Source organism: Tachypleus tridentatus, chromosome 6, assembly GCF_004210375.1.
Source record: "Tachypleus tridentatus isolate NWPU-2018 chromosome 6, ASM421037v1, whole genome shotgun sequence".
Taxonomy (NCBI): Eukaryota; Metazoa; Arthropoda; class Merostomata; order Xiphosura; family Limulidae; genus Tachypleus; species Tachypleus tridentatus.
This window is the reverse complement of record NC_134830.1, coordinates 40469230-40591125: the sequence shown is the minus strand read 5'-3', so window position 1 is coordinate 40591125 and position 121896 is coordinate 40469230. Positions and strand designations below refer to the sequence as shown.

The following is a 121896-nucleotide window of genomic DNA, read 5'->3' as shown; positions in this document are numbered from 1 at the left end:
CTGTCTTGTGACAAGACTTTAAAAACAAAATTTGGCAGCCTGGAACTAACTGAGTTTTGGATATCAGTAAAAGATGAATATCCGCTGCTAAGTGCTAAATCTCATCGAATCCCAATTCCATTTGTGACGTAATATCTCCGCGAAGCTGGGTTTTCGGCGGTTGCTGTGATAAAAAGCAAGTACCACGCAAAAATAAACTTGGAGCAGGAAATGAGGGTGGCGGTGTCCAATCTGAATCCAAGGTTTGAGAAATTTTGCAGCGCCCAACAGACACACTTATCCCATTAGTAATTGTGGTTATTTAAAAATAAAATAAAATATTGTTTTTACTTTCAATTTACATGTATTATTCTTTCAAACGGCTATTAAGCTGTTAGGACGTAACTACTTAAAAAACGAAACTGTTAGTTTTTTGTTTTTTGCCTAGGAGTGACGTCAAAAAAATTGTTTAGTCACTAAGGGCACCGTGAACCGAAAAGTTTGGAATACGCTGCTATAAGGTGTAACAAACTAATGATTTGTAAAATTGTACAATAAATATAAATGAAAAATTCGATTGCTGAAATCATCCTGAAATCTATTTTTAAAAAAATATATAGGCCTAGCATTATCTGGCGGTTAGGGCGCTCAATTCGCATTTTACGAGAAGCGATTTGGCTCCCGTCATCAAACATGCTCACCTTTTAGCAGTGTGATTGTTACGAGTAATGTTTTGGCCAATTCCACTATTCAGTTATAGTATCCCAGGATATGGCGGTGTGTATGGTGTTCACTAACTGCTTTCTCTGGTATGTCACTTCTAAATTAGGAGCAGATAGCCTTCGAACAACTTTGCGCGAAATTCCAAAAACAAATAACTATATTACATATATTGTAGGTGGCGTATTTCATTCAATTCACTTGCTAGCGAGAATAAAATGTTCTACTTCGCAGTTAGTTAGGCGCGGGTAAAAAGAGATATTAAGAGTGTTTTGAAAAGGTTAAGTTAGAAAAAGAGTGCAAATAAAAAGTAAGCAGTTTAATTTACTCTGTTGTTGGAGTTTTTGTAGGTGGTAACGGCACAATCGAATATGTATTACCTAAGGTATGAATTTAGCACCCTTGGATACCTCAGTTGATAATCGTAAGCGAGAGGATCATGGCGCCGAATCTCTTCGTGCATTGTGTCGTGGTATAACTACAACCCACAAGAATCTGAGTCTGGGGTATGGGACTTAGTATTACGGTACTTGTAAATATTTTCTGAGTTACTATTAATATTGAATGCCATAATTCATGTAATGGGTTTATACATTGGAAAATCAAATAAAAATGGGATTTAAAACATTATTTTAGGAAACAGTAGTGTTAATATAAGTTTTATTATTATTACTAGAAAGTAGAATAGTAAGGAAAACTTCGGGAATAAATGTTGAAAAGCAATGTATCCGGGTTGTAGGTCTATTAAAGGCTGTATTGTAATGAACAGTTTATAACTTTCAAAAAATCATAAGTGATGGATCATGGAAATATAAAAAAAAACAACTTGTAAATTATATGGTTTAAAAACCAGAAAAATGCGTGAAATCAAGTTTTAATGTAGAACTTGAATAATTTAAATTTAAATAAGTTTAAATGGATGTCAATTATTTCAGTATTTGGTGTAATATATTAGTATTAACAGTCTAGACCCATACTTGTGTGATGGTTAATTTGACTAAAGTGATTGTAGATTAACATGCCTGTTGTTCATTAAATTTTAAGACATAAAAAAAATTGGAATACTGCAATCTGAAATAAACCAGTTTTCAATTTTTACACTAGGACTTAATAGAACTTTCCATAATAGGTAATAATTATATAATATGCAAGTTATATGCAAATCTTATTTCTTTGGATGGAGTAGAATGTCACACTGGCTTACTGCTTAGTTTCTTATTGGTCCTGTTTTTGTCTACATTTGCAAGAAATTGGTATGTTTAGGCCAGGCATAAAATATTTTTATTTGCTGTAACCCAAGACTGATTTAAGTGTAGGTAGGTAAATGTATATTTCTATCAAATTGGTTGGCAGCAAAAATGTCTGAAATATCATTGAATTTAAACTATGAATGTAATTACAACCAACATTTATTCTATGAAGAGAATTACAGAAATTTGAAATTATTTTGTATCACATACTTGCTGGTTAACATTGGCTTTGATCCATAAAGTTGAATTGACAGTTACCAATAATTTTGTTTATTTCATTTCATTTGTGAAGTAATTCTATAAGTACTTTCTTTTGCATGTATAAGATTTCAGTTGGAGTTTATTTTATGTTCCTAATCCTTGTTGCATGAACATTTTTCAGAGATGTATAAATTGAACAAACTTGTGTCTGTCAGTAGTGAAGTCTCCTCTGCTAAATAGTGTAGTTATTAGTTTAGTATGAAGAGTCCTTGGAATGAGCTATGTTTTAAACCTCAATGCATTGGTCTGTCAGCATAGTTATCAATTTATAATTAGGTGATACCCTCCGACATCGTCGCAGACTCCGTGAATTTCTGGGATAAATATTGTATTCATAATATGTCAATAAAAAAGTGTTAAAGTTGACTGAGTTTTGTTAGGTGGGTCAGTATATCAACAGAAATTGGTGGAAATAAAAATTTTCCAATTCATAATGTCAAAATCTCAGCCCAATTTCAGATGGTCAGTCAGGTACAGGAAACAAATATATTTAAGCTTGACTGTATCCTCACATTATTTGATTCTGTAGTTTTACTGAATGTATGACGAGGGTTGTAGTTATGATGATTTGAGTTATAAAAATCAGTCTAGCTCAGAGATACATGTCCCCATGGCCATTCCTGTTACCCTCAAAAAAAAAAGTTTTATTTTTAATGATATATATTTATGAAAGTAGGCAACTAAAAAGTCTAGACACCCCAATAAAAATAGCACCAATGAAAAAAGTATTTATTGCATATTAACATAGACTGACAGAAGGTTTGATTAATAATCCAAAATGTCCGTCTTTTGGCCTTCAATTTCATGACATAGAATGGAACATCTATCTCCATTTGTGATGTAACATTTTTTTAAAAGCATCAGTTGTTTTATATTGTTTTTTTGCCATAATCTTTGCTAAAACATGAAAACTAAAGTAACATGAGCTTTGAATAAGGGTATGTCTGGGCCTTTTTGCCCTTCCTATGGTTTAAGAACATGGATAATTGGATGTTTCTCTAACAATATCTAGTTAAATGTTCTGCTGCAAAAGATGTACAAATACATGTAGTTTATGCCAAAATTTATAAATAAAATTGATATATTGTTTAACCCTTTTGCAATGGGCTCAGTATAATATACACAAGTTTGTACCCACATTTGCACATTTTGAATGTTTGTACAACTTGATGCAGTATGCATATTTTCATAAAATCTGGTATATCTTTAATAATGATTAGTAGTTTGTTGTACTCACAAAATTCATTTTTTAAAGAAGTATTTTTACTAAAGATGTGCTTATATTTTCAACATGGCTTGTATGGGAATTAGCACTTCAAGTACAATAAATTTCAGAACAACATTTTGACCTTCTTAGGTCAACTTCAGGTTAACAGAGAAAGACTTGGCAACTGATCATTGCTGGGCATGCCTTAAGGATGAGTCTAAGCGGGTATGGGATTGTAGGGGGCATTGTAGTTAGATGTTAATTATTAATTAGTATAGATATTAAGGCGCTTTATATTGGTTTATTTAGGTTTTAGTTGTTGTATAGGTAGGGGTTCGTTGATTTTGTTTGTTTATATTTATTTTCCTATTTAGTGTCTGGGTATTTTCTGTGATTATTTTGTGTTTAACACAACAAAAAACATGTCTGAGCATGAAGTGATTTCACGTTATGGTTAAAAAAATTATTCTTTGTCCCAAAAATCTCAAATATTTTTGTAATCTGTAAAACCTCCTTAATGCATGTAAGATGCTTGTTTTCAGTAAGATATTATGTTTGTTCTATTATTTTTTCTACCTTAACCATGTGGGATCTGTAAATTTCACTGACCTCACAACCATCATAAAAAAAATAATTCATGCTTTTTTGTGTGCTAGCATGATTTCAAATTATTCTTTTTTTTTCTTAACCTGAAGATGATCTAGGAAGGTCAAAACATTGTTCTCCCCATATCAGTAGAAGTGTTAATATCCATACCAGCCATTTTGAGATATAGACTACAAATTGCAACATGAAAGTACAAATGTTTAGTCTAAGTAGCTTAAGTCTTATAATATTGTGGATTTATATATACAGTGGTACCTCGGTTCTTGTACTTAATGTTTCAGAAGGCTGTTCGAAAACAGAATCAATTTTTCCCATAAGAAATACTGTAAATTAAATTAATCCATTACAGACCTCCAAAAATTATGCATTATGGAGCACTTTAAGTAAAAATATTGCTTATTTATACTTGTATAATAATACTTACATACATAAAGTCAATCACAAAAACTATAAACACAATAAAAAACAATAAATAAAAATTTAACTGCACTTCACCTGTGATGAGGAAAGCTAATGGTGTAAGTGAAAGGTGGTGAGGAACATGGAGAGTAGGAGGGTTATTATTGTTTGGAAGGGGAGTCACCTTCCATAAAAACATCAGGTAACTCTCCTTTTGGGGCTCTTTCTCTTTTCTGTCTCTTTGCACTACTACAACCTGCTTGAGACTCACTGGACCTATTTCTCACTAAAACTTGTCTAATGAGGCTTGTTTCTGTCTGGCACCCTCTCCATGTCTCACAACACTATGTATGCCACTTCTCTTCCTAAATTTTTCAAATCGCCCCTACTAGCCTTAAAGGCATCACTTGTATCGACACTCATTCCAGGGGTGTTTTTCAGGAGATCAGCATGCAACTGCTTTGCTTTCTCACAAACGATGGTCCCAGAAATGCTATCACCAGCTGTTTTACATTTATCCAAATCAACAACAGTTTTTCAACCTCTTCCATTGTTTGTGATCTTTGTTTCATAAGCACTGTCACTCCTTTTACAACATCAGCTCCTTTGATGACCTCTTTATTTTTCAGTATGGTGCAGACTGAAGACTTTGCCATACCAAACTGTGTAGCAAGGTCAGACACGCGAACACCACTCTCATGTTTTGCTATGAGACCTTTTTTCAGCTCTTGTGGCTCTAACAACTTCTTGGTTTGCTGCTTTCATTATCCTTCTTTGACCCTATGGTGGCTTACTTAATCAGAATATTTAGAAACAACAACAAAAAAACAAAGAAAAACGAGAATGTTCACATCAGATTATAGCTGTGGTGTAGACTGAGTGACAGGTGTGGGTAAAATGTTTTGGGCAAGCTTGGCTTGGGCTGAAAATGGTCGAAGGGTTGTTTGGGTTATTTTGGGGGTTCGGGCCACGACAGCTTGGTTCGGAAACGGAGTTTATGTTCAACAACCCAGACGTTTTTTTTCTCAAACAATATGTTCAAAAACGGAATTGCTTTAGAAGGGAGTCGTTAGAGAACCGAGGTACCACTGTATTTATCATTATATTGACTTTCCAGTGGTGCTTGACAAAGATTACTTAACTTGCATTGATGTGGTATGCGTGTACTCATTGTACTGTATCCAATAACATAAAACTAACCTTTAGTCTTTACAAAGTGACTGTCTTGGCCTTGTTTTAGTGGACTTGTATTTTGTAATAAATAGTCACATTTCAATTATTATATATATGTTATTAGTGTTTAGAAATAAGTTATTGTTTGTTAAAGTAAAGCAACAATTATATCGTCTATCTACTTCCTTTGAACTCAGTTGCTGCTGAATATAGATTTTGCTGAGCATTTTAAAATTTTGAATATGGAAGATATGAAGCAAAATATTTTATTTAGGTTTTATATATAGTTCAAATAACCAGAAAATAAGTAGCTACACTGATACTATAGAATTTCACAGTAATTTATTAAGCTTAGTAACTAAGATGTATTTAGATTTAATAAAAATATGAAACTTTGAGTGGACTAAAGATACAACCTACCTCTGCGAAATTTTAGATCTAAAGAACTTGGTAGCCTTTCTACAGACTAAAATGTCTGAGGAAACCACTCTGAAGACATTCTTAAATTGTTGATTGGTTATTCATGTTTTGTATATTGAAATAAATGTATGTAAGGAACAGTTTTCAAAAATAGGAAGAGGTGAACAGGGACACTGTGTTGGATTTAGTGTATAAGCTGTATCTCAGCAAAAAAAAAGAAAATAAAAAAGAGACGTTCCTGTTTCATATTGTAGCTTGTCAATATTGGTAGTTTGAATTCTTATTTTGTACAAAACAGTTTTAACATCACAAACATTTAATTTTTACCAGTGTTGCATTCATCATACCACATGACTCATGAAAATCGATATTTAGATGTGTTATTTTAATAGTTACTTTTAAATTAAGAAATTAACTCTTATGTAAAGTTTGAATTATAATCTGCAGTTTAATGCTAAACTTGTTCATGTAAATTCATAAAATAGTATATCAGTAAAATATTAAATGCAAGTCAACAGTTGTAGTGACATTAGCTTTGATCCTTCGTGAAAGGGTTAACAAAATGTATATATTTTTAAACTTTTTGCTTAAATGTGGTATCTAAAATGTATTTTTCTGTTTATCTTTACAGTTTTCTAGATGTTGAATATAAAGAACTGGTCAGAGCAGACTTTTGCAAATTCTCTTTTTGTATAGCAGGAAAGTCTGTTTTTATCATTATTTTTTTTAAATCATGGATGATACACCAAGAAGAAGAACAAGAGCAAAACTCTTGAAGAGTAAAAAGCAAGTTCAGAAAGAGGAAGAACAGAAATCCAAATTGATTGAAACTTCAAAAGGGCCAGAAGTGGTTGTGCCACCAGAAGAAAATGATGCAGTAGAAGTAGAAATTGAACTCCCTTTGGAAGAAGTGTTGGACTCTGTAGAAGAGAGCATTCAAGAAGAAGTGGTACGCATAGAAACTGGCTCACTTAATATTTCTCCATCACGCTCAAGACGTAATGGCTCTTTTCAGTCTCATGCAGCCCTATCTCCTGCCAGAGATTCATCTGATGGATCTCCTGTTTCAGCACATACCTGCAGTAAGGTACCATATAAACATGAAAGCAATGAAAAGGATGAAGAAACTGCTCATGTGGATAATAGTAACAAAGAGCAAGCAGTAGGTGAAGATGTGAAAGAATATCAGAAAGTTGTATCTACAGCTCAGGGTAGTGACAAACTGTTTATTCCTTCGTGTGCACAAGATAAAGATTGGTCTTCTGATCCACAAATTAAACATGCAGAAGAAAATGATGATTTTAAAGAATGCAAAAAGATTGTGGCACATATAGAATGTGAACTTACAGGTAAACCTAAGGAAGATGGAGAAAGTATACATTCTCTTCAAAAGGGAAAAGAAGAACACGAAACAGACGTACAACTAGAGCAAAGTAAGGATGATAGTGAAGTGACTTCAGATGTAAATATTGAATCTGTTGTACACATAGAGTCACAAGAACCTGTTGTTCTGGATGAAGTGCAAGATGAAATAGCTGTAAATGTGCAAAATGGAATAAGTATAGAAAATGTACAAGAGGAAGTAGCTAGGGAAGAAGTTGAAAGTGAATTAATTTTGGAAGAGGGACAGAATGAAGTACTTGTTGAAGAAGTGTCGGGTGAGATAATTGTAGAAGTGCAGGGAGAAAGAAATCTAGATGATGTTCAGGAAGTTACCTTTGTAGAAAGTATTGAGGGAGATACTTTTTCAGAAAATCAAGTACACACAGATCAGATAGGTGGTGGAGAAGAATGTTTTGTAGCCAATGTTGTCACCTATTTTGGAGATGAAGAAGGACTTGGTGGTGCACTTGATGTAGTTGAAGACATTGGAGCAACAGCTGTGATTGGGGAAGTTATTGAGGAAGATGATGTGAGTGTCATGTTGACTGAACAGTGTGTTAGTAGTGAAATGCCTAAGGAAAGCTTAGAATCGAGCGAAAAACATTCTGGTGTATGGGAAAATATTGAAAGACTGGCAGAAGTTGCCTGTTTGGAATATTGTGAAAATACGAATAGTAAGGAACAAGTAGTTGATAAGGAAAATGTAATCCCAGGGGAAGTTGGCAACCCTAACCAAGTTTCTAAGATTTCAGAAGGTGGTTCAAAAGTAGATCAGTTGAATGGAGAGAAAGATCAAGATAAGAATGAACTAACAAATTCTGTTCCTCTAGGTTCAACATCTCCCATAGAAAAAAGTTTAACTGCAAGTGAAGATAAACTTGAAAGTAATACTGCATCCACAAACTCGATCAACATTATTTCTAAAAGTCTTGACCAAAGTCTACCACTTGGGTCAGATGACCTGAAAAAAACAGTAATTGAAGAAACAGAACTTGATAAACATGAGACGGATAATAAGGAAAACAAGAATGATACTGAAATATCTGAGCTATCAGTGAAAGAAATCCAAATTGACAGTGTAACTGAAACAAATGAAAGCAGCACAGTTCCAGTTGAAGAGGAGCCTGAAAATGTTCAAGAAACATCAGTAACAGATGATGGATCAGTGGGAAGATTGCTGAGAAAGAAAAGTAAGCAGTATTATGATTGCTCTACACATTGTATATAGATTTACTCATTTCTTTAAACAGATATGTATTAAATAGTTTTATTGATATAAAAATGTGCATGTTTAGCATAACTTGTTCTAGCAAATGTTTTTTGAAAATCCATCTATTTATTTTAAGAGCTTATGATGAAATGTTCCTATAGATAATTTAATACATACCTGTAATTAATACAGTAACTTGTTTAATAATAATAAGGGTATTTTATTTTCAGTTTTATGTTCTCGTGTTAAAACTTCAATCAAGAATTACTTGTATATGTGGCTAGTTTTTATTATTCAAGTTAAAACTTTGACATCCTAATTCTTTTCCTTTAAATGTAGTTAATTTTTTCATTGGCTTTAGTAGACTGTTTCTAAGATGTTTTTGTAATATTATTTCCTATTAATACGTAGTGAATTCAGTTCCATATGGACTTAAATGTATGATGAACTTGTAAATGGTAGGTGACCTGTATTGGGTTGTGTATTGTTATTCTCTTGGTTTGTAAACAATGGTTCCCTATATAGCATTCTGTTGAATGCAAGAAACCATTGGGATCTAACTTATTTTTGCACCTGTGATTTATGTGTATATACAATTGTTGATCATTATTGGAAATGTGGTATTCTTTTGCTTTTACAGTCTGGACTTTCTAGATTTGAAGTCTGTTTATGTTTAAAGACTCATAAATGTAGTATAAGAAAATAACAGGAATGTATAATTATGTTCTCCCTAGCTTGAAAAGTCCTAAAAATTAATTTCAGTGCTGTAAAATGTGGAAAACTAATAATTGTGGCAGCTACAAATGAATTATAATAATATTTAAGGACAACAAGGGACCTATTGCTTGAACTAGGCTGTCACACACTAAACTAAACTGAAACTAGTAAATAAAAACAAACCTCAAAGCAAGTCCTTATTGTTTATTTAGTTATCAAGCTTTCTCTCAAATTCACTTAAATCTGCTATCTTTATGACATTCAAAGGCACTCCATAGTGAAGATGTGTATCTAGTAGTTTGTGACATTTATTGATATTTTACTTACAATCATTGAATTTTTTATAAGCTGCAGTTTAATTGGAGAGTGAAATATTAGAAAATATGTTTTTGGGAAAAAAAATCAAGTTTTTATAGTTAAATTAAAAACAAACAAACCATAGTTTGGTACTGTTTTTCAGATTCTGGTCAGATTCATCACTTTACCATTTCTCTGTTTTGAGTGATATAATCAGTGTGTGTGATAATCTATGTAATGTGATTTTTTTTATTTGAATAGTTATTTTAAGTGAATATTTGTTGTTGCTTTTGGCTGTATTTTGTGAAGTTATGTACAGTATTTAAAATGTCTAGTGGGTGGAAATAATGTAATTATGCACAGACTAACTATAGTTTATTGAAATTTTTTTAACCAAATATCTGAGTATCTCAAGCATATAATCTATGAATCTTAAAGCTGTGTGTTCTCGTTGAATGAACCGAGTCTGATTTAGTGCCTTATTGCTACATGACAACTGTAGTAGTAGTTCCTTGCTTTGCAGAAACTTCAGGCAACTCTAAGAGGATCAAGGTGCAGTATACAAACTGACAATGTTGCAATTTACACCATTTAGTACTGAAGCAACTATGCACCATGTGTTACAGGTTGTCACTTGCAGCATTTAGTACTGAAGCAACTCTGCACCATGTGTTACAGGTTGTCACTTGCAGCATTTAGTACTAAAGCAACTCTGCACCATGTGCTACATGTTGTGGCTTGCAGCATTTAGTACTGAAGCAACTGCACCATGTGTTACAGGTTGTCACTTGCAGCATTTAGTACTAAAGCAACTCTGCACCATGTGCGACATGTTGTGGCTTGCAGCATTTAGTACTGAAGCAACTGTGCACCATGTGCTACAGGTTGTGGCTTGCAGCATTTAGTACTGAAGCAACTGTGCACCATGTGCTACAGGTTAGTACTGATCACTTAGCTTTAGTTATGGCCTCCATTACCCTGTTTGGTAAACCTGTCTCAACTGAATTCTAGTACGTCTTTCAGATCTTGCAGTTATGTTGTTTTTCTATTATCAAGATATTGAACAAAGACCTTTATTTTATCAGTCTTCCAGATAATTTTGTATATTTCAGTAATAGCATCTTTTACCTTTTTCTTAATAGAGAAAATAAGCTACCTTAATTTATCCTTGTTAAGATAGTCAGAATCATTCTAATATTCGTTCTCTGAACCCTATCCAACAAGTCAGTGTCTTTTTCTGTACACAATATTCCCAAGGAAGTGTAACGAGTAATTTGTATAAAGAGTTACTTACCTCTTTTGATTTATAATCTTTGTCTGTTAATATGCCCTATGCTTCTGCAGGTTTTAATAGTAGCAGTGGGCACTGCTTTGATGGGGTGAATTATTCTCCACTGAACAGATTTTCTTAAGTCATAGTATTAGTGGTTTCTTGTGTTAAAACATGAGATCCTAAATTATGTTAATAAAAGTGTATCACCTTGCATCTACTATAATTTTCTTGCTAAATGTTTATCCAACTTAACAATTAATTTGTTATCTTGTAATATCTCTAAGATACAGGTAGAAATATCTAGTTTTAATGTCATTAGCAGACTTCACTTATCAATGTCAGTATCAGTTTTTTTGAAAATGTAAATCAAGGTCCTTTCCATTTTCAAAGTATCATCCTGAAAGCAAAGTAAAATATAAAGTAGTGAGGTAAGATTCATCTTTGGTAAGTCTTATATTGTATAAGATAACATAAACCCAATCAGAAATAAAGCTTTTATTGAATGTTTTACAATTACAGATGTTTCCTAATTTAAAACACACCATGAGTGAAGTTTCAGAAGAATGTAAAAATGTGTGCACCAGCTAACTAATTATTTTTTTGATAATGCACTGGTGGGTCCACAATTTTGGAAATGGGAAGATGCATCTAGTGCAACTGTGTATCAAAGGGATTATTTAAAGTGACAAGGAATTATGGGAAATGGCTTCATAGATAATACAAGTTTCATTGCTTGTTTTGTAAAGGCCTGTTCCAGCAGTGTAAGAATAATAACATTGTATTGAATAACAAAACATTACCCTATGTTAAGAAATTTTAAGTTGTTTTAAAAAACTATACTGTTTATCTAAATATCATCGTATATTAGTAAACAGGGTCATATGCTTTTAGAATACTAACATTAAATGGATTTATGCACATAAACACAAAATGTGTAAAGTTAATATATTACTGTGAACTATGTTTATTAATTAATTTTTACCAAGAAAGTAGACTTGCACTTTTATAATACTATTCTGTAATATATGTATTGTAGCTTCTAAGTTCATATAGTAAGATTTTTGATTATACTGTTCCTGTTAAATTTGGCTGCCTAATAATACCAATATCCTGTATAGGATGAATACTAATTATCCATTACAAACCTTATTAAATGTTTTCATTGAAGGCCATACCAATTCTAAGAACCTATGAGTGTGGAAGGAAAAAAAAGTGTTATGTTGGCAACTACATTTGTTACTTGCATTGCCCAATGAATGGGCCAATCAGACAAACCTGGGGGTACAATTGACGTAATAATGGTGTTGTTATATACCATCATCAGTTTCTCTGAACAATAATTGTTAGATGTTAGGTTGCATATCAAATTATGCAACAGAATTTTAGTTATTAGTTTTATTTAATTAATTCACAAGTCAGATATTCAGGTAAGAATTAACAACACAGCATTATTTTATTTGAATTAACTTTTCTATCATTTACATGAAAAACTGGAACTCATTTTCTTGTTTTACTTATTGGGTCAGGTATTCACAGTGTCAATTATGTTAGTAATTTTGAGAAAATGAGTAGGGCTGGGTGGTTAGTCATTAGTGGTATTTGATAACTGATTTGTACTGTAATTTTCTTCATATAATACAAATATAATACATACACTAATCTGCACATAGTCAAATTTGCTGTATCATAAATATACATCTAGACTTTTTGCAATACTGCAGTCTGAGTAGCCTTTGATGACAAATATGTTTGAGTGGCCTTCTAACTTTAATTGTGTGTTCACTGTAGTGCTTGCTGTTATTGAAATCACAACAAAAAACATGTTTCAAGATGCTGATAATTAATAAAAATGTGAGAAAAGTAACATTTATACCTTTTAGAAATGGAGATAATTAACTCTGTAAAAATAGGGTAGTACCCAGTGAACATTGTTTGTATGGAGGATGATACGCGGTGGAACAATATTTATAACTATGAGCTTGCTTTATGTATATTTGTAAAAGTTGGTAAGATTTTGTTACAAATTGCAAGTGTTTTATACACAAAGAATGAAATCATTTTAAGTATGTATTTCAATTAAAGATTTATTTTTGTACTGTAGTTGTTTGGATTCAGGCTGAATATTTTGAGTATTATAATCAACATATTATGCAGTGAAATGTTTAAAGTAAAAAATATAAACAAATATATAAAACTTTTAATTTCTTTTGTCTACTAATCTTAAATATTTTGGTTATGTTTTTAATTTTAACTACTTTTTTCTATAGTTTATTTTTTATATTGTACTTTCCTTTCTTATCTTTTAGCATTATTACATATTGTGACACATTTACAGGCATTCTTGGGGTGTTCTCAGCTGTGATATTTTAGCCTTCAGAACATTGGGATGTTTTCCTACTGCACTAAGCCTGATGAACAAAAGGAATTTGAATTATTTTTTAAGTTATTAAACCTTTATAATATGGGCTTTAAAACAATTAATGTAATTAACAAAATATAATATCAAATCTAACAAAAGATTACTTGTCTATATAATTAACATATTTATGGTCGAGAAACAGTGCTTAAGCACCAATGAGAACATATGCAGCACCAGTGCTAATAGCATATAACAAGTTCTCTTTTGGAATTCTTCATGCCAATTTTAAACTAACTATTGGGATATATTGTTTTAAAATGTGGTCTTTCTGTTGGTTACAACATTCAGTTCAACTAAATATAACTGGCTGAGAAATCACAACTTTGCATCTGGTATCTATCATGAGTTTCAAAAAATCTACTTCTATTTTCTCTGTGTATCCTAAGGAATGTGACAGAAGAATGTTTAACAAAAGGAGCAGTTACTCTAGATTTTATTCTGTACATGGAAGGTTTAGTATAGTCAAGTAGTTTCCGAGTTAGAGAGTCCAAAAGTTAAACATTTGTGAAGTTGTGTATGAAACTAAAGTTCAAGAATTTTTTTTAAGGTTTGTTTTTTGAAATGAAGGATTAAAACTTTTCATTATAATGTAAATTTTAATGCTAATTTCATCAGTATACATTCCTTGCAACAGTCCAACCATCTGTTCAGTGGAGGATCATAGCTATGTGTGTGTGAAGAGAGGTGAGGTATCTCACCGGAAGCTATTATTTTCCTGCACTAAAAATTCATTTCTGATATGTACTCACCTTCTTTCTTGCTTCTCCATTTACAACTGCTGTTGGATTCTGTATATCTTCAAATGATAGTTTGATAGGAGGGCTTTGCTCAACAATTTACATGCTGAAGTCTATACACATTGTTGAAGTGTTTGGAAAATGCAAAGGCATGAAAAGTTATCATGGCGAGATTTAGTTGTATTGTTGCATTAATCTACAAATAATTAGTTATTGGCTCAGGCTTGAACTGGATTTTAGTAGACACCAGATGTGTTGTTTTTAGGAGAAAAAAAAACTAAATAAAAATGTGGATATTTAAAGCTTCTGTTTGATACTATATTATAGTGAAAGGATGTTTGGTTTATTAATTTTTGAACAAATGGAGGTTGATGTTTTGCACCTTGTGTATATTTTTTTGTGTATATATTGCATTAAATAGTCTAGTTTTTAATGGATTGAGGAGGGCTTGGGTGTCAATTACTGATAGATGGTATATATTAAAGGCTATGTAAGTCCTATTTCCACAGTAAACTTTAAGAACCACAACATATCTCATACCCCATATTATAGTCTGTATGTTCTTATGACCTTATTTGGCTGTTTGGCATTTTTGTTAAGACTTGTATTATAAATATGTTCTGTCTCATCATAGCTGTGATATTATTGTTGACAATGCTGTCCTTCATTTTTGATATAAATATTAACTGCTTAGGTAATGCTTATTCACACACACACACACACGTGTTTGTTTATGTTTGATTTTTCCTGATATACACTTAGTAAACAGTTACAAAAATGATATACTGTAAAATAACTTTAAGTATTGAAGAATGTGTTTCGTCTAATAAGAACAAATATTTTGATTTCAGCAAGGAGGAGTTTTGCTGAAATAGTTAAGAATCCTGTTGTTGTTGATCAATCTTCTAAGAAAGGCATATCTGCCCAAGGTGATCATAGAACACCACCAGAAGAAGCTAGGTCAAGTAAAACACGTTCAGGAAGACCTTCAAAAGACTCTGGAAATGAAACACCCATACAAAAACCAACTAAAGGGGTGGACAAGACTGGTGAAAGAACTTTTTCAACTGATGTAGAAACAACTAAAATAGTAGGCAAGATTGGATCAAGAACTCCATCAGATGAAATGGAAACAACTAAAAGAGTAAGCAGGACTGGTTCAAGGACTCCATCAGCTGATACAGAAACAACTAAAGGAGTTGGCAAGAGTGAATTGAGGACTCCATCAACTGATACAGAAACAGCTAAAGGGGTAGGCAAGATGAGTTCAAGGACTCTATCAACTGATACAGAAACAGCTAAAGGGGTAGGCAAGATGAGTTCAAGGACTCTATCAACTGATACAGAAACAGCTAAAGGGGTAGGCAAGATGAGTTCAAGGACTCTATCAACTGATACAGAAACAGCTAAAGGGGTAGGCAAGACTGGTTTAAGGACTCCATCGTCTGATACAGAAACAAGTAAAGGAGTACGCAGGACTGGTTTAAGGACATCATCAACTGATACAGAAACAACTAAAAGAGCAGGCAGGATGAGTTCAAGAACTTCATCAGCTGATATAGACAAAAGTAAAAGAGGAGGCAAAACTGGTTTAAGAACACCATCGGTTGATGTAGAAACAGCTAAAAGAGTAGGCAAGATTGGATCAAGAACTCCATCAGCTGATGTAAAAACAGCTAAAAGAGTAGGCAAGATTGGATCAAGAACTACACCAACTGATGTAGAAACAACTAAAAGAGTAGTCAAGACTGGTGCAAGAACTACACCAACTGATGTTGAAACAACTAAAAGAGTAGGCAAGACTGGTGCAAGAACTACACCAACTGATGTAGAAACAACTAAAAGAGTAGGCAAGACTGGTGCAAGAACTACACCAACTGATGTAGAACCAACTAAAAGAGTTGGCAAAACAGGTTCAAGGACTCCATCAACTGATGTAGAAACAACGAAGCAATTGAAGTCCTCTGAAGAGATTAAGCAACAACAAACTCCTGAGAGACTTTCAGACAACGAAGCAAGCCAAACACAATTTGAATCAGCTTCGAGAGGGAGACATGGTAAAATGCTTTCTAAAACATCAGATACTGATGGAGCTAAGAGAAACCCTTCAGCATCACCTGTAGAAAGTGAAAGAGAAGGTAAGAAATAACAATTTGTTTATAAGACAAGATTAGATATGTTTGTTTGATTAGTTTGAACTTTAAGGCAAAAAAGTTGTAACATTTATTATCAATTGTTATTTTTACTTGTAGGGAAATTTTGAATTGATTTATCAGTTATGAAAGAACTTAGAATAAAGGAAATATATACTTATTTTGCTGTTGTAAATAAATGAAGTTATATAAACATTAAATCATTTTCTTTTGTGAGAAATGAACATAACTGTTTCAAATCTGCTCTATTTTGGTTTTAGTTAAAAATAGATTTTACAGTTAAAATGTTAAACTTTGGAAGATAATTTTTTTTAAAGAGAGAAAAAAATCTTTAAGACTATCAAAATCAATCCAGTTGTGCATTTTGGAAAGAAATCCTGATATTAGAATATCATTTCTATATTATTCGCTGTGGAAGATTATTTATAGAACATACTTATGGGTAGCTTGATACAAGAAGAGTTCAAGTTGTTCCTTACCTTGTTTATGAACAGTGCAGGTGGACCAATTAAGACATTCAGCATGGGCTTTGTCCCTTGAACTGACCTCATAGCCATTTTGTGCCTGTTTGTTCTCATGTTACAACTTTTAAATTAGTAAGCATATGTTAACAAAATTTGGTAGATTATCATTAAACATTACATTGCTTCTACATGCAAAATAGCAAATTTTAAAATTGAATCTTAAGGTTTGTTAAGCAGTGTTTTCCTTGTTATTTTTTTCTTTTTTGCATGTTGCCTTTCCAATATGCAAAGTAATTTTCATTTTAAGATTAAAAATACTTTTATGCATCAGAACATTTTCAAATCCCAGTTGCACAATCTTGATGATGTCCTGATAGTTATTAAACATGTCTTCAGAAAATAAAAACTATTATTTTAATTTGTGAATCTCTGTACGAGTTTGGTAGAATTGACCGATCTTGTAACCACTGAAATAAATTAGGAAAAATATAAATTATGTTTCTTTCATTCAAGAATAGCAACAGATTATAACATGAAAATGTAAATGACTAAATAGCTTAGCCTTTTCTATATGGGTCATGGGTCAACAGCCATGCCATCATATTTATTGATCTGCATTTAAAATTTAATTGAACTACTATTTTGCAAATAACTGTCAGTAGGTTTGGTGTCACACTGTAGATTATAATTCAAGTTTTAGTATTATACAGGATTCAGTTTCTTAATTTAATAATCAATATTAAACATGGTTAAATGTCAATTTTTGTGTGTTGTGTAGTATGTTGGAATGCAGCACTGGTTCAAATTAGATTTTTGTGATGTTGAAATTTGTGATGTGTAGTTTTATATGAATTAGTAGCACAAGTCAACAATATTTAGAAACAAGAATATAAAATAACAACCTGATATCTCTTCATTTTTCTGAGATATTACACATTTACTGAGTCGCACACAGTGGCCCTGCTCAGCTCTTTCCATTTTTGGAAACAGTTCTTTGTATAGATATAATGACTTCAATATATGATATTAATAAATAGTCAACAACTGAGAATATTTGTCTCGTGGTTTTCTCAACCATTTTAATCTATAAAAAGGCTGCCTCATTCTTTCAAACCAAGATTTCAAGGAGGTAGGTTGTGTCTGTAGTCTCCTCCAAGTTTCTTATTTTTTAGACCTAAATACAACTTAGTTATTAAGCTTGATAAATTATAATGAAATTCTGTGAACCTATATAATAATGTAATTTTTTTTTTGTTATTCAACTGCATATATAAAACCTAAAAAAATATTTTTCATATTCTCCACATGCAAAATTTTAAAAGGCTTAGAAACCTACATCACACAACAGCTGAGTACAAGGGTTATAACTAGAAAAGATAATTGTTTATTTTACTTCTTCATTTAGTATTCTGTATTTTAATAAAAGTTTAGCTTATATCTAAATAGTAATCTAAAAACATATATGTAATAACTGAAATGTGACTGTAGGTTACAAAATATCTGTCATTGTATTAAAAGTAATAAATATATGTTAACTCTTATGGAAAAGGCATGTTATAAAATACATGAGTTTGTCTACACACTTGCACATGTTAAGTATTTGTACTTTAACTTTTGATACAGGATTTGTATCTTCATAAAATTTAGCAGACTTTCAGTGAAGATTACAAGTTTTTTTGTACACAAAAAAAACAATTTTTTTAATGAAATCTTTTTACCAAAGATTTGTTTGTGAAAATAGTTTGTTTTGTTACTTGTCTTGAGTGTGAAGCAAATTCATATTATGATTAACAAGAATATTCTTCTTTGGAAAAACCTGAGATATTATTTATGTAATCTCTAAAACCTCCTAAATATATTTGAAACATTTGTTTTCAGTAAGACTTTATATTTTGTTATTTTCTATACTCTAATGTGTGGGGTTTGTCACTTGACCAGCCTCATAATCTTTATTAAAAATATTAGGAAATAAATATAATGCTTTTTTCATGCTACAATTACTACATTTTATAACATGAAAATACAAATGTTAAGTCAAAGTAGCTTATATCTTCTAAAGCTATATACTTGTTACTTTTTATTGTATTGACTGTTTAGTCATGCCGAACTAAAATTACACAACTTGCATTGACATGGTGCAGTTGTTATATATCCAGTAATATAAAATTGAACTTTATAGTTTTCCTGTTGTGGGTGTGTTTTAGTGGACTAGTATTTTGTAATGTACAGTAACATTTCATTTATTATACATTATATAAGTATATAGATTATTGATATTTAAAAATAAATTATGAAACTTATTTTTCTTAAAATATGTAACAATAAATCAAGAAGTAAAACAAAGAATTATTTCTTCTTACTATGACCTTTGTATTCAGTTGCTGCTGGGCAAAGGTTGCTTAGCCTTTAAAAATTCTGCAAAATTGATATCATTCAAACAAAAATTTTTTAAGGTTTTATATATACAGTTGAATAACCAAAAATCATAACTACACTGGTACTATAGAATCCCTCTGTAGTTTATTAAGCTTAGTAACTAAGATTTTATGAGATTTAAAACATTATGAAACTTTGAGCAGGCTAAGTACATAAAGTACCTTATTGAAATCTTGGTTTGAAAGAACATGATAGGCTTTTTATAGATTAAAATAGCTGAGAAAACCACTAGGGGACGTTCTAAGCTTTTGATTGGTTATTCACGTGTCATTATTGAAGTAAGTGTATACAAGGGACCGTTTTCAAAAATGTGGAGAGATGAATGGAGCCACTATGTTTAGTTCAGTACATAAACCATATCTCAGCAAAATAAAAATGTATGAGGCCCTTATTTTATATTCTAGCTTGTTAATATTAGTAACTTGTGTTCCTAATTTGTACAAAACTATAGACTTAGTATTTTGACATAAGAAATATCTAATTTTTTGTGAGTGATGAATTCAACATACCATGTGACTCACTAAAATTTATGTTTGGATGTGTTCTTTTAATTTTTACTTTTTTAAGTTAGGAAATTAACTTGTATATGATATTAATGTTTGAATTATCTTCAATTTGATTCCAAACTTATTAACACAAGTTCATAAAATAATAATTTAGTAAAGTTTTGAACGCGAGTCAACACACATGATTACATGGCCTTTAACATGTGACCTGTCATGAAAGGGTTAATGTGTAATACATTAATTAGTTTTGAGTGTTTATTTTTGTGGGGATAATCTTTACCTTTCAGGCTAATTTTTTGGCTCACATTGTGCCATATATGTGGTATTGTGATGTTTTATTTGTCTGTATGTAAAGGAATATCTCGAAACACATTTTTGAATAATAAAGGATTTCCCACCACTATGTAAATCTTCTTAGCATATGAACATGTTTACTACGTGTGATAGTGTTTATATAGACTGCAACAAGGTGCTTAAGATGCCATGAAAATAAACGATTGAAAATTGACATTATTTATTAAATTGTAGTTTTTTGTTTGCACACAAAAATTCCCTCAATTTTTGTTTTCTTATCAAAGTATAATACTATATTTTGATTTTTCATGTGTTTTTTTTTTTTTGTTATTACAGTTCTTTCTTCATTGGAAACCACAAAAGAAGAAGATAAAATAGATGTATTGAAAATAAAGAATGAAAATGAAAGTTATAAAAAGCCATTTCAGCATGGTAGGTAGTAATAACTATAGCATCTGAAGTTTAATACTGTTTGACTTATACTTTACGGAACTAGGGTAGAAAGAATACTTAACATAGGAAATTTGGAACAAAGACATGTCATGAGATAAAGGGAAATGAAAGTTGATAATTTAAATATTTTTCTTTGAAATTGAGAATTCAAAATTTAGATAATACAAAAAAGTTGAATCATAAACTGCTTTTTGATGCAACATTTGTTAACTCAAGTTGGTGACAGTGTAATTCAATTAAGTTTTAAATGTACCTCTGTTAAAGGTTATGAAATGAGCACTTTGATATACCTACATTAAGAGGTTTAAGCAGGTTTTATTTGTGTCAACTTTGATTTCATACAAGAATAACTGAAACAACTCGTGATTTATGTATTTCATCATGTGACTTATACTGAAGTCTTCAGAAAAGACAACAAAATGTTAATTGATTGACTTTCTGCCAGTGAGTGATTGTTGTATTAGAATCTCAACTTTTAGATAAGTATTTTATTTACAAAATATTTTAAAATTTTGTATGATAAAAGTGTAACTACCATCCAATTTTTGACAGATTACCTAGCTTGTCTGCAAAACACTTAAGGATGTAATTTTAGTAGGAAGCTATTATCCTGCAAGCAATATAAACCTACTTATAAACTATAGTGCTTGATTTTGAAGGCAAAGCATTCAAAATTTTTAATGAGGTATGTTGTAGTCAAGTTTGTCTGTACATAAAGATGCTATAGGAAATTTGGAAATACACTTGTAAGTTTACAAAAGGAGCACCCATGGTACAAAAATAGGTTCTGAAACTGAATTTTGTGTGTGTGTGTGTGTATGTGTATCTTTTTTTATATATTGATAATGTGCATGACATTGCCAGTTTCATATTTTTGATTTGCAGTAGTAGAATTATTTTGGCTTGTAATAATTAAAATGTCAAAACATCAGGCCTTCAAGTGAATGTATTAATTCCTGCATGTTAAAAGTGGTTCTATTTTATTGTAAACATTATCTGTGAAACTTGTAAATATTCTTTGGAAAAACCGTATAAAGAAACCTATTTTACTCTAAAAATATTGCCACTGTGTGAGTAATTCAGATTTGAAAAATTGTATCCTTGCTAAATAAATGAAGTACAAAACCAATAAAATGTGTGTTTTTTTGGCCAGTGAGCTTACAGATATTTTTTTAATGGGATAGAAGCTTTATGTGTGATATAATTAAAAAAAAAGTGTAATTATAGGATATATTTTCTAAAGCTGCACAAAAAAACTATTCCATAGTTAATTTTTAAATACAATGCTTCAGGCTACACCACATTTGTAGTATCATAATCTTGTTGATGTTTGGTCTTGGAACCAAAATTTAGAGTTCTGTTTTCTGTGATCACTAAGAACATTCACAGCTTACTGACCTGAAGCAGTTGAGACTGGTGCCATTTGACTTGGCACCTTATATTCATATAGAGGAAAACTACATGTTGTCTCAACATTGTTCTGCTTCCTCAGTTTGGCACCACTGCAATACCCAATCCCTGGAAGTAACACACACTACTATTTCTTCTTGCTCTTTTAGTGTAGATATTCTAAGTATAAATTTATATTATAGGAAGTTAACATTTCAGAATTCAAATTGAAAGCTAGTTTATAAGAAAAGCTTCTCATATGTGTGTTCAAATTTGAAAATATGATCAGTTACATTCATTAATGTTTTTGCAATTGGTCAAAATACATTCTTCCTGAATGTAAGTCAAGTTTTAATGTGAATGTAAGTTACATTGTTGCTAAGCTACAGTACCAAAGGTCATCAAACTCTTTGTCTGTATGTGCGTATCATTTGGTAAAAACTATTAGTTATAAAGGAATATTTAGATGCATGCTACTGGCTTTCTAAGAGGGAAATCAAGTAGGAAAATTGATCTGACCAGTGTAACTGTCAATTTAAATATTATTGATACTGGTAAGTTTGCTTTCAGGTGTAGTTGGCAAATATAGTGTTGTGCATTATTTTGTTGTTTACATGGAGGTTTTATTAAATTCCATTAAAGTCCAGCTTATCAGATACTGGGTTAATGAGCTATGTGACCCAACTATTTGCTATGCATAAGCAAGACAAAAGCATTAACTGTCATGTTGAAAAACATTTCTTTTTTATATTGCATTGATAGTTTAAAAAACTTTAAATGTTATTTTGTATATATGTAGTGTGAGGAATATTATTTGTATTTAATTAAAAGGTCTGATTCTCTCACTTTTATAGGGTGGAAACGAGAAATTGTCTTCAGAGCAACCGTGGAACGTAATCAGTCAAGGAAAAGAAATTTGGCTGATATATATTATTTCACTCCCAATGGTCAAAAACTGGTAATTTATGCCTGTTTTCTGCAATATAAAAAGGGAGTTCCCTTAATACAACAGGCAAAATAAAATTTTTCTTAGTAGAGCTTGAGGGAATTTTTTTTGCAGTATAAAAAAATGGAATCTTCTCTAATTTTTACGAAAATTATTTCAGAACTATAAGCAATTGTTTTAAATTCATAGTATGAAAAGAGATAATTTATAAAGCTTGTAACTTAATTTTGTAACATTGTTTCAGTATATGGTTGCTGTGTGTATTGTTGGGTTTAGGCTACAGACAACTGACATATTTGTTGTTTAGTATCTTGTTTTCTTAATTTTAAAATCGTAAGAATGTAATTTTGTGAAGAGGTTAAAAGGTTAGCTGAAGATGTACAAGGAGAAGTATCTGATATTAAAAAAATTGTTTGCATTTACTAAAATAGTGGGTGTAAAATAAGTGAGAAGGATTCAAAGAGTTAACAAAGAAATTCATGACTAACTGCACTCTACTTTATTACCACCTAAAATTGTGCCTCTAGGTATGTGTATATTACTAACAAACAAACAAAATGTTTAAAAACCACATTGTAGCTGTTGTCAGTGCTAAAACAATGTTTATTTCTCTTTGTACACACACAAGCAGATGTTATGAGAACATGAAAGAAGGAAAAAAGTAAAATTTGAAATTAAAGCAACAAAATCTTAAGTGAAAGTGTTGAAAGGGATAGAGGTAGCAACTGAGTAGATGGTGCTTTTCATCCAATATAGAAGATTTAGGAATAATAAAAGTATTAATAAAATTGTTCTGAAATTGTTTTTTTCTGAAGATGTGGGGGGAAGGGTTCACAAACTCAGTCACCTCGTCTTTTGTAAGTGCACTTTAGGCACTCATAATGATTAGTGGAATTGTTAGATTTGAATGCATGTCCATGTTAAAGAAATTAGTGTGAATTTTTTAAATTTATTTTCTGGACATCTGTCTGTGACAAGTATAAAAATTTGTGCTTTTCAACCTCATAAGCAAGTGCAAAAAAGATGTAGTTTATTGAAGAAATAAAACATAACTTGTGGGTCTGTATGAAGTTTTAGGTAGATAAAGCTACAGATGTTTTTGAAATATATTTAAAGAGGGATTGATAGGTAGGATTTTCTAAAATGGATTTAGCTATTTCAACATTTGATGAATTTCTTAAAGTAAAAAAATGTGTAGCTTTTTCATTAAATATTGATTAAAATTGATTAAATGTTTTAAAAGTCAACAGGTTTTTAGAAAGGTACCTTCACTCTGAGTTTTTGTTCTCAATTATTTATGCATCTAATGGTTAGGAAAATATAGCTATATATTTGTCTTGACACTGTTTTGGTGCACCTTATTGTGTTGTATGCTGTTATATTTTATAGATTTGCTATAAATTGTAGCCCATTTGTGTAAAAAGTATGGGAAAGAATTTATACTTTTGAACATTAGAAGTAAAAACTGATTTTCCTCTACATTAATTCAGAATTTCAGCTAAATGTCATTTTGGAATACAATACTACTACGTTAGAACAGTGGGTATTGTATCATAATAAAAGTGAGTGATTTGGTGATTGTTCCAGTTTTAATATGCTTCTGCCATAAAGGTTATGTTTCTGGTATGACATGAAAACATGGACAACAACAGTTAATACATATTGTAATAATTTATCTTCTCTCTTATATGTCTGAACTTTCAAGTAAATGTAATTGTTGCACTGTTATTCTAAAAAAATGGGCATGCTTTGATTCTTTATAAGACTAATGAAGAAGTGAAAAAGCTTCTACAGAAAGGTTAACTGTTCTCATGTTGAATGCATGGTTTGAGTATGGTCTGATGTGTGTGAATTTTTAATGACCTAGCTTTTAAACATGCAGCTGTTTTCTCATAATAAAGTGTTTTGATTACGATATATACATATACTGTTTTTATTGCACATTAATAAAGGAACAGTTGCATATGCTGACACACATGCACATGGCATAATATGCATTGTTTTTATGTTTACAGAGGTCCATGAAAGAACTAGAATTTTTCAGTAAGTATAAAATGTGTGTAATATATGTGTATAGCTTTGATGTTTTCTTTATTGTAATATTTATTAATAATTAGCCTTTTAGTTGCTGTTTGATTATTTATGAATAGTGTTGATTTTCACAATCTACTGTATTTTATATTTATCTTATTGAAAGTGTAGTCTTGTAAATTTTTTTTTTTAAAAGTACTTTAGAGGAGCTTGTTAAAAAATATTCCATCAGAGTTTGAGAATAATTTACACACACAGTTTTTACTATATAGTTTTTCTTATTTTATATTTTTATTTTCTTGATGAGTGGGGAAACTAAAAGAATTGATGAAATTGAAGTAGTTTCAAAGCTAAGATAAATAAAACGACAAATTTTGAGGTCTTATTACTTGGTCATTGCTATTAATAATTATAGAGAGGATCTTCTAAACTACTGTGCTCATGATATGTGTGGTGTTTAAGTTGTAAAGTTTTAATTTACATTATTGCTCTAATTATAGTTCAAGAAATTCAGATAATTAGTGCTTGTTTGGCATTATAAAGGGAATCTTTTAATTAGTATGCTTAAGGTTTGTGGAAAAAGTCTTAATGAGTGACTTAATTTTGTGTGTGTGTGTTTAGTATGTTAACTATTAGTTTTTAGTATGTGGTTTTATTATTGTTTGGATTAGGTAGTTATATATTATTAGACTAATTTCTTGATTTTAATTTCAAACATTTTACCATAAGTATATTGGTATGGTTTAGTGCCGACATGAATAAGAACTTTTATTCTGCAAGCAACATTTGCTAATTTTTATATTTTCATTTCTTGTCTGAGTGATAACAGTGTCTAAATTTTTGCTGATAATGAAGTTTGCTGGAGCACTTTAATAAATAATCTTGTTATTTCTTTGCAAATCTAAACTGAATATGCAGTTTGAGAAATATCTGGAGCTGCATTATGTTAAATAAAATTTGATTTGTCTTGGTGCATTGTTTAACAATATTTGAATTGTACAAAACTGTTGGGTAATTAGATTTCTAAGCTGGTTTCTATTGATTTGTTGCAAGTTATATTCCAATTTTCAATAATGTTTTTTTAGCACATGGTAATTATTAGACATTATATTAGTTTAACATAAATAACTCTTACTATAAATTCTCCTAATCAGAAGAGTTCCATTAAAACTAGTAACTTTATATTATAGTAAATCACTGTATATATAGCTTTTCACAGATATTTTGAATTTATTTCATGCCTTCTCTATAAAGTGCTTGTTAGCTGTTAGTAGCAAGAGCAAAAATGCATATTGTAAATGTTATTATTTGAAATGTCAGTGAGATAGAAAATTCAATGGCATTGAGCTACTTTTATTTTGGGAATTTTAATATGTAAGTTGTAATCAGAATTACCTTACAGTAGAAGAGGATATATGTCTGTATTGAACTTTTTTGTGTGACAATAAGAACTTGATTTAGTGAATTAACCTGCAGATTAACACCTTGCTTTTCTTTTTTTTCTAGCTTCTAATTCAAAAATTTAATTTCTTGCCTTTTTGAAATTCACTGTTTTCGTACTCCAGTTTACCATTTTTGTATTATATCCTTCAAACTTAAACTTTTAAAGTTAAAAGTTTTAATATTGGTGCAAGCCAGTTGTTTGCTACTGGTGCCTTTAAGTACAATTATACCTAATACTTTGTACATTTTTTACTGATCCAAAAGAGTGTTATATGGGCAAGTTATAAGACATGTATAATTTGTCACGACATACAGTTTGCACAGCAAGCAATCTTATACTGAGTTGTTTTTTTTCTTCAAGTCTCAAGTTGTAATGGACTAACTGCTCTGAGAAACACCTTGTGTACCTTGTCACTGATAATATATTATAACTATGCTTCTGATGTAGTTTCACAGTATTTGTAAACCTACATCCTTTTCCTTTGAATAATAAATTTGATTTCATAAATTTGACTCTTTCTACCCACATGTTGACTGTATGTTGGGAAAAAAATAGTTTGTTACACTTTTTTTTTAAATGTTTTTAAAATTCAAAAAGAAATTTGTTAAAGATTTATGTGAAATATTAAAACAAGTAATTTCCCCCAAAACAGTCAATTTTATCCACATCTTACGTTCATACTGACTCTGAGGCCATTCATTCTTAATCCTTTTATGATGTGGTAAGGATCAAAAGTCCTGTCATCATGATTATTGAGTTGCATTCAAGATTTTACTGAAATGCTATTTTATGAATTTATTTCACTGTTTGGTATAAAATTGTAATTATAATTCAAACTTTAATATTACATTGGAGTTAATTTCTTAATTTAAAAGTAAATATTAAAATACATCTAAATACAGTTTTTAGTGAGTCACGTGGTGTGTTGAATGCAGCACTTGTAAAAATTAGGAACTCAAATTACTAATATTATCAAGCTATAATATAAAATAAGAACCTCGTATCTTTTTATTTTGTTGAGGTATGGCTTAGGTACTGAATCAGATACAGTGTAACTGTTCACCTCTTTTTCTTTTTTGGACATGGTTCATTATATGTGCTTACATGAATATGTGGCATGTGAATAATCAATCGACAGCTTAGAATCTCTCCCTCGTGGTTTTCTCAGCCATTTTAATCTATAAAAAGGCTGCCACTTTCTTTCAAACTAGGATTTCAAGGAGGTGGGTTGTGTCTTTAGTCTGCATCAAGTTTCTTATTTTTAGACCTAAATACAACTTAGTTATTAAGCTTATTTTTTAGACCTAAATACAACTTAGTTATTAAGCTTAATAAATTATACTGAAATTCTGTGATATCTATATAATGTGTGATTTTTTGGTTATTCAACTGTGTATATAATAACTAAGTTGTATTTAGGTCTAAAAAATAAGGAAATTCTTAAGGTTTTATACATAAATATATCTATATATGTATATATTATATAATAATTGAAACATGACTATATTTTTAAATGAAAGTCCATTAAAACGTTGTAATTCATGTGTTATGTATTGAAGTAAGTGTATATTAGGGAGAGTTTTCAAAAATGGAAAGAGGTGAATGTGGTCAACTGTGTTAGATTCAGTACATAAGCCATACCACAGCAAAATAAAAAGATATGAGGTTCTTATTTTAAATTATAGCTTGTCAATATTGGTAATTTGTGTTTCTAATTTGTATGAAACTAGAGACTTAGTATTTTGACATCACAAACACCTAATTTTTCCAGTGCTGCATTTGACATACCATGTGACTTACTAAAATCTATATTTAGATGTATTCTTTTAAAATTTACTTTTAAATTAAGAAATTAAGTCATATATAATATTAAAGTTTGAATTATAATCTATAATTTTATACCAGACTTAGTGTCACAGATTCATAAAATAAAAGTTGTGTTCCCTAGTACTATTATTGTCATTGCTAAATATCAAAACAAAATGATGTATCAACACTATCAATTCCCTTTACAATTTTAAACACTTGAATGAGATCCCACAACTCTTCTTTTTACAAGAGAAGATAAAAAAAAAATACAAGACTGAACTCACTATTACAAATGTTGCCTAACCACTGATTTGTACAATGAAATTATAACCTTTTATGATATTTCTGTAGATACAACCTGAAATCTTACTTGTTCTATATCTAGCATACTAGCATGGGCAGGTAGTTTAGGTATTTGTAATCTGGAGGTCGTGGGTTTGAATCCCCATCACACCAAACATGCTCACTTTTTCAGTCGTGGAGGTGTTATAATGTAACGGTCAATCTCACTGTTCATAGTTAAAAGAGTACTCCAAGAGTTGGTGGTGGGTGGTGATGACTAGCTGCCTTCCCACTAGGCATGCATTGCTAAATTAGGAATCGCTGGTGCAGATAGCCCTTGTGTAGCTTTGCATGAAATTCAAAACACAATTCTAGACACTACTTAGAGGGCTTTAAAGACTGATCGACTATTGCACCAAGATTCCTTTCTCTTTTTTTAATGACACTGTTAAGGTTATTCTTATTCCAATTATAATTCAAATTATGAAAACCCACATGCAGTATATTTCATATATCAAAACTAAAACCCATCTACCGTTTATTTACCCAACTCACTGTATAATCTGAATTCTTTTAACAGACTTTCCAAAACTTTTACCACAACTTATATAAGACTTGATTGGTTTATAATCAGCTAGTGCTAAAATTACAGTATAGAATATCATTTGAAGATTTCGCAGAAGTTAAGTAATAATTATTACTTACTGCATAATAATAATGTCACTTGCCTTGACATACAGAAATAAAGTTAGGCTTAAAAAGTGATGTTGTTATATGCTATTGACAAAATTCACACACAAACATATCCATATACATCTTTTAGTATACATAACTAACCTGCTATCTGTGTGTGAAATAACATATCTTTCTTGCTTTTTGTCCTGTCCCCCACTGTAACTTGATTAAAGTTACTCTTTCCTTGGTAATGCTGATAAAATGAGTCTTTATTCCAGAACCAAAGCTATGATCTGCTGCCCTTTTTTGTGGCATGGAATTCACCCAGTTAATATCTCCTCAGAGTTTATTTTGAAAATATAAAAAAATGCACAAAATTTTGTTTTGTTATCTACCATTTACCAAAAAAGCACTAGTATGTTTATATTTGTGCATCTTCTTTTTTTTTTTATCTCGGCACCTTATAAACATAAGAGTAATAATTTGTTTTATTTTCCTTCTTAGTGGAAAAAAATCCAAACCATTGTCTCCCTGTAGAATATTTCACATTTGGTAAATACTCAGTTTATCAAGAACCTTATGAGGTTCAGCGACAAGCTCTACCAAAATCAAGAACACCAGAAGTTCAATCTCCTGTCCATCCCCCTGTTGAGTCTCCCCCTGTACCAAAACGGAAAAGAGGGCGCCCCCCCAAAAATCCAAAAGTAACAACAGTTACAACAGAAACTGAAACTGAAAAAGAATCATCAGATGATACATCAACACCTAAAGGCAAGAAAAGACAAGGTCCAGGAATTAAATATACAGCCAAACGATTTAAACAAGATATTTCTTCACCACAGTCACAGCAGCCAGCACAACGTACATTAAAGAACCAGGCAGTCACTACTAAAACTTCATATTCAAAAAAAAGTAAACAAGCAGAAGCTAAGAAGACAGGCAGTCAGAAAACCTTCCCACTGTGAGTGTAGTTTTAATGATCTCATCTGTGACTGAACAGTAGTTTATTTTATTGTGATCACCTACCTCTTTAAGCATTTTATTATCATCTTGTATATAAAAAAAACAAAAAACAAAAAAAAAACCCACGTTCTGAAGATTTTATACACTGCTTTTTTTATAAATTGAAATATTTTCGGAGTGAATATATATGCCCTCATTCCTTGTAGTTGGTTGAAGATTTTGAACTCTAGTGACAATCTAAATACACATACACATGATGCAGTGCAAAAGGACTCAAGTGACGTAACCTGTGCCTGGAAACAAGTGCTGGCCAAGTGACGACAGTAATGTTTTCTGTGCTGCAGGCTAAGCAAGATCAAGACGGATATGGCTGAGCCCATCCTGTGTTCTCTCCATTGTGTGGGACGGAATGGTCAGCTACCCTCCCTCCACTGTGGAGTATGCCTGTGCCTCTTTCATCCAGAATGTGTTGGTCTTGTTGCCACTTCACTGCCATCCATCTTTATTTGTCAGGTAGTAAACTTATTTATTGCAGAATACGTACGTTAATTATTATAAAAACAACCCAATTTATTGTGTATAGTAGTATGTCAGTCTTTGTAACTCAGGTCTGTTTCTGCTTGTAGTTTAAAGGTCTTTTACTTTGCTTTAGATAAATGTGTTAAGATATTTGGCTTCCTTTGCAATGGAAATGTAAAATGTATTACTTTTAATAACATGTACATAACAATAAAATAATTTAATGTATGACATAGGGTTTTTAATAGTTCAGAATATTATCCAAACCAAATATGAAACTGTTTTTTTTACTATTTATGACTTACTGCTGCTTTATTATAATTCATTGTTTACATTTTTCTGTTTTAATTTATTATGCATAAGAAGTCACCTGTTAAAAAAAATAAAACTTCTTTTTGACAGCGATGCAGAGAAAATATAAAGGAAGGGAAAGCACGTCTTCCTCCACCTGGTGCTCGTCCTGTAGTACCTCAAGAATCTTCTACGTTAGCATTAGACCAGTTAGAACAAAAGAAACTGGAATCTAAATCTTTAAAAAAAGAGAAGGTTGAAGAAGAAACGTCACCTACTTCCACAGAAAGTAGTTCACACACAAATATAAAAACTATGCAAGAATCATGTGATGAGGATACCAAAGTGGATATAAAATCTCCAGAAACAACCGTGCCTCTTCGGAAATATCTGCCACCTCCTCCTCCCTTAACACCAGCTCCTTCATATAATTTAGGATTGCGGGCTAGACGAATATTCCAGGAGTTTCCCCTGAGGAATTTCTCTTCACAACCACAAGATTCTTTACCAAGTAACTGTTATATAGGATATCAAACAGGAGCAGTGCCTGACAATTTTCCTGTGTCTACTCTTGTAGGCACTGGTGTCCCTGTTGTACAGAATACACTTTTTATACAGGCAGTTTCTAAAACTTCACAGGCTGGTACTACATCAGTGTTGTCTCTACAGGCTCCAGTGCTTTATTCCACTTCCAACAGTAGCAGTGCTGTCACTTGTTCATTAATTACATGTTCTGCATCTGCTTCATCTTCTGCACCCCAGATTTTGCACTCGGTTGCACCACAGCCTTTTCTTGGAGAAGGAACTGAACCTAACACTTCAGTTGTGAGTTCACCACTTGCATCAGGAACTTACACTAAAGTATTATTACAAACTTCTGAGAGTAGTGCAACTATTCCTTTGTCTAAGAATGGGGCAATTTTGAGCTCTCTAAGTAGCTCTGAGAATGAGATTACTCAGTTAATGTCATCTGAAATTCTACCAACATCTGAAGCCTCTTCTTTTCAGAGAGCATCAACCTTAGCTGTGTGCTCTACAGGAGTCACGACATCATCTACAGTTCTCGTCACATCGGCCATCAGTACTTTGCTACCTCAAATGCCTACCTTGAGGTCTTCTTCAAGTTCTATTATTCCTTCTGGTTCATATATTTCTGTTGCAGAGGAAATTGTACAAAATTCAAAACGCATCCGAGTACGTAGAGTTACTCTCCCTTCCAGTGATTATACAGAAAATAGCTCTTCAAAAGTAACAGACAAAACTGGTTCCCCACTAACTGAAACAGAAAATGATGTGGAATGTGAGTCTCCATCTGTAGAGAAAGTTCCACTAGTTACTACTCATTCTGTGGGTACCCAATCAGACACTCCTCTACCATCATCTAAAGAAGAGCCAGTGGTGCGTGAAACTGAAACTTGTGGTGTGCAAACTGAAATTAAATTAAAAGATATTGAATTTCCTGAGAGCTCTGACTGTCAAGAAAATGACAGTTCTGATGAAGATAATGTTAATGAGAAACACCCATGTAATAAGAAAGTGTTTGTTAAACTTCGAGAACATGCTTACAGCTGTGGTTTTAAAAGTCGAGAACTGAAAACTGTACCTGAGGACCAAAAACTGCACCCATTTTCTTGTTATGTCAGTCGACTGATAGGAGGTTTTGAATGTGTAAACCTCATATTCCAATACCTTGATGTAGCTGATCTTCTGAGGTAGGTATTGAATTGATTTATTTATGTTGCATGTTTCGTATGTTAACGTTTTATTGCCATTTGCGTGATACAAAGATTGACATTGGTAGGCATAACAACCTAGATTAAAACTTCTGTTGTCTGATTTTTGTAATGAAAATTTTGTAATAAAAACAAAATATAGATAGGTAAAGAATGCCGTAAAGTAAGTTTTGTTTTGATTCATTTTGCATCTATGAGATTTTTTATGCTGAGAATAATATTGAGTTGTTTTCATGGAAATAGTTTGTTTATGAATGTACATCCTGCATGGCTGTCTTATGCAAGAATTGTCTATGCAGTATGCAATTGTGTAATATTAATGTTAAGAACTGGTAATAATAAAGTTAGTAGATCCTAAGATTGAATTGTTTTTCCAGTTGCAGTACAATTAATGGAAATTGTATATGAAAGTATTTATAAAAGCTTTGGTGAAAACTGATTCTAGTATATTTTAAACATTTGAAGCACTGTGGTTTCAGTGTCATCAGTATTCAAAAGATATCTTTAATCCTGCATGATTGAATGACTTAAAACTTGAAATAGATTTTACACTCTTCTTTATCGAAATATGTGTGGATTGTAATAATTTTTGTTTGTATACATATGATCTAACAGCAAGTACACATTATGCTTTATATTTCTAAGTCTCTGAAAGTCTTAATATATACTTAATTGTGTAAAAATGTGGAAACCAAAATGTAATTGGTTCTATGTATGTACAATATTAACACCATTTAAAGTAAAAATAAAATTCATATACTACAATGCTCTCAGCTACCTCTAATCAACGGGTTGTATTTTGTGAAATTTGGCCTTAGACTGATGCAACAATTAAATACAGAGGCCAATCAGTAAATGTGTGCAGTGCTGTTGTTTTGAAACTAGAATCCAGTGTACAGAAAACAGCAGTTATTGTTACAAAATAATGTGTTACAGCCTCTCATTACAAACAAAACTGAATATTTTTTTTGTTTCATTAACTGTGGATAAACTTTTTGACAATTTCTATTGGTCCATTTTACATAACCTGCTAATATATGGATTACCATTAACAACCTGTTTGGTTAAGACTAGATTTTGGTACTTATGCTAATAAATAAGGATTTTTATATACAAAACCTGCATGTTTTGTTTAATTCTGATTTTCTAGTTAAATATTTGCATTTTTGCCATTGTGAATACATTCCAAAGAAAGACAAGTATGAAATTATAAGTAAATATACTAAATGTAGTGGATAAAATTTTGTCGTAATTATAGAATATTAAAAAATCCCTTATGTAAGTCACTGAAGTACAGTTTGAGACATTTGTCATTAAGACAAAAGTGTATAGAAGGACTATAGAGGTGTTAAGTTAACAACATTAAGTTACTATGTAAAGGTAGAAACATAAATGTTTTCATCATTGTTAAGAAAATTTATATATTCAGTTTTAATTTGAAAAGAGCACTTAATTTGATATAAACATATTTGAATAAAAGTATTGTTACACCATATGTTTATTTAAATATGTTTTATGAAATTTAAATGAGGTATTATAAAATCTAGAAATGCAAATTTACTTTGAATTTACTATTGTCATGTAGAATGCACTGGAATAATTGTGCTTATATTCTGAATCATAGAGGCTTATGTGCTACATGATTCAGAATGTAAGCACAATTATTCCAGTGCATTCTACATGACAATAGTGAATTCAAAGTAAATTTGTATTTCTAGATTTTATAATACCTTGTTATTTAAATTTCATGTTCAGCACACATGACTAAATATACTGCAAAATATGTACAACTTTGTTTTTTTGTCAATGCAGTAACTTGAGAAATAAAAACATTTGGGATAAGGTAGGTTCACGTTTTTCTGAGTGCCAGATACGAAGTTTGCAAGCATAAAATTTTCATGGTTCACTGAAGTTAGTTATTTCACATTTGCATATGTGCTGTATCTTGTATTGACCACGTATTGTACCGTCACTAAAGTAATTTTTTTAAAACTAAATTTAGTACTTTTGGATTTTATTGCACAAACTAACCTGTTCACAAAACATGAGTTTTATATTACTTCAAAGTTTTGTCTCATTATATGTACATGTATGTATGAAAATTATTTCCCTGAACACAATTTTTCATAAATGCACATGATTTCCCAGTTATTATCTGTAGATTTGTTTTTGTGCTATATATAAATCATGATATAAAATGTGATGAAACTATGCACTTAATATAGCAAAATTGTACAATGCAAAGTAAAATCACAGCTTGCATACTTGCAAAGACGCTGGACAGTCACCTTTTGACCGGATCATTGAATCATTTAACAGCTACTATGCCTCAAAATCACTTTCCAGGTATTATATTGCATCTTGATTAAGGTGACAAAAACTGATGCTTCATATGAAACAGAAAATCTTGGTTTTAACTATAAGTTAAAAGTGTCACCATGTGACTAGTCGTTATCTCATAATGTACTGTATCACTAGTTAGCATATTACTAAGGATTATTCACTGACAGCAACATCCTTCAAATGGACATTAGCCTAAAATTAGTAAATACAATTTAATCAAAATGTGAGAAACCTACATTCTGTATTGTCCATTTTTAATAATGACTAATGATGTGGTGGTTTTATATGCCCGAGGAAACTTTGAAGTGATGTATTTTGACAGCAGCTGGAGTGTTCAAAGATTTATGCACCAATCCTCAACTTTAAAAGTGAAAAATGATGTGACTGAAGTTTTATAGATTTTGCGTGACCTTTGCTAGGTTGATAGGGTTTTGTGGAAACATTGTCCTCTATGCTTGTCTCCACAACATCCATTCTACAAAGTTTCATCAAACATATAACTGCTATGATAATTAGCTAGAATATTCATAAGTGCATTGACAGTTGTACCATATGTATTTTTTATGAGTATAAAGTTTATATATATATGCATGAAGAACCTTTTTTTAAATTTATGAATATTGATAAGTGTAGGTTAACCATGCTAGATACTTTCTTTTTTTGGTGTTAAAGGAATTCATTTTTTATTCTAACAAACAGTTACAAGCCATAGAGAAAGAAAAATTAAAAGATTATGGGAGAATCAGAAAAGAAATTATGGTAAAACAGTTCAGGTTAAAACCAATCATTAAGTCCTGCCATATATTTTAATATTAGTCATATCAATACAGGTAGTTGAATGTAGTTACGGTAATAGCATTTAATATTTTGTTGGTATGTAGTCACACAAGTACTTGTATTAATGTGACTTTCATCTCTTAGCATACTTCACAAGAAGTGAAAGATGCATTTATATTGGGTTTGATTTTTAGAGTTCTTCTTGGGAGTGTCTACAAAATATTTCCATTCCTACAAGACGGTAATGCAATTTGCAAGAGGTAGTTATGCAATGGGAATTTGATGTCTTGTTCCCACAAGAATTATGTAATTGTCATGTGATAATTATTGTGTGAACAAGATATCTCATGGCAACAAGTTGGTAAGTTCATATGAGATAACTATTTCATGTGAATGACATAATTTTTTTTTCCCCCTTTGTGGGCTCCATATTTTACAAACTGAAAAGTGAATTTTAGTATAGATGTGGTTTGTTAAGCCAAAAAGCATTAACAGCCTAGTTTTAATATAACTTTTCTGTTATTTAATATACATACTTAATGTTCTGACTGTGTCCCAGTAATGGAATTCAGAGCAATCTTATTTTTGGTTGGATGAAATCTTTTGAGTGAACCATGAGATATAAATTTTGCAGAGTCATCATGTTATTCTGATGCTAATGTTTTTCAATTTATTCAGATAATACCTTGATATATTATTGATACTATTAACTGTAAACTCTGGTTATTATGTTTTTGTTAGCTTGTCTGTGGATATTTTTTTAGTTTCTAGATAAAAGAATGTGGAAAGCTCTACTGAACAGAGGATGCATCTTAGTAATCTTGCCCTGGGTACTAAACAGAGTTAGAGTTGACCAAGTCTGTGAAGAATTAAAATAATGGAATGTATATTTGTTGGTGCAGGTTTCTAAGTGATAATGCCAATAAATTAATTTTATGATTATATGTTTTGCAAACTTTTGTTTTTATTAATTTATGAAATGTAAACTGTAGCATGTGATATAAAGTAATTATTTGGCTGAATCATGTTTAGATAGCAGTGTTTAGTTCCTTTGTGGATTCAGTTTTCACTGCAGAAAACATGGCCTCTGTTTGTTGTTACTGTGCAAGAGTTTGTGGTTGTTGTGTTTTTTTAAAGTGGTAGTATATTAACGATAGGTACATTTGATATTTATTGTGAAAACCTAATTTTTTAGAGTGTGGGTTTTTGAGAGAGAATTCATAATGGATAGAAAGGACTTGGACTAAGACATAATGTTGTTGGTAGGATAAAAATGTAACCATTTCTAATGAAGCTAATCTTTACACCAAAGATTGTTCTGTTAGAAAGATTATTGACATCAGAACTTGTTTGAGCAATTCTCTTTGATTCTTAGAATTGTGGGGTTATTATTATTATTTTTAGGTGGATTAAATTACAGGAGGTATTTTTCAGTATTCATGACTGTTTGTATTATATTTTAAGGTGTTAAGTAGCAGAAAAAAATCATTTGAGTTAATATTTGAAATATTTATATTTTTAATTGAATATAAATATATTCACATTTCTTCTTGATCATATGTATATATACTTCGTATTCAATTCCAGTTCCTTGGTTGTTTTTGAAATTAATAATTTTTTATTTCTCTCCTTTAGCTAATAATCTTGTTTGATCTCATTATGTTGTTTTTTATACACATTACTAATTACTCTTCACCTGCCTGAAGGTATCGTTACATCTTCAACTTTTCAAAATTAATCTAAACACTTCCATTTTGTCAGATAGGCCACCATAGGTGTCTGTGTGGTGTAGCATTGAAGAATGCTTAATTAGTTTTGTACTTTTCAATTAAATATTTCTGTTTGTTGAATGTTTTGTTCCTGATATGTATTGTTTTTGGCACTTTACTGTGAAATTCCTCAAGCTAAATATTTATATGGGTACACTAACAGGATATCTTTAAAGAAAATTGCAGAGATCATAAGTTGGTATTTTTATTTTAATAATAAAGAGTTTTATTTGTTTCATAGTGCCATCTTTGTATGTTTCCTTTTGTTTGGCATAGTTTGAATGAAATAACTTTCATTTACAAACCATATGAGTGGGTTATTTTAAGGGATTTAAACTTTTCTATTTGTTGTGTTTTTGTCTTCCTGCCTGTGTTGTCATTGTTACTTTTCAATAGAATATTCCTGGTAAATGTTTGTATCAGCTTGCCAACAAGAATCATTGAAAGTTGCATAAACCAATCAGTGCTTGTGTTAGTTGGTATTTTGAATTTCAACGTATTACTTTATATGGTCTGTGCATGTACAAGTGTCTGTGAATACCAGTATATGTTGATAACATATCAACATATCAGCTTATAAGCTGTGTACGAAGGGTTTATGTTCAAGTGCTTTTCAGAAATAAACTTTATTGATTATATTTTTTTAGATTTTAGGATAAAATCATAGGTTACAATTGTATCTCAGGATGGCTGGTATGGGTATTTACACTTTTACCAAAATATAGCAGAGAACAACATTTTGACCTTATCATGACGATCTAGGAAGGTCAAAACGTTCTCTGCTGTATTTGGGTAAAAGTGGTAATACCTGTACCAGCTGTCCTGAAGTACATTTTTAAAGTGGGTTTCTTGTAATCAAAAAAGAGGTTACAACTGTTTTGACAATTCTAAACTAATCTATATAAATACAGAAAAAAAATTTCAAAAAGTGAAGTAAATGTAGGGATGGCTTATGTCAGTCTTTCAAAAATTGTAAACAAAATAATAGGAATTTGTAGCATCACTTCATAATAGCACAGGTATAGAGTGCAGTAGAATAACAGACACAAACAGGATAAACTCAATTGTGATTGAACAGTTATGTATATTGCTATGTTTATTCTTGCCTGTGCTATTATGTAGGGATAATGTGAGTGCCATCTGTACTGTCTTTTTTGCATTTTTATGTTGTTGAAGGATTGGTATTTGTCATCCATACATTTTCTTTCTTTTTTGAAAAGTTTTTTCCTTACTTTTTGCATGTTTTTTTAATGCAGTGTTTCAATTGACATTGGAAAGTTGTATTTATAATAAATGAAGTTCTAAATTCAGTGAGGATCCAATCATAATATTTGTTGTTTATCTATTATTGGCTGATAAATCCTGTTTCACCCTTTACATCAACTTTTTAAACAACACCAAATTTCAGTAACAAACTTAATAACAAGGGGTAGTGATAACATTGTTTACATTGGAATTATGATTTTTTTAAACAATCGCTACTAGTTATTTATATTACCGTACAAGTAGATACACAATTTAAAACTGTCTTCCCAGTGAAATTTATTGACATAATTATTTTGATTTTTGAATTACTGTGCGATTTAAAAAAAAAAAAAAAGCAGAAAGAACAAAAAATTTAAACTTTTACCTATGATATTTACAGAAATTACCAGAACTTGTGACTCAGTCAGTACATAGATTTTGTTATTAACGAAAACACTATATGGTATTTTAAACTTCGAGGAGATACTTAAAACACCATTTCAATTGACAATTCAAGTCATCCTTACAGTGCTACCACCTGCATGATATTCAAACTCAAGTAAGCTTGGTGTTGGGCTTGTTGTTACAATATTAATAAGTACAAAAATAGTTCTGGTTGGAACACCCTTTAATATTCTTTGATAGATAGTTTAGGCAGAGTATTCATGATGAAACTTTGTAGAATAGACGACAACTGCCTGTTGTTGGGAGACAAGTGTATAGGATGATGTTTCGAAAGTCTTCAAGACTTGGAGATGAAAGGCGGAAGACTTTTGAAACATCGTCCTCTATGCTTGTCTCCACAACAGGCAGATGCCATCCATCCTACAAAGTTTCACCCTTTAACATTGTAAATGAAAAATAGCTGTTATTTTATTTTGTAATACTTATTGTGTGGTAGTTTTAGTTTTTGTATTAAGCACTGTACACAGAAAACGTTTTGCTATTTAATATGGGTTAAACCAGTTATCCTCTCCCCTGGACACTTAAAGAATTGAGAAAAAAGTAGTAAAAAAATGGATGAAATATGATTTAAGTTATCCTAAATAATTTTAATTTTTAACTTATTTTTATTCATTTACTAAAAAGTATTTAAACTTGTGATAGTTTAGTGCTCAATTGTTGTTTTCTCATGAATTTGTTCTAAGCTATACAGCAGCCAAAAGTTTTTATTTTTTCTTGTACTAATCCCTTTTTTAAAAGTATTTCAATTTTTTTCTCTTTTATTATTAAATCTATGGTTCCACATTATTTGAGAATTTAAGAAAGTAAATAAATAGATGAATTTAAAAGTTTGTAAATAGAAAGTACTATGGTAACAAACAACACACAGTTAAAATAGGTATACAATTAAAAAAATGACCACTAGAAAATCAGTTCTATATGTTTCAATGTTGCAAAGTCATCTTCAGAAGTGAGTTGCAAGATGTAATTGTCTTGCAGTTTTTTGTCAAGTAGATCACATGAACAGGCTTACAATTCTTGGAAATAATTCATGTAAAAAGATTACTCACTTAAGTATAGGTGAAGGTTTGACAAATGTGTGTGATGACCTTTTTTAAAGCATTCATGTGAGAATTGTAACCTGTACATAGATCATATAATCTATTTAAGAACAATAAAAAAAGTATAAATGAGACCATTATATCTTGCAACTTACTCTTGAAGATGATGTTTCAATGTCAAAACATGAATAATCAATTTCTTAATGGTCGTATGTTGACCTTAATTTAAATGGTTTAACTTGTGTACTTTAATATTGTGTGATATTTATCATTTAAACATTATACACAAGTGTCAAGAAATACTGTTCATTATGTACTGAATTCTGCCATTTGTTTGTCAATTTATTAATTTTATCATAATTGACATTTGAAAAATAATTTATCTGGTGTCATGGTGTCATCTTTATTATGAGATGTGAAATTTCCAATTTCTATAATATTTTCAGTGTAAGCCAGGTTTCTAGAACGTGGAGGACTTTAGCAACACAGCCATTTCTAGTGAGTATTATATGTTCTCAGTTTGTTAATCATTTAACATGTGTTTATCATTTTTATAGTGTGATTTTATCTTGCATAATGGTGAACTATAAATGTGGTGTTTGGTTAAACTTGTTTTATTTAATATGATTTATAATTGATTTCCACATTAAAATAATTGTACAAAATATACTTTGTTTATTGTTATTTTATCGTGTGCTTGATTTTATCTGTTATTTCAGAATAATCTATTGTATTTGAATTTCATTTTGTGAGAAAAGCTGCAATTTTCTTTTCTAAACCTATTTCTGTTTATTTCATACATTTTTGAGAAAATTTAAATGTGAAAAGAGGTTTAATATAAGGGTGACATGTGGTTGTAGAAGTAGCTTTTTGATTTGTTTTATACTTGGGTTAGCTTAAAAGTGCTTTTATGTTGGTTTCCAAATTTGTCAGTGATATTGATGTTTGAACATAAACTCTTTATTTAAATTTCTTAATTATATTTAAACAAAAACAACAAAATTCAGAAATAATTCTAATACCAGCAAAGTTTTGTGTACTCCTGTATTTAAACAGTATTTTACTTTAATTACTGTTTGATAAGTAAAAGTTCAGTAAACTTAACCTTTTGTTGTAGGATTAAATGGTGATATTATTACAGTTTAGGTTGTTGTAACTTATCACTGTTTACTTATTGATAAAAGCAAGCAAATTTTCTTCATTATATAATTTAAGCTAAACAAATTGTTTCAATTGTACTACATTTAATATTTGTAGTTTTAGTAATAGGTATTTTAAACTGAACAGATTGTTTGAATCATGTTGTATCTAACCTGTGTAGTGTTATCTGTTTAATAATGTATTATGGTTCTAGTTGTTGATTTTTTTAAAGAAAACTTTTAAAATACAATTTTCTAGTCTTGAGAGTACTTTGTAAATGTGTTTTGTTATATGTTTGGCAGTGCATAGTAATACTATAAACACTAATCACTTTTTATGTTAATACTTTTTAATAGTTTCATTTTCGAGGGAAAGTTTGGATCAAAGTTGTGGAATTAAATTTCACTTAATATGAATAAAGTTTGTTTTATTTGAACTATATTTTCACAACTTTGAATTGTTTTTTTAGATAAAAGTATGAATACTAAAAAACAAACAATAAATAATCTCACCATTGAATATTATTATAGAAATATAAAAATTAATAAGAGTATTTGAATAGTTTGTCTCAAGTGTTAAGTGCATCATATTTCAGGGGTTATAAGGTAATATTGTGTTGAATCTGATTTCAGTGGAAACGTGTATGCTTGCAAGGTCTCACTTTAACTGATTGGGTCCTGTGTGCTAATGCTTTAGAAAGATTCAACACTGTTTCTTTGGTAAAGTCTGTTTCTTACTTTCATTGATACATTTTTTATAAGTTCCTTGAATTTATAAATTATTTTCTTCCATGTTATTAGTTGTAAATTCAGTAGAATCTTACAAGGAAGGTTTGAGAATTTGTAGTGCAGTTAAATGTAAAAATTGTGACTTCAATATGCATAGAAATATATTGTTTAAAAATGAAAAGAAAATGTGATACAGGTATGTGAACAGATTCTTTTCTAATAACTCCAACTGTACATAGACTTAGGTGTTATATCTCTTTCTTGATATTGTTGTACAGTGTATTAAACTGTTGTTACATAATCTACATAAGTCATTTTTGCTTCATTTGTCAATGTTACTATGTCAAGGCATTCCTAGTTTAGAAGAATTGTGGCTTTGCTACAACAAATGTTGTTTATTATATTAAATGTAGAAATGAGTATGATTAATCTGAAACCTTTTATTTGGACTATTATTTGTCCAAACTATTTGCAAACCTGCCAACATGTGTGTGTAAATATATAAACTTCTGTCTGTTGGGTTTAGTTTTTCTGTGTGTGTGTATATTTAGGTATTTATATAAAAGTATGTCTGTCACGAAAGAAAGGTAATCAAGGGTATTGTTGCTGCAGTTTCTTATCCAGAAGGAATCATTGAAATAAATGCACAAACAGGATTAAAAATATGAAGATATTTTTGTAAGTATTCGAATTAATGTTAACACCTCACTGTTCAGTGTTTCAGTTGCACACTTCTGTGCTGACCAGTTCAATACTTCTGTCTTCTTTGTTCTAAACATTGAAACAAAAGGCAGCCATTGTATACAAACAAAAACAAACACACTTTTTTTCTGTTAGGATTTAAGAAACATTAAACATTTAGAGGATCATACAACTTTCTGGAGCCATTTCATCAGTGTTTTGGGACATCTGAGGAATTTGCAAAATCTTTCTTTTGGGGAAGTGATACCAGATGTTCTACCTGCTGTTGCTGACACACTGACTCAGCTAAGATCTCTTAATGTTGAGTGTGTCACAGAAGTTACAGGACAGTCCACTTGGTAAGTAATTTGTCATGTTGGAACTTATATTCACTGAGTTAGGATTGAATTTGAATGCATTTTAGCATACTGACATGAAATAAGATGTGTAAGACTGATCAATACTTAATTATTGAATAATACGTTTGTTACAGAGGTAGAAATTATCATTATATCTTAAATAACTAAATAACCAAGTACATTATAAATAATTGTACAACTTTTACAGTTTCAGTTTTTTTTATTCTATTTTAAGCAACAAATTAGAAATTATCATCATTGTATAAGATACAATAACTTGGATGAGTTTTTCAGATTACTTTCTTCAGTTAATTTTCTATGCATGCAGTATTTTTAGCACGTTTTGAACATGTGAGGAATGAAAGCATGATGAGAAAAAATAGTTTAAACAGCTACTGTTTAAATGTACAAATTACTGGCATGCAGCTGATAAACTTCTTCCATATATAACGTTTAAATGTGTCAGAGTTTGTATTTGTGTTTGATGTTTCACATTGAGGAACTGCTACCTCCTGTGAAATTTGTTTCTCTTAATGTGCTTTTACCAACACAATTTAGATAAGATATGGTTTCTTTATATCTATAAAACAATACAAGTTCGAGATAAGGCTGTACTGTTTTCGTCATTCACATGTTTAATAATTGATACTGATGTGTAAATATTAGCTCAAGGTGTGAAAACTCATTTCTGATTTGTGTTTCAGTTATTTTGATGGATTGCAGTTACAATTTGAATAATGCTTGACATTGTTAAATGTAAATTTTAAAAATTAAATTAACTTATGCTATACTGGTATAATTAATTTATGGTGATGACAAAACTTGTGTATCTTGCTTCACATAACAAGCCAAGCAATTGTGAAAGTCAAAATTTATGCTTGTTACATCAAGTTACATAAAAAGATAAGTGAAAAAAGTGTTTTATATCAGTTGGAGTAACAGTTCTATCACAGAGCATCTGATGTCGTGTGAATTGAAGCTGATACACCATTTTGTGATACTTGTATGTTACTGTACATGTATGTGTGTTGCTGAGTAAAGTTAGAATAAATTTTTGAGACTGATGTTATCATATGGTGGCATCCAGTGATGTGAGGAAAATATATTTTCATTTGTGGAAAATATAGACCTCAGTTGAGTTCATAATTATTATTATTATATATGTATATATTCCCTTCTTCATTAACTAATAATGTTTGTCATGATATAAAAATTTGTTATTGTACATTCTATTAATTAATTTATTGTGTGAGTTAATATTTTACGGTTTAATGTTTTTTGTTATAATAAGAGTTAAAAGTAGGCAATTGTTGGAAGTTGTGTTTATAATTCATTGCATGTTGAGACTATCAAATGATGCATGGGATGCACTGACATCAAGAATATAGAATTTTCTGAAAGGCAGGCAAAAAATTAAAGTGATAAACATATAAATAGTGTGATACGAATGGAAACAGTAAACAGCTAATAGCAGAAGAGTAAAGTTAAAGAAAAATTTGGAATGAAAGTGGCTGCCGTAGAAGTGATAGGCATAATGTTTAGTACGTTAGACTAACAGTAGAAAAGGAGGTAAGAATACTCTTTCCATCCAAATATGGTTCTAAAGTATTTGAATCAGCCTGATTGCACTTTGACAAAAGGAATTGATGATATTTTGAACAAATAATTACTGGAAGAACACTATATGACTATGGTAACTTATGCTCTAGTTTTAAGTAAATTATACGTGGAATACTGTTGCAATAGAAATAGAGAAGTAGTTTGCTTCATCAACTGGATTCTGAGACAACTGAGTAGGCCTAAGTGGGCTTTTGACAAAAAGAAGAGAACTACGTATGGTGTTAATGGTATGCCTATAAGCTCTGTATGTAAAGAACTTGTATGCACGTTTAACTAATTCGAATATGTATATATTATTTGAAGACGAGCAGAGTGCATGTTGTTCATTTATCATTGAATTTATCACCAACAATCACATACACCTATGGTACAAGAATCCTAAGCCCAACAACACAGTGTATATATATACTATTGAAAACTATAAATAAAAGACTTTAATTGACAACTGGCAAACATAACATAACTTAGTTTCTGACAATCTTCTTAAAGTTTGGTATATCCCAGGGGTGGCCAAACTGTGGCTCGGGAGCCACATGCAAATCTTTGACATACAATGTGGGGCCTTGGAAATATGTTGGGTGAGCTCCTTTTTGCATTACAATTAATATAAAAGGTAAATAAAAAAATTTCAAGCTTTATAATTATTTACTGGGTATAAACTGAGAGTCCACTGGATTAAAATGTAAGTTTAATTTTCATGGTGAGTAAATATATTTAATAATTTAAATCCTAATTTTAGTGATAGAGTTGAGATAGGGATTAAAGAAATTTCAGATCAGCAAGAATTACAGAGGAATTGTGTTAGAGAATCAGTAATCATACAAGCAACGATTACAGAGGAATTTTGTTAGAGAATCAGTAATCATACAAGCAAGGATTACAGAGGAACTGTGTTAGAGAATCAGTAATCATACAAGCAAGGATTACAGAGGAACTGTGTTAGAGAATCAGTAATCGTACAAGCAAGGATTACAGAGGAACTGTGTTAGAGAATCAGTAATCGTACAAGCAAGGATTACAGAGGAATTGCGATAGCGAGTCAGTAATCGTACAAGCAAGGATTACAAATAGCGAGCAAGGATTACAGAGGAACTGTGTTAGAGAATCAGTTATCGTACAAGCAAGGAGTACAAAGGAATTGTGATAGAGAATCAGTAATCGTACAAGCAATGATTACAGAGGAATTGCGATAGCGAATCAGTAATTGTACAAGCAAGGATTACAGAGGAATTGCGATAGTGAATCAGTAATCGTACAAGCAAGGATTACAGAGGAATTGCGATGGAGCGAATCAGTAATCGATGGAACTTCGATAATCGTACAAGCAAGGATTACAGAGGAATTGCGATAGCGAATCAGTAATTGTACAAGCAAGGATTACAGAGGAATTGCGATGGAGACTTGGTAATCATACAAGCCAGTGCTGAAAATGTGTAGTTTTAGTGAGAGTGCTTGCAATTGCATGACTGTGGTGTGTGTAGCTGTGTTGTGGGCAATACAGCGTTGAAAACATGTTGGCTGGAATTTCAATGATTCACAACCAAGATGGAAACTCACAAGACCTCTACTAGCAATAAATAATCTGAGAATTGTATCAATGTCTGTTTGTAAGAAAATAAGACTAAAATTTTGTAAGGTGTATCTGATTAAAATATCTCTAATTTTATTGTTTTACATATTTTCCTTCATGTTTTGACCAGATATTTACTGAGACAAATATCATCAAAAATATCTGTTTTTACTCTTTTTATTTTTGGATGTCTCATTTAATGTTAATGAAATGCAACTTTGTATATTTTTCTTAGATGTTTCCATAGTTAATTACTGTATTAAATATGCTCAATATGGTTAAAACGATAATCAGCCAGGATTTTGAAAATATTTGATATTTATATGTGTACTTTGTGATTATTGAAACCAATACAAATTAGCAGTGTAAAAACTACATACATGAATAAATATTATAATGTACATGTATGTCTTAATACTTATATAAAATTTATGTAACATTTGTTCATGTCTTGCAGCTCTCAAACATCTGAAGTTTATCATATGTGGCTCTTACATTAAGCATGTTTGGCTGTCCCTGGTATATCCTGTTAGTTTGTTTACACTATAATTTGAGCTTATTGTATGTGATGAATATGTATCAAGATAATGACAGTTTATTCAGTCATAAATTTTGTTAATGGTCAGAATAAGAGTATGACGTAAAGGTTAGATGTACATGCATACATTATCATGTGTTTAGGTAATTTTTAACTTGGGTTTCCTGTAATAAGAGGCTACCTGACCAGTATCTGTTGACTTAAACTTACTCGTAGACAATCACTTTTGGTCAGAATTTTCAGGTTTGTCTTTTTACTTGTTAATTATATTTGACATGTTTAATTATTTATTTATAATGCTGGGAGTACTACTATAACATGTATGCAGATGTTGGAAGCTGGCTTATCCTTTTTCAATAATGTAATTGGTTTCCTGACATCAGTTAATTTTAATATTTTCCAGCTTTGCTGATTTATCTGAGAGAAGTTTGTTAGGATTTGCTAACTGTGGAGGCTCAAGGATACTGAGTTGGGGGATGTCTTTCCAGGCTGACTAATTTTGTTATATAGGAGGAGATGATATGTAAAAACACAAATCAGAAATCTTTATTACACACTAAAATAACAAAATAAATATGATTCAAAACATTAGAGCAAGTATATTTTGTGGATATGTTGAACTGGTAACAAAAGAGTGGGAAAACCTTTAATAGTTTCTCTGATTTGTAATCTGTGTTAAAAGTAAAATTTAGGATCAAAATAAAATAGTCAACAAATTAAGTTAGAATGAAGTAAAAGTCAAGCAAAATGAATGTCAGTTCTGTTGGATGTCAGAGCATGCCATACACTGAAATCACTCTACTAATAACAATAGTTCTTATTGTTTTGGAAATATCTGTAAAAGTCTTGCTTATTTGTTGCAAACCTGGCTGTATGTACAAACACTAATTGGCATTAAACATAATCAGTCTTGCATGTGTTTCCACATTGAAAGTGACATGTTCATTCACAGTGTTCCAAGAAATTTGCCAAAACATAAATTTTGTGTCTCACTGTGTTACTAATTATCTTTCTTGTAAGAAAACACAGTTAATTCTTCGTGTCATGCACACTGAAAAAAGGAAAAGTTGAGGTAGTTATTTGAGTGACTCTGTATCTGAACTGAGAACTCTGAAAAACAAAACAGTTTGGAGGAATATACTTGGTGATTCAACTCTTGATTTCAGCAGTTTTTTGTTCATCTGTATTTGGGTATCTGTTTGAAGATGCTGATAATGTATCACGTGTTAAGCTTACATTATTCTGCATCAACTTTCATTTCTTTATTAACTTATAAAGAGATTTAAATTTTCTGTTGTTCACTGAAATATTTTTTTCCTTGTTTGTTTTGTTCTTGGTGTTTTTCCACGAACTGTCTCCAATTAAGTTTTTATGTCAGTATGCCAACAGGAAGCATTATAAGGTACACAAGTCAGTCAGATTTTGTTAGTATGTAAGTGGGTGTACCAAGATTAGAAGAGACTTGTAAAAACAATAGGTGAAGTTAGCTGAATAAATATTTACTGTTATGCAACTTTTATTGTATCTAAACATTTTGTATTTAGTTTCATGCAAGGATATGTAACATTTTTTAATTCAAGTTAATAATAAGCTGTTAAAAGTACTAGCTAAAACAGGCTTGATTTACTGTGTGTTTAGAAACATTCTACAAACTACAGACTAGAATGAGATATATAACTACAGATGAAAACAGCCAATCTTCACATGATTAAGCTCTATTTAAACTGAATGTTCATCTTTATATTGGTGTGGGTTAAGTCATGAGCATTGTTTAAACTGAGGTGACTTCATAGGTTTTAAATCAGCATATCAGCTTTAAAAAATAAATACATTTATATTGAAAAAAATGTATACTATTTCTGACTGACAAGAATAATCTACACATACATTGAAATCTGGTAAAATAAACTTAGCACTCAAAATATGAAAATGAAACCAATTATTTCTATTCTAATGGCAAGTGATCCTGCAAGCTGGCTATTTTAATCCACATCTCATAAAAGATATGTGCAATGTGTTTTCCTACACTGTTCCAGTACATATTCTAACTGTCATTATTTTACACAGAAGCTGAAAAATGTAGAAACAAATAATTAAAATTTATAATTATGTTTGAAATTATTAGGACAATCAACTACACATGATATATGTAATTTCAGGGAAGAGTTCGGATTAACTGATGGTTAGTATCGATAAGTTTAACTTGTTAGCCAAGTAGTTTCCATATAAAGAATGATATTAGAGTGGAAAAACATGTTTCTCATTTTGTGGCTGTGAATGGTCAAATCCTATAATGTTTAGGTTCAGACAAGATTTATTCAAAAGTTGGTGGTTTGTGCTTTCTTTTATTTGTACATAGACTTTGTTTGCTGTGATTTTAAGAAAAAACTTTTATTATTCTGTTGTAGTTTTGAATGTTATACCAAAAATTGTGCAGTATTTTTGAATGTGAATGAATGTAATTGACATTTTCTGCATTGAAAGTTGAGTATTAATTAAAATTCATTTTGAAATCAAATTTAGTTTTTAAAATAAATAAAACTAATATTTTTATTATGTAGAGAATGGAGAAGTTATAAATCAGGATTTTTTAAATAATAAATAAATTAATAATTAAGTACTATTCTATTTTTAATTTAGTATGGAGTTTTACAACAGTTATTATTATTTTGTGTGACTTAATGAAGAATGCACATGTGGGTGTCATCTTCTGTACCTTAATTTTACTTAGGTTGAGTGTAAATACTGTGTAAAGGTGAGCAAATATAAACTGTTATTCATAATTTTATTTTTTCCATATGAAAATATATAATAGAAAATATTATTTTTTATAATATTTAGGGTTAAGTATTTTAATAATCCACTTTTATCACAAAACAGACCATTATCAAAATAAGCTTCATGTTAATGCAGATATCTTTACATATTATTTCCACATATTCCACTATATTGATTAGTTTTCAAGTTGAGTTGTTAATTGCATGAGAAATTTCAACAAATTCTAACACTTTTCAGGACAACATTGTGTAAAGTTGACATTAGCAGAATTGGACGACTTAGCTATTTGAATTCTCTCTGGATAAGAGGTGGAGGAGGGCTTAGGCTTCCTTCAGTAATTTCCAGTGGAGGATTGCAATCTTTGGAAAATCTAACCATGCTTCGGCACTTGGTGGGTATAAGTTCTTAGAGGTTTATAAGATAGGAGAATATTTTGAAAGAATATAAAACAGTAACAAAGCTGTAAAACAAAAAACATTACAGAGTTATGTAATTATGAAGTTTCACCAATGTGCCCAACAGTTTTAAGTATAGTATATAAGAAACACTTTGTTTTTGATGTCTGTCTCTCAATGGATACAGCAGATATCTCGATGTGGCATTTTTTATCATTATCAAGAAAAACATTTTACAGTTTCAGAGATTCTCATTATGCTTGGTTTTGTTCTAAAAACACTCTTAGGATTTGCTGTTATTCATTGTTTCAGGATGAAACCAATATATATATAATGTGTGTGTACACTTACATATTTTAATTTATTTGGATGAGTCTCCAATTTATTATGGTATATGTGTTACATCCTATGATTTCAAATAATGGTTATTACAAATAATTGTTTATCTTGTATAGTTTTACAAAGTATTTAGTCTTCTATCTGGTCTGGAATTGATTCTTTTATGGACAGTTCACAGAGAGCAAATTCATGATGGGAAGGCTACCTAACTCTCTTCTTGACTGACTTCGTGTGGTTTACAAGCTCACTTTTCACTGAGGAAGATACTTGTAGAAATACTACCACCCAAAATTAATTCTTTGAGGTTGAACAGTTTTTAATGCTTGAAGTTTATAAGTCATGTATCTGTAGTTTTCTGATTATTAGGCATTTATTTCAATTATAGCTTCTGAAATTTACAGTATACTGACTGTAGGAAACTAGTAATATTAAACTGTCTTCCTGCATGTTGTGATGGCTACCTTTTATACTGATTAGTCTATATTCTTAAACTCAGCTGACAATCACTAGTAATTTAAATACATCTTTTGTTGTTGATTCTTATGCTTGTTAATCTTCTACAAATTTTGAGAATTAGTGAGACTTTTGCAATACACATTTAACAATATAAGTTATATATATTTAACTAAAATCAACATCAATATTAAAATAAATATGTAATATAAAACCTGTTACAAATACATCATGTTATAATGGAGCTCGTAATGTGTGCGTCCAAAACTTGGGTCTTGGATGTTACCTCCACGACCTTAACTGGATATGAGTTTTATAATAAGGCAATATTTTTATAGATAAAGAACTGAAACTTCTACAAACTTTGTATGTTTCAGGTTTTACCAGTAAAAATTCAAAAAAAAAGGTAAGTTTCAAATATAAAATAATCAAAACCCAAACTTAAAAATTTATTTTATTGTTTATTTAGTGAAAATCTTATGAATGTTGCAACAGAAAAGCAAAGCACTTTCATTGATAACTGTATCTACAAAGAAATAATCATTAAAATTATTTTGTAATGTAATACTGTGATGATAGCTCACTTTTATATTAAAATTTCTATAAAATCCTTTTTCTCATGGATGGTTAATATTGTGGAATGTTAAGTATGCGTACATTGTTGTAGAACTGTTACACAATTTCATAAAAAGGTCACAGACCTAATAGCTTTGCAGGAAGTAGCAGTTATTTCTGCCCAATAGGTGAGTATTTCTGATTTAACAGTGCCAAGCTTTTTTATCTTTCTTAATTTCACAAAGATGTTTGAAGTTTTTTCATATTGTTTTATTGTATTTGTCTGTGTTTTTAATTTAGGTTTTTCTTTTTTTCCTTTGCAGCATCTTACTACTCTTGTTGGTGTACCAAGTGAATATTTTAAATTCATTGAGAAACTTCCTTTGTTAGAATCTTTAGCAGTTGGGAATTGCTACTCGTGGACCAGGGATGTAAGCTTATATCGTTTCTCAGTCTATTACGTCTGTAAAGGACTGTTAAAATATTTATTCAATAATGCTGACTGTTTATGCCAGTTGTATGCAGCATTTGGGATAAAAGATTGTTTAATGTAGATATTAATTATTTTGTGAGTGATTCTTTTAAGATTCTTTAGTTTTGTTTGTGACAATAGAGTTAGAAACAATTATTTTAAAGTAAATTCCAAGTCTGATATTGATGTTGTACTTTGGAAAACTGAATATTGTTTATTTTATACAACTTGTTAGTTAAGAATAGACTTAAAAGCCTTAAAACAACATTCATGTCCACATTAGTAAGTGTACACAAAAAAAGAGAAATGAAAATAAACTTTATAGGCAGAACTAAGAGTACAAGTCTTCTAACTATCACAGCCTTGTGTACCAAGTAAAACAGAGACAGATTTCTATGAAACAGCTATCATTATTTTGGTCACAATGCAGTAATAAAATCTCATTGTTGTAATAATGAACTGAAAGGAAAAAATAACATGACAAGGTATTAAATTGGGGGTTTAGTGCTATGATAACAATAATCAATGAGATGAAATTAAATGGAATAATGTTGTTTATGGTGCAAGTAATGAAGTACTTTTAGTGTTAAGGATACATTCTGTTATTGGTGTAAATAGTTGTTGAAATCAAGTACAAAAATATAATTTTTTTTATATGTACACAGTTGTGCTGTAGGTTCGACTTGGGTATATTAGTTATACATGGAAGGTGATTGACTAAAATAACCTGAAGTAATATAGTATATAGAATTAGTTGGCTTAATAAACATAGTGTATATGTTGTGAGTCTATCAGTTACTGTTTTGTTAGATGGGTTTGAAAAGTGATGTAATAACAAATGTTTTAGGAATTTACATGCAAATGATGTGTGACTTATGAAATACTGAGTCAAATGATGTGTGACTTATGAAATACTGAGTCAATGAAGACAACATTTCTAATATTTATATTTTATTTTCCAGACATACACATTCCTTGGAAAGCTGAAACAATTGAAAAAACTAAGACTTGAAAGGGGTGGTCAGTTATATGATTCCAGTTTAAAGAATGCTTTAAAAAGTTTAACTCAGTAAGAAGAAAGTTTTAGCAACTGAGTGTTTTGTTTTTTGTTTTTTTTAATTGTATGTTAATTTCATTTTCATGCTAAATATCTATAAATAATTATAAGAATTTCTGCTAGATAGTATATAAAAAAAAATAATTTTGTTTTGAATTTAGTTTCTGACATTTCATTGTGTATTAAACAAATATTAGAAAAAGTAAAAAATTCTAAGCTGTCTCACAAAATGTTTGTTAATTAAAAAAACAGTAGTGATGGTATGATGAATAATGGGTAAGGTTTGAATTGACCCAAGCTATTTTGGACATGATTGTTGTAAAAGTTGAAGTCAAAATTATCTAAAGTAAAAACATATTCCAACAACTAATTATTTTTTTTCTGTGTGTGAAGGTGATTCCTAGTTTGAGGAAGAAAATTAAATTGTTTGATTTTATAAACAAAATTTGTTCAAGACATGATATTTTGTCACCTAATGATCTTAAATTTTCTATACATCTGATATTTACTTATAAAATTAAATATAATACTCAAAAGGTTGGAAGACCTGCAGTTGCTTTGTTTTGTGATACCAACAAGTCTTGGAGCTGGGCTACAGAAGTTAAAACGTCTCAATCGACTTGTTATGTGGCCTGACACGTACAAACATGTAAGTAGTATGTGATGATAAAATTAATATTTTTACAAATCAAACTCCAGTACATAAAAAATTTAAAAAAAAGATATCACAAAGTGACAAACCAAGGTTAATAAGGTTGAATGTCAAAATCTATCAAAACATTTGCTGAATAACACTTTTTTTAATATACCACATTAATCAGTGTATTCACTTGTAATATGCCACAGATGAATAAATTGTCTGAAACAAAATAGTTAGGAGAGGCAGAGCAGTTCATTAAAAATATTTTAAATGTATACAAAATCCAATACAAACCCAGTATGTTAAAATTTAAATATTTTTTTACCACTATTATTACTGATTAAACTTTTCTTGATCAATATTTCTATCACAAGTTTGTACTTGTTGTGAATAGTGAACCACTTTATAAGTAATTTAATTTATTTTGATTTACAATTACACCAATTTTAATCATTAAACAGGTATTATTATTCCACTGTGTTTTTATTTCTTCACTTTGTGTTCTGTGTGTAAACTACAATGTATATTATTTATTTGTTGAAGCCGTATGACAGGTTTTTTTTTCTTTATATAAATGAACTTGAATTTCAGTGTTGTACTCACACTTGTTTTAATATTGTAGTTTAAATCTGTTTACTTATTGGTAACAATTTTGCTCTGGTAGTGTGTTATACTTCAGATATTTGAGTAATTCAAGCATTTCATTTTCTTTGAGTAATATTATTTTACTGTTTGAATAGTGAATAAATGCAAGATAGATACTTTATAAATGATTTCACTACAAAAATCATGTATTTAACATGCACACTTTTAATAGTAGTGTGGTTAGTTACATCAAAGTGATCTATAATCAGAAGTTTCATTGGAACTCATTCCATTTTGCTGTTGAAAGAGTGAGTGTTGTAAAAGAGATTTTTTTTTGTTTAAGATATAAACAGTGTAAAATTTAGATCTGTTTAGTATTACTATTAAATTTATATAAAGTACTTACAAGTTTCTGAATAATACATAGAGCAATATTTTATCTCTTGTAGAAATTCTCTATTTTGATGTTATCTCGTTTAGCAGTTAGGTAGAAACAGTTTCTTATATTGATGCATGTCATCTTTAAATCTTGATAAGTATTATTTAAAGGCACTCGATCTTATGCCATGAATGCCAAGCTTGTTGCTTCTAACTTGATATATTAGATTCTTTAAGTAATGCTAATAGATTTGATGATGATGTCAGATTTAATAACTCCATTTGGTTCCTATAATAATACTGAAGTTACAAACTGTCCTCCCTAATGATTTTCAAAGTTTATGTGAGCTTTATAGTTACTGTTTGAAATATTAAAAAAAAAACATTAATAAGTTTGTGGTGAGTGGAAATCACTGCCCTTTTTAATGGCTTTAAGACTAACATTAGAACAGAAAATATAAAGCAATTAATGTCATGGCTAATTGAATAAATGTTTCTTGGGATAATACAACAACTAAACTGACAAAGTAAAATATTTACCTTGATATTAGAGTCATGACATTTAAATTAGTGAAATTTCATCCTCAACCATAGTAACTGCTTTTCACCAGAAGTGTTAAACAGAGTTGTGCCATTGAGAAAATACTGTGTATAATGTCTTGACTGATTCATCATAACTTGTTACCTGAGTGTATCAGTGGAAAAATGATTACTTTTAGGCTTGTCATTTAAGCACATTAATATTAAAACTGTAAGACTTGAATTTGATCAGCATACTCTAACACTGTATTGACCAGCAGAACTTTTAGATGTGTAAAAAATGACCCTAAACTAGCCTGTAACAATGTTTTTTGTAGAAAGAATATGTAACAAATTTAAATATTTAAGTAAAAAGATAGTTAATGTTTTGTGATTAAGTAAATCAAACTAAAATTGTAACATTAATAGCTTTTACAAACTTAACAGCAATTATACATATACCAACTGGCAAAGTTGGTTATTTTAAAAAATAAAATTGCCTTCCGTTGTACCATTTAAGAGTTATAAATCCCCTAAAATGGATTTTATTTATTGAGAAACATTTTTAATGAATTGATTTGTTTTAAGAAATAAAATGTCTTTTGTTGTTCCATTTGAGTTGTGTAGATTTTCTAAAATGGATTTTGTTAAGTTTGTTTCAAACTGATTAAATTTATTTTTCAACACATTTGTCTCTTCTTAATGTATATTGTTTGTATCAATATTGATTTAAAGAAATTAGTAGTTTGAAAATTCTTTATATTTACCTTTGATTTTATCTTCTAAATAATTAAACTGAATATAAGGCTGAATTGTTTCTGTATTTTATGATTTTATATCATAATTTGTATGCTTCTTGTGTTACTTTGTTTCACAGGATGCAATATAAATTTTTAAACATGACATTTGCTTAAAACCTTCAAATTTATAAAATTTTCTTTACCTTCTAGGCACCTGTAGTAAACCAAAATACATTAAAGGCTGTATCGTCCCTTACGAAACTGCAGCGCTTCAGTTGGGGAGTGATGACTTCATCATCAGAGCTTTCAGAAATGTCAAATGGGGAAACAGATGAGGAAAAATTACATAACAAAGAGGAGATTAAGATGATATCTTTGTTAAGACACAAGGAAAACTGTAAATGCTCACAGGCTGAGGAAGGCAGCAGCAACATTGGACCAGAGTGTACAGTTATGGTTCATCCTAATGAACTTGAACAACGGCTGAGCAAGTTGTTTCCAAAAACCAAAATTGAGGTTTTTAGGGTGCCAATAGAATCATTTAATAAGTTCTGTGGTGCTTTTAGATGAGTTTCTACAGAAGACAAGACTGTCGTCACTATAATGAAGGGGTGTAGGTAATAACTTAGTAAATGGGTTATATTCTTTAAAAAAAAAAGGTTTTTGAACAGTTATTTCTTAAGATTTTATTGTTTACAGGAAAATATACTGAAATTGTTTTTCTTGTACAAACTGCAGTGAAAACCTTTGGGAATCAGTGTGAAATGTTAAGTTTTAGTCCACATGTATGAATATTTTAATTTTTCATGACCTCAATATGTGTAAGAACATCATTCAGTGTTTTGCACCATTTATTGAAGCATTTTATTGGTGAAATGAAGCCTTTTTAGTTGACAGTTATTCATTAAGTATTTTAAAATTGTGCAGTTTCATTGAATAAAATCTCCAGTGGTTCATTGAACAAACCAGCTAGTTTATTTTATTACATACTGGTACACTATATTGATGTACCCAACAAAATGTTACATCTAGTTACTTACTTTGTACCTTTTGTTGAACTCTATAAAGTTATACATTATTGCTTTTTCTTGTGTTTCTCAACTATTACTAATACATATGTTACTATCATATTATTTCTTCACAATAAAATAAGATATGCTTCATGTTAAGATTGAACAAGAGTCGCATTGTGTATACTATTGGGTGTCCAACGTGTTAGATAAAAGACAAACTGAATATTACTATGGAAAAACATTGCAGTATAACATGTTTTATTCCTTCGATTTTAAACAATAATAAAACATCCTTTGGCCGTGATACAAAACAATTTGTGCAGGAAAGTATGGGACACTTCACCGCTTAGAGGGGAAATGGTTCCAGAACATATTGCACACTCCATGGATTTTTTAAGTAATAGCACATTGATTGAGCATTAAAACTAGAATTGGATGTTTTCTAATGTAATATTACAACTGCAGCAAGTAGTAAACATGAAGGCACCATTCACCAAAACAAAAGTTTCAAAATCTGCTATTCATGTGCATGAACAATGTTTTGTTTATGATAGAGGAGCTGAGATAGCAAATTGTGTTATCATCAAACCTAATATTCTTGTATATCCCAGAACTACAAATAACTTCATCAAACGATTTTTTATTTCATTTGGAATGTGGGGTTCAAGTAAAACTAAAGGTTTAGAGCTGTGAACATGTGTTGAACATTCTGTCACTTTAGCAAAGCTCAAGTTCCATAAGTCATCTATTACATGTTTGGTAAGTTAACATTAATTCTTTGATCACGTAAAAGTGTGTATACTGAAATTGCTAATAATAAACCTGTATATTTATATAAACTATTAATGTACAAACCAGTATCATTGTTTAAATAATTGAGTTGGGTCTTTACCACTCTAATTTATAAATTGTCATTATACTGTTATCTAAAGGAGGGGTGTATACCTTCTATAGAAACTTAACTGACAGCTCATGGTTTGGAAACTGTAAGTCAGTTATCACTGCCTTCTAGAGGCTTACCAGCTGTTTTAAGCTCAGAACTGCATTGTATTCAAATGCTTGATTTGTAGGTAATATAATAGTAACTGAAATTTAACATTTTTGCACAAAAGCAGCTGTTTTTGTTCTTTCATTCTCCTCTGGTTTATTTAATGAATAAATTTCTGTACAAGTTCAATCTTCAGCTTGTTACTTTAGGTGTATACAGTTACTTGCATTTTGAAAATTAACTTACAATTTGTTTGTAAGCACACTACTATTGAAATGGAAAGAAAGACCAACATTATCAGGGTTATGTACTTTATTTCATATTTGTAAGAAAATGTATATAATCTTTTGAAAATCTATTTAAATCTTCTATACAAATTATATAATTTCATTTCGTTGTTCCCCGTTTTTTGTGTTGTTGATCTGCAATAGCAATTTTGAAGGGTGTGTATTTGTGAAAACAAAAGTTTATAAAGTATTTCTGTTATTAATTTTAGAATATAGCTTTAACTGAAGATGTATCATTGTCCAGATAAAATCATTAAAAACATCAATACACAAAATATGGCCTTTCAAGAACTGCACCTTCCTCATTTTCTAGTACACTTGAACTTGAAAATAATACTTTATACAAAGTTGTCAATTAACATATGGCAAAAGTCATTTATCAAACTACTAATTCATAACTGCTCTTAAACTCTTTTAAAAGTTAAATTTCTGTAAAACAAATGTACGTAATACAAGAGTACATTCTGTATAAGGGTTAGTTGTCACATGAATATGACTAATCAATTCACTGATATTACAAGCCAAGATTGATTTTACTGAAAAGGTACACTGGTGACTTGCATCAAAGCAAGGAATTACTAAGTCACTTCGTTGGAGGTACTGAACTTCTACGTGGTTTGAGAAAATGTGCTGTTTTAGTGGTATTGTGTTAGTGTAAATGATATGTTTTAACATTGGTTTATTTTAGGCACAATATTCATAAGTGTAACATGATGGTTTGTTTCTCTTTTACACACTAGTAGATTACTAAAAATGTATTCTGAAACATTCATTTTTGTTTCAATATAAAAAAAGCCAGTTTTTTCTTTCAGAAATATTTTAAAATGAGAAAGTAGGGTTTAAATGTTCTCTTTCACATTTTATTCACACTGAAATATTAATGTTTAAGCCCATATGAGTACCAGTTCTGGGAAGCAGTCAGCACAGAGAAATTGAATAACAGTTGTGAAGTTCACCAAGCAGAAAATAATGACTGCTACATTGTTAGTGAAAACACTTTATGTATGTTGTTCAAAAGAACAAGTTTTCAGCATGTTGTTCCTAAATTGGTTATACTAAAAGGAGGATCTACGTTGCAAATATTTTTGCCAGAATTTCACGACCTTCTGTAAAGTAATTTTTCTTTAATGATACAAGTGATAGTGCAGATATATTTGTATTACAACTTAAAACTTCTGTACTTGTTCAACTTGTAAGGCAGTTCCGTTGTATCAGTTGTTAACTTTAGGGTGCACAGCAAGCTAAGTAGATATAAGATTTTGTTTTAGTGTACTGTATACCATTTCAAATTGTAAAATGCTTTTACTTGTTTGTTTGTTTTTAAATCTTATTACACAAAGAAAGGGACCATCAGTTTATTTTCAGTAATATTTCTGCTTGGAATATATTTTTTACAGCAATCAAATCATCACATGTAAAGGTGAAAGTGATTAAAAGTTATCATGGTTTGTGATTGGCTGTTGGATGAAAGTACGTTCTACAATTACGACAGTTGAGACTTTGAAGATAATTAAAATTACAGTCTGTGGATGTCATCTGAATGGTTAGTTAAAAATAACAGCAACACAGTTTAAGATAGCTCTTTCATTCATTCTTAACAAAACTTGTATTGGTCTCTGTAGCATCTTCTTGGAGAGAGCAAAAGTCAGGTGATAACAATTATGATTAACTAATGCAAGCAATTCAGGTTTTAAAACTTTTCGTTCTTCAAATACCTATCATGAAACAAAGAAAACTACTATAAAAAGGGTGACATTTACGTAATGTAGCTATGCTTAATACGTGAAATATTGTTTTAAGATTTGAATGGATCTTGTAGTATTTGTCAATGAGTTAAGTTAATGTTGTGATATACTGTATAGTAAATAACAGTTAAGTGCATCTGTATTGAATTTTGTTGAAGTATTAAACTTTGAACTGTGAATTACTTTGTTTTTTTGGCTAAATTCCATTCATTGTTCTCAAAGGAACTTTAATATGACAGACAGTGGCATTTTGCACTTTGATCTTGTTAGGCAGATTATTAATCATAAGATTGTAACAAACATTGTGTAGTAGTTACATGCTTATTGTGTGCTTGTTACACGGTGGAACTTTTCCATTTAGTTGAAGCACTTAATTTGTACCAGGCTAAATGGATAAAACTAATCTTGATGAAATTTAGTTCTTTGGAAGTATACTTAATATATTAAATTTTTTTATATAACTAAAAAGTAAATTACTTGAAAACCCCAAATTAAAAAGAAACTTTTAGTAGTTTTTAAAACCACTACAAGAACATACTTTTGCTCTTATGATTAGCTTACATTAATATTTATTTTTAGATACTACTACCAAAGGAAAAATCCAACATTGAAAAGACTGTTCTTTTGTGTTCAGAAAATCAACTTTTTCTTAATCTCCCAAAAATGTAAAATCTGAGATCAATTGGGTTGGATATCAAACAAAATATTGCTAACAAGTGTTTTACAGTAAAAGAAATTAATAAAATATTAAACAGAGTAACATATCTGTCACTCAGATGTTGAATGCAAGTTTGATGATCTTCAACCAACTTGTTACACGATTTTATTTCTAGCATGCACTTTGAATGTTGAGGTTATGTTTAAAAACGATAACATTTATTTGTTAGCAAACTGTGCATTTTCTACATTAAAATGGAGTAAAATGTTTTTGAGTGCATTTATTGATTTAGTGTTTTATGGCACAAAGTAGGTAGGCTATCTGCATCAAACGGCAGGTGAAAAGGTAAAAGTAAATTATATGAAGTAAAATACATAAAAGGAATGAAAGTAAAACAAAACATCATTGAAAAACAGAAAAAGCATAAAACCCAATGTTGACACCTAGTCTACAATGTTAAGAGAGAAAGCAGAGTAAGAGAAGTTGTAAAGGACTCCTCTAGCAGAATGGTAATGATTATAACCCACCAGGAAGACTAACAGGTAAGTTCAAGAACCACCGTCAGTTACCTGAAGTTGGCCTTTCCAGTCCTGGTTCCGGGTTATGAGTCATTATGGCCAGTACCAAAAGGCAAAGTGATAAAAGTTTTAAGACATATATAGCAAAATCGTAATAATAATTAGCCAAATGTCCACTAAAAAGTAAAGTAAATGTAGTAAAATTCGTAAAATGAAACAAAGGTAAAAACAAAACAGCAATTAAAACAGCAGAAAACCAATGTTGACATCCAGTCTACAAAGTTGTAAAGGACTTCCTGTAGCAGAATGGTAATGATCATAACCTGCCAGGAAGACTAACAGGTAAGTAAGTACAAGAACCACCACCAGTCATCAAAAGTTGGTCTTTCCAGTCCTGGTTCCGGGTTATGAGTCAATATGGCCAGTACTAAAAGGTAAAGCAGTAAAAGTGTGAAATGATATGCAGCAAAATTGTAATAACAACTCGCCAGGACGACTAGCAGATAGTTCAAATAGCAGCATTAGTCACCTGAAGTTGGCCTTTCCAGTCCTGGTGTCAAGTTATTTAATGTTCTGGCCATTTTCCAATGTCAAATTGAAATAGAGAGATTGAGACTCCGAAAAGGGAACCACAATTAAAAAGGTGTAATGAATAAATATCAAACACTTAAATAAGGTTAAAAAGATTTAACGGCCATTAAAAAAACTTAAAACATTATTGAGGTGGACAGTGTCACCATCACCAATAATGCTGTCCAATGTTTTATGGACAAACCCTGGGACAAAACATGTTTAAAATAGTGCTGTCGTTGAGAGTCGTAACAATGGCAAGAAAGTAAAATGTGGCTTACAGTGATTTGAGTGTTACACACTGGTGCAACAGTTCCAGATAAAAAAGGATGAGTTAAAAAACTGTGACCAATGTGTAGTCTAGTTAGAACAACTTCCGAACCTTACGGAAGCTAGACGGCCAAAGCCTAGTATAGGGTTTTATTTGAAAAAGCTTGTTGTCGCGTTGCTCACTCCAAGTGGACTGCCAGCTGGCACAGAGCCAAGCCTTGAATACAGGACCATAGTCCATGTCGGAATAGGCACAGTGGTGATAGTGCGAGAGCAGGTAGATTTAGCTGCCATGTCTGCAAGCTCGTTCCCACTAATATCAACATGGCCTGGTATCCAGAAAAACTGGATAGAAGTAGATGTTAATGAGAAATGGGCAGTCAGTTTTGAATATCAGCGAGAATAGGGTGTGAGCCAACGTAAAGCGATTCCAGGGCCAGTAGAGAACTAAGCGAGTCAGTATAAATAGTGCAATTGGAGTACTGCTCAGCTTCAATATGATCCAGGGCCAGAGATACAGTGTACAGTTCAGCAGTGAACACAGAAGCTGTAGAGGGGATTCTGCGCACAACCACTGAATTGCAACAAACCAAGGCAGAGCCCACAGAATTACCCGATTTGGAACCATCCGTATAAATTGGAATGGAATGATTGTTTGAAAGATGTTCAGTAAATAAAAGACAGTACTTCCAATCGGGAGTATCTGCCTTTTTCAGATGACTGAAAGAAAGGTCACATTTGGGGGCTGTAATAAGCTATGGTGGGATGGGCTGACAAGTGGTTTCTGCAATGTTATCCAAGGACAGACCCAATTCATCGAATTGCACCTGGATGCGAAGGCCAAAAGGAGCAATGGCAGATCATCTGTTCTGAAAAAGTATGGCCCACTGAGGAAGGAAACCACATCTCCAGGTGGGATGCTTTGGTAAGGAACGAAGTTTTGAAGAATATAGTAAAGACAGTTGCAAACGGCAAAGGTGCAGAGAAGGTTCATGAGATTCTACGTATAAGCTTTGAACTGGGGGAGGTGCGGAAAGCCCTACTGCAGAGTCGAAGTCCTTGATGATGAATGGGGTCCAGCATCTTTAAGGCCAAGGGTGGGGCAGAGCCATAGACCATTGATCCATAGTCGAGTTTTGATAGAATAAGAGTACGATATATCTTTAACATAGAACATCGATCAGCTCCCCAACTGGCAGTAGAGAAAACACAGAGGATCCTCAGAGCTCTTGTTCATTTGACCCGTAGCTACTTTAAGTGTGGTATAAAGGTCAGCTTGCGGTCAAAGATAATCCCCAAGAACTTGGTCTCAGGGACCACTGGCAGTGAAACTTCACCGATATGGATTTAAGGATCAGGGTGAATACCCCGATGGCAGCAAAAGTGCATGCAACCGGTTTTAGAGAGAGAAAAATTAAAGCCGTTCACTGTAGTCCATTTCAATACACAATTGAGAGAAGTTTGTAGTTGCTGCTCAATATATCTCATGTTCAACGACTGACACAAGATGTGAAAATTGTCGACATAGGGCCCATTCGTAACAGTGAGAGGGAATTGTTCAGTGATGGCATTTATCTTTATACTGAAAAATGTGACACTCAAAACACAGCCCTGAGGGACCCCAAGTTCCTGTAGAAAATAATGGAAAAGGATCAAACTCACATGAACTTGGAATCTCCTGTCCATTAAAATTTTTTTAATAAACATGGGTAAATGGCCATGTTACCCATATATATGGAGGTCTTGCAAAATGCCATACCTCTATGTTGTGTCATAAGCCTTCCCAATGTCAAAGAATATTGATACAAGATGTTGGCATTTGAGAAAGGCTTCTCTGATTGATGTTTCAAGTGGAATTAGGTGGTCCGTGGTGGAGTGCTGTCTTCGGAACCCACACTGGGTGGTCGAGAGGAGGTTTGATTCGAGGAACCAAACAAGACGAGCATTAACCATCGTATCTAAGGTCTTACAGAGACAGTTCGTCAAAGCAATTGGATGGTAGTTTGAAGGAATCTCGGGATCTTTCCCAGACTTAGAGAAAGGTAAGATAATAGCATGGCACCAGGCCTCAGAAGAAACATTTTCCTGCCAGATCCAGTTAAAAACAATTAGAAGAATATCAAGAGAAGCAGGAGAAAGATAGTGCAGCATGTCATTCTCTACATCATCAGGTACAACAGATGTACTGGCAGACTGATGAAGGGCCATTTTCAGTTCCACCAGTGTGAAGGGACCATTATAGTCAAAGAGACAGTCAGTTTGAAAGGAAAGAGGTGAACCCTCTGCCCGAAGTCTTGATGGCCAAGAAGGTGGAGGAACAAGCAGAAGTGCTAGATACCTGGTAAAAGCTTTCACCTAGAGTATCGGTGGTGCTCCAGACATCAGCTACCTCTTGGCCATCAGAGTAAGATCGAGGGGGAGAGAATTGTAGTGGACACTGACCTTTTGAATCCTGTCCCATATGATCTTGGAACTGGGGTAGAAGATATGCTAGTTGTGAACTTAATCCAAGATTCCTTCTGGCTCTGACGTCTTACCCACCTAGCAAGTGCACAGGCCCGTTGGAAAGCGATGCGGTTCGAAAGTGTGGCATATCTACGGAAAGTATCCCAGGCCCGTTTTTGAGCCTTCCGTGCCAAGTGGCAAGCAGGATTCCACCACAGACGAGAATATCGTGGAAAACATAGGTTTTAGGAATACACTGAGCAGGTGCTTATATAATACAGTCAGTTACTGCTGCCACAGTGTCGTCTATTGATGGCTGATTCACGATGACAGGATCAAGTTTTGCAACAGCAGGGAAAGTGGACCAGTCTGCCTGATCCAGCTTCCACTGGGTACCATGCAGGTAGGGTAGCATTGACCATGGCCAGTCTCTCTCAAAAGTATAGGAAAATGATCACTGCCTAGTGGATTATTGTCAACTCTCCATGAAAAATGGGAGAACAATGAAGGGGAGCAAACCGAGAGATCAATAGCAGTAAAAGACTGACTAGGTGCATGAAAATAAGTGGAAGAACCAGTATTAAAAAGAGAAAGCTTGTGATCAGAGAGCATACATTCTACAGAGCAACCCCTCCTATCAATAACAGCACTTCCCCAGAGGGGATGATGTCCAATAAAGTCCCCCAGGATTAGAAAGGGAGACTGCAGCTGTTAAACGAAAGCATCAAGGTCTGATTGATCAAGTCTCTCCAGGGACACAGGTAGAGAGAACAAACAGTGATGGTATGACCCAAGGAAACACAGATGGCTATTGTCTCCAAGGGTGTGTTGAGTGACAAAGACAGGGTGGGCACATGCTGATCAACCAATTGTGCCACCCCTCCATGTACTCGTCCACCACACAGCCTGTCATTTCTGTACAGAGAAAACTGCCGAATGGTGACTGTATCAGAAGGTTTTAGAAATGTTTCTTGTAAGGAAAGACATACAGGATGGTAGGAAGCAATCAGTGTCTTGATATCATCCAGATTAGAACGTAAACCTCAACAGTTCCATTGTATCAAGGTAGCCATTTTTAATGATGGGTAGGCAAAGTGGCTGGAGAACCCTTCTGTTTACGACCACATCTTTTTTCTTTACTGTCCTTATTTGAAGGTGGTCTATCGACCTCATTGGATCCTGTCCTGGGTCGATTGGGCAGGTCTTTGTTGTTGGAAGGGGATTCCAGTGACTGAGGATGCGAACGAATGATTGTTTTGCATCGTGGAGTGGGAGAAAAAGATGTATCAGAAGAAATCCCTGTATTTGAAACCGAAGGATGTGGATCTTGAGGTTTGTTGGAATGTATGGGAGGAACAGAAATGGGTGTAGAAGTCAATTCATCAACCTTTTTAACCATGGAGGTCAAAAGGCTTTTCATTTGTTTTGAAAACGATTCTCTTGGAGGCACAGAGAGATCTGTCTGCACTCCCACTGTAGTTGTAGAAAGTGCAGCAGCATATGTTCGAGATGGAGTGATGAACAGCAATTTCCAAGCCTTGGGATAACTAATGTTATGAGTAGTTTTCAAATGCTGCATCTCATTTTTCTCCAACCATTTTGGGCAAGATCGAAAGTAGTAAGAGTGAGAACCATTGCAGTTGACACAATGTGGGTCCGTGTGACGCTCATAGGCATCGTGGTCCTTGCCACCACAATGAGCACATGTCAGGGAACGACATGATGTCTTTGAGTGGCCGAACCTCTGACACTGGAAACATCACAGAGGGTTTGGAATGTATGACTGTACCCTACAAATTAGATAACCTGCCTTGATGGTGGCAGGTGCACGTGGTGATGTAAATGTCAAAACAAGGTTATCTGTCGGCAGTGTAACTCCATCTTTGCGAATGGAGATGAGCCTCACTGCAGAAATTCTTTGAGTGAAGAGACCAGCGAGAATCTCTGACGCGGGACCTTCTTCAAATCCCTCTCAACAATTACTCCTGGTGATGAATTCAAGGTAGCATGAGGGGTAACCTCAATAGGTACATCCCCAATTGCCTTTGAATTCAAGAGGAGTTCACTGTGTTGGGATGTGGATGTTTCAACCAATATGTCTCCAGATCAAAGCTTGTTTACTAACTTTAGAGAGCCAGCAAGTCCCTGTAGTCCCTTTTGAATAAAAAAGGGGGACATTTGCCCTAAACGTTTTTCTGAAAGAGAATGTATTATAAGAAAATGAGGTACGTGTGTTAAAGATGTTGAAGATTGCTGGTCAGTCTTCAAAACATGGTCGTTTACCTATTGACTGTTTTTTCACTATTTTATTTAAATTTTTTATTGGAGAATCCATACGAAAAAAGGAAAATTTCGGTACCCACTGATGCCACCCACCATGGAACCCTACAATGTCATGCAAGGACATTGCAGCAATGCCAGGGTTTCTTGAGCACTATACCCAAACACCAGCATCAGACACAATGTCCACAACACCCGTTAAAAACACATACAGGGTTATCCATCAAGAGTTACATATACAACTGTTTTTTACGGGAAGAATAACAGTACAAACATAACCATTGAAATAGAACACTTGGATTGCTACACTCAGTTGTAATACTGCATTATACCCTTCCCATTAGAAATAGAGGGTTATCTCTTGTTAGATCACCCTGTATGATTTAATATATATGTGAATTATTACATAAAGTAACTTCTGCAATAATGTTAATAAATAATGTTATACTGTAAATATAAATATATGAATGTTTAAAGAAATATTTTGGATTGAAATATATCAAGTTACAAAAACTACCTTATTCAGAGCTGGGAGTGAATCCACCCAAGTTCATTCTTCTTAACAGTTTTAAGTTTTAGTATTTTTTAAATTACTAACAAGAATTAACTGAAGCTGTACTGTTCCCACCATTGAGAAGAGCTGGAATCAGGCCCGACTGTCTTTTTAAGATAGTTACCCATTAACCAACTGATTGAAAGCTTCTCTTTCTGTTATTTAACTAACTTTTGCAATAGTCTATGATTGATATTTATTGGTTAACAAAATTACTTACTGGTCATTTTACCAAGAATTAACCTTGAACTTTGCTACACAGTAGCTGATGGTTTGTGGTAGATACAAATTACACACACATCCACAGGATTAAGATGACTAGCTAGTTGTCACCTTAAAGTCATAGTGAAAAATACCTGTAGTAATGGGTATATGCCATCTATAAAGTTTACACTGTTTTATAACAATGATGAAAAATATTAAAAAATATTTGGTATGGAAAATACCATCTTGTCATCAGAGGTTATTAGCTACTTTTAAGTTGCTAAATTTAAAATTATAATTTTATTCAGCATACTGGGATAGAAAGAATATCTTCTAGTTGTTGGGTTTGTTTCCTGTGTTTTACTTGAATAAATTTAAGATAAAGGGATGAGGCTGGGAATATAACTATGTCAGAAATATTACAGCATCATTTTTAGATCTATTTAAGATCTTTTATTAAATGTTTTTAATTTCTTTCATAAGAGCAGAGGCTCAGAGTTCAGTTACATATATTAAAAATGGTAGGGTTGTTTCATTTGCAATTTAGGAATTGTAAGAACTTTTAATGAGAAACTGGCTGCAAACAGTGGGAGTTCAGACATTGTGGGTGTAATCACTCGACTGCATGCCCGAAACTGCTTTTCCATCCTGCCCAGTAAATGACCTCTTGTAATATGATGATCAACTTCAACTGCCTAGGGTCTAGCATGGTCAGGTATTTAGAGTGCTTGACTTGCAATTTTAGGGTTGTGGGTTCAAATGTTAAGTTCAGTATTGTTTTATAGTACTATTAATTACCTATTAACAATTAATGAAATTAATATTACTGATGCTATTTATTTCATAATATAGACTATAAAACTTTCATAAATTTCAGTGCAAAAAAGTTGAAACAAAAAAGTAAACATTTAGAAATGCAATTTAAAATTATCTTTTTAGCTGATGAATTTTCCTGAAAGATTGCTGTTGCCAAGTCTAAATGAATATACAGTTGTCACAAACAAAACATACTGTTTGACATCTAACATCCAGTCTGCAAACCTGAGAGAATTTTGGTGGGTGCATTTTCAAATAAAAACCTTCCAGTACCCTCTTTTTTTGAAATGGTAAATAGAAATTTCAATTTCTTGTGGTATTTATAAGCTGAACTGTCTTCCAGCATGCCTGAATTCAAATTAGTCTTCAGGCTTTAAGAGATTAAAACACACTCCTATCTAAAATTCCATGCAAAATGGCAGTGCCTGCAAATGTTGTACAACATAGGATCTCATTTTTCAGCTCCATAAAGCAGTTATATCTGTGGTTTTCACAAATTCTGTCAATACAGATGGCTTTGGAAGGCTCAGTGAAGCTTACTTGTCATCATCATGTACCTAAGTGTAGTACTTCCATGAAGTGTAGTAGTTGTGCTATACTGTTGATCTCTATATTATGAGAAATGTTTAGAGTAATATAAAAATGTTTGATATTACAAAGTTTCATACTTCCCTTTTGCAATAATGCATACAATGTGTGCAAAAGCACTAGTGCAGCATGTCCAGTTATCGCTGTCCTTTTTGGAATAGTTTCTGCTCAAACTGTCAGACAAATGCATAAGTCAGCTGCAGGAGAGAGTATGGTCTGAAAAATTAGACTTTAGTTGTAGCGAACAGCAGCACCACAAAATCATTGTTGGCAAGACACTATAGACCAATCAGTAATTTTAATCTTTGCTTTCAACCAATTAAGATTAATATTTGTAAGTTATTTTCAATTGACCAATCATGATATGCCAAAAAAAAATTCTACTTTTTAAAAGAGAAACATCCACATCTTCATTGTTAAACACTACTGAAATGTGTGTTACAATGGTAGTAAATTGTTATAACTTGAAAACTATAAACCTTGACACACTTCTGTAGCCCACCTTACCCTCAGAATGCAGTTTCATTGACTTTCAGACTGAGCAGTTAAATACACTGTTACATTTTTCAAATTTCACAGTTGCTTGAAAATAAACTGTTTTTATTTGTTCAATATATCTCAATTATTTAAAATTTTTCCAAGTTACATCTTTCACTGTTGCACATTATAAATTAATAGCATGAAAGTAGTTCGAAAATAAACTTTATTTGTTCAATATATATATCCCACACAATTATTTAAAAATTTTTACACATTACATTTTTCACTGTTGCACATTATAAATTAATAGAATGAAATTAGATATATACGTGCAACCAACAGTACAAAAAAAATATGCAAAATTAATTTTTACAGTGCAACTCAAACATGTGTTAAAAGACAAAACATTTGTTTGTTCTAGTAAACTCAAGAGTCAAATCATATGTCATGCATCATCTATTACTAAAATACTTATGTCATAAACTGTATGGAGGATAGTGAAATGGTCTTCCCTAAAAAGGAGAAAAAGAAATACAATGGTATTTTTCCTACACAAGGAAATTCAGTTTCTAAAAAGCACAAAATCAGACCAAGGAAAAAATACAAACTAATAAATCATGTAAAATTAGTTTTAACACCTTCAAATGACTAGGCTAATGTTTTGTAACCAGAAATAAAAATATGGAGATTTTGTTGAGTTTTATTTTATCAAATGTTTAATAGGACTAACATAATTGTCTTGTTTATTTAAATAGTGATATAATTAAGAAAAATGACATTCCAACACATTTATTTCCATCCATATTAAATTCTAAAATTGTTTACCTTAACAACAGCATCATATTCTAACATCTGTCCTCTAACATTCCAGCGTAGATCTCTGCGTAATTTTTCACCAGGGGGTTTGTAAGTTTCCCAGTATTGTCTGTATTGATGATAGCGTGCAACAGGATCACACCTATTGTTGTACATTGCTTTATTAAGGTAACCAGGTGCAGGTCGAACACCTAAGTGTTTGAAAAGAGAGAATAAGATGTTTAGTTGCTTAAATAAAGGCAAACAGATTGTCACGTGACTGATAATTTGAGAAAGTCATTTGTTAGAAGAACAGGAGCTATAATAATTTAAACACACAAACAAAATCATGGACTCAGTATGCCATCTTATTTTATTTGAAGTTTAGTATCACAGCTTTTACAATAATACGTCCAGTTCTGAAAAAGATATTTTGTTGCTTTTATATAAAAGCATGAATTAATTTGGCAATTTGCTACACAAAGTAACTTGGTATTGTTGTGAATATTACACTATAAATTTCAATATTTTGATACTTCAAAAAAAAAAAAAAAAACAGTGAGTATCAAAGTTACATTGACAATAGAATTTTTAGTCAGTTAAAGAATTATCTTATTTTTGTAAATTACTCTCATTTTGTGTGCATTTATTTTTGGATAATTTTCATTTATATATTTGATATAACATCTGAAACTGATAAGACCAGACATTCAAATAATCAGTAAAATAACTGTAAATGTTAGTGCATTGAAAGTTAACTTTATGTAATTAAATAAATATTAATAAGACTAACACTTAAGTTAAACAACCATTTAATAATTAAGGATTTAATGCTTGTTTAAACAGTATTATAAAAATTAACTACATTTACTAGTTAGAGGACAGCAATTTCTTTGTTCTGTGACAAAAACAAAAAACCACACAATCAAACTCTAAATATGGATAAAAATTCATTTGCAAAGAAAGAGATTAACTGGTGTTGTATTTGTATTACCAATTAATTCAAGTATGCAGTAATGAAAATAGTTGCTGTATTTACCTAATAATCCAATTAATATAATGAAACAAGTTTTAAAACAAACAATTAAACAGAACTTGCTGAAGAGCAAGCTCAAGTAATCACAGACTTGTGTCTAGTAGAATTTATAAAAAAACAAGTTTACTTTTCAGTTGCAAGCACACTACCTTCAAAACGTTTTTGATGTATTTAGTTTTATTGAGTAAGATGTAAAAACATTTTTCCTATTCTATTAACTTCTGAAGGGATAATTGTGGAAATTTATTCCACTTGCAACATTTTTGCAAAATATGACACCAAATCATGTAAACTCTACATAAAATAATTAATAGGTTCCAAGTGGGACTTTTTTTTATGCCAAAATTACTATTCCAATGTAAAAACATGGAAATAAAAATCAAACAACTGAAAGAAAAAGGATAAAACTTAACAGTGTTAAGATAAGTAATGTGGTACTTTTTAGTCAATAATTACAACCAATGTAGGGTATTTCTAATTTATTTCATATTTTCATGACTTCCCTAAGTTAGTTTTAGGGTAAAGAAAACAAAGATAAAATACAAAGTTTTACCAAAAAACATTTGATATTCATTTAGGAGGTTATGCAAATAAAATATTTTTATAATTAGCATAAAAATAACTTACCACTCAGACTAAATTAATACATATCGGAAATCATCAGTAGAAATAATTTAGTTGCATGTTTTTGTGTGTATACAAAGTGACATTTTTAAAGAAGAAATTCATTACACTTAACTCCATTTTTATAAAAAGATCAGCTGAATGAAATAAATTGAGAAAATATTTTAGTTCTATTTTATTGAAAAAGAAAATAAAACAGACAATCAACCATATACATATCAGGCACTTGATATTTATAGAAATAAACATCAAACACAACCTTTTTCAAATTTTATTACAGCAATAACTGGAGTTATTAAAAATAAAATCTTTTAATTTTTAAAACGTCCAGAATTCCTTGTATACGTACCTGATTTAGTAGATCGTTGACTGATTCGACTCAAATCTCCTAGAGAGCGTGACAGCTGAATATAAGAATAAAAACACAATTCATGTGTATACTACAAATGTAACATGTACTACACCAGATACATCACAATATGTAATAAACATGAAAAGTTTACTGAGTTCTCAAAAGAGTTAAAAGTAAGGTCATCAATTATTAGAAAAGAAAATTAAAAACTGATTACCACTCATACAAAAAATAAGAGTGAAAGTTAAGATATGACAATGACTAAAATAAAAACAATCTTTTACTACATGTGATATAACAGAAGCTAAGATATTTTATTTCATAACTTTTAATGCTACAGTGAAACCTTTAATATTGAAATGCATCAGCTTAACATAATTAGGAACTAAGAACATCAAGTTTAGTAACAAATACTGTGTAGGGAGTATGGCATAAATATCAAACTTAACTGAAAATTACTTTGTTACTTACAACTGTTAGATGAGTATCTAAGCATATTTATCTGGAAAAGTTCAATTTGGGTTTTAAAAGATAAATACCATGAACACGAGATTATACTATGTAACACAAATTTTGTTCCTGGATAGTATGTGTTATTTCTTAATTGCTTATGTTGTAAAAGTACAGAAACTGACCACTATTCCCTTCAAACTTTGCTTTTGTAACCTGGATAATGAAATTTAGAAATTAACCTATTTTCTATGTAAAAATAGGCAAATTTGCACATTTTCATTTACATAAGGTCTGAATAAAACATATGAATCAAGATTTACATATATTTATAATAAAGTTATACAAAAATGAACATAAATGTTTAGAAGTGAGTAGTTTTTTAAGATTTGCAACTTTAAATCACTTTCAAGTATCAGCCCCCAAATATAATCTCCCATCATGTTTTCATTATGTGCTCCCAGGTCACAAAAGCAAAGTTTGAACAGAAAAATAGGCCTTTTCCATTTACTTTAGACATAAGCAATTGGAAAATAACATTTTCTGCTCAGGAACAAGAGAAAGTAAACATTTTGTTACATAGTGTTGGTGTCAAGAAACAAAACAATAAAAATTTTGTACAGAGACAGCCGATTTATTCAGATTCAGTTAGCCTTTCCACAGTTCTGAATGTCCTTTGGTTTTGGTTTGTCTCATAAATACTTAAACATTTGTACAGATATTGTGAGGAAAACTATAGAGAAAGCACAGAACTTCAAGCCATGGGTGTCAAATAAAAGAAAAAAAAATTGGTACACCATATATGCAAAACTTAACTCAATTTTAAATTAATATGAACTAGGAACATATCTACTGATCAAAGTACTATGATCAATAGTTACGTCTCTCAGTTCAAAAGCGTAAAACCTTTACCAACATAAAATATAATAACTGTAGAAATAAAGTAGGAAGATATCTAAATAACAGATGGAGATAGAATAACCTGAAGTAAAATAAACACTAGTCACAGTTCATTAAATCAAACTAACAGCAGTCCACTATAAAACCCTTTACACATACTTTATTGTAACGATAATTAGATAATAATAATGATAAAGCAGGAAAACTTTGAAGTTAAAGCAATATTTTTAAATGTTTACATAACCAATCACAAATTGTAAACTGTTCAAAATTACAATAAAATTCACCTCTCTATCCCTACTCCAAAACAGAAAACATGTCATATATAAATTAACTGAATGACAATAGAAATTACAAAGAAAAACCATGAAAAGCACATTTTGTAAATGCTTAGAATTTATCTATCTATACAGTTTCCATTAGAAACCTAACTCCAGTTTTTTTCTGAATAACTTCTCATCAAAGAATGAATATGCAACTGAAACTAAACCCTGAAACCTAATTCTTAAATGCCTATTATCCAGAAATATTTAATGTGGCTATCAGTCTATCAATTCTGCCATTGTAGAGTCCTGACAATACTAACTCCTGAAAGTTATGAATTTATTCTTGTAATACAAATATATTCAAAACAAAAATTCTACAAGTTACTGGAACTTATTAGGTTGTGGGTTTTCTCTACTAAGGTATAACTATACATGTTGAAATAAACAAGTTTCCTCCCCATCAGTGTTCTCTTACTAATAACCTTAAGACTGAAAACCAAACCATGAATACCAGAAACTTAATAACAATTCAAAAATGCTTACATTCTAACCATTGCTTAAATACGTCAGTTTTCACAGAACTTTGGTGGCTGATCCACATAATACTACTTCTATAAAGGAAAGATTTACTTGAAAACCTGGTTTTAAAACCACCAGTTACATATGGTCTATGTTCAATACTTGGTAGAGCAAAATTTTGTACTGCAAAATGTCCTGAAGATATCCAAAATATTACATGCAAACCATTGGGATAATCATTTGAAGAAACAAAACTTTTTCATTTAAACCATAAAATAACATACCCTTTTAACTCTTGGAATTTGTCCCACCTTCACAGAATCATCATATGAATATAAATCTGATGGTGAAGAAAGGTCTGAAAACAACATAATTAATTATGGAAGTATGAGAAAAACCTTTTCCTTTCAAAACAGCCGACATAAAACATTTTTCTCATGAACTTTTATAACTTGCTGATAGGCGATATTTTGCATTAAAATATGCATATGTTTGTTTGTTAAACTAAGTACAGAATCTAACAAAAATGTTAAATGCACAGCCAGGTCTTGTTTTCGTGTTTTTTTGTTTGTTTTTTTTCTTCCCACAAAGCTACATGAGGGCTATCTGCACTACCTGTCCGTAATCTAGCAGCGTAACACTAGAGCGAAGACAGCTAGTCATCACCATCTACTGCCAACATTTAGGCTACTCTTTTACCAATGAACAGTGAGATTGACCATCACACATTATAATGTTCCCACACCTGAAAGGGCAAGCATGTTTGTTGTGATGGTAATTCTAACCCATGACCCTCAGATTATGAGGCAAGCACCCTAACCACCTGGTAATGTCAGGCCTAGGCTTTGCTTTATAAGGAAATAGTACATTTCTTAAAAGGTAACATTCCAGAGCTTTCAAAAATATTTAACTTCACATAGAAAAAAGTTAACATAATTATGTTAAAATTAAAAAACACCATAATTAAAAAACTTGAAAATTATGGTATATTAAAGGAAAATTGATCCAAGTGAAAAATTGAATCTCTGAATCTTGGCTATTAAAATATTCATATATTATTAAGGTATTAGGTATGTACACCATTACTGATAGGAAATAAAACAGTGAATAAAAAGCAATAAAAATTAACTCTCCATGTAAGAATGATGTCTACAATTTTATGCACAATGAATTTTAAATCTGTAGATGAAAATTAAAAAATACTATTACATGAATAAATAGATAAATACTAAATCAGGAAATAATGTCCATATATATAGTGGTTTGTCTTTATCACAAATTTGTTTGTACACTTAATCATCTAACAATTATAACCACATACTAGACACCTAAACTCAGTAGAAGAATTCAAATAATTGAAATTTTATTTTTCTAGTTATGACAAGGCAAACACTGTTTGGCAATAAAGAAACATGTCCTCTCATTTCATTTTATATCAGTCAGCCATTGATTATCTTATCTAAAAAACAAATGAATGACATTCAGTCAATGCTCATAAAATGAAAACTTGTTGCAGGTAGCCTTTCATCTTCACAGTTCCTGGTACTTTACTTCAATAAGTAGATGGTCCCCCTAAGAAAGGTCATTTCTCGATTTCTTTCAAAACACATTTTCAGAAGATATGTGTCTAAAGTTGCTTGATGAAATAACATTGAGATTCCAAACAGTATTCTATTGATGACAAGAATGCATGATACTGTTATGTCAATCCTCTTTTCTTGAACGAATATATAGATTATTGGATGGTATTATTACCCTTTAGGCCTAGTCAGGGCTAGATTCATCAACACAGCAGTAGGTAGGTAGGTATTTCGTGTTTATTGGCACAAAGCTACTAGGTTATCTGCACCAAACAAGATGCAGTATACTATAATGGTATATGGAAATTAAGATAAAAAATACATAAAATTAAGACCCACCAGGAAGACCGACGCATTAAGTTCAAACTTGCTGTCAGTTACCTGAAGTTGGCCTTTCCAATCATGGGTTCAGGTCAAAATAAAATTAAAATGTGTAAAAGAAATCATGTTAAAACAATGTACAGTCCAATAAAAACCTGAAGTTAAATAGACCAATGGCTCTTAAAAACATAAAAACATGAGTGAGGCAGCCAGTATCACCTATAACATTGGCTAATGTGAAGGGCAAACCTACCTTAAAAATATGTTCAAATAACTAAAGAAGGCTTGATTTGAAAAAGCTTGTTATTTCGTTGCTCACTCCAGGTCGACTGCCAACTGATGTACAGTCGGGTTTTAATAACTGGGCCATAGTCAATGTATGGAACAGGAATGATGGTGATAGAGCCAGAGCAAATGGACTTTGCTGCTCTATCACCTAGCTCATTCCCACGAATACCAACATAACCTTGTATCCAAGAAAACTGGACTGAGATAGACCAGTTTGTTTTGGATATTGATAAGAATAGAATGGTAACTAACATGGAATGATATCAGGGCCAACAGACAGCTGAACAAATCAGTATAGATCATACAATTCGCATATTGCATAGTTTCAATATGATTCAGGGCAAGAGAAATGGCATACAATTTAGCAGTGAACTCAGAAACTGCAGAGTGGATTGTGTGTGCTACAATCCAAATGTAACAAACCATGACAGAACCAACAGAGGCACCTGATTTTGAGCCATCTGTATATATGGGAATGAATGGATTGTTTGAAAGATGTTTAGCAAATAAAGAGTGATATTTCCAAGCAGGAGTATCTGCCTTCCTCAAATGACTTAAAGATAGGTCACAGTTAGTTATAGTAATTAGCCATGGTGGAAGAGGCCAATCTGTGGATACTGCTATGCTATTCAAAGATAAATCCAATTTTTCTGATTGTGCCTGGATAAGAAGGCTAAAATGAACAATGGCAGATTTTCTATTATAAAAAAGTGCAGCCCACTGAAGATAGAAAACACAACCCCAAGTAGGATGCTGTGGTAAAGATCAAAGTTTGGAAGTATACATAAGAGAGTTGCAAACGGTGAATATACAGAGGGTTCATGGGACTCCATGTAGAAACTTTGAACTTGAGAAGTACGAAAGGCCCCAGTGCAAAGCCAAAACCCCTGATGGTGGATAGGATCCAACATTTTCAGTGCTCAGGTTCTGGCAGAACCATAAATCAGTCTTATAGTCAAGTTTGGATCAGATAATGGCACAATAAATTTTAAGCATGGAGTATTAATCTGCTCCCCAAGAGGTGGAATAGAGGACACTAAGGATGTTCAGTGCTCTTATACATTTGACATAAAGTTACTTGATATGTGAAATAAAGTTTAATTTACAGTAAATATGAGATCTAAGAACTTTGCTTCAGGGATGACAGGAAGTACAACATCATCAATACGAAGTTCTGGATCTCAGTGAATACCCAGTGTGCAGCATAAATGTATACAAACAGTTTTAGATAAAGCTGAAAATCATTTGCTGTGGTCCACTTAAGTATATGAATGATTACAGTTTGTAGCTGCTGCTCAATAAACCTCATGTTTGATGACTGACATGAGATGTGAAAGTCATCAACGAAAAGACCATTTGAAACTGTAGGGGGTAGCTGTTCACTGATGGCATTAATCTTTATAATGAAAAGTTGGACACTCAGAACACAGCCTTTAGAGACTCCAAGTTCCTGTGAGAAAAAATGGGAAAGTGTTAGGTCTACACGAACAGACCTGAAATCAGTGGTTCATTAAAAAATACTTAATAAGTGGCAAATTGTCATACAATCCATATGAGTGAAGGTCTTGCAAGGAGCCATAACACCATGTTGTATCATAAGCTTTCTCAAAATCAAGAAAATAGTAACAAGATGTTGTCGCTTCAAAAAGGCTTCTCTGGCTGATGTTTCAAGGCAAATTAAGTGGTTTATTGTGGAGCATTGTCTTCGAACACACACTGAGTGGGTGAGAGCAGGTTGTTTGATTCAAGGAACCAAACAAGATGATCATTAATCATCCTCCCTAAGGTATTACTGAGACAACTCAAAGCAATGGGATGGTTATTCAGAGGAATCTTTTTATCCTTCCCAGGTGTAAGAATAAGGAGTACAATAGCTTGGCACCAAGCATCAGGAAAGACATTCTCCTGCCATATGCAGTTAAAGACAGCCAGGAATATAGTAAGAGGGGCAGGAGAAAGGTTGGCATAGAATCTCATAATGTATATCATCAGGTCCAACTGATGTATTACCGGACTGATGAAGTGCAAGTTTGAGTTCCACCAGTGTAAGAGGGCAATTGTAGTCATTGGGATGATCAGTCGAAAAGGAAAGACAGATGTTCAACTTGTGTTTTAATAGCTAAGAAGGAAGGGAATGAGTTTGAAGAGCTAGATACATGAGAAAAACTTTCACTAAGAGTATTGGAAATGCTCTGAGCATCAGCAACTTCATGGCCATTGGATATTAAACAAAGGGAGACAAAAGTATGCTATCTACTCACCTTCTGGATCTTGTTCCATATAACTTTTGAACTGGTACTTAAAGAAATGATGGAGGTGCATTTAATCCAAGATACCTTCTGGTTTTGACATTAACTCGCCGAGCATGTACCCAGGCTTACTGAAATGCAATGTGGTTTGAAAGTGTGGGATATCTACAAAATTTATCTCGAGCACATTTCTGAGCTTTATGTGTTATATAACAAGGGTGGTGATGCCATGGGAAAGTTGTCGAGGTTTTGGGGATGCACTGAACAGCTGCTTGGACAATACAGTTAGTTACTGTTGCTACACAATAATCTATTGATGATTTACATCAGATGGCAGGATCAAGTTCCAAGAGAGCAGTGAAAGAGGGCCAGCCTGCCTGGTCCAACTTCCACTGACCATAGCCAGTCTCTCTTAATATGATAGGAAAATGATCACTACCTCATGGATTGATGTCAACATCCCAAGAAAAGCAAGTGAAAAGTGAAGGGGAGCAGATAGAAAGATCTATAGCAGTAAATGACTGACTGGGTGCATGAAAATAAGTGTAAAAGCCAGTATTAAATAGACAGGTTGCAATTCAAGAGCATATACTTTATAGCACAACCCCTCACATCAATACTGGAACCACCTCAGAGAGAATTATGCTAATTAAGATCCCACAAAATTAAAAATAGGGGTAGCAGTTGCTCAATGAGGGTATCAAGGTCTGACTGATTATACCTTCTTCCAGGGGTAAGGTACAGAGAGCAAACAGTGATGGTATGACTCAAGGAGATACAGATGTCTACAGCCTCCAATGGCATATTCAAATGGCAAGGACCAGGTGAGCACATGTTGATCAACCAGTAGTACTACTCCCCATGTCCTTGTCCTACACATGACCTGTCATTTCAGTATAAGGAGTATTGTTGAATTGTGACTGTATTAGTAGGTTTTAAAAATGTTTCCTGCAAAGAAAGACATTTGAAATGACAAAAGTCAATCAAATCCTTGATATCATTCACATTTGATTGAAAACCTCGACAGTTCCATTGAATTAACATGGCCATTTTTATTTATTTTGGAGAAGAATATGACAAAAACTTTGTTTGTGACCTTCTTTTGTTTTTTTTTTCACTGAATGTGGGTCTGTCACTCTCTATTGATCCTGCTCTGGATCAAGTGGGCAGGTCAGTGTTTGTATGCATACGTTTCAGTGATTGAGAGCGTGAACAAATTTAATTTTTGGGGTGTCAAGAGAGGAAGACCCCATGGAAACACCTAGACATGAACAAAGTGAACTTAAGCAATAATTGGAAGATGTGGTAGGGGCAGAGAAAGAAGTAGATACTGATTCGTTAACTTTTTTTATTTTGGAGGGTACTAGATTGAGATGCACTTTTAAGAATAAGGAGGAACAGAAAGGTCTGCCTGGACTCCTACTATAGTAGTAGAATGGATTACAGCAGCACAAGTCTGAGATGGAACTGGGAATTGTAATTTCTGAGCCTCTGGGCAAGTAATATTGTGAACTGTCTTTAGACGTTGTACTTCTTTCTCTTCTACCCATTTAGGGCAAGAAGTAAAATAGGAAGGAAATGGACCATTACAGTTAATACAATGCAGTTCTAGTTGGCATTCAAAAGCATCATTATCTTTACCGGCATAACAGGCACATGTCAAGGAATCACGACAAGACATTTTCGAATTACCAAATTGTTGACAATGGAAACATATAACAGGGTTTGGAATATAAGGCCATAATGGCCGTACCTTACAATTCAGTTATCCTGCCTTGATTGTGGTAGGAGGACACAATGTTGTAAATGTTAATATTAGAGCATTTGTCGGCTCCATAATCCCGTCTTTACGAGTAAAGATTTGGCTCACGGCTGTTACACCTTGGCTGGTGAAACCTGCAAGGATCTCTGACTCGGGAATGGTCTTTAAATCCATCTCAACTATAACTCTTCTGGAAGAAATCAAAGTAGAATGAGGAGTAATCTCAATGAGTATATCCCCAATGGCCTTTGATTTCAAGAGGAGTTTGGAATGTTGTGATGTTGTCACTAAAATGTCCCCAGAGCGTAACTTTTTTACCAATTTAGATGAGCCAGCAAGCCCTTCCAAACCTTTCTGAATAAAAAATGGAGACATCTGCCCTAAGGGTTTTTCCGTTAAAGAATGTATAATTAAAAATCGCGGGACAGATTTAAGTTGTGAGTTTAATTGTACAGAGTCATAAATACATGGTCATTTACCGGCAGTCGGATTTTTCTCTATGTTGTCATACTTGTTTTGTTTTTTTTTATTTGAGGGGTATCCATAATAAGAAAAAGAATATTTCGGTGCCCATGACCCCACCCACCATGGAGCCCTACAGTGCCACATAAGGTCACTGCAGTGACGCCAGGGTTTCATGAGCACTATACTCAAACACCAGTATCAGACAATGTCCACTTCACCTGTTGAGGACATTCTATGCTGGCATGCAATTGACCCTGGCCCAAATGAGCTAGCTGATTGATCTTGGAGGGGACATCCCAAGACCACCTGTCTACAGGAATTCAAGGCCAAAGTGGTGTGTTGGAATTGGACCTTTCAACCACCAGAATCCTCTCCTCCCCTTCACAGGTCACCATGCATGGCAAACATGCAGGTGGATGTTTGGATCCCAGAGGAGGTAAAATGAAAGAACAGAACCTTCCCTGGGAGGTCCCCTCACCATGTACAGGAATCCACACCACGGGGCACATAGCAGTATAAGCATTCAAAGAATAAAGTAGTTTTAGCATGTGCCATTAATGGAACCATTCTGTATCATCAAGAGCTTGGTATGTTCTACAGAAGTCATGTACATCACATTCTAGCGTATAAAATGCAGTTGTTTCTGGTTGTCTTCAAAGTATGTATTATTTGACTGTTGATGACTTCTGAAAGTTACAGCTACTATTCAAGGTCAGTTTGGAATACTTCATATTCTGTGACTCAAAAGAAGACTGTAGAAGACCATTATTTATGGTATAAGCTGAATGATCAACCATTTGTCTTTCAGACCACATAATGGATCATCAGATGCTTGATTTGTATAATAATGAATTATGAGGGATGATTAATATCACTTTAGAACAGTAGTTTTGTCTTATCATATATGTTACAAATTATGATTACCATTGAATTTTCATGCAGTGTACTAAAGTGCACATATACAGTTTTACTAACCAGTATTTGTTGTAACGTACGACTCTTCGCTGATAACTGAATGACCATTTCTATGCCTGCGGGTGGAAAAAATATATTTTTGTGTTACAATAACAGCATATTTTAGATAAAAAATACAAATAAAACCCTTTCTTCTTTTACTAGGACAAGGAACTGCTTCAATTTCCCACAAAATGTACTTTGAACAAGCAGATAAAAATTCAAAGACTTAATTTGTTTTATTGCTATCCACTGGAGAAAAACAAAGTACACTATTAGATCTCATTATTTCATACTTATCAGAAATAACAATCAACAGTCAGAATTATTACAAATTCCCTTCCTACCATATCTCATAAATCTTGGGTTAGAGTTTTTGAGTTTTTTTTTGGTTGAAAAATATATATAACAAGAGGACATTTAGTCCTTCAAGGCTCTCCCTACACACAACTCTTTGACAAAACAGTAAAAAGTTAAAACCACCCTTTATTCTTCAAGAAATTATCAATTGTCTTTCTAATCCAATTATAGCCAGAGAGTATTTCTCCAAGGTTTAGAGGGTGACATGAGCAAACCTGCATTACAAGTTATGTAATTCAAGTAAAAATAGTAATTCTAACTGCATTAACAATTTTTTTATTCAAAACTATCTTATGTTATATGTTGTAACTTTACAAAACTTATTTAATGTAATTTGTAAAGACAAATTACCATTTCCAATTTGATCTCTGGTTACAAGAGATATTAAATTGGAATTGTGCAAAGTCATTTCAGATTTTTTTAAAACAAAATATATGACCATCCAAAAGTAAAGTTTATATTTATCCTGACCCTGGCATCTTAATAGAAATATTAGTTCAACATTTTATTTCTCACACAACTTTCCTTTTCTCTCAATGACTGTTTCAAAATCCCCATGTTAGTTGAAGGGCAACTAATAAATCTTGGTTTCCAAACAAGAGAGAACAGTAGTTTGTTAAAGGTTAAAATACACATACTAGACATCAGCTTCTAATCCTAAGAATTGGATTTTTTTTTTAATTTCATTAATGATGTAGAAAGGTTTTATACCATCATATCATAACTTCATTGTTAATTACTGAATTATCTTTGTTATACACAAAGTGCAAATTTTATCTATCACTTTAATTTTTTAAAGATTTAACTTTTCTGTATAGAAAAAATTTAATATGTTATTTTAAATCAACTGTATATTTTTTATATTCTATTGTTAAAATAATGGATGCAAAAAAAACATCAATTCACATTACAGAGAAGATATAAATTATACTACAATTAAACATTAGACACAATCGTTATTTCGTGAAACTATTTTATAAACATGCACACAAAAACAACTGCTTGTGCCTCCTAGGAACTTCCACACACTTTAGAAAATATTCTGAGGCACAAGCAGTTGGGAGAGTTAATAGTGCAATAATGTAATATTTGACATGTTAATATACTTTTTATTAATGGAAACAGGTAATTACTGCAACACGTAGCATTTTGATGTGTATCCATGAATTACATCTCATCACTTACAATGTTTTGCTCATTTGAAAAATACACTGGTGGGAGGAGTGTGTGTACAAGCAAGGATATTTATTAAAGTGTGACATGGATAACAAATAGTCCAAGAAATGCTGGTTTAACCAGATAATTTAAAAGTGCATTTACATCATTAGTAAAAATGTGCAAATCAATTAAGATACTGATTTTCCTGTAAACCTCACAAGAAAACATGTCATTTTTACAAATAAAAAACAATAACATTTCATATTATAAAGTGTATTTGATAAAAACAACTTTATAGAAGGTTACCTCAGAATTTTTCTTTTAATTGTCTTTCCTTTGGTGGAACTCTGTAATGATGTGCTTGAATCTAATGTCCTTGGAGTGCCCTTACTTTGAGAAGAACTATTATCACTACTCGACTGTGTTTTTTCAAGAATTTTTTGTTCAGTTTCCTAAATATTGAGAAAAAATTAAATATAATGTATAATCTTCCATTAACTACAGGTGGCACATAAGTTAAATATAAAAATGATTTACTGAAATTAACCACTTTACTGTCAGATTACCTGTATTGTTAGTGTTCTATATAAATCACATGAAGTATTACACTCTTTACCTTTCATGTCCACAAACAGTATGGAGGCAGTGCAAATGTGCTGTTTGGCATACTACAAACCACATCTTTTAAAATCAGTATACAGTACTGGTGGAAACAAAAATGATACTGTGATTATTTACAATAAATGTCTTCTAAAGCTAATGAACAGAGAAATAAAAAAAATTACAAATATTATTCTATTCCTTATTTTTCTGCTACTAGAGAAATATTTCTTCACAAACAGGTTAAACTTCATAACCATTGTAAAACCTGGACTACAAGTTTGTTTTTTTTAAACAAAGTATACCTTCTAAAGCAAATTAGGGACAAAAACTCACAAACTATACCCTCTAAAGAAATTAAGGACAACTCACAAACTATATCCTCTAAAGCAAATTAGGGACAATAACTCTGATAACACCTCTCTGTTCAGGGTAAAACAACTAACTTATTATTGATTTTAGCTTCCCTTATCTTTTACAAACACCTAATAATCTTTAACATGGCTTTCCATTTTCTAAAGTTAGTTATACAGTTTTAATTTCTGTATAATCCAAATTGGCCTTATGATTTTTTTAACCTTTCTATGATAAGTTAACTTATTAGCATACTGCTTAAGTTCAGTGTGTTTGAAACCTATATATGTTTACAATAATGTCTAATATTGCCCTTACTATGTAGTAATATTCAGCGAGAAAAATATTTAAACTTGATGTACATGAGTGGCCAATGGCAAACTAATACACTAAATTACGTTCTACACACACACACACACACACAGAGATCATATGAAGTCTTAGAAAATACAGAATGTTGAAGTTTATTACTAGATACCAGCATCATTAAAGCTACCTATTATTTTAGGAATTACAGTTCAGCAATTAGTTTAATTTTATAAATGATTAATTGTTGGCTTCATTAATTTACCACATTCAATTAATCAATTATTCTCATGATATTTGAATAAACAAAAATGGTAATAGCTGGAAACACTCATTTAAATCAGCATATTATTTACTAAACCCTGACATTGATCAAGCTGAACAACTTTGAATTACCCAAAAACAGTAATGAGAAATCATATGGTAACATTGCAATTACTTGTATTGTTTGAATAACTGAATTCTTAACAATCAGAAACACTAACTTTGATTAGCTAATTACTTTAGTAACAATTGATTTAATCACAACTATGATTATTTCATGTGACAATCAATGCTCATAGATTTTGATCAATCAATATAAATACTCAGCTCTATTGGAAATAAGGTAAAAAACAATTGTTTCTAGAATAAAATATTCACACACACAGATTTCACTTTTACCCTTATAATATGACATCCAAGATAAAATCCACTTCTGACACTCTTTGAAAAACCATGTCTACTCATTCATACTGCTAACTGAAAAACTAAAATGTTTGCTTATGTACTTTGAGAAAGCAAAATTAGCTATAAAGCTTAGTAATGTAAAATTAGATAAGCATAAAAGTAATAAAAGCCATTCTGCTCATGAAAGTTATCACTCTAATCTAACAAACATCTATCCAATGTAACAAAAGCAAGTGTGACCCATCATATCCATCTACTTGTCAGAGAATTATATTAAGAAACAAATGACAACAACCAATTTCATGAGAAATAATTTAAAAACTTAAACCTATATTTATTTTTCATGGTTATGTTTAAAGCTTTTCTGTTCAATGACAAAGCACCAACACATGGATACTTTAAACCATTAACCATTTTAAATACCTGAATATGGTAACTTCCAGTTTTTTAATGCTCCATAGTAAATAAGAAAAGTATTTTTAAGCCTCTCTCAACAAGTCAGTTTCCGTAATTAGTAATCACCTTACCATTCTATCACTGCATTATTTATAGAATATAGTTACTTAGTATGAGGCCAAAAATTACAGTATTTCCAATGAAACCTCCCCATAAATTTAATCAATATTGAGGTAACCTTGTTATCCTTACATTCAAAACAGTCATATATGGATTCTAGAACTCCCCCCCTCACATTAAACACTTGACTGAAAGCTTCGAGTCTTTTCCAAGAATTAAAACATCCTTTTTAACAATTTCAATGCTCTTTTTACATAAGAAATCAGTTCATTCCAAGTTTTCTTACCTTTTCAACAATTTCAATGCTCTTTTTACATAAGAAATCAGTTCATTCCAAGTTTTCTTACCTTTTTAACAATTTCAATGCTCTTTTTACATAAGAAATCAGTTCATTCCAAGTTTTCTTACCTTTTTAACAATTTCAATGCTCTTTTTACATAAGAAATCAGTTCATTCCAAGTTTTCTTAGCCCAAATCAAACTCATTTTTCATAACATTTTGAAATATTGTCTTCAGAAAACAGCACAAAAAAAGAGACCTTTTCATACAAGTTCTGCAGGCAATCTTGTAAAAACTTAAATCAACTCTCTAATTTAAGAAATATTTTTAGCTAACCTCCTCTACAACTTTTTTTTTTTCCTAACAAGTCAATATTGTTTCTTAGATATGAAAGCTAAAAGCATGCATGTGAACTGGCCTAGTATAATTCATTGTATTACAGTCTCTCTGAATCTTGGTGTCAACAAACTTGTACATGTAAGGATCCATTAAGAAAAGCAAATTAAACTACTGAAATGATATACAACATCAAAACACTTTAAAAGAACCTTATAGTCTCATCTCACTCTGTCTAGGTCCACTTAGAACATGCTTTTAAATTTATCAATCTCCAAACACATGTACAATTTATTGTATTGCTAATTGTAATCATTATAAAAATTGCAGCATGAATGATAAATATAAGCAAACTGGAAAATAAAGCCTAACTATGCAATTAAAAAATAAGATTAATCTTGTAGCAGCATATTACTAGCAACTCAAATAAAAATCTTAAATCTCAAGTAACATACTCGGTCAGAAGAAAATGGAGAGTAATTTCTTATGATGTGTGGACGGGTAAATGACGGCTGATCTGATGGTGTCTGGTAAGCAGGGTTTTCTTCTTGAGTTCTAGTTTCAGCATCACTGATACTTACTGGACTCAAAGTAGAAAAACTGCTTGGACTACTACTACTTCTCTCTTCAAAAATAAGTTTCCTCAAATCTACAAAACAAACCACTTTACTAGCTTCACAAAAAATGCCAATACTGAATGTAGAATTTTCATATAGTAATAAATACAGAACAGCTTATAAAAAAAAAGATCATTTTAAAAAATCACATAAACCTAGAATTTTACACCTATTCTTAGGAAGTAATTTGACCTCTCTTCCCTTTTGCAATTATGCAAGATAGATTCAGAAAGACACAGTGTTTACAATCTCAACTTACTTAATAAAAACTTTAACTTCAAAAACTTCAACAATAAAAGCAATTTTCAATATAAAACATTTATTAATAAAAAAAGGTAGAAGGTGTTACTCATACAAATAAAACCATATCCTACATTATTAGTCTACTCCCGAGGTACTAATACAACTAGTTTGAATAGGTGGTCTGCAATTGGCAAATTATTTATCAGATCTGAAAAACACAGTTGAATTTCAAAACTGTTCATTCCATTAAAATTTTAATTATTTCCAATTAAACATTTTCAATTGAAACTCAGGGCACATGAATAATGTATATACTTTAAATGAAGAAAACTTGCACTATTATCCCATACTTAAGCTTTCACATAATGGTATAACATGAGTGACAAGCTTGTTCATAAAATGCACAATGATGATTCACATGCATTTCATTAAACCTTTTGTCAGAATCATTTAAATGAATAAAAGAGAGCAATAAAGCTCAACTGTACAAGCTTCATGTAAATATGAGAATTGTTGCCTAAAATAGTCCTATATGCCTTAACATTAATTTTTTTTTAATATTAATCAAATTCTACAAGCTTATGTAAGAAGTTAAAACCATCACCACTACTTCATTTCCAAACTCTCTCCAATGAATCTGAAAAATTCATAATTAAAAAAAATATCACTAGCTCTTGTACAGGGAAGCAAAGTAGTTATGGTGTGAATGCCTTTCACAAAATGTCAAAGCATGATATGTCATACCTGTCAAAAGAACTAAGTGGTACACCTGTTATACTTTTAGATACTACATTTGTTATGTAGTCCCATTAGAAGTGTACATCTAAGAGTAGCATTCCAACCACTATTTGTAATATTCATTTACACACACTCCTAACACTTGAAAGTTCCTATTGGATTAGAGGTAAAAATATTTTAAAAATATAACAGTATATAAAATATATACTGATGTCTTTTGATACTTCCAATTAAATTGATGCATTTTATAAATACATGTTTGAAGAGTATCTTCTTAGAATTGTCAAAACTATATATAGTGTTGTGGTATTATTTGAAAATATTAAATCACTATAGCTTTGACAAGTTGCAAGCCAAACTGAGAGCACTGATTGATTTTAGTCTTCAGTTAATAAACCAGTAAAGTCTCTGTAATATAAACCATGTTATACCTCAACATAATCTATTCAACAATAATTACAACAACCATAATATTACATATCAAACTTAGTTGGTCTTCCTGTTTCAGGAATAACAATTGGAATTATTTTGGGTTGAGAGTTAATTACTTTTGGATAATAATTTGATCTAGATTTTATCATTCCAAAAGAAGGCCTAAAAGAGGTCTTATGCAGAACTCTATTTTTCAGTTACTGAAAACACTGTAGCACATGCATGAATAACATCATTTATATCAGATTTTGGTAAAATCTAATCAAAAGTCATACTTTTTCCATTATTCCAAAACAATCTCTTTCTGTTTTTAAGATGTTAGATTGTTTTTCCAATGTCTTAGGCATCTATCTAAATGCTCTCAAACATGTTTGACTGGTATTAATTCTTAATTTTGAGCAGCTCAGGGTAAAGAATTCATTATTTCCAGGCCTTAGTTGTTTTTTTTTCTGGCAGTGTGGACCAACATTCTTGAAAAAAGTTGCAATTTGTTTAGTTTTTCTGATGTGAACAATGGCAGTAGATCTTTTATTAAAACCTTCAAGCACTTGTCAGAATTCAGGCACTCCTCAATACAGACCTTCCTGGATATTAGAATTATCCACAGATCATAACACCATGTTTCATAATTTCTTGTTGGGATTTGAAATCCCAGGCTTTACAAGTTTTCCACCACACACAAATCTGTCTAAAATTGGTATACAGTTAACACTTCATTTTATATGACCAAACATATACCTACAGAACTCTGATGACTTGTTTGTGTTCCTTAGCCAATAAGAGTATATTTTACTTTAGTCCATTACATCCTAGTGGTTTTCTACAAGCAATTCTTTTTTTGGTGTCCAACTCAGTTAGAAATGGTTTTAACAGTACATTGAAGTATTGTAATTGAATTAGCAATGTAATTTTGGTAGCAATGAAATGTTTTGTCATTTGTCTTTTCATTGCTGATTTAAGCCAATTTGTAACAACTATTTTTTTAACCTTACAACTACTTTCTTTCTTGAACTGTTTCATATTACTGAATAACATTGGCTTAAAGATAGCAGTTTTACTATTTCTCTACTAGAGTTCCAAGTTCACAATGACCTATGATCCTTCCCATAGTTAAAAGGTCCACATCTGCAGCTTTCCTGGTCCTTATGTTGGTTTCTAATAAATTAAAGTAAAATACATTTGGGTTTTCACAGTATATAGCTGCATATATTTACCAGAACATACCATTTTCTCTGTTCAGTGTGATAAAATTCTCAGAGTGAGTGTGCTAACAATGATATCTCTCTGTGCGTGCATGTGTGTGTATATATATATATATATATATTGTAGCACTAATCATGTACGTAGTATATAACATACACTTTATGGTAATATAACAAGAAGCTTGTAACTTTAGGAAATGTTTCTTTATTGAAGTTATTTATCACTAAATGTGAAATGATACCCCAAAAAACAACTTTTTTTTGCTGGGAAACTCATGTAATTAACCAACAACTTCAACTTATTGTCATACAAAGTTTATTTCAAATTAAGAAAACTCAAAGAAAATAAATTTTGTTATTGGGCAGTCACCATTTTTAAATAGTTTTAGCTGATCATCAGGAATATTTGGATAACCCAATTTTTCCAACTCTGATCGAACTTCTTCATCTGTAAATTCTAAACACTGTGAATCCAGCATTCTGATTTGGTTCAATGGCCTGCTTCTTTCACCAGGAAACACAAGAGTACTTGTAGATAGGAGTCATGTTCATGTGGACCTGTTTTGAAAAATAAAAAAGTTCACAACCAATAACACTGAATATACATTTAAAACAAATTGAAATGTTAGACTACACAAGAAAATCGATGTGTACACAACATTTCAATTTATATACCAGTATTTCTGGTCACTCACTAGAATTTGTAAACAAATACAGTAACAAGATTTTATTTGATTGTGAAAAGTGATGGCAATCCTTTTTATATTTTGAAACCTAAACCAATTTTGTTACCCAAACAACTGTTGTTTTAAGATAATAGAAGGAAAATATACATATACCATAACACTCTACAGCTCCTACAAATTATATACATACATTTAAGTTATACATATAACTTCCCTCACAGACTTAGTCTTAAAAAAACAAACAAGCTTTGAGTGCTATTTTATAGCTTGAATCAACAAATGACACCCATTATTTCTGCATGCCACAAATGAAAGTTAGGTAGAATATTATTGCATTTATTGGAAGCAATCTCATGTCACATTACATCACACATTTTCTATTTCATGACACGGTAACTATGACCTTCAAAGGACATAGGTATGTGTACACAAAATGCTTTGATTGGTCTCTTGATTACCCTCAATTGGCCGAGTGATCTGAATTACATGAACTACATCTTTGGTATCATAACTAATTATAAACCAATTATTCAAAGAAAATATGATGAATGACAGTACATTATATGTTTAAATAAAAACTTCAACACATAGTCTTAGAATGTATTTCAAACACTTTAACCATGATTTAGTAATGCTACTTTTCCAAAAAAAAATGCTAACAGCCCCCAATCCACTTTCCAAACCCTGAAGAAATGATGCATAGATTTGTATGGCAGATAGTAAATGCCAAAGTTTTACCTTTGAATTATAAGTAAAAAGCAAAAGCATTTATTTTCAGTGATGGAAAAAGTTTATCTATCAATTTAAATTACTTCATGGACTTTAAAAAAGGTTAATTGTGCTGCACCATTATTTCCACTAAGAGTCAAACCTCTGAGCTACTTATACCACCCTCAGTAAAAAGTACTTGTTGAACATTTCAGTCATGTTAAGAGCTACACAACAATAACATATGGTAAATGTACATTTTAAGTTACACATTTTAAAACATGAATGATAGTGTGATTATTTCCTAACAACTTAGGACAGAATAACCAGTATGCAAAATAAAATTTTGCATCAATGTTATTCACACCTGTTCTCTCATCATTTTAAAAGGGAATGTTGAGCTCTGTCTGCATGGGCAGATTTGCAAACATAGCATGGGAAGCAAATGCCATAAAGAGGAGACAGGTGAATATTTGGACAGACATCATGGTTTACAATATATAGGACCTAGTATACAACTTTATTTGGATGTGTTTCAGTTGAATTTTTATAAAGATGTCTTGTATTTAGTTAATGTCTTTGTACAACAGGATGAAAACAACCTCTGAAACACCTGAATTGATTCATTCTAACATCTTAGTGCTTCTCTGCTTCACTCTAAGCTTATTTAACCAACTGACTAGTTCACCCATTATTTATAATCTAATCTTTGTTCTGCATTTTTTGAAAACTTTTCACTCATTTATTTTCCAAAGTATACTAGGACTAATACAATCTTAATATGATGCATCCTATAGCTAACAACTGAATTAAAACATTAAAATACTGCTTATAACAACATCATTGGGAAAATTAAGCAGTTTATTGTTCATTTATTCATTTATATCACTAATGTAAATCAAAAAGAGCAAAGCTCCAAACACTAATATTTGAGGTATCCCACTTGTAACATTAATACAATTTGACTTCACTTGATTTAAAGCAACTGCTTTCTTCCATTCAATAAACCTATTTATCTAGATTTTTTTTAAAATTAAGTTGCTGCTTTAAAATCATCTGGAACAAGTCAGGTACATATTACATTATGGTAATAACATACACATATTCTGTTACAAACGTTCAGGTACTGTTTGGAACTTAGAAGAAACTAGTACTAGTACTGAGTAGTAAACTATCAACACTAGAAGTCTGCCATTAGTAGAGTTAACATTCGAGGTATATTATTATGTACATCTGTCTTACACTAATAATTATTAACAAACACAAGACTTGGTATGGTAAAATAAAAATTAAGATAACCAATTTTATCATTATGCGCATACATTTATATCACGTTTTAACTCAGTAAAAATATTACTATAGTTACACTTTCCCATCCTAGTCTATGCATTTTTTGATCTTTTGAATTATATTCATTATATTTCTAATTTCATCAGATTTTAACATGTAATCCATACCTCCACAGTATAAATTTGTTCTCAGTCCCACAATGCAATTTAAGCCAGAAAAAACAGCAACAATTGGCTAAACTTTTTTTTTCACTGATTCTCTCACAACATAACAAAGCTAAATCTAGGGTTCTCCTGAACCTATTGAAATTCTACCATCTTCCATACAAAAGATGACAATAAAGAATGCAAACCCCATAAAGGAATTTCATGGTGAAAAGAAAAAAAATAAGATAAACCAAATCAAAAAAGGAATAAACAAGAGGAGGCAAGCAGCTGAATTAGGAGTCCAAGGAGGTGTTTCATTATGACTTCTGCAGTAGTTCAAAGGCCAACATTAGTATCCACCCAAAAAACAAAATAAAAGAACAGTAATTTATTTGCATCTTTTTAATGGAAAAAAACAACAAAAGAATAAGAGAATAAAGACAAAAAAAAGCTGGAAAAGAGTAAGTTTTCCAGAAAATGTAGCAAAACTGCAATTTTCAAGTAATCAAATTTTTGAGGATTTATGCCTAAAAAATATAAAAGCATCCCTGAAAATATTTTTCAATGTCCCATATTAGTACTAAATGAACCGTTTCAGTGTCCAAATTCTGCAGAAATTGGCAATATATCAGGAAATTTTGCTACCCTGAGGTATTATGTATAAATCACTTACAAATGTTAAGGCCAAAACACAATCATCACAATTTGCCATCATCCCATAATATATATCACTTATGACGAGAAACACTTGAAGTGAAAAACGTATCCTAAAGGATATTAAAACTTTAATTAAGATACACAACACACAACAGCGTTCTGACCCTTTTCAACTTTTTTTTTTTTTTTTTTTGCCAACGTTGAAGACGACCTAAGAAGGTCGAAACGTTGCTTCGTACTTTAATTGGCTAAATATTAAAATGATAAATTTCTAGAAAATATGTATGTAGCGTATTCTCATTTAAATTTAAATTAGTATTTTTGTACAGAAAATTATTAAGCAAATGATAGGAAAGCATTTTTTTCTAATTTATGTAAAATAAAGTAATAGTTTAAAGAACTGTTATTATAATTTATTTGGAAATATTCAAACACTGCAGTTCGCAAGGTTTATCACGTTTAACGAGTTCTTGTACAATCTACAAAGGTATAAATTTATTCAAACATCACGTCATGGTAATTACTATACAGTAACTACAGTTGAACATTAGTTACACTAAACTTAAGTTCTAGAATGTCATAACTTACATTATCTTCTTCGAAATCATAAGTGTCAAAATGTGTCACTACTTGCTTCTGTTAGTATAATATTACTGAGTTCCAACTACTATCCATCATTACACACAGGTCACTTTATCTTTTTTTCTCTCTAAGACTGTAGTATTCAAATTATCATCCCTCTAGTGTTTCTAAATAGCTTTAAATTTTTAATGTTTTAATTAGAAAAGGACATCACGAAATCTGTTTTCATCTTCGAAGTTTTTAATAATTTACGAGCTGAAATTAACAATATTAAAATATAAAGACAAAGGTATAATAAATCGAGTTACTAAATTAAACTATACAAAAAATGAGTGACTGTTTTACTATGTAGTTTAATAAAGAGAAAACAACGACAAGATGATACTGTCGTCGAAAGCACATAACACATTTAATTGGATCATTTTGGAAATATGTTTAATATTTAATCCTATTCTGAAATTTTGTACTCCACAGTTAATTCATTTAATAATTTTGTCTAAATGTTTAAATGACAATAAGATTTTTAAGGGTTTTATTTCTTTAACATATTACTTTTTATCAGACACTGTCAAGGAATGCGCGGCAGTATATGTTATAAAATTTTTGTTGTTGCCTGTTTCTTCCGTTTTATCCGGTGCAGAAAATTCAACGTCCAACTCATTTACAAAAAACAAAACAAAAACAAAAACAAAAAACACGTAAACATAATTTTTCAGTACCCTGATTGTTTTGAAAAAGCAACAACATAGATTTGCTTTTAAGAATCAAAAACTGTAAACATAAATTTTTCATTGCAGCTAGTTTTTTTTTTACTTTTCTAACAAATAAATAAGACCAAATAAAATTCGAATAATCAATAAGTTTTCACGATTCTTCTGATGAACAAAAGCATTGATCATCTCTTCCATTGTGTTCTTTATCATGTCCGGCATCGCCAAGTGGTTAAGGCACTCGACTTGTTATCTGAGGGTCGCATTTTCAAATCCCTGTCACACCAAATATGCTTCCCCAATCCTTCCAGTCGTTTATAATTGGAAGAAAAGCGAAACTTAAACATCAAATAAGATGTTGGGTCAATAGATCCGCAAATGGGATATGATTCTTAACATAAGAAATCCTGAAAATCAGTAGTAGTACTAGATGCCGGGTACCCCCTGGTACTGCCACTAATTGAAACCCTACATATCACACGCTTGGAAAGTTGTTCAGTGCTAATTTCCAAATTTGTAGCCCTGGAACGTAGGTTTCAGAATTTCGTCATAGAGGGCATGGATTCTCATGTAAAAGCTGAATCTTTTTATATTTATTTTATTTGTAAAAAAACCAAAAAAACTCCAGTAAAGTAACTTGATTCATAAGTAATAATATTTCCATTTCAAAATAGGTTGAGTTGGCCCTATTGTACAGTTCTGAATTTTGGAGCTAGTTAGTTGGGTTTGAATCCGTATAATATCATATCTCCTACACTTTGAGCTATAGGTGTGTTATAAGAGTGATGGTCAATTTCTTAGCTTGGGTGATAGAATGCTGTTAATTGGCTACCATATTTCTGGTCAAAGGCTCAAAATAAGGGATGTTGGCAGATAATCTTAGTAGCTTTGTCATAAATACAAATACCCTTTCCAAAAATGTTAGTAGACTAAACATCTAGGGGTTATTTTGGTTTTAATTTCCACATTTATAAAAAGTTAGTTTATACAGAATGTACTTCAGTATTTTGTTTTATTTAGAAACTCTTAGGCTTTATAAATCTACTCCGAGAATTTTCCTCGGAAAATTTCGCTTATTTTAAATAATATGCCTGTGCCACTTTGTTTTAGAGTATAAATAATGCAAAATGATGCGTACTTGTTATGCATAAATGGAATACAAGTCTACAAGAGTCAAGCGGGTTTTCTCGTCGTCACTGATTAATGGTCAAGAATGTGTATATGCACATTAATCTTGTTGAGGCCATGCATCTCGTTATAAGACAATTAAAAATAGACAAACAAAATTAGAAACTTTCTTATAGGTCAAAGTAGTGTAATATTAGTACTGATTTCTAAAATTAAATTATTGTTTTAGGTATTAATGGCTGCGTAATTAGTGACAAATCTGCCAAGAACACGGTAGACTATAATTTATATATACATATATATAGCTGTTTGTTTGGGAAGTCTTCCATATTCAACGTTATAACGTCTTTGAGGTTCATTTCTAAAAATAAAGTTAGAGAAAAATTTGTTTTATTACTTTGTTTTATTTGAAAACATAATTAACTGTTATTAGCTGTTACGTAATGCATATTTTAATGCATGAGATTATTATAAGTTACAAAGACACTAACATGCTCATCTCTTAAGCCGTGGGGGCGTTATAATGTGTCGTTCAATCCCACTATTCGTTGGTAAAAGAGTAACCCAATAGTTGGCGGTGAGTGGTGATGACTAGTTGACTAGGGACGGTTAGCACAGATAGCCCTCGAGTAGCTTTGCGCGAAATTAAAAACAAAACACTTCATCGTAAAATTTGTTATTTCCCGTTCAATAATCAAAATGGCGACATGAAACTGTTTTTTGTCCAATGGTAGAACGTAAGTAAGTTTTGATTCGAGGTAATGGAGAGATGATCTTTCAGCAGAACAGGATGTGTCTGGAACAGTGCTGAATATTTGCGCCAACTTAGAATAAGTTGGAAATAGCTGAGAGATGCCATTAAATCCATTTTGACAAATTATATCCCGAAGACAAACGGGGATTTTGTTTTTTTGATCAAGAAGACCAACCGCAATCTTTCCGAAGATAACTGATTCTCATTTAGTCCATAAAAGTTACAAAGTAATGAGACATCATCCGTATCATCTTCTTTTTTATGATTGCGTTATGACAGAAGAGAAACCGGAAAGGATATTTTGATAATTTTCTTTAAAACGAGATTGAATTTGCTCTTTAAAAGTTTGAATAGTGAGAAAGAAGAAGGCGTTTTTTTAGGTTTTTTGAGCGGCAAGATTAAGCAAGTGACCATAACAATGGACATAAATTGATTTTAGGGTCACAGTTTTAATTAGACTTTGAAGCTCAACATGTTTACCTTCCATGTTACTGATACTGTCGTATCCTTGGCCAACTATCAGAAAAGATGGAGACCTTGTTACATTAAAGTTTCTGTAATCAATTCAAATAGGGCTTCGGCTTTTGTTGATCACGCCAAGAAGAAACCTAAAAACTTTTCTTTAATGACACCTTTTGAAACGTAACGAAATCACAGAGAAAGTTGCTCGTCGCGACTGACATCCATGGTTTCATCTGCGATGACGGAATAAAAGCCACTGGATTTTACCTTATTGGTTATTAATTTTCTTAATTTTATCGCAACAAGATTCAAAATTTCATTCTGAATGTCCTAACTCAACCATTGTTTATGTCGTCCAACAAGCTTTGTGAATTCTTCCTTAAATCATTGAAGATTCTTACACCGCAGGTACAAACGATCAAGAAAGTTCCCTCCATTGACATCAGAAGAATCACATACATTAAGACGATCTTCATAGTCACTCCTAATGGCAATATTTTGCTTAGCAAGGAAAAGGAGTGTTTTTATAATTTTTGAAAGACAAAGTCTATTCGGTCGTAATTAATTTTTCCTTTATTTTTTGGCTTGAACTAGTAAAGAACTCTAATGAATTGTTGTTGCTTTTAAACGGATCCATGCTATCGTTGAATTTTGATGGCTCACACTTTTAGCGTGTTTTAGCAATCTTTCTGGTTTTGAACATTTAACAAAGGTGAATGTCTTACAAGATTTTGGAGCAAACTTCTCACAAAGGCAACAAGTTGCACAATCAAAAGTTTAATGATAGGATACCCAAGGGAATTATTTATACCACTTAGCTTGAAATGATAGGCGAATCATGTAGATAATCCGAGATGGGAATTCGGAAAGCTATAGCTGTTGTGGACCAGCAAATTGAAAACCATTAACTTTTTTCTACCGACTGTTCTTTTCGAATAGTTTAATTCTGATAATCTTCTGAATCACCATTGGACGAATTAAAATTTACTACGAGAGGTTCCACCTCTTCCAATAGAGTTTCTTCCTGAAAATAGTATGGCTCTTTTGAAACAGTGGGTCTGTCAATTTGATTTCTTGAGAGTTTGAATCAATATATACTTCTACTAACGGTTCATTAGTTTTGATTTCTATCGCAAGTGATGATGTAGATGGAGCGGAACAAAAAACGCTTTCATATCTTTTTTTGCGATTCTGATACGATTTCAGAGAACTTTGGACGTCTACCAGTCTTCAACATATCATTGTGGCAGCTTCGAAGATGTTTGTTTCTATAGTCATTGATCATGACTTTTTCGCATTTTATGCATTTGACTTTGTGATGATTACTTGCATGTCTTTTTCTCAGCATCTTTGAACTCATTACAAGATCTAGAACAGAAGAAGATAAAAACTGATTAGTTCAAAAATAGGGGAAAAAATCAGTTAAATGAAAATAACTAGTGTAATCTTTTTTAAAAATTCTATATACTCATTATTCAGGCTAAAATACGCATAAAGAATGGCCAAAATTAATGTTTTAAATTTTATTAAATTATTCACAAAATATAAATACATTTTAGATCAAAATAGACATTTAATAATACAATTAAGAAAAAATATTTCTTATTATCTACTTAAAATACAAAAATTAAAAAAGTTTCTTTGTCTTTTAAAATATTTATCAAAAGATACATATTAATTATAAAAGCAGACAATTTTAGTCTGTTTGTATATTTTTCATATATTTATGCTATAAATATTAATTAGAAAAACATAAAAAAATATTCAATATATTCATTGTTGAACCATAACTAGACGTGAAAGAAAATAAATTTTTTTCTTCAATCTTCCTAGGAGAGCTAATAGTTTTCTCCAAAGTATGGGATCTAGCTGCTTTCCCTCTAGTCTTAAACTGCTAAATTAGGGATGGCTAGCACAGATAGCCCTTGAGTAGCTTTGTGCGAAGTTAAAAAAAAACACAAAAAAAAACCCACTAAAGCAGGTAAAGAACATATGCTGTAACGAGTCTGCGTATAACAGTATCATTCCTTGGTTTACAGCTTATTGAGTAGTGATTCAAAGTAAGGTGTGAGCAGAACATTGTATTTAAACCATATGAATTTTTTATAAATGCTTAATTAAAAGATTAGCAGCTGAAACAGCATTGTGATTCGTACTAATAAGTGGTATTTGGTAGCAAAACATTAGTCTGAGGCTTTACAGTAATCAATTAATGTATCTTGCAAAGTTGTAGTGGAATATCTGCAGAGCAGACTGTGTGAAACTCTTTAGATACTTGATTAGAACTAGTAATCAACCTAGGTCAGACAGATGAGAATATGCTCGAGTTTTAGGAGAAAGGCAGCTCCAACGTTCAGTCAAGTTATCGAAGTCATCCTTTTGATTTATATCGATGAAACTTAACAATAATATAGAGCTATAACAGTTTCTGGTTGTAAGGTTACTAACTGAGGAAAAGTATGAATTATCACTCCAAGCAATGTTTATTGTACAATGTTCATACCAAATTGACTAATTTTCACTTCCTTACTATAGTGTTAGTACGATTTGCTGATCATAATATTATCAGAACCATAAAACTTAGATTTATTTAGTTTTTGAGCTATCAAATAAACTTTAGGGTGCTAAAGAAGATACCTTCTGGATATCAGACAATATTTACTATTTAACCACAAGCTAAGGCGGCTGGAATTAATATAAGTTATGTGCGTAGTACAAAAACAGTTTATACAACTAAGGATGGTAGCTAGTAGACCAAAACTCAGTAATAATGTGATGACCTCATTTTTCTGAGTTATCAGGTGTTTTTGCATATAATGTAAACATTATATTTTTTGACTGCCTCTTGATCTACTTTGTAAACTAGAATGGTCATGTGATTGAAAAATCAATGAATGAAAGACCACTGCAGCCACTGCTTTCTTAGCCATTAAGTGAAATTTCATCTGACATTTTGAAAAACTCGAGTGACAGGATGTCTGTTAGTTATTAGATTCTTTCTTATATCATTGAAAGGTATGCCAGTTTTAAATGCAGTGAGAAAATTGTGTTTCTTTTGAGTGTATACTGGCATAATATAATAACAAACATGACCACATTTAGAGTAAAAATTTACCTGTGACCAAATATCGACAACTACGTATGGTTAACTTAGCATGCGGTCGTAAAATTAATCAGTATGTTACATTTAATTTGAAATATTAACCAAGACTCAAACGTCGAGGGCCTGATAACCATAAAATTGGGTGAGTAAAATAATATGAACTAATTAAATATGACTGATGATAATTTTAGCTTAAGAGTCAGTTTAATTTAATTCTACCAATGATTATTCATTTTGTGATGCTTCAATTAAAAAAAATAATAAGTAGAGTTTGAGGGCTCATATACTGCAATGCATTATGGGAGGACAATTTCTGATATGCAGCTTTGGAAGGTTACCAAAATAACTTATGTAAGAGAAAGAGGAAATCTGTTGTAAATTATTATAGGGTGTAACAATGTGTAATAGCAATTTATGTCTCTCTCTCTATATATATATTTGTGTGTGATTATGTTATTTGTAAATTATTAGAAAATGCAGCAATGTGTTATGACAACATACACTAAATGGCCAAAAGTATGTGAACACCCAACCATCACACCCATATGTGCTTGTTGAACATTTCATTCCAACTGCCCAGCGTTCGACTCGTAATCTGAAGGTGGCGGGTTCGAATCTCCATCCCACCAAACATGTTCGCCCTTTTAGCCGTGGGACATTATAATGTGATGGTCAATTCCACTATTCATTGGTAAAAGAGTAGCCCAAGAGTTGGTGGTAGGTGATGATAACTAGCTGCTTTCCCTTAAGTCTTGCACTGCTAAAGTAGGGACGGTTAGCTTTGTTGGTAAAAGAGTAGCTCAAGAGTTGGTGGTAGGTGGTGATGACTAACTCCCTTTCCTTTAGTCTTACACTGCTAAATTAGGGACGGCTAGTGCAGATAGCCTTCGTGTAGCTTTGTGAAAATTCGAAAACAAACAACAAACAAAACATCTCTTTCCAAAACCATAGGCATTAATATGGAGTTGGTTCACTTTTTTGGGAAGTCTTTCCAGTAGTTTTTGGAACATGGCTGCGAGGATTAGCTTCTATTCAGCCACAAAAGCGCAAGAGAAGGCCTGACTCGCAGTCAACGTTTCAATTCATCCCAAAGATGTTCGATGCGGTTGAGGTCAGGGTTCTTAACAGGCCAGTCAAGTTCTTTCTTACAAACCTCGACTAACCATGCCTTTATGGATCTCGCTTTGTGCACGGGGGTATTGTCATGTTGAAACAAAAAAGGATCTTCCCCAAACTGTTGCCACAAAATTGGATGTACACAATTCTCTCGAATGTCGTTGTATGTTGTAGTATTAAGATTTCCTTTTACTGAAACTAAAGAGCCTAGTCTAAACCATGAAAACAGCACCAGACCAAAACTTTACAGTTGGCACTGTGCATTCAGGCAGGTAATGTTCTCCTAGAATATGCTAAACCCAGATTTGTCCTTCAGACTGCCAGATGGTGAAGTGTGATTCCTCACTCCAGAAAATGCGTTTCCACTGCACCAGAGTTCAACGGAGCTTGGCATTGAGCATGGTGATCTTAGGCTTTTGTGCGGCTGTTCGGCCATAAAAACCCATTTCATGAAGCTTCTAACGAATACTTCTTGTGCTGACGTTACTTTCAGAGGCAGTTTGGAACTCGGTAGTGAGCGTAATAACTGTGGACAGACGATTTTTACGCGCTTCATCACTCGTCGGTCCCATTCTGTGAGTTTGTGTGGTTTACTGTTTCGTGGCTGAGCTGTTGTTGCTCCTAGACGGTTCCATTTCACAATAACAGCACTTACAGTTGACCGGGGCTGCTCTAGAACGGCAGAAATTTGACGAACTGACTTGTTGGAAAGGTGGCATCTTATGACAGTGCCACGTTTAAAGTCACCGAGCTCTTCAGTACGACCCATTCTACTGCCAATGATTGTCTATGCAGATTGCATGGCTGTATGCTTGATCTTATGCACCTGTTAGCTAAAGGTGTGGCTGAAGTACCCAAATCCATTAATTAGTAGAGGTCTCCACGTAGTTTTGGCCACGTAGTGTATATATATCTATGTAGTCTTGCATACGTGCAAGAACAACACATCATTACTATTGTATAACAGAAATAAATTGAGTAGTAACATATGACAAAGAATTTGATTTAAGACGATGTGACTGTGATAAATAACCTTAAAGGTATATTTAACAATACATAACATCTGTTATTTTCATTAATAAAAAAATGTTAAAATTGTGACATCAAAATATACGGCAAGTAGTAAATTTTCATGGAAAATTTAAGACTAACCAAAAACTTATGCTATGTCTGAAATAAAACGTAGTTTAGCTTTCTGTTTTTTTTTTAAGAGTAGTGCAAAATATTTTGAGTGAATTGTAATACTTATGAGTGTGTGATATTATCATTAGCAGTGTATAAAATTCACAAAGAGTAGTTTAGACACATAATAACCGCAACATTTGGTGTATCTACTGTTTTATTTTCTTGTGGTTGAAAAGAATTAACGACAAACAGTGAAACAGGTGACACACACATTCTGAGATGAATAACAATATTGTTTAATGCTTATAATGGTTTGTTTTCTAAACCTGGGGTACTAAATCTTACCCAGAGCTCTCAGACCTCCATAAAGGCACCTTCTTTAATTGAATATATTCATTTTCATTGTTTGAGTAACTCAATAAAGTTTATTTGAGATTGTTCATATTGTATCCAGTTTCTTTTCTTTTTTTTACAAGGAAGTCAAAAGCCAGGACCAATATAGTTTAGGTTTGCATAATATTTTCTGTCGTATCTCTGTTATTCTGAAGATCGTAACCTATTACGGTAAGTGAAATCAATGCATTCAAAATGCTGCAAACTTCTAGTGTAGCTTTCGGCAAATATCTTAACAAACAAGCACATGTGTGTGATGGTGCTTAATAACTTTTTTTTTGTTATGAGAATCTCTGTCAATCTTAACTTTTGCTGTTTGATCTGAATTATTGTAAACCCACAAAACCGTATGATTTTTGCTTTTTGGCATGAAATAATCAATGCGTACTTCATACAAATCTATAATTACGTTTGTAGACTGTGCTTATTTGCTTTAGTTTGTTTGTCCAGCAAGAGAAGTCGAATCCCAAATCTTAGCGTTGTAAATTCATAAAATTATTGCTACTCTACAACAGGACTGAGGATACGTATCACTTCTGTTTGTTTGTTTGTTTTTTGAATTTCGCGCAAAGCTACTCGAGGGCTATCTGCGCTAGCCGTCCCTAATTTTGCAGTGTAAGACTAGAGGGAAGGCAGCTAGTCATCACCACCCACCGCCAACTCTTAGGCTACTCTTTCACTAACAAATAGTGGGATTGAACGTAACATTATAACGCACCCACGGCTGAAAGGGCGAGCATGTTTGGTGCAACCGAGTTTCGAACCCGCGACCCTCAGATTACGAGTCGAACGCCTTAACCCACTTGGCCATGCCAGGCGTGTCACTTCTATTTTGTGGTTTATATATTTGTGACATCGATCTTTTAAAAGCATAACTCTTCATGAATTTTATTTACGTATGCCTACAGTGTCATAACGGAAAATATTTAAGATAAAATTAAGTATCTTAATGAACGTTTTTCACATTTGGTCAAAAGCTTGTTTTATTAAAAAAAATTGTATATTTTATTGTAACTTTTGACAGATAAATTAAAGCAACGGTTAGGTAACGCTATTGAGGTTTGCTAAAGAAATGAATAACAAAGCAGAAGAAATAGAAACTGATAGGCTTAACACAGGTTAGAAATACGTAGGGACTGTTTAGCTTTTCATCTTTTTTGTACAACATTTGTTCTTGAAATTTTGAAAGTTTATTATCTTGTATCAGCAGAAAAATACCAAATGTTTTACCATGTAAGTTTTTTAAACTTGTAAGTTATATTATTTATCACTCATTTAACTTTTATCATATATTAAGATTTAATAATCAATTACTTTTTTCATCAGATTCGGAGTTAGCAGTGTAACTTGTAAGATTAAGATAGTGTAAAAGTTGAAAGCAAATTACATTTATAGACTCTTTGAGTGTGATCATGAGGTTATAATATAAATGAGCATTGGGCGCACGTGTTCGCGGGAGAAACAATATAGTTATATTGCACGGAAAAAATTTCTTCTCTGAATGAACTTTCAATACAAAGTCTCGCATCTGTCATTGCCCTACATTAGATAGCACTAGTTTAAACTTGCTGAAGACACTATTTGCCCGTCATGTAAAACTTAATACTACAGACATCGATGAGGGGATAGCTCTTCAAGATTGCCCTTGCAAACCTTGAAGAATAGTAAAAATTTAAATCTATGTTTTATTTTTTATAAAATAATCAATTCCCATTTTAAATTCCTGTTAATTGTTGGACTCTGCAGTAGACTAGAAAAGCTCATTCCTTGAGTCATTCACCATATTTGAAGAATTAAACTGCCTTAATTGGAGTCTAGCCTATCGTTTTAACAATTCTTCTCACCATGTATAATTGAGAGCACAGTATAAATAAATCAAAATGCTTTTATCCACTCCATCCCCAATAAAGCTTCTTGATCAGATAATATTTACCCGAGAGTTTTGAAAGAGGTTAAATATTGGGTATGTAAGCCACTTGCTACTATTTGTTCTAAGTTCTTGAATAGTGAGGAGGTGCTAGAAGATTGTAAGTTGAATAATATTGCCCAATTTGTTTAAATCATAATTTGTATATATGTGTACAGGTATGTGTATTGCTTGTTTCATTTATTTTGTTAATTTGTTTTGAAAGATTTCTCTTGAACATGAGATTCTTCTTCATCCTCGGTACTTTGGCCCACAGCTTCTGGAAACTGTGAAGCAAAAGTTGTTTACTGAAGTAGAAGGCACATGCAGTGGAAAGTAAGAATTAAAAAAAAAGACATAGATTTGTCATTTATTGAGTAAAATGATTTCTTTTGAAATAAACAAGTATACTTTCATATTAAGTAAATAGAGTGTAGGATAGATGAGATGATTAGGGGTATGTGATGTTTAATCTCCCATAAATTTCTCTCTTTTGGTTAATTTTTTTTGTATTGGTGATTTGGATACATATATTTTTATGGAAGACTGTATTTGTACATTTATATCTAAAATAATTTAGAAAGAGGTACAAACAGATGAGAATAGTTATATTTTTGATAGAAAATGATGAAAATGATTGTCTTATTCTGAGGGACTTTGAGAGTTATAACTGGAATAGAACATGGAAGCTACTGCAAGTTTCAATAAAAAGTAAACAATTATACAGTTTTAGTACAGTAAAATTGGAGACACTTTTAAATTTTCTTTTTTTTTTTCAAATAATACTTCCAACCAACTCTTGCTATTGAATATTTATAATGTTATACTGCTTTTGAAGTTTTTAGTATCTAGAACAAAAGATTAGTGTGCCTGTGACTGATTAGTTACTAGAGTTAGACAGTGTGATAATTTGATGTAATTTATTGCTTATGGACATTGATACCATGATTTTTGGCTTGTAAAATGGTTGATTAATTATAATTACTGTGGAAACATTAATATATTTGGGTTTTAGCTGCCCCATATTTTTATAGTATGGTATTACAAATAAAAAAATTAATTGCTTTAAAATCCATTATATGGAGTTTAACTGACAGAAGTAGGTTTTTAACAGTACTGTACTTGTATGTGCACATAACTGAGTTTTAAGATTATAGTTATTTTTATAGCATTGTTTTAAATGTGCATTTTCAATTCACCAGAATAATTTTTTACTTTTATGTATAAGTAATTGATGTTTAAGTCTTTCTCTGCTCTGACTTCGTATAACCTTTATTTGAAGTGTTTCACACATCATGCTGGAATTATCTGTTTTGTGGAAGTGTGAGAACAGTCAAAAGTATGCTTTAAAAGTGAAAACTATTTTAAGATAAAATTGCAGAGATCTGTATGTTTAGTGTAGACATGCATTAAGTATAAGAGGAACTTATGGCATTTCTTTTTATTTCACATGTAAAAAGTAGTTGCAAGAGATTACTGTCAATATAAATCAGTTGCATTGATCAAAAACAAATTCATTTACTGTCTTTGATATAAATGTGGTGATGAATATTTTTGACAAGCTGGATAGATGCACAAATTTAATAGATACACCATAATTTTGACTTGAACTGTTACAATACTAATACAAAATAAAAAGAGTTTTTGAGCTTTTAAGTTAAAAAACAACAACAAAAACTATGAAGCCAAGAGCTCAAAACACAAGAGAAACAATGACTGTTCTTTTCTTTCTTATTGGCTTTTCAGTGAAATTACCAGAGTTTAACATTGTTTAGTGAAGTATATATTTATACATAACATTTTATAGTATGAACATGACATATCTCATTATAACTGATTTTGTTTATAGGTTAGTCTGTTTCAGATGAGTCATGATCTGGTACAGTGCATATCTCCATTGTGCACTGTTAATTTACACTGATGAAAATTTTCATAGAGATTTAGCCCAGATTGCATTGAGATAGTTTTTGTAAGAATGGGCCAGGTTATAGATTTTGCCATAGGAATAGTTCAAAGTGAATATTTATGTATATCAAAAATGTTCTGTTTATATCATATATTGAAACTCAAACTACAACAGTCCCTACATAAAGGAGTAATACATTTAAAAGCACCAGGTTCAATTTTCAGAAATGGTCGAAGCTGTAATACAACCTGTTCTTCCTGTGTATAATTTCAAACTATAGCCAATACAGGTAGTTAGACAGTTGTTTCATTTTCAGATACTTGAAAGATGTTTGAATGCACAAAACAAGGTAAAATTATGCTATGACCTCACTTTTTGTTGTGTTGATTAAATTCTGTTAGTACCAATAACAGTTTATTGATTTAAAATGGTTAGATTTTTATGTGTGTGAAGAAAGTTTCTTTGATAAAATATAACAGTGCAAAGCAGAGATGTGCACTATATCAAATCATAATTCATCTGAAATAAGTTGATCTATAAACAAAATAAACAGTTATAATGAGATTTGATGTCATTTTCTTGCTATAAAATGTTAGGCTGTTGAACAGCATCAAATTGTGATAATTTAATTGAAAAATGAGGGTCAACTCCTACTACTTTAAACTGCTTCTAAAGAGTACAAGTTGTTCATTTACCACTACTACATGACAAATATGAACTCCACAATAATAGAGATATCCAGTAATACCACTGAACATTTGCAGAGATGCCAACCATTATGATTTGAGCGTAATGATTTGGTGTATACATATACGGTCATACAGACAAATATTACGACTTGTTGCAACTTTCAAATTATTATATATTATATAGGCCTATACAATAAAGTGATAAATTGTTCCTCCAGGGCTTGAAAGGGGTGAAAAGAAAATTTCTAGTGAGATACAAATAAATTTTGGTAATAATTAAAAGACATAGTCCAAATGGCTACTTGCGATAATCATGTTTGTGCTTGAAGTAATAAAAAATATTTGTATCTCCAATCTTTACCAATAGTTTGAGTGCGGTGCTTCTCCATACTGGGTACGTGGGGGTATCCATAGTTACATCATCAGTGCTTGTCAGCCAATCAGCTCTCGCGTAGATGGGTATTTCTCGTTTTCTAAGTGGCATAGAAACACCAATGCGATCATTCACAAGATGGGAAAGAAGAGGCCTCATTCACCAGATTGTCTTGTTTATGGCAAATCTAAAAGGACTAAAACTGAAAGGGTTCTGTCTACAATCATTACGCTCAGTCATTTGAAATAGTTGGCATCTCTGCATTTGCCACCTGGGATGGTTATTTATTACAAGATTTGGCAACTTGCCTGATGGATTAATTAATATATAGTGTTGAAACAATTTTTATAGATGTGTGTAGTATTAAATGAACATGATAATGATTTGGTTTAAAAGTTACTATCTTTTTGGTAGCCTTGCTTTTTCATTGTGGTGCATACTGTGTATGCTTACTAATGTTTTCTGAAAGTTAGGTATGAAAGTATCATGTTGAGTATGTAATATGCAGGTGACTTGATATAACTTGTATTATTTTAGAGAGGGATTATTGTAAAAAAAAGTGTGTTTAGTTTAAAATTTAGATTTAGATTTGAATTTTGGCTTTTAGTGGATAAAGAAAAATGCTCTAACTGAATTTTTTGTTGACAGATATGGCTTTGTAATAGCAGTGACAACAATTGATAACATTGGTGCAGGATTGATTCAACCAGCACGTGGTTTTGTTGTGTACCCAGTAAAATACAAAGCTATTGTATTTAGGCCCTTTAAAGGTGAAGTGTTAGATGCTGTTGTTACACAGGTAAACAAGGTAAGAACCAAATTATTGAAACAGTACATAGAAAAATTAGGTTTGTAATCTTAAATGTTTGATACATTTATTTTTTAAGAAATCATACTTAACATATTCAAGTATGGGACTGATTCTATACTGTAAATATTAGTTTACATTGATGACTTTGTCATTTAGCTGTAAAGGTGGCAAATCACTTCATTTATATTTAGCATTCCTATTTGTTGTATCTTAAATGTTGACTAGTCAATAAAATTGTAAGTTTTGCTAGTATGTTGTAGACCTAAAAGTTCACAAAAATGTAGTTGTGTGAATTTCAGTTTGGTAAAATATGTTTTGATTGTGGCAGCTTCAAGTTATATATTCTAAATCAAGTTGTTTTGATACTTCTGTGGAGATATACTTGTAATATATCTGTTTACAAGGAAAAATTCTCTCCCAAAATAGTTGGTTCATTATTTGTACTGTTTAGAAGAAATACATAACTATCTGTACAATCAGTTATTATTGTTCATATGTAACATGGTTTAAAAGAGTAAGACATTCCATTGTTTAAAATATTAATTTTTAACAGGAATCCTACCACAAGATTTTTTATACTTTTATTTTCATGTTTCTGGTAATTTTCTCATCTGTTTTAAACATACTGTTGTTTAATCAAGGTTTTCAAGAAGATTTAACCAGTTTTTTCAGTTATGTCTCTAGTTATCCTTCTGAACAAAAACATTATGGGAGGATATAACAAAACAGTGATGCTGTTTGTCCATCCATCTGTAGACATCTACCTTTTGTACAAAAACTTTGTTCTAAACATCATGTTTTAATTAAACTTCATAGGTCATTTCACTTGAAGGTGGGAAAGAACAGTGTATTGTTTTGAGGCTGAAAAGTTAAAGGTCAAGGTTACCATTAAAAAAACAAACATAGAAATTTGAATTGTGTACACCATCACAATGATATAATGCAGTTAATACTGTTGTAACATTACAGAACAAAACTGTTCATTGAAGGTAATTCAACTGGTTGCTTTTTTAATATACATTCAGTTTTGGCCTTTTTGCTTTAAGTTTTAGACTAACCCAGAATAATATTAATAATATAAATATTACTATTATTTCTAATGTGTGGAACCAGTATTAATTGGTATTTTAACATGTGTGATTGTAGAACAAACTCCATTTTCTCAAAATGTGGTGCACTTCAGCTACAGATTTTTTCACAATTAACAGTTGGTTTAGAATGATGAATTGTCAGTAATGACACAAAGATTGTATTTGAAAGTAACATAAAATAAATTGTTGTGCAATAAAGTATAGAGAAAATGTGTTTGAAGAGTACATGGAAATGATGAAACATAGGTAGATAATTTAATATCCTATGTCACTTTTTAACTTAAGGTATGATTATTTCAAATTTTTCATTAATAAAACTAATGAACATCATTAGGGATCACTACAAGCAGTTATGTTTGTCATTTTACTTATAATGAAAAAAATAATAATCACAAAACAAGAGTTTACTTGCAAATCTGGTTTATGGCTTTCACATTTGCAAGTTAAGGTGATTGGACAAATAAATACATAAGCATTCATAATAAAGGCCCCAAGATTTTTTTTTCTGTTTTAGGTTTATTCCATGTAGGAGAGAGGGGTGGGCTTTCTCACAATAATAAAATACTGTCATTAGGTAGAATTCTATAGTTTAGTCAGTTAGCCTATGCATATGTACATGTAAATTTGGATCCTGGCACTTGCTATCATAAATAACAAATCAAGGCTGTGTGCAGACTGTTAAAAAACTGTTTAGTGTAGATATTATTGCTATGTTTGTGAGTCATTGATGTCAAGAATATGGCAAGCAGACAATTCAGTAATAAACAAATAAATAGTAAAAGATGAGCAGGAAATAGCAGACAGACAAAGACAATAGCAGAAGAGAGTAAAGTCATGGCCAAGGAAATGTTCATTGTGAAGTTAACTGTGGTAGAGGTGATAGGCCTGATGTTTGATGCTGTAGAGTGAGATTAACTGTAGAAAAGGAGAATAATTTATTCCATTAAAGCACATCATTCTAAAGTAATTAAATTAGTCTGAGTGCACTTTGACAAAAGGAACAGAGGATATTTTGAGGAAAGAAGACCAGATGATTACTAGAAGAATAGTATACAACTGTGGTAACTCGTCACATTTGTATGTGAATTATACACAGAATAGTAGTGTGAGAGAAATAGGGAAAGATAGTTGAGTGTGTCAGCTGAATTTAAAGCAACTGAATAGGTCTAAGTGGATTTTTGACAAGAAAAATAAAACCTTATAGTGTTTATGATATCTATTATCACTATGGTGTAAAGAATTTGTTCTATATACATTTAACTAGTTTCAAATATATATTATTTTGTTGTTTGTTTATTATTGAATTTATCAGTAACAAGTCACAGACACTTACTGTAGAAGAATCTTTACCCCAACAACAACACTGTATATTTATAACATTAAGAAGTACTAGGTTGTCCAGAAATAAATGTCAAAATTCTCATGATGACATTTAGAAGCTGAATATTGTGTAAATTATCATCATTTGTCATTTACAAGGTATCTTAATTGCATGATGTTTCAACTCAGAGTAAGTTTTGCAACCTCCAAGGTAGCATGGACAGGAAAGACTCACCTGATTTTCCTCTATGACTTCAAACTTGGATGAAAAGCTACCGAAACTACATGGAACATCAACCAGGCACTCAGCCATGGATCTGTTACTGAACATAGAGTTCAGCATTGGTTCCCAAAGTTTTGACATGGAGATGAAAGTCTTGAAGACCACAAAGGTTGTGGAAGGAAGCCATCCTGAAATGGAAACACATTAAGGGAGACAACTGAGACAGACCCTTGCATAACAGTTTGTGAGCTTGCATAAAAGCTAGGCACAAGCAAATCAAGCATTACTAACCACCTGAGTGCAGTTTGAAAAGTTGAACAAGTGGGTTATGCATCAGCTGACTGAAGATCAACAAAATTGGTGTTATGAGACCTGTCAAGGATGATGCTTCAAAAATTGAATGAATTAGGAATCAAGATTCTGTATCATCCACTTTATTCCTCAGACCTTTCCCTTACGGATTATAATTTTTTCAAGCACTTTAAGAAATTTTTGAACAATAAATGCTTTCAAAACTAGGCAGCTGCAGAAGAAGCTTTCAGGGAGTTAATTGACCTTAGAAACTCTGATTTCTATAGCAGGGGCATAAACAGAATTGTTACACATTGGTAAAAGGTGTTGAAGCAAATGGTGCTTACTTTGATTAAAGCATGTTTTACAACACTGTTTTTACTTTTCCAAATTTTGCAGTTCAAAAACAATATTTATTTCTGGACAACCTAATATAAATAAAAGCTTTGAATCTGACACAGACATGTATGGTTTATTGGCTACAAGGTGATAGACTGTATGAACAAAAGGAACTCTGCATTCATGGTAAAAAACAGGAAAAATAAATGTAGATTTGTCTAGTAAGAAATTATCATGCAGTGTTTTCCTTTTCAACTTGCCACATCCATTTGAATTTTTACATGTCCAACTGTGATTTTTAGGAGTATTTGACACAGGGTAGATGCTCATTTTGCACTATGTTTAGTATGTGAGAAATGCATTTGAAGTGATTATCGAGAAAAATGATATTGTTATAAAATAAGTATCTCATTTATTTGTGTATTGTAAGTTTTATGTGTAGTTTTAGTTGTTTGTAAAGTATTTGTCTGAGATCATAAATCAATTGAATGTTGACAAGTCAGGTACTTGACAGGTTAAAATAATATCAAATGTACATTATGATTAGTTGCATTTTTTAATGTGAAAAATAAAGTATAATTTATTGTGTATGTCTGTATAGTTTATTAAATGGTGTATTTCTGTTGATATTTGTTATAGGTTGGCCTTTTCACCCAGATTGGACCTTTATCTTGCTTCATATCAAAGCATGTGAGAATATTTGTTTATGGAAAGATTTATTATACTTGTGTATTGTCAGGAATTATATTTAGTTATTAAAATTAAATAACCTTCAGTTAATAAATCAATGGAATGAAAGCAATATATATAAGCTCAAAATTTTGAAACAGAACAGAACATAATGTCTCATAGAAACATTATCATTTAAAAATTGTAGGTTTAATCTTTCTCCACCTTTCCTCTCCTCACATATTTTTTTAGTTTATTTTCATCATTTTTAATTACCAATTTTTTATGTATTTCAGTTTGTTTATTTGCTGGTCAAGTTGATATTGTAGATTTTTTATTATTTTCATAGTCTTGTTTATGATTAATTATTTGGAAAACAAAGTTATATTTGAACTTCAATAGTTATGCTAGGTTTGTGCTTGTTTTGTTATGTAGCAAGTATTTATTTCTTATGTTAACCAGGTTCAAATCCCCATCACACCAAACATGTTCAACCTTTCAGCTGTGGGGGCAATATAATGTGATGGTTAATCCCACTATTTGTTGGTAAAAGAGTAGTCCAAGAGTTGGCAGTGGGTGGTGTTGACTAGCTGCCTTTCCTCTAGTCTAACACTGCCAAATTAGGGATGGCTAGTGCAGATAGCCCTTGAGTAGTGTGGCACAAAATTCAAAAATCAAAAACAAATCTTGTGTTAACCACTTAATTAGCCTGACTTTTCTATTTTGTTGTAAATTTTGGTTGTTTTAACATAACTGTCTTACATGTTTTACTGTGAATAAAAATGAGTTCTGGAACATGAAATTTTTTTCTTGTGTAAAATATTTACTCTTTCCACATTTAGTTCTTTTAAACATAATGTATATTTTTAAAAATTTATCTTATAAATATTTGCTTACTGACAATGGTGATTCATTGAGAATAATATATGTAAAGGTGAGAACATATTTAAACAGGTAATGCCTTTTTTCCCATTATTTGTAAATAATTCCCAAATATGATATCATTAAAAGAACTTTAACAAAGCCTTTGCTTCAACCCAGCATTTTTTAAGTGTTAGTATTTTAAAATTGAATGTGTGTATGTAAATATACTACATTTATATGAACATGTCTTTATTATGTAATTAGATGATGCACCTACAAGTATTGTCACATAATCACAGACACTTGAAGTCAGTGAATTTATTAAGTGTTGTCTGAAATCATTTTTTTCATCTTGTTTATAAAGTTGAATTTGTACTAGTTTTGATTTTAATGAAATTATTAGGTTAAATAGGTATTTAAAATATCTTTTTTGTTTCTAATATTTTGAAACTGACATAAAAATAAAAAAATATCCAAAAAGTTTACAATTAATTAATAATTTACATAGATTTTATGCATAAAATGTTTGTGAAGAAAATACAGTTGGCAAAATCTCCTCGGCTTGTTAAATAATTCGAGGTTGAAATGATTTAATAAACATTGTGATCATAAGGTTTTATCAAATAATTTTGAAATGGCTATTAAACTTGTGCATATTTCTAACATTGTGAATTTTGAGTTTCACACCAATAAGTGTTACTCAACTTACAAATATTATATATTGTTAAATGAAAGTAACCATCAAGTAAGATGATGCCAAAAGTTAGATTGTACATTATCAGAGTAGTAATGGTGATTAAACTGACTGATAACATTATATTTTATCACCAATGTTCCCTTTAATTCTTTCAAACCATGTGTGAAATGTGCACTAGTATCAAGTCAATCTGCACATGTGTACTACCAGTTTTTTAAGGGGAGGGATTTTTAGACCCTCAACCCCATTGGACCATTAGGCTACTTTGCAATGCTGCTTGTTCGTTTTTTGGGCTTTAGGCATATCAGCTGCCAGGGTCATTAAAGCTGCCAATGTATTGCGAGTCCTCACTATCACTGAGGATGTGTGTGTGTGTGGCTGGAATAATGAAGTGCACAGCATTTGATATTGGTTGTTGTGTGGCCATGCAGTTTAGAGGGAATACTGGTTATAACTAACTAAGATTAGAATGTTTTTCAAGACAGGACCTTATTAATAAATCTATCTGTGACTTGGATAACAAACTGTTAATTGTATTAAATCATTCAGTGTATATTATGGATGAGATGGTTTTGATTTTTTTTTTTTTTTACTGCTAGAAAATACTATATTTACAAATGTTGAAAAGCTTTTTGTATCTTTCATGGTTGCTATATAATTGTGAAAATTGAAGGGTGGCTTTTCTTTGGATAAGTCCAGTAATATTCAGAGCCATAACAAGTGCCTGTGAAACTATATTTTTCATTTACTGAATATGTATTTATTATCTGAGTAACTTGTTTGATTTTCAGCAGATTTCAGGTTTATAAGTTTTGTTTACCTTGTTTGATATTTATATGTATTTTGGTTATAAGCATGACAAAAACAAGTTAAGTTTTTCTTTATTTTTTGCTCCTATTCTTGTTTATAGATATTGAAGTAGTGAAGCTTTCAGTAGTTTACCAACTGTTCGTTCAGAACATAAATAGCAATTTGATGTTGTTATACACTTATTTTGTGTACTTACATATTCAGAAAATCTAAATCATTTTGCATACATATATGATAGTGTCACTTTTCTTAAACTATAGAATTTAACAATTAATTATGAATAATTTTTTGAGTCAGGATACTATAGTAAAGGCAGTTGTTTCTAAACCTTAAAATTTTGTGATCTCTCTTTCTTTCAGAATTTCTCACATTTTCCCTTACTTTATAGGAGACAAAAATATTTCAATTCTCCGAGTTCAAAGTCATTCATATTCTGTAGTATCAGTGCTACAGAAGTTGTAATTAATCTAGTTGGGTAACTGTAAAAATGTTAGCTTAACCTTCTTTCTTGGAAGTTAAATCTGTAACTTTTAGTTCATTTTATTTTCGTTTAGTCGATACCCTCAGATATGGAGTATGCACCAGATGGTAATCCTCCCTGCTACAAGAGTCAAGATGAGGTATTGTTTATAGTTCTAAATGGAAATTAGAGAATCTTTTGTAATTTCTTGAATTAATTGTAGAGATACATACAGCTCTGAAGTGTAACATTTTTTTCAGTTGTAATTTTAAGGTGAGACAGACTAAGGCCTTGTATGTTAATTTATGATTTTGGAGAGATAATATCCCAGTTTAACTCCTTCACTTTAAGATACATTTTGGGCACATATTCATGAGAATTTTTTAGACTTTTGATAAAATTCCAGTCCTTTCAGAGTGCTTTTATGAAATGTTTGACTGTCAATCTCAGTTGTGTGTGTGTGTGTAAGATTATTGTGTGTCCATTAGCCAATCTAGATTTGCAGCAACAAAGAATCATTACACAATGTATAAGCTTACAGATATCTTTTTTAACCTCTCAAAAAGAGAGGTATTCAAATTTAAAAACTTAACGTCTAAACTCTAATTTCTGGAGGGTGATGACTTTTACAGGAACATACCTTAACTTCTTTGAAGAAGTGAAATTAGTTTTATTTTGCATCGTGTAGTCTGCTCTTATAAGTTGCCTCTTGATTTTCTTGTCCTTTGAACATGAGGATAAGATTTTTCAACCTTTTGTACCTTTATCTGTGCTAAGCCATTGCTGGTAAAGCAAGTATGTAAACTAGATATTCTATTTGATTTAACACTATTATTGTTTATAACCAACACATTGTGTTCTGTATCTCTTAACTTTTACAAGGTGTTTCCTTGATCTACATTTTCAGACTATTTAGAAGTTATGTATGTTAGCCATGTTGAACATTTCATTGGCTAGTTATTTGGAGTTACCAGAAAGATTTTGTGTGTACCTTTTGTTGCTTACCTTTATTTATTTGTTAGAAATTTTAATTTCTCTATGAACATAAATAACATTGATAAACACCGGTTTATATTAGACAAAGTTATTAATAATAATGTCATTATTTTCTTTGTAACCACTTTATCAGTACATATTTTTGACTCATGTTTATTATATTAAAATTATTTTCAATTCCTCTTAAATGACACATTCTGTTCTGCTTCAGCTATGTTTTTACATTTTATTATTAGTAAAGACTTTTTAATCATTCAAGGATGTTGTGATTCAACAAGATGATAAGATACGGCTCAAAATAGTTGGAACCAGAGTAGATGCTACAGATATAGTAAGTACATGATTAGTCGTATCATAACAAGATAAAAGGCAGATAGTTTAGTTATTTTTTTGCATAACAAACTAATTTTACAGTGGAGAGGGATATTTCTTTTATGTTTTCATTTTAGTTCTAAGGATAAAAGATTCTTTAGTGTGTGTTTTTCATGTGAAGCTAAATTACTCTCTGGTTTGTAATAAATACCATGTATAATTAAATATTCATGATTTTGTTTTAATAATGTAATAAAACATTGGTACAGATTTGGCTCTGATTTGCTTATTTTTGGGCTGTTCACTTTGGACAAGATTTGTTTTCTACATTTGTTGCCACTTTGAACATAAAGTAAAACAACCATTTGAAGGTTTTTTTATCATAAATTATGCTGTTACACAGCACATCTACAGTAAACAAACAAACAGGAATAACATATTATTTACAAAGCTGTGATATAGCTGTAGGTTTTGATGTAATAACAAAAAGTTTATAAGTTTGTAACTCATATAAGAAAAACCAGCTTTACAGCAAATAGATTCTGAGTGAGAAAATTCAAGCTTGAATGATATATATATATATGTTATTTTTAGTGGTGTATCCTGGCCAGTGGCTTTGGTTTATTGCAACTATATATACTTGTATAACAGTTATCAAAACATGAAATATTCAAAGGCATTATGAAAAATACATAACTAACAATGAATTAGCATAACAAATGATACTAAATTAGTGTAATCAGGTAGTTACTACCCTACTTTAAATTGCAGTCATGAGCAAGATACTTCCAATGTGTCTAATGCATGCTGATAGTCTGAACTGTCTTTGCTGCACAAATCAACAGAGACAACACAGATAATCAGAACTTGCACACTTACTGCAGTCGACAATGGTTGTATCTCGTAAATAAAATGTTACTGCTTTTTCAAAACAATAGTAATTATATATTTGTGCTAGTAATGGATTAAATTCAAATATTTTTGTATTGACTAAAACACTATTTTTTAAAAATTCTCCTAAGGCTTGTTTACTGTCAGGAACTGCATTGACATGGAAAATATGTCACTGATGATTTTGGTAGCTTTAAATGTATGAGGTTTCCTGAACAAAATATGAAATTCATATTCAGTTTTCATACCACCAGTTAAAAATAATTTCACTTTTTGAAACTGTTTGAGGTTGAAATAAACCAGAGCTTTGTTTTGTGCATTGAAAAGTTTTGTCAAGTAGGGAAGGAAATTTAAATATTTCTACTCTCTATACAAGAATTGCAACTGTCAAAATTAGGGTTAGCAGTTGGGATTTTTAAAAAAATAACCATATATGAAAATAAATGCTAAAATAAAATTTGTGAAAACCTCTAAATAAGAAAATTTCCTTAGTAAATTATTTCATAACTTGTTTGGTAAGAGGAGATCAGAACTTTTTATAAACATGCATCCCCCACCTCTAGTGTCATAGTGGTATGTCTACAGGGTTACAATATCATAAATCAGGTTTTGATACTTGTGGGTGGCAGAGCACAAATATCCATTGTGAAGCTTTGTGCTCAACTACAAGCAAACACTCATAAACAACAACAACAAAAATGAAATATTGGACTGGGTATGTTACAGCATATTATATAATATAAATTAGCCAAGTTATGTTAATGTATAGTTGACTACAGTGTTTGAGGATATTGAATTCAGTTTTTTCCTTTGTAACTTTAAAAATGGAATCAATTTATGCATGAAGAGTACAATGACATTTTTTTTAAATGTCTGTAATGTTTATGTGACAATCCTGTCTATGATCTTGTTTGCAGTAATAGAATTCCTACTTTTCAGCTTCTATTCAAATACAGTTATAAATGTGTATGTATTTTTATTGCAAATATGTTACTAATTTTATTTAACTTTGGATTACTTAGCTTGTTTAAAAAATCTACTCTCAGAATTTGTTCATTTAAGAAATATTTACATTAAATTTTTTTTTTCAACTATCTTCTGCTGATTTTTAGAGTTATCAAAAATCCTCTAAGTTGTAAGACAAAAAATCATTTTAATTGCCACTGATAAATCAATAGCTTTTAAATCTGTTTCCACTTAGTTCTTTAATGAATGTTTATCTTAATTTCTCACATTGTTTAATGTATATATTAGATTCCAGTCACATGTTCTAAAGTTAATTGGTGATGAATGTTTTCTGGATTCATAGTTTTAGTTGTAACTGTAAGTACTTGTCATTTACAAAATGAATGAAGATTTTTGAGTGAGCCCTGAAGAAGTTGTAAGCATGAATTGTTGAACAAAATAAATTATCTGGACTAACTTATTGTTTTCTTTTGTTTGTTTAGTTATATGTTTACTTTGTATTGACCATACAACTAGGATAGTATACAACATGGGTTTGTTTAGAATTAAGTGCTATTGGAAAATAACTTTATTTCTTACTTTAGCTCTTTCATATTTTTTAGTGTATTCAGTTTTTTTTCTGTGTAACATACAGAAATAATTTTATAAGTTTTTTGAATATTTTTTCATATTTTTACATTGTTTAAAACATCAACTTTAGTGTTATAGAAAATATATCAGATCCTTGCATGTTAAGAAATATGGTTGTTATATCACTGTTAAGAAATCTAGATGATGTGTCACTTTTAAGTAATCTGGATATTGTATCATTTTTAAGGTATCTGGATGTTTTTTGGGGATTTTAAGGAATATGGATGTTGTATCATTGTTAATAAATATCTGGATGTTGTATTGACTGCAATTTATCTTATTTGTTTAGTTTGCAATAGGAACACTTATGGATGATTACTTAGGTATGTGTAGAGTTTTCATTATTTCAGTACAGTATGTCTTTAAATTTTATGATCTCCTCAGTAATAAGTAGCTTTATTACTATTGGTAAATGATAATGAGAAATCATAGTTAAAAAATGAGATTTATTCTGACATGACATGCCCTGGTTAGTCTGCTGAACTTATAACCTGTAGATGATGTGATTAAAACCTGGAACTAAACATTCTTGCCCTTTCAGTCTTGAAGGAATTATAATATGATAGTATATCCCAAAAATTAGTCTAATGGTTTGTGGTATGTGCTGGGGGCCTGTGACCTTCTCTTTTGGTTGGTAATTCAAAATTATGGAAAAAAATTACCATTACGAAATGTATTCTCATACTATATAGGCCTGAGTAAGTGACTGGATTGGGTGATCTTTCATAGCTAGTGGGGATTTATTCAACTTCCCCATTACTACAGGCCTACAGTGATGCCACAGTTTATAAATGATGCATTGTACCTATCTTCTTGTTTTTATTGTTATCAGAAGTTTCTTAATTACCAATTTATTTTTTGCTGAACTTCATGAATAAGAATTTTTAATTTGTAACCATTTTCAATATTTTTTACTATGACTTTCCTTATTTTGTCTTAGAGACACAACTATGTGTAATTATTAAATCTAACAGTAGCATCCATGATGGTTAAATATCAGTATAATGCCTGTAAGTGAGTGAAGCATAACAAAGTACTTTTTTAGGCAATTTCTTGTCTGATATTTTTTTTACTTTTCATGTAGTGTTTGTTTGCTTGGACTGGCATAATTGTCTGAACCTTTTTTTCTCTCTCTTTTAGGTCTGACATAACATGGGAAACATTTATGTATATTGTCATTTGCATTTTTAAATTTTCATCATGAAGTTACTTTGTATGCATGAATTTGTTGTTTGTAATGATAATAAAACATTAACTATATAAAGTGGCATGCTTTATTTTTCTTTAACTGTGTTAATAAAATTGGGTTTGAATATATCTTATAATGTGTATTTTGAATAGAAAATAGCAACCTATAAAAATAAGGTTCAGTAATTTTTATTAATTCATTTTTCTTAGTTATTGTTTTCATGTAAATTCTCACATACTTTGGTAATTTTAAATAGTTTTATACTATTCACACAGCTTTCTTATTGTTTAAATCTCTGTGTATCTATATAAATACAGGGTGGCCCATAAGTCCCTACCCATCCATATATCTTATGTATCTGTGTGCTGTCCCTCATTCTCGCTGCATAATATTATGTGATGCCATGTTCTGTAAGACATTTTCCTCAACATAGCAGAGGTTATTGTTCTAAATGCCACGGTAACAGCTGCCTTCAACTCATCATCATCATAATTGAATATAACATACTAACATATATAAATGGGTAGAGACTTACAGGTCACCCTGTATAATAGCAGTGTCTGTTGTATGTCCATGTAACTACTTTGCAGGCTGTGGATGGATCTTCATCAAAATTAGTGTGGAGTTTTCATTTGGCCCATGTGGGGATATGTACAAGTTTTCAGTTTTATGATTTTTTTTATAACTACTTCACCCCTGTAGATGAATCATCACCAAACTTAGTGTGGAGGTTCATTGGGTCCATGGTGAGATACAGTTTGTGTTTTGCAGTTTTTATGTTTTTTTTACAATTACATATAAGGGAAGTACCATTTCATGTTCTGAGATAACATTTCATTAATCGTGAATTTACATAACTTCCATCCAATATAATTTTTCTGTAGATCTAACACACGTACACATAGTAATTGTAAGATTAAATAAGAATAATAATTTAGCTTTTTGTGGTGTTTTCCAGTCTCTTGTCATCCATGTCCCCTGTGATAAATAGTTTCTTGCAACCTGCCTCTTGCTTGTTTGTTTTTGTTGTTTTTTTATAGTAATTGAAAGAGTAAGTTAAGTGACAAGATACAACACATGGATACACATTAAAATAGGCCCAGCATAGCCAGGTGGGTTAAGGCATTAGACTCGTAATCTGAGGGTCATGGGTTTGAATCCCCGTCGCAACAAACATGCTTGTCCTTTTAGCCATGGGAATGTTATAATGTGACAGTCAATCCCACTATTCATTGGTAAAAGAGTAGCCCAAGAGTTGGTGGTGGGTGGGAATGACAAACTGCCTTTCCTCTAGTCTTACACTGCTAGATTAGGGATGGCTAATGCAGATAGCCCTTGAGTAGCTTTGTGCAAAATTCAAAAAACAAAAACAAATTTTATGTTAATTGCTATATTAGCCTGACTTTTCTATTTTGTTGTAAATTTTGGTTGTTTTAACATTACCGTTTTACATGTTTTACTGTGAATAAAAATGAGTTCTGGAACGTGAAATGTTTTTCTTGTGTAAAATATTTACTCTTTCCACAGCCCTCATGTAGCTTTGTGCGAAATTACAAAACAAACACATGAACATGCTGTATGTGCTGTATTAATTACTTAATATTTCACTTATGGAAAAAAAATATTAATTTTATCACGTTTGTTTAAAATTATTACAGTACTCTTGTTAAATCTAATAACGATAATATCATTATCAGCTTGTTATTCAAGACCTAAGAGTTATTTTCTGTGGAGAAAGTCCTGGGGAGCTAAAGTTGTAAAAAAAAAAGTTTTACATTTTAATTTTAATAACATTGTCAACATTAAGGGCATTATTACTTTTTAAAGCAGGATATTAACGTTTTGTTTAGTAACTTTAAAGAGGTAAATCATTAACTTTTAACTTGAGTGGTGGCCAACAGAGTTAAGCTAAAGTTAGAGCGTTTTTACTGGTTTCAAGGAGTTTAGAATTATGTACTATTAAAAGTTGAAGTCGATCCAAGAAATCTAGTTTGAAAGCTTCAAATAAAATATATCTTCGCTGACCGGTAGATTGCTTCTTTCTTCTACAATTCGAGACAGCTAGTACAGAGGCGAACTGCTGGCCAAAATCTTAAAGCCAATGAACATAAAGAAAAAAATATGCATTTTGCGTTGTTAGACTCAACCGCTTATTTGAGTAGTTTCAAAAATTGAAAATAGAAGAAGGGAAA

General features: G+C 31.4%; 3 protein-coding genes across 6 annotated transcripts; 2 read left to right on the top strand and 1 right to left on the bottom strand.

Annotated features, from left to right (window-relative positions):
• Nucleotides 1–895: 895 nt before the first annotated feature.
• Nucleotides 896–59840, top strand: LOC143252303 (uncharacterized). 3 transcript variants are annotated; one of them, XM_076504220.1, is made up of 17 exons: nucleotides 896–1225; nucleotides 6647–8588; nucleotides 14903–16189; nucleotides 20241–20336; nucleotides 22601–22704; nucleotides 24708–24735; nucleotides 29438–29894; nucleotides 30241–30409; nucleotides 30818–32418; nucleotides 40525–40576; nucleotides 41851–41937; nucleotides 42784–42986; nucleotides 49730–49883; nucleotides 51558–51665; nucleotides 52669–52775; nucleotides 53301–53412; nucleotides 55836–59840. In XM_076504220.1, exons 2-17 carry the CDS (start codon nucleotides 6749–6751, stop codon nucleotides 56193–56195), a joined length of 6765 nt encoding a protein of 2254 aa, XP_076360335.1. In that variant the 5' UTR covers nucleotides 896–1225; nucleotides 6647–6748; the 3' UTR covers nucleotides 56196–59840. The 3 variants fall into 3 exon arrangements, with proteins under 3 accessions (XP_076360335.1, XP_076360336.1, XP_076360334.1); XM_076504221.1 differs by having other exon boundaries at nucleotides 899–1009; XM_076504219.1 differs by having other exon boundaries at nucleotides 899–1205.
• Nucleotides 59841–69248: 9408 nt separating this feature from the next.
• Nucleotides 69249–93624, bottom strand: Hyls1 (Hyls1 centriolar and ciliogenesis associated). 2 transcript variants are annotated; one of them, XM_076504216.1, is made up of 9 exons: nucleotides 93487–93624; nucleotides 89782–89969; nucleotides 86635–86828; nucleotides 83426–83571; nucleotides 81623–81678; nucleotides 74267–74340; nucleotides 71845–71899; nucleotides 69866–70047; nucleotides 69249–69552 (listed from the first exon to the last, which is right to left on the bottom strand). In XM_076504216.1, exons 2-9 carry the CDS (start codon nucleotides 89888–89890, stop codon nucleotides 69517–69519), a joined length of 852 nt encoding a protein of 283 aa, XP_076360331.1. In that variant the 5' UTR covers nucleotides 89891–89969; nucleotides 93487–93624; the 3' UTR covers nucleotides 69249–69516. The 2 variants fall into 2 exon arrangements, with proteins under 2 accessions (XP_076360331.1, XP_076360333.1); XM_076504218.1 differs by lacking the exon at nucleotides 93487–93624 and adding an exon at nucleotides 92915–93052.
• Nucleotides 93625–103306: 9682 nt separating this feature from the next.
• Polr2G (DNA-directed RNA polymerase II subunit Rpb7) lies at nucleotides 103307–121195 on the top strand. Its single transcript, XM_076504215.1, has 8 exons — nucleotides 103307–103504; nucleotides 104404–104513; nucleotides 107794–107953; nucleotides 111860–111910; nucleotides 114815–114880; nucleotides 115976–116047; nucleotides 118805–118838; nucleotides 119656–121195. Exons 1-8 carry the CDS (start codon nucleotides 103493–103495, stop codon nucleotides 119664–119666), a joined length of 516 nt encoding a protein of 171 aa, XP_076360330.1. The 5' UTR covers nucleotides 103307–103492; the 3' UTR covers nucleotides 119667–121195.
• Nucleotides 121196–121896: the final 701 nt, after the last annotated feature.

Excerpts from the sequence above, each read along its gene's own strand:
- LOC143252303 (XM_076504220.1), top strand. The coding sequence starts at position 6,749 with ATGGATGATACACCAAGAAGAAGAACAAGAGCAAAACTCTTGAAGAGT. Across the intron at positions 32,419-40,524 it reads GATGTAGCTGATCTTCTGAG|TGTAAGCCAGGTTTCTAGAA; the intron begins GTAGGTATTGAA and ends TAATATTTTCAG. Across the intron at positions 42,987-49,729 it reads GTTACAGGACAGTCCACTTG|GACAACATTGTGTAAAGTTG; the intron begins GTAAGTAATTTG and ends AACACTTTTCAG.
- Hyls1 (XM_076504216.1), bottom strand. The coding sequence starts at position 89,890 with ATGCTGGATTCACAGTGTTTAGAATTTACAGATGAAGAAGTTCGATCA. Across the intron at positions 71,900-74,266 it reads AAATTCCAAGAGTTAAAAGG|CTGTCACGCTCTCTAGGAGA; the intron begins GTATGTTATTTT and ends TCTTATATTCAG. Across the intron at positions 69,553-69,865 it reads AATATGATGCTGTTGTTAAG|GGAAGACCATTTCACTATCC; the intron begins GTAAACAATTTT and ends TCTCCTTTTTAG.
- Polr2G (XM_076504215.1), top strand. Across the intron at positions 104,514-107,793 it reads GAAGGCACATGCAGTGGAAA|ATATGGCTTTGTAATAGCAG; the intron begins GTAAGAATTAAA and ends TTTTGTTGACAG. Across the intron at positions 114,881-115,975 it reads GCTACAAGAGTCAAGATGAG|GATGTTGTGATTCAACAAGA; the intron begins GTATTGTTTATA and ends TAATCATTCAAG.